This window comes from Giraffa tippelskirchi, chromosome 4, assembly GCF_054371585.1.
Source record: "Giraffa tippelskirchi isolate mGirTip1 chromosome 4, T2T-mGirTip1v1.2.pri, whole genome shotgun sequence".
Lineage (NCBI taxonomy): Eukaryota > Metazoa > Chordata > Mammalia > Artiodactyla > Giraffidae > Giraffa > Giraffa tippelskirchi.
Window position 1 is genome coordinate 195,587,098 of NC_137278.1, and position 121,896 is coordinate 195,708,993.

The window sequence follows — 121,896 nt, forward strand, 5'->3', positions numbered from 1 at the left end:
TATTCCTCTTCCTTCTTCTGTTTGCCATGCAGAAGCTCATATAAAATATCAAAGTTTTCCTATGAAATTATCGTCTAACTTTCAGGTCCATTCAAAGGTTTTCACATCTTCAGTGTTCCTCAAACCTGGTTCCTATCAAGGATTCGCCTTGCACCATGTATTGTTGTAAACCTGAAAGATGGGCTAATGTCAGAGTTTTTCCTTTTCTTTATCTTACAGCAAAAAGTGTTCATCAAGATTTTCTAAACAACTTTATTGAGGTATAATTGATAGATACTAAGCTCACATACTTAAAGTGTTCAGTTTTTTAGTTTTGATAAACAGGTGTGTACCTGTGAAATAATCAAAGCAATCAAGACAATGAACATATCAATTATCCTTTGAAAGTTTCATAATTTTTACCCCCAGCATAAAAACAACTTGAGCAACCACTCCTTCCAGTCACAAAAGATTAGTTTGCATTTCCCAGAATTCTAAATGAGTTCACAAAGTAGAAGACTGATTGCTGTTGTCATATGTGTCAACAGTTCATTCCTTTGTGATGTTGAATATTAATTCCGCTGCTTGTTTTCCCATTTACCAGTTGAAGGACATTTTGTTTTGTTTCTAGTTTTTGTCCATTATAAATAAAACTCATGTAAACATTCATGTACAAGTCACTAAATGAACATGTGTTCAGTTCTCTTAACTAAAACCTTTGAGGTGTTTAATATTTAAAAAAATTTAGGTTTTATATTTATGTCTATGATCCCTTTTTGTATATGGTGTAAGGATTGAAATTCATCTTGCTGCAATATAAATAGCCAACTGTTCAGCACCATTTGTTGAAAATATCACACTTTGTCAAAAATCATTCATTCATATGTGTGTTGATTTGGAGAAGGAAATGGCAACCCACTCCAGTATTCTTGCCTGGAAAATCCCATGGACAGAGGAGCCTGGCAGGCTACCATCCATGGGGTTGCAAGAGTCAGACATGACTTAGCGACTAAACCAAACCAAACCATGTTAATACAACACTGTCTTCATTATGGCAGCTTTATATAAAAAAAAAAAATCTCTAAATAGGCTAGTGTTAATCTTCCAACATGTTCATCACTTCCAAATTTGTTATGTCTATTTTAGACCCTTTGCATTTCTAAATAAAGTTTAAAATCAATTTGCCAATTTTTATGAAAAAATGCCCACTCGGATATTGATTTTGGTTATACTGAATTTAGAATTCAAATTGTGTAGCATTGAAATCTTAACAATAAGGTCTTCTAACCCAAGAATTATTTAAATTAACCCAATTATTTAAATCTTCTTTAATTTCTTTCAAGAATATTGTGTAGTTTGGAGTCTTTAGGACTTTCACATTTTTGGTCAAATTTACTCAATATTTTGTATAATTTTGATACTACTACAAATGGAATTTACTTTTAAATTTTAACTTCTGATTTTTTTTATTATGTGATTTTTGTATATTGATCATGTATCCTGCAACCTTGCTTAACTCAGTTATTAGTTCTAGCAGTTCTTTGTAGATTTTATTATATGTCCCACACAGATGATTGTTCCTTTTCAACATGAATGTTTTTTATTTTTTTATCTTGCCTGATTGTCCTGGATAGCATCTCCAGTACCATGTCAAATAGAAATGATTAAAATTAACATTTTGGTCTTTTGATCTTAAGGAGAAAGCATTCAGCCTTTGAGCATTAAATATAATTTTAGCTGTAGGTTTTTCATGGGTGACTTTTACACACCTAGTTCACTAAGTTTTTATTGGGAACTGATGTCACATTTTGTGTAAGGCTTTTTTACATCTATCAAGTTGATTGAATGATTTTTCTGTTGAGTGTTATATAATGAGTTATATACAATTTTAATTTTTGAATGTTAAACTAACCTTATATTTTTGGGATGAACCCTGCTTGCTCATGAAATATTATTATTTTATATATTGCTAGATATTATTTGCTAATATTTTGTCCAGAGTTTTGCATATATGTTTGTGAGAGATATTCTGTATAATGTCTTTTTCTGGTTTTGATATGAAGTTATATTGGCCTCATAGAACATGTTGAAAAATAGTCACTACTCTTTGTTTTCTAGAAATGTTTGTTTAGAATTGGTATTATTATTATTTTTCCTTAAATATTTGTTAGAATTTACCAGTGAAGCCATTGGGGCTTAGAATATTCATTGTGGAAAGATTTTTAGGAAGTTTAATGCATATATATATATAGTCATACTGAGTGAAGTTAAGTCAGACACAAAAAGACAAATACATGATATCACTTATATGTGAACTCTAAAAAGAATGGTACAAACGGACTTTTTTACAAAACAGAAATAGAGTCCCAGATGTAGAAAACTAACTTTTGGTTAGCAGGATAGAAAGAAGAGGTGCGGAGAGCGATAAACTGGTAAATTTGTGTTGACATATACACATTACTATATATAGAACAGATAATAATGAGGACCTGCTGTATAGCACAGGGAACTCATTTCAATACTCTCCAATGACTTATTTGAGAAAATAATCTAAAAAAGAGTGGGCATATGTATATATATGTGTGTGTGTGTATAACTGTTTCACTTTGCTGTACAGAAGAAATTAACATAACATTATAAATCTGTACTCTAATAAAATTTTTTAAAAAAGAAAAGAAATTCAAGTGCTGTCTATGGATAATCTGCACAGAATTAATTATTCATGAGACACTTTTGATTATGGAAACAATAATAAAACTGGCTATACAATCAAGCTTTAGTGATTTAATTATGTTTTGCCCATTTTCTTTGTTTTTTTCTTTTTAATTCATTTCTAAGTGTTTTATTCTTATTTATTTATTTATTTTTGGCTGCGCTGGGTCTTCATTGCTGTGTGCGGGCTTTCTCTGGTTGTGGCGAGAGGAGGCTACTGTTATGATGCGCCAGCTTCTCATTATGGTGGCTTCTTTTTTTGTTGTGGAGCACAGGCTTCAGTAGTCATGGCTCGTGGGCTCTAGAGCTCTGGGTCAGTAGTTGGGGTGCACAGACTTCGTTGCTCTGAGGCATGTGATATCTTCTCTGACCAGGGATTGAACCCATGACCCCTGCATTGGCAGGTGGACTCTTAACCACTGGACCACCAGGGAAGTCCCTTACCTTAGCTTTTTTTTTGACATAATTTCATCTCAAAACAATTACTATTTTTGTTTCTAATATATTCATCCAAAACAGAGTGCAGAAATTTTGTGTTCAAAGACAACCGTATCTGAGTTAATATTTCCCATTTAATTTTTGTAAATCTGTAGTGAATGTTTCTCAGTTTTCTTTGTTTCATGTCCCAAATGGAAGAAAACATGAGGACAAGAAGGAACCTCTCTCTTTTAATTACTTCCCTTTTCTGGTTGACTCCACCTCCATTATAAAGTCCTTCTTTTTTTTTTTTTTTGTGGAAGTGAAATGATTTTTAGAATTCTTAGTGGTCCTCTTCTTCAAGGGACCATTCCAAGGGAATAATACAAGAAGATTTAAGCATCATAAAACTTTGGAATGGACAAACTCAGAATGGTACTACATGACTACTCTGGATCTGCTGGTAAAGCTTCTCATTTGTTTTGTCTACTCTTTAATGGAGTATAGTAATATTCTGACAGTCAGTGGATCTGATTTAATAATGATGGGCATCAGGAGTGTAAGTTATGGGAAAGAGCAAGAAGCCTATTAAGAAGTACCTTGTATCTTCCATAGGTTCAAAATTGAATGTATGAAATAAGGATTAGATTTGGCATCAACTCTGTAAAACCACTGAAGTACAGCTACATAAAGAACTAAAATTAACTGAATTATATTGAGTATAAAATGAATAGTTGTTAGAAAGGATAGAGCAAGTAGAAATGCATATTAATAAAAGTTGATTCCCTAGAGGGCATTTAGACACCCCTGAGTGTTAAAATCTACTTCGTGATTTATGTGGATGCATTAAATTCATTTAGCATTCTTACTTTTTTTTCAAGCTTTTAAACTTGAAAGCATACCATATGAAAGCATAGGTAATAAGTGCGCAGTTCTGTGTCATAGCGTTTTTACTTTAAAATTACCAGAGGATGAGAGTAAGAAGGAGAAGTGAGAGTGATAGAGCATTTTAGGCTATTTTTGGAGATAAGATCCAATGGCGTGTATGTGTGCATGCTTGGTCGCTCAGCGGTGTCCGACTCTTTGCGACCCCATGGACTGTAGCCCTCCAGGCTTCTCTGTCTATGGGATTTTCCAGGCAAGAGTACTGGAGTGGGGTGCCATTGCCTTCTCCAGGGGATCTTCCCGACCCAGGGATCAAATCTGTGTCTTCTGCATTGGCAGGCAGATCTTTTATAGCTGTGTCACCTGGGAAGCCCACAAAGTCCAATAGTGGGGACTTTCAAATATAATCTTTGTTACTGTTTCCTTCAGTGTAGTGTTCAACTAGTATTTAGCAGGCACTGTGCCAGGTACTGGTGAAGCTGGTGAACATTATTGGTATAATTTATTTCCTCATGGAACTTTCCATTGAATAATGTGGATCAGGTAGTCTTGGAGATGAGAATATCAGAGGTTGAACATTGTTCTGTGCCCAAAGAGAGAAGTGCCTACTTCAAAGTTTCATCAACGTCTTTTCTGTTTTCCAGGTGTTAAGACTCAACTCTTGCAATTTTTTTTGCATCCCCAACTCTCTTCTAATCCCTCACTTCTAGGTTGCCTATAACCATGGACATTTTGAAAGCTACTTCACTGTTGCTGTATGATCTTGGATATGAATTTTTCCTGCCTGCCTGCCTGCCTTGCCATTTAGGAGGAGGGTTTTCTGCCTTGGTTTGACATTCTTTGTTAATTTCAAACCTCTGAAACCACGTGCCAGCTCTAAAGCCTCTTTGGTTGGAAAGACTATACTTTTACCTTCTCTTTCTTCTTTCCACAGGCTTTAAAACGTTTTCTGTCCACTTTGGTCCCTTCACTCTTGCTGTGGTCTCAGTTCTCTGTGCCTGTTTGGTCACCAGTGCTCTTGGTGAGTACTTTGTGAAATTTACTCACAATCTTTGCCCACTGTGATGAGAATCACTGACAAGCAAATCATTCTCCTGAAGGGTAAATAGCATCTAAAAGCAAGCTTCATGGTGTTTTGAAGGATCAGGATATTAAAAGCACAAAATGAGTACTTAACAATGTGACACTGCTTGCCCAAAATGTTAGCACAGCTTTTTTTTTTTTTTTTTAATAAATGCTCATTGGAAAAATGCATATTCCTTAAAGATCTGAAGTAATGTCTAACTAAAAATAGGGAACAATACAGAAGAGGAGAAATGTCAGAACTGTTGGGATGAGGGAATTTTAGGAGCACTTTGAAAATTCAAATGCCAAAATTTATCTTAAAATGTATTCAGGGAAGCCAGATATATATCAGGAACCACAGGTTCCTATGTTAGCTAAAATAATCACAAGGCAGTAGCTAAGACCCCTGGGAGGAGTAGGGGAGAGGGGATTTTTTTATGGTAGAAGATAATAGGAAAATATCTCCATTTCAATTTCCATTTGGGTAGCTAAGTTCAGTTAGATTTCAACTAGCATTTTAAGAATTTATGGCATTTCCATCTGTAAAATAGATGACCAGTGCAAGTTCGATGATGAAGCAGGGAACTCAAAACCAGTGCTCAGGGACAACCCAGAGGGATGGGGTGGGGAGGGAGGTGGGAGGCGGTTTCAGGATGGGGGGACACATGTACACCCATGGCTGATTCATATCGATGTATGGCAAAAACGACCACAATAGTGTAAAGTAATTAGCCTCCAATTAAAATTTAAAAATTAATTAAGAAAAGAATGCATGGTATTTTGCATATGTGTGTGAAATAGGTACTGAATTCCTGATAATCAGTCTTTGATTTTAACTATTAGCCTTCTTTCCACTGATCTTAGGATTTTGGAGAAACTTACATAGCTTACCCCTATAAAATTTTGTAATATCTTATTTTTATAGTAAACTATCCATAGGATTATATACATTGATGTTATAAAGAATCTCAGCCATAAAATAAAGACACCATATAGTATTGAATTACCCAACTTTACTGCTTCTGTTTCATGGCTTCATTTGAAGTCTGTGACACTGCTGTTTGGTTTTGAATTCCTATGAAATGACAGCTTCCTACTGTACCATAGGTTCAGAAATGTTTCTCAAAGCTGGCTTTGAAAAATAAATAAGTAATCTAAGGAATAATCATTTTACTTCCTTTGGGATCTTGACCAATTGCTACCTTTACCTGTTCCAGGGGGAACAGACAAGGAGCTGAGGCTGGCAGCTGGTAAAACCAAGTGTTCTGGGAGAGTGGAGGTGAAAATCCAGGAAGAGTGGGGAACTGTGTGTAACAACGGCTGGGACTTGGCGGCCGTCTCCGTTGTTTGTAAGCAGCTGGGATGTCCGACTGTCATCAAGGCCACAGGATGGACCAATTCCAGTGCAGGCACTGGGCGAATTTGGATGGATCATGTGTCTTGTCAAGGCAATGAATCAGCTCTCTGGGACTGCAAACATGAGGGGTGGGGAAAGCATAACTGTACTCACCAACAGGATGTAGGAGTCACCTGCTCAGGTAAGACTTGTGTAAGTCAAACCTTGACATGAAATGCTTGGTGGGAAAAAATCTTATAGATGGGTTAAAAATGAAAAGGCCAGTTTTCTGTAAGTAATCTAGGCATAAAATAATCCAGGTATGAAAAGGACCCAATTCATTGTTAAAGACCAGAAAATGTATGACAAGACCCATATTAAAAAAAAATCAAAAGAGATTCTGAATACCACAGTCGATGAGGAAGTGATTAGCTTCAATTTTATATTAAGTAATCCTACTGTAACATTCTGTGCTCAGTTACTTAATCATGTCTGACTCTTCATGACCCCATGGACTGCAGCCTGCCAGGCTCCTCTGTCCATGGAATTTTCTAGGAAAGAATACTGGAGTGGGTTGCCATTTCCTAAATCATATCTAACTTGATTCCTTGTCCCCTTTCCCCATAAAATGCTGCTTTTGTGTATTGGCTCATAAATCATGACCCTTTTGCCCATTAACTGATAATCAATTTACCAAGTCAAGAAGTAAATACTCCTAGCACTAATCTGTTTTGTTGGAGGAAGGTTATTTTGCAAAGTAGAATTGCTTTTTCCACTGTGCAATGCTATTCATTTCATTTACATGGTAGTTTTAATTTATAAAATATTTCATAAGTTTCATCTCACTTGCTATTATGATAACTCAGACCTTTCTGCAGACAAAACCCAAGGTCATGTTTCTGACCCAGTTCAGATTCCTGGGCTTCCAATTTCTCTTTGCTCATATCATTGAACTTTAGGCAATCCTCTCACCGTCCAGCCTTTCTGTTAGAGACCATCTCCTCCATAAGACTGATTTCAGGAAGGATTAATCTATCCAGGCTTCCCTGGTGGCTTAGTGGTAAAGAAGCTTCCTGCCAATGCAAGAGACATGGATTTGATCCCTCGGGAAGTTCCCCTGGAGAAGGAAATGGCAACCCACTACAGTATTCTTGCCTGGGAAATCCCATGGACAGAGAAGTCTAGCGGGCTACAGTCCATGGGGACACAAAGAGTCGGACACAACCTAGTGACTAAACAACAGCAACAGTCTTTACGCAGGCGCTGTGGTGTCATGGGAGTAACTAGTATCTAGAAAACTCCTCAACTGCTCCTTAATGCTATTATTTTGAATAAGTCATAGATCTTTCTAAACTTCAGCTTCTAAGTAGTCAACAATATAACACATGTAAAGCTACTGGTACACTGACAGGTAGGTCATAGGTGCTGAAAATTAGCATTAGTTTCCTCATGGCTCACTGCTTCTCATTACCTAGACAACTCATTTCTCTTTCTTCTTCCTTCTCTTTCTGTTCTCCTCCTCTTCCTTTCTCGTCTTTCTTTTCTTCTTGTCTTTCATTGTTAATCATTTTGCAGGGAAAGATAAGAAATAATAATTGTAAGAGCTACCTCAAGCATCTACAGTGAAGTTAAAAATCATAATAAATCTTGCCAGGCTCTTACTATAATTATTGCTGTTAATGGTGTTGACTATTTAAGCTAACACCTCAGTGTAGTACTTTTATCTCCTGTGTTCTGTTTTTCATACCTTTGCATAAGGATCCTTTATATAAGGATGATGTCAATCAAATTTAGTTTATGAACTTTATACACCTAAAGCTTCAACTGGTGCATAATAGCAAGGGATGAGTAGTCAGGGACTCACGAGTTTCATGAGGTTTCCAAGTTCATATATCTAAGGTTTCAGAGTCCATATTTCTGAGATTCTCCACCCTGATCAATGCTCAATTCTCTCAGCATCTACTTCTTGGAAATTCTGTTATGATCACATGCATAATAGTAAAGAGGGTAGACTTTGATACTAGACTGCTTTTTTCTTTACATTCTCCTTCTACTATTTTCTAGGTGTTGGACCCTCTGTCAATAATTTAACCTCAATTTGCTTATCCGTGAACCAGGGATAGTGGTAGTAACACATAAGGCTTAATGTTGTTGTGAAGACTAAAGATAGCATATGTAATACATTTGGAACAGCATATTTTAATTGTGAGCTATTATTATTATTATTTTCCATAATAAGTGGAGATCCTTGTCTGGAGTTCAGAGCTTTTGAAATTGAATTTTTTTTTTTTCAAAAAAGAACTTCTAAACATTTTGTTCAACCACAGTTTCTGGTTTTAGCTGTCTCCAAATTTCATCTCAAATCCTTTTTCTCAGATATTTTAGTCCTCATAGAAAAATCTAAGGGCAATGTATACAGGGAATTTTCTTTACAAAAAAGCTGTTCTTTGCTAAAAATGGTAGCAGATGTTTTGAGGAGGGAAAAGAAAGCTTTGATTCAGAAAGAAAATCAGTAAGAAATCAATTCTTTTGATTAATTTTTCCTTAATTTTTTGATGTTTTGGTTTACCGCTTTTGCAAGCTATTATGCACACTTTTGCATTTATATATATATATTTTTGCATTTTCCTATGTTCTGATTTCAAGTTCAATTTCAGGCAATTATTCATGCTCTAAGCTGATTGTAATAAGGAAAGATTAAAATAAAAATTTTAACTGTTCAAAGAATGTTTTTCACTTTTACTATTTTGTATGAACAAATTTTGTCCCTTTCTAGTTTTTTTTAAAGTAAATACTTTGGGTCAAATTTCTTTATTTCTACATAGACATGTTTGCTATGTCTTAGTAATAGAGGGAAACAAAACACAAACAAATTTTAATCCATAAAAGATTTTCTTTTTGGGTCAGTTGATACAGATGATTAGTTAGTTTTCAAAGATTAAAATCTTTCAATATGTGAACTGGGGCAGCATCTACAACGAGGCATTGTTTTTAAGGACAGCATCAAGTCTCAAGAGACCAGAGGAATACTATTCTCTAAGATCACTTCAGAATAAATATCACTTCTGAATTCTGGCCTTTTCTGTGCTCTAGATGGATCTGATTTGGAGATGAGGCTGATGAACGGAGGAAACCGGTGCTCAGGAAGAATAGAGATCAAATTCCAGGACCAGTGGGGAACAGTGTGTGACGATAACTTCAACTTGGATCACGCTTCTGTGGTTTGTAAACAGCTTGGATGCGGAAGTGCTGTCAGTTTCTCTGGCTCAGCTAATTTTGGAGAAGGGTCTGGGCCAATCTGGTTTGATGATTTGGTATGCCATGGAAATGAGTCAGCTCTCTGGAACTGCAGACACGAAGGATGGGGAAAGCACAACTGTGATCACGCTGAAGACGCTGGAGTGATTTGCTTAGGTAAGGACTGCTCCGGGTTTGTTCCGTTCTCTCAGAGAGGACGAAAATGGGGGTAAAAGTCTCAAAGGCCTGAACTCTTAAAAACATAATGAAGTGTGCTTCTTTTTTTTCCCTCTTACTATTACAAAGATTTTTTTTATTGGAGTATAGTTGCTTTACAATGTTGTGTTATTTTCTCCTGTACAACATACAGATGACCAAGAAGTACATGAAAAGATGCTCAATGTCACTAATTATTAGAGAAATGCAAATGAAAACTACAATGACAAAAGTCTGCTTCTTTTATTGCCTCATTATTACCAATTTCAGGATGCAGTTCTGATACTTGTGGGGTTTTTTTTTGTTGTTGTTGTTATTTTTCAGTCACTTAGTTGTGTCCGACTCTTTTGTACCTGCATGGACTGTAGCCCATCAGGTTCCTCTGTCTATGGAATTCTTCAGGCAAGAAAACTGGAGTGGGTTGCCCTTTCCTTCTCCAGGGGATCTTCAAACCCAGAGACAGAACCTGAGTCTCCTGCAAATTCTTTACCACTGAGCCATGGGGAAGCCCGTGAGGAATTTTTTTTTTTTTTTACCATTCACTGAAATTAGGATAAATAGTTTAGGGAGGAAGGATGAGCTATGAAATTGAGATCCAAGTTATGAGGATAGAAGGAAGTATTCAGAGAATAGTCTACTCCCTCACCCCTCCAAAAAAAGGAAGGAAAAGAAACCAGGTTAACTAGAAAATGTTATTTTCTGGATGTTTTAGAAGAAAGTCACCCCTACTATTATCCTCTACCTATAAAAGCCTCCTCTTTAGCCACATTGACCCACCCTTCCCCAAAATATTAGTTCAAATTCACAGAATCAAATGATTTAAACAACTGGTTGTCTATTAAAACCTCATTTATGCTAATACTACACTGTGAGCAGGCATTGTGTCTGTCTAGGGACTTCCACATTCCATCCTTGATTAAGGTCTGGGGCATGGTTTTGTGTGTACAAAAATGTCACTCTCCTTTCTTCAATTGAATGCCTCATTTGAAGACCTAGTAAGTCTTGAACCCCAAGGGATATTTAGGAAATTATAACCAGGGTAAAAATGTTCTTGTATTCATCAGGTTTTTTTTTTTTTCAAATGAAGGAAATTCAATTCAAACTAGCTTTAAAATAAGGGAATACTGACTCAGAAAACTGGGAAATCCAGGAGGTACAATTGGCTCCATCCATGACTGGATTCAGCACTTAAACAATATCATCAAGGTTCTGGCTCTTCTTTTATTTCTCGAATTGCTTTTTTTTTTTTTTTAACCACGCTATGTGTCTTGTGGGGATCTGAGTTCTCTGACCAAGGATCAAACCTAGGCCCCGTGCAGTGGAAGCTCACAGTCCTAACCACTGGACTACCAGGGAATTCCCAAGTTGGCTTTTTTCTTGTTGAACAATGTGATCATGTGCAGTCTGAACCACAAATAATGGGATTCCTACAGAAAAGATGGGTTTTGTTAGCTGAAGAAAGTGAAAGGGATTTGGGGCAGAAAAAATACCTTTACTCAGGTCTCCAATCAGCATGTTTCTTCTCAGTGTGTTTTATACATGCTGAGGAATCACAATAAATAGCACTGTGACAAAAAAAAAAAAAAACAACTAAAAGTGTCAGAGGAAAAACCCAATTTATTTATTATAGGATATTACTCAGAATCAAGTGCTAGTCTTTGAGGAGTGTTGATTGGGGGAAAGTGAAAGGAGTAATGATGATGTCCCTTCTCTCTTTGCATTGCTTTTAAACTATGGACATTGTCAGAAAGGGGTCAGGTATGGTAATACAAGCCAAATAGTCTGGGTAGGTAATGCAGTCAGAGCCAAAAGTGAGTGTTGCAGCAAATATGTGTATATATATATATAAAAGCACCCAGGCATCTGAAAGTATATATTTAACAGGGGAAAAAAAAAAAACATCTGTGGTGTTTAAACAAGCAGATCTCTAGATTAATTTCAGTTCTTTGGCCTCCTGGTAGAAACTCTTCCTGTAATGCCTGCTCTCTACAGTGAAAAATCCTGTCTTTTTTCTTAATTGATTGATTGATCTTTTCTGTTATGATTTATTATAAGATATTGAATATAGTTCTCTGTGCTATACAGTAAGATGTTGCTATTTACCCATTTGATATAAAATGGTTTGCATCTGCTAGTCACAAACTCCTAATTCATAAAAAATCCTGTCTTCTTACTTTTAAATTGGAGTATAATTGTTTTACAATCTTGTGCTAGTTTCTGATGCACAACAAAGTGAATCAGCTGTATGTATACATATATCCCCTCCCTCTTGAGCCTCCCTCCCACTCTCATCTTCATCCCAGCCCTCCAGGTCATCACAGAGCATCGATTTGAGCTCCCTGTGCTGTACCTCAGGTTCCCACTAACACTGTCTTCTTGCCTGATCTGCTCCTACTTTCATCTTTAATGATTTTCAGTAGGAATATATCATTATTTTCTCTGTCTCTGCTTATGTCCCCCCCCCCCACCCTTTCCTTATCTCATCTCAGGTAGAGCTGTTTAGAGCATCCTCATGCTTGTTTCTTTATCACTGACTGGTTTTGTTTCCCTCTTACAGAGGGAGCTGACCTGAGCCTGAGACTGGTAGATGGAGTCACCAAGTGTTCAGGAAGATTAGAAGTGAGATTCCAAGGAGAATGGGGGACAGTGTGTGATGATGGCTGGGACAGTGATGATGCTGCTGTAGCGTGTCAGCAATTGGGATGTCCGACTGCTATCACTGCCATTGGTAGAGTCAATGCTAGTGAGGGAACTGGACACATTTGGCTTGACAGTGTTTCCTGCCAAGGACATGAATCTGCTATCTGGCAGTGCAGACATCACGAATGGGGAAAGCATTACTGCAATCATAATGAAGATGCTGGTGTGACCTGTTCTGGTATGTTAAAACAAGAAAAACAGAGAAGGAAGGATCTGTGTTCTTTAGGAGTAGGAATAGGTGAGAGAGAGAGAACTAGCTAATGATTTCCTTGTTGGGAATTCATTTTAGGTATGAAGAATCTTTAACACATTCTTTATTTGACTAGTTTGGAGGGTTGTCTGTCTCTATTTTCTATAAAAATTGTTTCAACTGCTATTAGGGACCACACTTCAAATTCTAAATCTACAAGTTTTGAAACTATAGCCCGATTTCTAACCAAATTCATGGTCTATAGAAAAGAAAGAAAAGAAAGAAAGTGAAGTCGCTCAGTCATGTCCAACTCTTTGCGACCCCATGGACCATAGCTTACCAGGCTGCTATGTCCATGGGATTTTCCAGTCAAGAGTACTGGAGTGGGTTGCCACTTCCTTCTCCAGGGGATCTTCCCAACCCAGGGAAGATGCTGCTCATGGTCTATGTTGCTCTTCTAAAAGCCAGGAAGTAGGTAAGCCAGAATTTCTAGTGTCTCAGTATCTGAGAAGGAACAAGATTGAAAAATATACCCTATGGTAGCTAACCTCCATATGTATCTGTGGCCTAAGTTTATGTTTCTTTTGCAGATGGATCAGATCTCGAACTGAGACTCAAAGGTGGAGGTAGCCGTTGTGCTGGGACAGTGGAGGTGGAAATTCAAAAACTGGTAGGGAAAGTGTGTGACAGAAGGTGGGGACTGAAAGAAGCTGATGTGGTTTGCAAGCAGCTGGGATGTGGATCTGCACTCAAAACATCCTATCAAGTTTATTCCAAAATTCAGGCAACAAACACATGGCTGTTTTTAAGCAACTGCAATGGAAATGAAACTTCTATCTGGGACTGCAAGAACTGGCAATGGGGTGGTCTTAGTTGTGAACACTATGATGAAGCCAAAGTTACTTGCTCAGGTAAGACTTTCAATCAACCTGTAAAGGAGTTGCATTCCAATTTCATTTTTTTTACATGGAGCTGTCCAGTTTTCCCAGCAGTACTTATTTAAGAGACTATCTTTTCTCCATTGTATATTGTTGTCTCCCTTGTGATAGATTAATTGGCCATTAGTGTGTGGGTTTATTTCTGGGCTTTCTATCCTGTTCCGTTAATCTCTGTGTCTGTTTTTGTCTCAGTACCATGCTGTTTTGATGGCTGTAGCTTTGTAGTATAGTCTGAAGTTAGACAGCCAGATTCTTCCAGCTCTATTCTTCTTTCTCAAGATTGTTTTGGCTATTTGGGATCTGTTGTACTTCCATACAAATTTAAAATTTATTGCTTAATTCTGTAAAAAATGCCATCAGTAATTTGATAGGGATTGCACTGAATCTGTAGATTGACTTGGGAGTATGGTCATTTTAACCATATTTAACCAAATTGATTCTTCCAGTCTAAGAACAAAGTATATCTTTCCATCCTTTTGAGTCATCTTCAATTTCTTTCATCAGTGTCTTACAGTTTTCAGAGTACAGGGCTCTTGCCTCCTTAGATAAGTTTATTCCTAGGTATGCTATTCTTTTTGTATGTATGTATGTATGCATGTATATGCTCAGTTGTTCAGTCATTCTGATTCTTTGTGGCCCCATGGACTGTACCCTGCCAGGCTCCTACGTTCATGGAATTTTCCAGGCAAGAATACTGGAGTGGGTTGCCATTCCCTACTCCAGGGGATCTTCCTGATCCAAGATCAAAACTGTGCCTCTTGTGTTTCCTGCATTGGCAGGTGGATTCTTTTCAACTAACGCCACCTGGGAAGCCCTTTTGATGTGATGGTAAATGGAACTGTTTCCTTAATTTCTCTTTCTGATAGCTCATTGTTAATATATAGAAAGGCAACAGATTTCTGTATATTCATTCTGTATCCTGCAACTTCACTGAATTCACTGATGAACTCTAGTAATTTTTTGGTAGTGACTTAGGATTTTCTATGCACAGTGTCATCTTGTCTGCAAACAGTGACAACATTACTTCTTCCTTTCTAGTTTGGATTCCTTCTATTTCTTCCCCTTGTCTAAATTGCTGTGGATAGAACTTTAGATATTATGTCAAATAAAAATAGCAAGAGTGGGCATCCTTGCCTTGTTCCTGATCTTAGAGAAAACGCATTCAGCTTTTTCACCATTGCGTATGATATCAGGTAAATTGCCTATATACAATCTACATATATATATGAAGATATTATAAAATCTATATGAAGATATTATAAAATCTATATAAACAATAGAATGGGAAAGACTAGAGATCTCTTCAAGAAATCTAGAGATACCAATAGAACATTTCATGCAAAGATGGGCACAATAAAGACAGAAATGGTATGGACCTAACAGAAGCAGAAGATATTAAGAAGAGGTGGCAAGAATACACAGAACTGTACAAAAAAGATCTTCATGATCCAGTTAACCATGATGGTGTGATCGCTCACCTAGAGCCAGACATCCTGAAATGTGAGGTTAAGTGGGCCTTAGGAAGCATTACTATGAACAAAACTAGTAGAGGTGATGGAATTCCAGGTGAGCTATTTCAAATCCTAAAAGATGATGCTGTGGAAGTGCTGGACTCAATATGCCAGCAAATTTGGAAAACTCAACAGGGGCCACAGGACTGGAAAATTTCAGTTTTCATTCCAATTCCAAAGAAGGGCAATGTCAAAGAATGTTCAAACTACCACACAATTGCACTCATCTCACACACTAGCAAAGTAATGCTCAAAATTCTCCAAGCCAGGCTTCAACAGTACGTGAACTGTGAACCTCCAGATGTTCAAGCTGGATTTAGAAAGGGCAGAGGAACCAGAGATCAAATTGCCAACATCTGTTGGATCATTGAAAAAGCAAGAGAGTTCCAGAAAAACATCTATTTCTGCTTCATTGACTATGCCAAAGCCTTTGACTGTGTGGATCAAAACAAACTCTGGAAAATTCTTCAAAGGATGGAAATACCAGACCATCTGACCTGCCTCTTCAGAAATCTGTATGAAGGTCAAGAAGCAACAGTTAGAGCTGGACATGGAACAACAGACTGGGTCCAAATAGGGAAAGGAGTACATCAAGGCTGTATATTGTCACCCTCCTTATTTAACTTCTATGCAGTGTACATTATGAGAAACGCTGGGCTGGATGAAGCCCAAGCTCGAATCAAGATTGCTGGGAGAAATATCAATAAACTCAGATAGGCAGATGACACCACCTTTATGGCAGAAAGTGAAGAAGAACTAAAGAGCCTCTTGATGAAAGAGAAAGAGGAGAGTGAAAAAGTTGGCTTAAAGCTCAACGTTCAGAAAACTAAGATCATGGCATCTGGTCCCATCACTTCATGGCAAATAGATGGGGAAACAGTGGAAACAGTGAGAGACTTTCTTTTCTTGGGCTCCAAAATCATTGCAGATGGTGACTGCAGCCATGAAATTAAAAGATGCTTGCTCCTTGGAAGAAAAGCTATGACCAACCTAGACAGCATATTAAAAAGCAGAGACATTACTTTGCCAACAAAGGTCCATCTAGTCAAGGCTATGGTTTTTCCAGTAGTCATGTATGGATGTGAGAGTTGGACTATAAAGAAAGCTGAGGGCTGAAGAGTTGATGCTTTTCAACCGTGGTTTTGGGAAAAGACTCTTGAGAGTCCCTTGGACTGCAAGGAGATCCAACCAGTTCATCCTAAAGCAAATCAGTCCTGGATAGTCATTGGAAAGACTGATGCTGAAGCTGAAATCCCATACCTTGGCCACCTGATGCGAAGAACTGACTCATTTGAAAAGACCCTGATGCTGGAAAAGATTGAAGGCGGGAGAAGGGGACGACAGAGGATGAGATGGTTGGATGGCATCACCAACTGAATGGACATGAGTTTGAGCAAGCTCCAGGAGTTGGTGATGGACAGGGAAGCTTGATGTGCTGTAGTCCATGGGCTTGCAAATTGTTGGACATGACTGAGTGGCTGAACTGTACTGAACTGAGATTGCCTATCTGAACTTTACTAGTTCTTCTTCTGGGGTTTTGTTTTGCTCCTTGTTTGGAACATGTTCCTCTGTTGCCTCATTTTGCCTGATTTGCTGTTTTCAGTTCTATGTAGCTGGTAGGTTGGTGACATTTCCCAACTTTGGAGAAATTACCTTCTATGGGAAATGTTCTATGCTCCCAGCAGCATACTCCCCTCTGGTTACCATAGCTATATGCTCTAGTTTGCCCCATGCGTTGACAGCACAAGTCCTTCTATTGTGGTTGGCTGACTACTGTCAGTGTTCTATTAGGCATGGCTGGCCCCTAGTTTGGTTGTTTGCTAGACCTGGCCTTGTGCAAAAGCTGCCAGTCACTGCTTGGTGGGACTGGATCATGGGGTAGCTGGTTGCAGAGACCATGGGTGTTTCAGAGCTAGTGCTGTTCTACAGTGAGTGTTGGGGAGCCAGTGTCCCCAGATCTAGTGAAAGCCTGCTGATGAGCAGAGCTGGTTCCTGGGGCAGCTGGCTGAGAAGTCCAACATGCCTCAGGGTTAGTGTCCACCTGCTTGTTGATAGGGCCAACGCCCAAGGGATCTTAGGGTTTGTGTTCACCTACTGGTGCTTGAAGCCATGTCCTGGGGCTAGTGCCAGTCCAGTGGCAGACAGAGTCAGCTCACTGGGGTATGGGGGTTGAAGCTGGAGCTCTGGCTGCAGGTCCCTGAGGGTCCTTGTGCTAGTGCCAGTTTCCTGGTATGTGGGGCTGAGTCCTGGCCCTCTGGTGGGCAGGGCCATGTCCCAGGGTGTCTGTGGGCTCAGGGAGTCTCCAGGCAGCTGATGAGGACAGTGGTGGGGGTGTGCGTCCCTGCCTGTTTAGTTTCTTGGCCTCAGGTGTCCCAGTTCTGGTACTGACAGGCTGGTGACTGGGTCTGGGTCTTGGTGCTAAATAACTAAAGGGAGGATTCCAAAATGACTTTTTCTAACACCAGTGTCTTCGTGGTAGAAGGAGCTCCCCAAAATGGCTGCTGCCAGTATCTGGGTCCCCAGGGTGAGTTCCATCACATCCCGCCTCTCCAGAAGGTTTTCCAAGATCAGCAGGTGGGTCTGGCCCAGGTCTCTTTCAAAGTGACTACTTCTGCCCTGGGTCCCAGACTGTGTGGGATTTTGTGTGTGCCCTTTAAGCGTGAAGACTCTATTTCCCACAGCCCCCTGGCTCTCCCAAAAGTAAGCACTGCTGGCTTTCAAAGTCAAGCGTCCTGGGGGCTTATCTACCTGGTGCAGGACCACTGGTTGGGGAATTCCTTGATCCTTGGGGAGAACCTCTGCAACTGCAATTATCTTCTTATTTGGTGGTCGCTTACCTGGGTCTATGGGTCTTGACTGTACTGTGCCCTGCCCCTCCTGCTTGTCTTGTTGTGGTTCTTTCTTTTTACCTTTAGTTGTAGAAGATCTTCTCTGCTAGATTTTGGTCTTTCTCATAAGCAGTTGTCACTTTGGTGTGCTCATGGGAAGAGATGACTCAGGATCTTCCTCCTCTGTCATCTTGGCTATGCCCTCTGAACATTTTTGTGTATTTCATGCAACCTCTTTAAAAAACTCAAAAGTGGTCTGTGATTGGCTAGTCTTATGGACAATCCCTAGCATTTTATGTTAATCACTTGTTGATAAGTGATGCCTTTTTAACAACAAGGCGTTCACCAAGAAACACCTAGAGCTGTTCACCAAGAAACACCTAGAGCTGTTCTTCCAAAGTAATTATCATATCCTACTAGACAAGAGGGCTTCCCTAGTGGCTCAGTGGTAGGTAAAGAATATGCCTACCAATGCAGGACACAGAGGTTCAATCCCTGGGTTGGGACGATCCCCTGGAGAAGGAAATGGCAACCCACTCTACTATTCTGCCAGGGAAATCTCATGGACAGAGGAACCTGGTGGCTAGAGTCCATGGGGTCACAAAGAATCGGACATGGTTTAACAACTAAACAACAACTGGACAAGAACAATGAGTTGCCCTGCAGGTGAGGGAGTGTGTTGCGGAGCCAATCAGTTAGACCAGGTTCTGCCCTCTGAGAAGCTGCTCTCTGTGTTCTGTCTTTCATGTGCCCAGGTGCTCTTCTCAGAGCAGTACTTCTTAGTGCATTGTTTTCATCGTCAGTTCTGTGCTCAGTTTCGAGAGTATATCCATCCAGAGGCTGCACACCTTTCACAACCCACTTCATGCTGATACTGATTTAGGGACCTTTGGGTTGCTTTAGGGTTGAGTATTCATTAACTGATATCAGTCACCCTCAAAATCAGCAAAATATTCTCTTCAAACTTAGTAGATTTCTACCCTATTTGCTTTAACCCAATGTTATGTGAAAGTAACCACCATCAAAGAATAAGTTATATATTTTGATCTATCCTGTGATCAGACCCTTCCTCTCAATTTATTAGCCACTGCCCTAAGGTCATTTGAAACCATGGGTTTGAGAGGGAAGGAGAGACCTAAATCCTGTCTTTGCTGGTAGGCTCATTGTCTTTATATGCAGAGCATCAATTTTATTTTCTGCTAAATCTGCAGTTTTATCACCACCTTAATTTAGGGGACAGGATACTTAAGTTTTTTTTTTTTTTTAGTTCTGTAAGTTTCAAATTATAGGACTCTCAATTAGCTATATCAAATAGCTGTAGGCAGCTTTCCTGGTGGCTCAGCAGTAAATAATCAGCTTGCAATGCAGGAGATGCAGGAAACTCATATTCTATCCCTGGGTCCAGAAGATCCCCTGGAGGAGGGCATGGCAACTGTCTCCAGTATTCTTGTCTGGAGAATCCCATGGACAGAGGAGCCTGAGGGGCTATGGTCCATGGGGTCATGGAGTCAGACACAACTGATGTGACTTAGCGTGCACACAGTAGCTGCAGGCAGAGGATGTCTCCCTCACAAAATTAGTATTTTTCCTTCCATTTTTTCTTGTAGTCTACTGACTTATAGTCTGAGCTCATCTCTTTCTTAAATGTTAAAAGTGGCAAGGAGGATTCATGCCGTGTCAACCCTCTTATTTTTTTCTTTTTTTATATACTTTCCCTTTTTTACACCTTTCCCAGTATGTTATCCATTTTTCATCTTTAGTGAGCATATAATTTTCTTTGCAGTGTGACATTTGTCCAGATATTTTACCATGGATAACAATACTTATTATCTTTCCAGCCTACAATATCTACGTCATTAGTATATTATACCCATGAATTCTCTTCAACCACATCCAAAATTTAGGTTTTATTACTAGAGTACCTTATTTGTGATAACCCATTCTGAATTATATAGGATTCTATTGGTGGTTTAGTTGCTAGGTCATGTCTGACTCTTGCGATTCAATGGACTGTAGCTTGCCAGGCTCCTCTGTCCATGGGCTTTCCCAGACAAGAATATTGGAGTGGGTTTCCATTTCGTTCTCCAGCAGATCTTCCTGATCCAGGGATTGAACCTAGGTCTCCTGCATTACAGGCAGATTCTTAACTGTCTGAGCCACCAGGGAAGCCCAAGATTCTATTTAGCTGCATATAATAAAAATCCAAAATAGCATAAATTTGCAACTTAACATGGGTTCCCTCCCTTTACAAAATCATATTTTTGTTTGCTATCTGCCATATGTGCACTTTGCTTTCTTTTGTAAACTCTCTTGTTATATTTCTGTAGCATTTGGAAACCCTTCTACTAATTTTGGGGCCAAGACTTTAGCTCTGTCCTTGTTTTTCTAGAAATAGAGTTTGTAATTTTATTTCCTGATTTACTTGATTCTTTCAGAAGATTTTCAGGAAAAAAATTATGGAAATACCATCTCTGTGTCTGTCAAGTTCAAACTACAAATTCCATAGTCTGTTTAAATTCTTAGACTTTTATAAAGCATAAGGCATTGTGGTTGATAGGGGCCAGAAAAATTCAGTAAAGCAGGAAGACTAGAAAGACAAAGCAATTGTTTACCCCTGACTTGTAGTTTAGACAAGCTAGCTACAAAGAGGTCTAAGAGTTTTGGGCACAAAATTGGTTTGAATCCCAGACATTTTGTTTGTGATGACTGTATAGGTGCTGTAGAGGACTTCTGAATGTAATAAATGATTCATCTGAATTTTGTTTTATTTTACTAAAATCTGAAAGATAATTTTGGGATTAGAATGAGCTATACTTTTTCGGAGTCTGGAAAGGATTAAATGATGAAAACACATTCAATTCAGTTCAGTTCAGTCGCTCAGTCGTGTCCGACTCTTTGCGACCCCATGAATCACAGCATGCCAGGCCTCCCTGTCCATCACCAACTCCTGGAGTTTACCCAAACCCATGTCCATCGAGTCAGTAATGCCATCCAACCATCTCATCCTCTGTTGTCCCCTTCTCCTCCCACCCCCAATCCTTCCCAACATTAGGGTCTTTTCCAATGAGTCAACTCTTCGCATGAGATGGCCAAAGTATTGGAGTTTCAGCTTCAACATCAGTCCTTCCAATGAACACCCAGGACTGATCTCCTTTAGGATGGACTGGTTGGATCTTCTTGCAGTCCAAGGGACTCTCAAGAGTCTTCTCCAACACCACAGTTCAAAAGCATCAATTCTTCGATGCTCAGCTTTCGTAATAGTCCAACTCTCACAACCATACATGACCACTGGAAAAACCATAGCCTTGACTAGACAGACCTTCGTTGGCAGAGTAATGTCTCTGTTTTTCAATATGCTATCTAGGTTGGTCATAACCTTCCTTCCAAGGAGTAAGCATCTTTTAATTTCATGGCATTAGTGCTTCTTTAAACTGTATTGTATCTATTACCAAACAAAAGGAAATACCTCTAATTTTTTCTTATATTTGTTCTTCATTTCTTCAGAAAGAAATAAACATAGATTCAGTTACTGATGTCAGGGAAAGTTTAATTTATTGATTAAAAGGGCTAAATCCAGGCACAAAAATTCAGTTAATGGCTTTTATGTTAAAATGCACTCATAGCACAGATGTGGAGAATGGACTTGTGGACACAGGGTGTGAAGGAGAGGGTGGGATGAATTGAGAAAGTAACATTAACATGTATACACTACCATGTATAAAATAGATAGCTGATGGGAAGCTGCTGTATAGCACAGGGAACTCAGCCCAGTGCTCTGTGTTGACTTGGAGGGGTGGGAATGGGGGGGTGGAGAGGGAGGAAGGTTCAAGAGGGAGGGGATATATATATATATGTATATATGTGTGTGTGTGTGTATATATATATATATATATATGTATGTATGTATATACTTATAGCTGATTCATGTTGTGTACCACAGAAACTAACACAATGTTGAAAGCAATTATACTTCAATTAAAAATAAATTTTAAAAAATGCAGTCATAGGCTTAACAGGAAAAAAAAATCCCCTAAAGTAGTAAATTATCCATATTCTAATTGCGTACTCAGAGTAAATGGTATAAGGAAGCCATTCTATGGTATAGACTAATGTGTTACTAGCAGACTTACGAAATAAAGCTCAGGATGGAGTCTCCAATTCACTTTTGGAAGAAGGATTTCTCTTTTGCCTTGGACTCAAATATTTTAGGACAAAAGAAATAAGAGGATATCTATTTGTTTTGCTTTTTTGAGGGGGAAGTTGTTTTTCATTGGGTGTGTTTTATTTGCTCGAGATCAGTCTAGAGAGAGGAAGAGGTTAAAAGAAAAAAATCTAAGAAACTGTTTTTATCCAAAGATTTAGGTCTGTCCAAGAGTGGAATAGAATCATATGAATAAGAGTTAATGATATCTTAGAGTAATTTCATGCTCAACTAATGATTCAACAAGATTAAACTCAACTCCAGTCACTGTGTTGTAGAGGCATTATTTGCTGTAAAGTCTTAGCTCTGTTTAGAAAGCAACATGTTATTCAACTCAAATTTGGATGGAACTTGCTCCAAACATATTGAATGGATAAGTGGTGAAATTTTTGCACAGTTGAGTTATTCTATACTGCTATAATAGAGAATATCATCAGATCTAGAACATTTTAGGAAATTGGCAAGGGCTGATGGTATATCTGTGTCATGCTGATAGTAATGTCAAGGGATCTTAAGAATTAGCGATATTAAAAAAAAAGGATTATTCATATTTACCAGCAGGCATTTCTAAAAGACTTATGCCTTTTAGAAAGCCCGATTCCATATGCCTCTTCTTTCTTTCCTCTCTTAAGATGAATTAAAGGAAACACTTTGTATCTTCCGTGTAACTTGAATTACCTCCAAGTTGCCAAGAGTTGGACACAACTTAGCGACTGAACAACAAATGTTGAAAGAAGCTCTTACTTATCTTGATGAGTGGCTCTCAACCTAGTGAAGCATGCCCTTAAAACCTGAGCTTCATTTCTTCAGCTTTATAGCTGGTGTGTCTTTTTTTACCTTTTAAAATCCAGCCATACTAAGTTATTCATAATCCCTCAATTAGATCATCCTGTCTCGTGACTGTATTCTTTAAATGCCATATCACATATCATTTACTTGGCAAACTTCTCATCTTTTTTTCAAAACTCAGTTCAGATTTATGGTACTCTTTATAGTTTTCTTACAAAGGCCCAAATAGAATTGATAACTCCTTCCTTAGTTTTGTATCTAAAACATGTATCTAGTTTTGGACTCATTATTTGAGCATGTATATCCTCTACTAAATTATGTGTTCTTGAAGGAGAGAGAAATAAGTGAAAAATTGAGCATCCTTGAAAAGAAGTAACTTTGTCCCCCAAACACAAGTTTGGGAAATATAAGTAGAGCAAAAAGTGTCTGCAGAGACACAGAAGCTTGAAAAAGCATCTTTAGGCTGGGTAACAAGTATGATTGGCAGAGTAATATATGTTAAGGCTTTTAAAATGACATCATAGAGTTTTTTCAAGTATGCTAAAATAATGCTTATTATGTCTCCTTAATTTGAATAGATGAGTGCTATTGGGGAAGCTGCCAAAGTTTTCTGCTACAATTTCCTCAAAAAAGAAAAAAAAATGGTGGTAATGATATCTACTCATTCATGGGAATCGCACAGCAAGTGATCAATGTATGTTAGCTACTATGGTTTTAATTATTATTATTAGTATTAGAATTATCATTCCTTACTGATAAACTGAACTCTGTGATAGATTTTTTAGCCCATCCAAATGCCTAAAATATTGTACAGTTCAGTTCAGTCGCTTAGTCGTGTCCGACTCTTTGCAACCCCATGAATTGCAGCACGCCAGTCCTCTCTGTCCATCACCAACTGCCAGAGTCTACCCAAACCCATGTCCATCGAGTCAGTGATGCCATCCAACCATCTCATCCTCTGTCGTCCCCTTCTCCTCCTGCCCCCAATCCTACCAAGCATTAGGGTCTTTTCCAATGAGTCAACTCCTCAAAACATTGTAAGTGCTTAATAATAATTGTTGAAAAGATGAATTATTGTGTACACAGTAAAGAAACATTGACTTCTCTTGAAGACAGAAATTGTGTGAAAATATTTGAAATTTGATATTTGTGGTCATGACATAAATTTATTGGAAAGAGGACTTAGAAGCAAGGAGACCACTTTGGAAGCTATTGCAAAAGTCTACATGACGTATGGTGACAAATTACATCAAAGTAGTGGCAATAAGTATGGAGAAAAAATATGCTAGAGAGTCAGTCAACAGGTACAGGGGGCTTCCACATGTGCAGTGTATTGTGAGGGTCAAGAGTCTAGGCTCTCTAGTATACTGCCTGGCTTCAAACCCTGTCCCTTCATTAACCTGCTGTGTGACCTTAGCAAATTACTTCACTTCTCTGCATTTTAGTTTCCTTGTCTGTAATAACTATACCCTAAGGCAATAATGAGGATGAAATAATGATTGCTAAATAAATACTAAGATGCCATATTTGTTGTCATTGTTTAGTTGCTAAGTTGTGTCTGACTCTTTACAACCCTATGGACTGTAGCCTGCTAGACTCCTCTGTCCATGGGATTTCTCAGGCAGAATACTGGAGTGGCTTGCCGTTTCCTTCTCCAGGGAATCTTTCCGATCCAGGGATCGAAACTGGGTCTGCTGCTGGGTCTCCAGGTGGATTCTTTACCACTGAGCCTCCAGGGAAGCCCAAAATGCCACATACAAATATACATATATAGTCCATTAGCACCCCACTCCAGTACTCTTGCCTGGAAAATCCCATGGACAGAGGAGCCTGGTAGGCTGCAGTCCATGGGGTCACTAAGAGTCGGACACGACTGAGCGACTTCACTTTCACTTTTCACTTTCATGCATTGGAGAAGGAAATGGCAACCCACTCCAGTGTTCTTGCCTGGAGAAACCCAGGGATGGCGGAGCCTGGTGGGCTGCTATCTATGGGGTCGCACAGAGTCGGACACGACTGAAGCGACTTAGCAGCAGCAGCAGCAGCAGCAGTAGGTGTTCACTTAATCTTCATTGCTATCATTATTACCATTATTTCTGAGGAGATAAACACAGGGGTTCAATTTCAGGTGATTCTAATTTGATCCTGGGTACCATTAATTGAACAAAGACTATGGTGGCCTTGTCAGTGCATAATTCATTCAATTTGGAACACCTTAAGTTCCAGATGTCCAAATAGATCTGCTTATGAGTATAAATTTAAAGAGAAATGTATAAATGAAAACATATTTACTGGCAGCTGAGAGAAAATGTTCACTGAGGAGATGAGAAAGCTGAGGACAGAACTTTGATTGGGGAATATGTGACAGGTTCTGATAAAGCACCGTCAGGCAGGAAGGAGGAAAAAACAGGGGAAAAAGAGTATCTCATGTATCAAGTGTGACAGATATCAAAGAAGAGGTCTGTTTTTCATTTTGGAAATAAGAAGTAGATATATTAAAAGTCTTTACCTAGAAGCACTTGAAATGGTTGGGGCAGACTCCAGATTGCAATGGGTGCATATAGTGCTAAAATGTAGCCAGAATGAACACACATTATCTGTGGGCTCCAACAAGATGGATAATACAGGCAAAATACTGAAAGGATAGAGTAATCATGCTCCAGAAATTATGGGTTCTAGGAGGCAAAGTTCCTGAATTATCTGATAGGGTGGTCCAGTGAAGGATGGGGAGGTCTGGAAATTGTTAAGCCCAACTGCAGGCAGAAAATCCAAGAGGAATAAATCGCTTCCCTTTCTCACTTTTGACTCCCTGCCTTACTCCCATCAGGAGGGAAGATCTTGGAATCATGTTCTCTCTCACCAAAATATTATTTTTCAGCCCACAGGGAACCCAGACTTGTTGGAGGGGACATTCCCTGCTCCGGTCGTGTTGAAGTGAAACATGGCGACACTTGGGGCACCATCTGTGATTCTGACTTCTCTCTGGAATCGGCCAACGTGCTGTGCAGGGAATTAGAGTGTGGCAACGTTGTCTCCATCCTGGGGGGAGCTCATTTTGGAGAAGGAAACGGAGAGATCTGGGCTGAAGAATTCCAGTGTGAGGGCAACGAGTCCCATCTTTCACTCTGCCCCGTTGCACCCCGCCAGGATGGGACGTGTAGCCACAGCAAGGACATTGGAGTAGTCTGCTCAAGTGAGACCCAGACAACATGTTCATTTTGTCCCCATATTGTGAAGAGGGTAGGGTTAGGTAGTCACAGACATCTTGTTAAAGCCCTGTCTCCTTCCAGGATATACAGAAGTTCGCTTGGTGGGTGGCAATACCCCGTGTGAAGGAAGAGTGGAGGTCAAGATTCTTGGGACGTGGGGATCTCTCTGCAACTCTCACTGGGACATGGAAGATGCTCACGTTTTGTGCCAGCAGCTTCAATGTGGAGTTGCTGCTTCTATCCCAGGAAGAGCACCTTTTGGGAAAGGAAGTGGGCAGCTCTGGAGACACATGTTCCACTGCACTGGGACAGAACAGCACATGGGTGATTGTCCTGTAACTGTTCTGGGTGCATCACTGTGTCCTGAAGGGCAAGTGGCCTCTGTAATCTGCTCAGGTAAGAGAATAAAGGGCATCCAATGAGGAGCCTCCCCCATGGTGATGTGCCTTAAGAGTGGGTATAAGCAGGCGAAGGAAAGAGTGGGACGAACTGAGAGAGAAACATTGATGAATATACACTTCCATGTGTAAAAGAGTTAGCTACTGGGAAGATACTGTTTAACACAGAGAGCTCAGTTCATTGCTCTGTGATGACCTAGAGGGGTGGGATGGGGGTTGTGGGAGGGAAACTCAAGAGGGAGGGGATATATGTATACTTACAGCTGATTCATGTTATTGTACAGCAGAAACTAACACAACATTAAAAAGCAATTATACTCCAATAAAAAATGCCGTATGATAAACCACGATGGAAAAGAGTATTAAAAAAAGAATGTGTGTGTGTGTATATATATATATATATATATATGTATGTATGTATAACCGAATCACTTTGCTGTATAACAGGAATTAACAACATTGTTAATCAACTATACTTCCAAAAAAGGAGCAGATGTACCTATAGCAAAGAATGGAAGTAAAAGGAAATGATCTACTCTAAGAGATTATGAGAAGTGTACCAGAATATTAACTTCATTTGTCTTTTTAGTGGGAAAGTAAACTTGATTTTCATGGACCTCATAGTTACATAGAGCTTATGTGTGGGGGTCAGTTGCTCAGTCGTGTCTGACTCTTTGCAACCCCATGGACTTTGCTCACCAGGCTCCTCTGTCCGTGAGAATCTCCAGACAAGAATACTGGAGTGGGTAGCCATTCCCTTCTCCAGAGGATCTTCCTGACCAAGGGATTGAACCCACGTCTCCTGCCTTGCGGGCAGATTCATTACCATCTGAGCCATCAGGGAAGTGCATTTAGGACTTACCATGTAACTTCTCAGGCTTCCCAGGTGGTGCCAGTGGTGAAGAACCCAGCTGCCAATGCAGGAGACATAAGAGACACAGGTTTTCCCTGGGTTAGGAAGATCCCCTGGAGGAAGGCATGGCAACCCACTCCACTATTCTTGCCTGGAGAATCCCATGGATGAGGAGCCTAGTGGGCACAGCCCATGGGGTCACAGAGAGTCAGTCACAACTGAAGTAACTCAGCACAGGCACACATGTGCCTTCTCAGAGGATCTGATTCATTCTTAGCCTGGTTGACCCAGACAGCTTTCTCTAAAGCTATGTTTGTCCTGAGTTCATCCATCTAACACACCAACTGACCTCCTCTCTTCACTCCATCCTTTTGTATCTTTTGTGATGGATAATGTTTGGTGCTTTCAGGAAACCGGAGTCAGACACTATATCCATGCAATTCATCATCTTCGGATCCGAAAAGCTCTGTTGTTTTGGAAGAAAATGGTGTTCCTTGCATAGGTGAGAATCGGTGGCCAAACTATGAGAATGATCTCCAAATCCTCAAAAACGCATTAATCACTGTTTCATTTACTCTTTCAGGGAGTGGACAACTCCGCCTGGTAAATGGAGGTGGGCGTTGTGCTGGGAGGATAGAGGTCTATCACGAGGGCTCCTGGGGCACCATCTGTGATGACAGCTGGGACCTGGATGATGCCCACGTGGTGTGCAGGCAGCTGGGCTGCGGTGTGGCCATTAATGCCACGGGTTCTGCTCATTTTGGGGAAGGATCAGGGCCCATCTGGCTGGATGAGGTGAACTGTAATGGAAAAGAATCTCGCATTTCTCAGTGCCGTTCCCATGGCTGGGGGCGGCAGAACTGCAGGCATAAGGAGGATGCAGGAGTTGTCTGCTCAGGTGAGTTCTGCAAAATTACAACTGGGTACAGCTATGGAAGAAATGGCTGAGGTGGGGTTGTGGGTAGGCAGGATATTAATCTGAGCAAACTCCTTGAACTACAGGTTCAGAGGGAACAATTGTGAGATTCAGGCTGCCAGAAGTGTGGATCTGATGCATAAGTGCAAGCTCATGTGCAAAGTGGTCTTTGCTGGTGGCTCAGTCATTAAAGATGCAGGAGACCTGCATTCCTTCTCTGGCTGGGGAAGTTCCCCTGGAGAAGGGAATGTCTACCTGCTCCAGTATTCTTGCCTGAAGAATCCCATGGGCAGAGGAGCCTGGTGGGCTACCGTCCATGAGTCGCAAAGAGTCAGACATGACTGAGTGACTGAGCACACAGACACACACGTGCAAGGTAGTATGTAGTATGATATCAGAAAGAGGAAAATTAAGAAGTGAGTTTGCATGTCATGAAAATGACAGTAAAACTAATAATGAGAAATTCTTTTATAAACATATAGGTGCTGAATGTTGGTTAAGGATTCATTGTACCACATGATGATCACTGTATTAATGAAGTAGATTAAAAATGACAAGAAGAGGACTTCCTGGTGGTGCAGTGGTTGAAAATATGCCTGCCAGTGCAGGAGACATGGGTTTGATCTCCTGCCTGGCGAGACTCCACATCCGCAGGGCAACTAAGCCCATGCACCACAACTACTGAGCCCACCCTCTAGAGCCCATGCCCCTCAACAAGAGAAGCCACCAAAATTAGAAGCCCACACCCCGCAACTAAAGAGTAGCCCCAGCTCATTGCAACTGCACAAAGCCCATATGCAGCAATAAAGACTCAGGAGAGTCAAAAATAAATAAAACTTTTTTCAAAAAAAAAAAAAAGGAGAAAAAGAATGCTACAGATAAAAAGACCACCATGCCCAAGTAATTTTTCATGACAGACAAAGAATCACAATGAAACACTGCTCTTGTTTTATATACATGATAAGATATTGGAAAGCATTGTGAACTAGAAAAATGTACTCAATTGTAATGTATTGGGGGAAAAAATGGTGCTATGACTTAAGAAAGTGAAAAATTCTATATGTCAGATGTGATTTTGCTCTCACACTTAATGACGTAAATCTGGTAGAGGACATACAAAACAAAATTATCTCAGCTGGTAAAAAATCCTTTTGCAGTGCAGGAGACCCTGGTTTGATTCCTGGGTCTGGAAGATCCCCTGGAGAAGGGATTGGCTACCCACCTCAGTATTCTGGTCTGTAGAGTCGGACACAATTGAGCGACTTTCACTTTCACGTTTCAAAGTGTCAGAAAGGGCATTATTGTATTTTAAGGTAATGTGTACAAAACATTGGTTTTAGTGTCTGAGTATCTCACTAAATTTTAACTGTCAAGGAAAATTGTCCAAAAATGAACAGAACAGGGTTACAAAGTCAAAATTACAGTAATTTGGGGAGAAAAAACCCAAACTGTGTAATTCATAAAAGGCTCTGAGTAAGCTTTTGATTGAGATTTAGCTGTCAACTTAGAGTCACTGTTGGCATTTTCAGTTCAGTTCAATCGCTCAGTCGTGTCCGACTCTTTGAGACCCCATGAATCTCAGCACGCCAGGCCTCCCATCACCAACTCCTGGAGTTTACCCAAACCCATGTCCATCGAGTCAGTGATGGCATCCAACCATCTCATCCTCTGTTGTCCCCTTCTCCTCCTGTCCCCAATCCTTCCCAGCATTAGGGTCTTTTCCAGTGAGTCAACTCTTCACATGAGGTGGCCAAAGTATTGGAGTTTTAGCTTCAACATCAGTCCTTCCAATGAACAACCAGGACTGATCTCCTTTAGGATGGACTGGTTAGATCTTCTTGCAGTCCAAGGGACTCTCAAGAGTCTTCTCCAACACCACAGTTCAAAAGCATCAATTCTTTGGTGCTCAGCTTTCTTCACCGTCCAACACTCACATCCATACATGACCACTGGAAAAACCATAGCCTTGACTAGATGGACCTTTGTTGGCAAAGTAATGTCTCTGCTTTTCAATATGCTATCTAGGTGGGTCATAACCTTCCTTCCAAGGAGTAAGCGTCTTTTAATTTCATGGCTGCAATCACCATCAGCAGTGATTTTGGAGCCCCCCAAAAATAAAGTTTGACACTGTTTCCACTGTTTCCCCATTTATTTCCCATGAAGTGATGGGACCAGATGCCCCTTGTCCAAGGTAAGGAACAATGGCTGCACTTTGCTGTTGGCATTTTAGAGGTCCCTAATTACAAAATCCAGGACTAGAAAACCAGGAAGTATTTACAGAACAAATATTTTAAGAAAATCTACCAAATCATCCAGAAGTTACCAAAGAATTTCTAATAATGGCATATCCTGTTAGATCATGTTAGTGTTACTTGCTCAGTCATGCCCACCTCTTTGAAACCCCATGGACTGTACCCAGCCAGGCTGCTCTGTCCATGGAATCCTCAGGCAAAAATATTGGAGTAGGTAGCCATTCTCTTTTCCAGGGGATCTTCCCAACCCAGGGCTTGAACCCCAGTCTCCTGCACTACAGGCAGATTCTTTACCATCTGCGCCACCAGGGAAGCACATTGATCTATTTTTAAAAACACGCTCACATCAGAGTAAATGAAGAGAGTCCTCTGGATCTTCAGGAAAGATGCAAAACTGCTAACTATTTATTTCACCCCAGAGTTCATGTCTCTGCGACTCATCAGTGACACCAGCAGCGAGACCTGTGCAGGGCGCCTGGAAGTTTTTTACAATGGAGCTTGGGGCAGCGTGGGCAAGAGTGACATGTCTGCAACCACGGTGGGGGTGGTATGCAGGCAGCTGGGCTGTGCGGACAAAGGGAGTATCATACCAGCACCTTCAGACAAGGTGGAGAACAGGCACATATGGGTGGACAATGTCCAGTGTCCTAAGGGACCTGAAACCTTATGGCAGTGCCCATCATCTCCGTGGAAGAGGAGACTGGCCAGCCCCTCAGAGGAGACCTGGATCACATGTGCTGGTGAGCATCCGTGGGCCTGTATGACAATCTCATTCTGTTCCTCCCCTCTCATCTCCTGATCTAACTCAGCGAGAATGAGTAAGCTTTGGTTAACCCTATTCTACCTGGATGATGTAACTGGTTTTATTTATTTTTGGCCTTTAGGTACTCAGGATCAGTGACCATTTTCTCAAAGACGATCATACTCTGATGGCCTTCTCAAAAGTTTTATTCAGTTGTGCTTTCTCTGTGAACAAATTAGGATCAGAGAATATATATAATTCAGTATTTGACTATTGAGCTGTTCCATTTTTCTTTCAAATAATATCTTGTTACACTCAATGTAAGGAGAGAAGCAGTCAGAAAGATCAATCCTGAATTATTTCCCTGTTCTACACCTTCTTAAACTGGACGATTTCTATCTATCTGGTAGTTTGAGAGGATTTACACTGAGTTGGCCAAAATGTTCATTTGTCTATAATTACGGAAGAAAATTTTTGAACAACCTAATACATTTACAATGCTAACTTTATCTCATTGACTTTTCCTAAGTCACACTAATGTTCTAATGTCAGGATGAAATATTTAATACACCCAGTTTGTTGGAAGGACATGCACTTCCATGAAAGATGAATGTTGTAAAATTCCAAATGCACATTCAATAAGCAAAGTTTTAAAACAGATTTTTAAAAAAGAGTTTCAAATTTTTCTTTTCTCCTGTGACCTCCTGGGAGCTTTTATCGTCTCAGAAATGATCAAGGTGTCTCTGATTTTTCAGATAAAATAAGGCTTCAGGAAGGAACCACTAATTGTTCTGGACGCGTGGAGGTCTGGCATGGAGGTTCCTGGGGCACAGTCTGTGATGACTCCTGGGACCTTAATGATGCCCAGGTGGTGTGTCGCCAGCTGGGCTGTGGCTTAGCTCTGGAGGCAGGAAAAGAGGCAGCATTCGGCCAGGGGACCGGGCCCATATGGCTCAATGAAGTGAAGTGCAAGGGCAATGAGTCCTCCCTGTGGGATTGTCCTGCCAGATACTGGGGACACAGTGACTGCGGGCACAAGGAGGATGCCTCTGTGAAGTGCTCAGGTGAGCGCAAGGGGTCTGGAATCTCAGGCTGCGAGGAGAGGGTGGGCGGGGAAGTGCATTGTGTAAGGACCGGAAGTACCAACCCAGCGACCTGGTGAGGAGAGAATTGTGCATGTTGTTATACATTGGTCTTCAGACGGTCAAGAATCCGCCTGCAATGCAGGACACCTGGATTCGATCCCCGAGTTGGAAAGGGCAACCCACTCCAGTATTCCTGCCTGGAGAATTCCGTGGACGGAGGAGCCTGGCGGTCTACAGTCCTTGGGGTCGCAAAGAGTCAGACACGCCTGAGCGACTTTCACTGAAGAAAAGCATTTAGCTTACATGTATCCGTGTGAAGAGGGAGGAAAAACTAGGGGACTCTAGTTTTGGGTGGGAAGAAGTAGTTTACTTGGTTGAGAGGCTAAATCCTCAGACAGGAAACAGACGTAACTGTTCCGTATGTAACTCCCAGAATTGAGTCTCTCCTCTTTTCTCCTACAGAAATTGCAGAGAGCAAAGGATCATTAAAGGCTACAGGTATATCAAAGGGTTTCTGAGCGTGGGACCGATTGTCTGCATTATTTAGAATCCCTCTTATTAAGATGTTCTGGGTCAGAAGCTCTAAGAAGCTGAAATTCACTTCAGCAATCCTGTAGTTGACCTAGAAAAGGGATAGTAACCGGGGACCCAGGTCTTTTAGCTAAGATGTTATTACCTCTTGTGATGTTTCCCTGTGCTCAGGTCACTCGTCCGCTGTTGCACTTGGAGTCCTTGGGGTCATTCTGTTGGCCTTTCTCATCGCAGCCCTCTTGTGGATTCAGAGGCGAAGACAGAGACAGCGGCTTGCAGGTCTGAGCTAAATTATGGTGTCTCTAACGTTTCTATGGCATAAGAAGTTTCTTGGAATAATACAACAACAACAAAAAAATTAGATTCAAGTATCAAATGGTCAGAAAGAGGAAACCTAGAAGAGGTTTAAGCAGTTTCCCCAAAAGAAGAAAAAAAATTCAGAGAAGAAAAGGGGCACTGCTTGTATTGATGATTATTATAATGTAGCTATGGGCTTCCCTGGTGGCTCAGTGGTAAAGAATCTGCCTGCCAATTCAGGAGACAAGGGTTCAATCCTTGGGTCAGGAAGATCTCCTGGAGAAGGAAACGGCAATCCACTCCAGTATTCTTGCCTGGAAAATTCAATGGACAGAGGAGCCTAGCAGGCTGTATGTAGTCCATGGAGTTTCAAAAGAGTCAGGTTCGACTTAGCAACTAAAAACAACAGCAAATAGCCTATCTACCTTTTTAACTGGACGTTATAGAGCCGATTGTTTAGAATGAGTATACTTGTGTGGTTCAGGATGAATCCTTTATTGCCCAAATACTTATTTGCTCTTACTCTATACTTATTACTAAATTCACTGTTCTGCTAAGCAATATGCTAGGTTCTGAAGATGATTCAAACATGGATAATCCAATATTCTTGTCTTTACGTAATTTCCAGTCTAGCAAAAGAGATATATATGTAAACAAATAAATTGCAATGTATTATTATATAGTAACATGAATAAAGAACAAAGGGGGCCCAGAGAATAAATTAAGTAACTGAAAAGGAAATATCGGTGGCTTCTAGGAGATTTTGAGACAAATTTTGAAGATATAGAGCAAAGAACTTACTGAGGTGCATTTCAGGGAGAGAAAAAGATATTTACAAGTGTAAAGAAGCTTAAAAGATGGCACATTTGGTGTTTTGGTGGGGGTAAGTGAAAGGTGAGTTCAAGGACAGAAGTTCCTGATGAGGCTGAAGAAAGGGGAAGAAACAAGTAATGAAGTTCTGTATTGCTGGGTAAGAAGATTAACAGTCATTAAAGTGTATGGTATAGTGGACAGAGTAGTCAGGCAGGCTCTTAGAAAGTTCTGTTTGGACATCTGAGAGGCTGAAAGAGAACCACGCTATTGACAAAGATAGGATTTTGAAATAGTTGAGATGAAAGATGAAAAAGACTTTATAGTGAGAATGAACAGGAAAGGACAAGTCTTATAAAGATTTTAGACAAATCTCCAGTGAATTATGGAAGAATGCTGGCTGCCTTGGGAGAAGAAACTGGGTTGCAATAAGATGGCAACTGGATACCTGGTTTAGTTTCATTGCTATCGCATTTGTGTTTGCGGCATCACAAGGGGGAAGCTTGGTAGTAGAATGGAATGGAAACAGGATAAGAGCTTAGGTGATGATTGGGTGTGTTTGCACTGCTGGGAAAAAGCACACATAGGGAGGGAAAGTTTTATTATGCCCCCCTGACTCCTAACCTGTGACCTCTTTTGTCAGTTTCCTCGAGAGGAGAGAACTCTGTCCACGAAATTCAATACCGGGAGATGAATTCTTGCCTGAAAGCAGATAATCTGGACCTCTATAATTCCTCAGGTCTGTGGGTTCCTAGAGGGTCCATAGCCCTGGGGTTCAGACCAGTAACTGCAGTTGAGGCTGAGAGGCATTCTACTTAACATAGTAGTGGAAAGAAATCTCAAACATAATAGGAAGCCTGTGATGCACAAAAGGAAGAAAGGCAGGAATGAACTAAGCATTATTCTTAGAAACATTCATTATTGAATATTTAATAATGGATAAATATTCATTATTCATAGAAATTGCAATCATGAAGACCTGTGGCTAAGAGGTCCATGATAATTTCTGACAGAGGAACTGCATTGTAGAATATTATGACTTGCACATCTTTATATTAAAACAGAAACTAACCTTTGAAAGATTAAACATTTCATATCTCTGTCATAATTTCTTCCATTTCTACTTTCTGCTACGTTCCTTTCTCTAACTTACATTTTTCTGAACGTTTAAGCTTCCTGTGTCTTTATCCCATCAGAAGCTATTCCTATTCATGGGACTAGCCTTATTTCCCATTATATAAAGCTTCTTTCTTTATTCTCTGACTTCTGTTTAGCACCAGAGCACCAATTCTGCCTCTAGGAAGCATAACTCTGCTGGGTTGCAAAAAATTTCGCAAGGACTTCCCTGGTGGTCCAGTGGTTAAGACTTTGTGCATCCACAGCAGGGGGCATGTGTTCGATTCCAGAACTAATATCCTGCATGCCCTGTGGCTAAAAAATACAATGCAATGCAATACAATACAATACAATACAATAATAATAAATAATCTTTAAAAAACTCAATATCCACTTTATGAAGACTCAATGCCTTCTCAATATTCCTTACCATCTGAGAGGGATCTGCCTCACTTCTTCAGTGCAAAGTAATTGGTATTTGCCAAAACTAACTCAAAGAAATATATATAAGATATGGGAAAGACTTTTTGTGCCTCTTAATTGACACGGTTTGCCTTCCTAATTGTAAACAGTGTTTTTTAATGTTCAAAGAGCTTCTGAGGCACATGAGGGGAGGTCTGATTTATTTCCCAGTAATTATTTTCTTCCTTTCAGAAAATTCCAATGGGTAAGATGGTTTTAATGATGCTGGACTAATTTCTGTGTCTAAATCTCTTCCTATTTTTGGATGAAAAAGAAGATCACTTTGACGTACAATGAAAAAGAAAAAGGGAATTATAACCTGGTGAGGTAAGAAGAATTTATTCATCATTGCTCAAAGCAGTTACATTTCTTTTGAGAATGCCTCTGGTATTAAGAAGAAACAAAGGATGTATTTGTTTTAAAGTTAAAAAATAGATAAATAAACTAATTTAAAATTAAAAATAAAGAAAGAATGTATATACACATGTATGTCCATATATGTTTATGTTTGTATGTATATATTCAGAATATGCAACAGTTTTTTAAGAAATTAATTTTATTTGTTCATTTATTTTTGGCTGTGCTGAGTCTTTGTTGCTTTGTGCAGGCTTTCTCTAGTTGCCGGAAGTGGGGGCTACTCTTCATTGCAGTACACAGCTTCTCACTGTGGTGGCTTCTTTTGTTGCAGAGCTCAGGCTCTAGGGTGCACAGGCTTCAGTAGTTGCAGCATGCGGGCTCAGTGGTTGTGGCATGTGGGCTTAGCTACTCCATAGCATGTGGAATCTTCCCAGATCAGGGATGGAAACTGTCCCCTGCATGGGCAGGCGGATTCTTATCCACTATGCCATCATGGAAGTCCCTGCAACAAATTTTTATAAATATGACTCTTGTCCGTCCCTTAGTTACATATATCTTAAGCAATAACAGTGGTTTATTATGTTGCTAAGGAGAAGCTGGGGAAGTAAATATGAATAACTCTTCTAAAGATATCATCGGAGTCATTTCAGAAAAGAGACAAGACGTGTCTACAGGTGTATAATGCATGCTAGGATAAAGATAGTAAAAGATACTATAGGAGTATGGAAAGCTTGCCTAAGAGTTTGGAGAGATTGTGAAGATGTGATGAGCTAGGTTAACATCTGGTGACTGAAAGATGGGCCATTCTAGGGAAAGGACATGGCATGCACAAAGTGTGGCGTGGTAGGGGGGAGCAGGGAAAGGAGGGTGGGATGAATTGGGAAATTGGGATTGACCTATATACACTATTGATACCATGTATAAAATGGATAATGAGAACTGACTGTATAGCAGAGGGAACTCTGGTGACCTAAACGGGAAGGAAATCTAAAAAAAAGGGGGATATGTGTATACATAGAGCTGATTCACTGTACGACAGAAACAAACACAAATTGTAAAACAACTATACTCCAATAAAAATAAATTTTAAAATGTGGCATCAAAGAGAATCACACCCTTGGGGAGTGGTAAGCTTTTCATTCAAAAACATATTAAAAGTATGTTTGGTGACAAGTGGTGTCCTGAACACTGAAGATGCAGAGATAAAATATACTATGGACAAAGACATGGCTATTTGATGAAAGATCTCACAGTTTCTGTGTGGGTGTACAGAGAGGCCATGTTGGGGGAGGGATGTGATGACTGTTTAGACAGGAAGGGCTGCATAGAACCCGGTAACAAATGGTCTTATCTGTTGTATTTCCTGTTCATATTTTATTTCAGGGACTGTTGGGGAGGTGGTGGGCTTTGGAAGATTAAGTTCAGGCAAGATATAATCAGATTTGCTTTTATAATTTGTTTTCATAAGAAAAATGGAACAAAATAAAAAAGTGAATAAGGCAAGAAATTTGTTGTTATACATAAAAAAGAAAAGATGGTGAAATGAATTAGTGGGTACATTTTCTATTTTGTTAAACAATTTTGGGAGGACTATTCCTCTGAAATGATATATAGCAGAAGTATGGTTTTTTGTAGAGATATTTTATATGGCATGTGAGAAATACAGAGTGAGACAAAGAATAAAAGTTAGACTTCTTAAGAGTATGTAAATGTAAAATGTTAATATCATGCTTATAGACACATAAACGTAGAGTTGTCATAAACTTTATACTGGATAAAGTGTTAATATACGTATACAATATATATATAGTGTCATAATATATATATAAAAGGCTTCTCAGGTGGCTCAATAGTAGAGAATCCACCTGCTAAGCAGGAGACTTGAGTTAATCCCTTGGTCGGGAATATCCCCTGGAGAAGGAAATGGCAACACACTCCAGTACTTTTGCCTGGGAAATCCCATGGACAGAGAAGCATGGCAGGCTACAGTCCATGTGGTTGTGAAGAGTTGGACATGACTTAGCAACTAAGCAGCAGCTTATATAAAAAGCAATTGTTAAGACAAAGCATGTAATAAATGATTGCGCAAAGGTATGAAAACAGCAGTTCTCACAAAGTGAATTTTAAATGACAATAAGTAATTTTAGAATGCTCACAATATGTCTGGGCAATTCAAAGTGTGATTAACAATGAGCTATTCTTTATATAAATCAGACCAACAAAAACTTAAAGCAGCACCAATGTTTCTTGTTGGTGGGAATACAGAGAAAAATGTAATTTCAAATGTTGTTGTTGGAAACAAGAGGTGTAGTAGCCTTATGAGACAGAAACTTAGAAAATTTTATTAATTTGAAAAAAAAACATGCTTTCCAGATCTTTTGACCCAACAATTCTACCCCTAAAAATTTCTTTCATACAGGTAAAGCTATTGATATATAAGCAAATATACAAGGATTCCTTTTAGCAGCCTTTTTAGTACCACCCCAAAGCTAGAAAAAAGTGAATGCCAATCAGTGGGGTAGTAGTGGCTGGAAAAATTATGGTGTAGCCAGCTAAAAAAGAAAAAATTGTGCTCAAAATTTAATAAGATCATTCCACTTTTGTGTTCATGTTACTGAATACAACTAAACATAATGTTTGCATTTATAAAACTAACATGTGTGTACAAGTAAAGGAACAATTAAAAATTCTAACAGATTGTAAACTGAGGACTATGAATGACTTTTGATTAGTAATGTCAAACATATGAGTATTATTCTGATAAATGATATTTATCTCATAAATAAATAATAACAAATAATAAATAATAAATAACAAACTACTTTTTCCTTAAAGAGTAATCACTACTAAGTTACTGCTTCAGAATCACACTAGGGTGCATTTCAAAATGGCCTTTCTGTACTGTAGTTCTCTGGAATAGAAATAATTCTTAAGCACACTGAAGTTTGAAGATCATTGCATTTAAGTTTTCTGTTTAGGAAAGTAGTATGGTTTTTAATACATGTGAATAAGTGAGCAAATGAGCGTGTGTGTGAGAGAGAGACAGATGTAATATAATACATTATATTACACTATAATGTAATTCTTCTACGTGTGTGCATGTGCATATGAAGAGAAAAGTAACATTATTCTATTTGTATCTTTAGTTCAGCCAGCTTGATGAAGACCTGGGCTATTGAGTGAGCAAGGATCAACACTGAAGATCACAACACAGTTCTTTGTCTCCTGGTGTTCAAAAGACTGCTGCTGAATTTTAAAAAATTAATTTGGTGAATGTGATGACTAAAAAGTTGTAGATAAGATTTTCAAGGGTATTAAGTAAAAAAGAATACTGCTGATTTGAATTTGTCTTAACTCCTTATTTTTGATTCTAAGAATTTCTGAATGAGCTTTCTGACTTTTAGAGTTTCATAAACACAATATGATGTTTTTTTCATCTGACAGTGTTCTTATTTACATATATCTTTTTCTAGTTTGGTTTTAAAAATAATTTTCTTCTCACTGTGCTGTGTGCTAAATCGCTTCAGTTGTGTCCAACTCTTTGTGACGCTATGGACTGTGAGCCCGGTAGGCTCTCTGTCCGTGGGATTCTCCAGGCAAGAATACTGGAGTGGGCTGCCATTTCCTTCTCCAGGGGATCTTCCTGGCCCAGGGATTGAACCACTCATGTTTCCTGTATCTCCTGCACTGCAGGCAGATTCTTTACCACTGAGCCACCTGGGAAACTTTTCAGGGAAAGGAAAGAGATTTATTATTGAAGGGTTTGTTAACAACATATGGTTATGTTTACAACACATGACTCTCATGAATTCTTTCATTTCTGTTACTGTTATTCTGGTCACTGACAAAAATTGCACAGGAAATCCTGGTAGGGGTACAAAGACTCATTTTTTAGGGCAGCATAACTAAGCTGAAATGAATGCATCAGTTATGTCTTATATATATATGTATATATATATACATCTTATAATGAAAGTTTATATTTTACTAAAAATCACTTACCCATGTAACATATTAACATAAGGAAAGGATAACATGTAAAGAAGACTTACAGTTAATTGATGCTTTTGAACTGTGGTGTTGGAGAAGACTCTTGAGAGTCCCTTAGACTGCAAGGAGGTCAAACCAGTCAATCCTAAAGGAAATCAGTCCTGAATAATCATTAGAAGGACTGATGCTGAAACTGAAACTCCAATACTTTGGCCACCTGATGTGAAGAACTGACTTATTGGAAAAGACCCCAATGCTGGGAAAGATTGAAGGCAGGAGGAGAGGGGACGACAGAGGATGAGATGGTTGGATGGCATCACTGACTCGATGGACATGAGTTTGAGCAATCTCCAGGAGTTGGTGATGGACAGTGAAACCTGGCATGCTGCAGTCCATTGGGTTGCAGTGAGTTGGACATGACTGAGTGACTAAACTGAACTGATAGTGATTCAAGGCTGTTTAGAGTCTATTAACTTGTTGAATATCCAAGTGTTAGATGCAATTTGATTTTATTTGAGTACTGCATGCAACCTTTTCTAACACTTAGGGCTTCAAAGCAGCTATCTTGTAGAATCATGACATTTGGCTCATTTTCCATTTCTTTTGTATCTCTTGTCAATTTCCAAGACAGATCTTCCTCAGCTTTCATTGGCCTTGAGAGTGTGTGTGTGCGCGTGTGCTCAGTTGATCAGTAGTGTCTGACTCTGTGAACCCATGGACTGCAGCCCACCGGGCTCCTCTGTACATGAGATTTTCCAAGCAAGAATACTGGAGTGGGTTGCCATTTCCTTCTCCAGGGGATCTTCCAGACTCAGGGATTGAGCCCTTGTCTCCTGCATCTTCTGCATTGGCAGGTGGATTCTGTACCACTGCGTCACCTGGAAGCCCTTCAATGGCTTTACCTCCTGATAAACCCATTGGTAAATTGAAATTGTCCTGAATAGAAATGCTTTTAATACTCCTAACCTCTGAACATGGTGGTTTAGCCTAGCTTTCTTTAAATGTTCTCAGAATACTTACATTAGCCTACAGTTAGGTCAAATCATCTAACACAAAGTCTATTTTATAGTGTTGAATATCTCACATAATTCATTGAATGCTGCACTTGAGAATAAAAAATTGGAGTGGTTGGCTGGGTGCAGAATTGTTGCCCACCTTTGTGATGGTGTGACTGATTGGAGGATGTGTCTCAGTCTTGCCACTGCCCAGTACCACAAGAGTAACTGACAGCATATCACCAGCCCAGGAAAAAAATCAAAAGCCAAAATTGGAAGTACAGTTTCTGCTAAACGTGTATTGCTTGTCTCATCTCTACAATACTTGGGTCCTTTTATCCATATTCTTATTTCAAAATCAAATTCATAGCCACCGACTGGAAAAGATTCATGGTCCCTTTCATTTTACTGTTTAGCATGTAATACGAAGATTTTATCAGAGTCAGTTGAAAGGCACTTTTAATAGAAAGAGGAACATCACAGAAATAGACAAAAAGGAGAAACATTTCCACCTACAGGAACTCATGAGAGCTCAGAATGAACCATAAACTTGATAAATGTTCTTCCCAAAGAGAAGGCTCAGGCTTAGCTGAGAGGAAGGGGAAGTCCCACGCATAACATGAGAAAGTGGTCCCACTGGGGTCACCTTTGTGCATGATATTTGCTAGGGCATGGATTGTGGACCCGAAATTTAGGTCCCAGAGACTGGGTAAAAATATGTATTTTAAAATAAATATATCAGGCATATTCCTTGCCAGGGGGCATCTTTGAAAAACAATAACTTCCTGGGAATAAAATTAAGTCTAGAATGTTGGTGCCCCACACATGAAGATATGGAAGTTTAAGTAACCAAGATTTGGAGAAAACAAATGGAAAACTATTGCAATTGTATCTTTTAGAAAAATAAGAGGCTGGTTTCCATTCTTGGAATTAGCTTCTAAAAGGATGAACTCTCAGCATAGTATGTGACGTGTTTAGCCCTCTTGCCCCAGCACTCTGAAGAATCCCTGTGAAGAAAAGAAATAGAAGTAGCTAGAGGAATCCTGTGCTGCCATGACTAGATTTTCTGCTGAAGGTAAGCAGAGAGCTCCCCTTTGCACTATATAGGCATCAGAGCTGCATTTCCTAGTATCAATTGCTCACTGTTTCTTGGCTCCTTAGATGCTCTAAATGGCCAGGGCTGGAAGACTGAGAACTACATTTCCCATAATCCCTTACAGGAGGAAGCTGAGCTAAATTCCACCGATGATAGATTCTCCCATTTAGGGGAGATTTAGTTTTGCAGGAGTGTTTGCACTTGCCTGAAAATTGCTAGCCTTGGTGTTGCAGCATCCTTTAGAAGTGGTTTCCTGGGGTTTTTTTTTGAAGCTTCCTGATGAGGACTTTGTAAGCACATGATTTCCTGTAGTAAACCACTTCCTACACTAAATACTTACAGGGCTATCTGATTTTAGAATCCGAGGTCTCCTTGAATTCACTTAACTCTTAGAAGAATTACATTTCAGGAGCAGGCAACCAGGTTTTAGAGTTGTATCCTCTCACTCCAAAATATTGAAACATGAATAATAAAACAACAAGGAATAAAATAAAACATTTGGAAGGAATTTGTTGGGCATATAGATCAATGAGAAGGAGAGAGAGAGAGAAAGAAATTAACCTAATGTTTAGTTGATATGTCATGTATGACTCTTTTGTGACGGCATGAACTGTAGCCCATCAGGCTCTTCTGTCCATGGGCAAGAATAGTAGAGTGGATTGCCATTTCCTACTCCAGGGGATCATCCCAAACTAGGGACCGAACCCTTGTCTCCTGAATTGGCAAGTGGGTTCTTTACCACTGACCCACCAGGGAAGCCCAAAAGAAATTATACTAAGAAATTATCAGAAACTTTGGAAACAGAACTAGAAAAGACATGCACAGGCCTAGAGATAAAGCAAAAATTATTTAAAACTTTAAAAAAACAAGCTGTTAAGAAAAATCAATCAAAATTAATAAGCAACTTATTAAAAAGAAAACAATAAAAATAAAATGGAAAATAAAAAAGAAGAAATGTGTTCCCAGAAACTGCAGAAGCACCTGTGAGAGAAAGGATATTCAGACATAGGAAGTGACACACCCCCCCAAAGATACAGATGCAGACAGAAAAGACCAACATCCATGGACATTTTGAATATCATCTTAATAGACATCCATACAGTTTTACAAATACCAAAGTGAATAGTGATTTCAGCAACTTCTTATCACAAATTATTGTAATTATTAGACAATGAAGATACTTTTCCAGACTATTTTAACTTTCCATTCAGTGTAGAAATTGCTCACCTAACTGTTCTGAAAGGCAGCACCAGATTTTTCTTTAACATTTCCACTGATTGTTTCTTTCATCTTGAAACAACCTTTTCCATGTCTTCAGTTCAGATCTCTCTCTCCTCTTCTCCCCTCCACTCCTCTATCCTCCCCTCCTCCAACTCCTCCCTCTTTCTCTGTCTCCTTTCTCCATCTCTTCCTCCTCCTCCTTCTTTTGTCCACCTGTCCCTTATCCTTTTCCTCCTTCCATGTCTCTCTGTTTCTGTCTCTGCCTCTGTCTCTCTCTACCCCTCTTGTCCCCATCCTCCTCCAGTTGCTTGTATGCTTTTCCAACTAGAGATTCCTAGTGGATGCCTTAATGACTCATTAGAACAAACATATTGCAGTTGGTTAAGAACAAAGGGGTAAACATGGTATGTAAAGATGAGGAAAATTATGTGTAGGAACTTACATGAAAAGAAAACCTGATGTAGGAGAGAAGAGATAAAAATTAGTTTCACTTGATAATAATGAAGAAATGTTTGGGGGTCATAAAGCTTCTGGTAGAGAAAGAAAATCTATAGAAATTCTTTCTCTGCATCTCAGTGAAACTGTGTTCCATGCTCAGATGGGTGAGGAGCATACCAGTGATACAAGAAAAAAATGCAACATGGACAGAACATTTCAGAAAGTTCAGATAAGTTTGCAGTGTGATTATCTTAGATGGAGAGAGAAAAGTCTCAGCTGTGGTCCTGGATTAAGTGACTGTTGAGTCTCACAGGGACCATGAGCTTTTCTGCCCCTGTAAGAATTACTGTATATGTTGCTTTAGGAGAATAAGATAACATAAGTAATCCACCTAGGATTTTACCTGGAAACAGGAAAGTTGGTTGAGATTTAAGTTGAGTAGAAGTGGTTGAGTACAAGAAGGAATAAGTTCAACAAAAAATTCCTGGTATCACAGAACTTTTCTGAGAGTCTCACAATATTTATTATCTTTTTTTTTTTCCAGTATAAACACAGGCAATGAGGGTCTCAGAAGACCTCTCCCATCTGGGATATGATGTCACAGGACTCCTTACGGCCTTAGCCACTCTCATCAAACGGATAGTCCAGGGGAACAGATCTCAGTCTCAGAATCCCTGGGCTCTCTTGCTATCCTCACGAACAGTGGGGGATCTCCTCTCATCTCATCTTCCTTCCCTCCAAGAACTTCTGTCCTTGGTGACTCCAGGGGACAGCCTGAAACAAGAAGAAAATTGCTTGATGGTGTCTGTGACCCAGAAGAATGATAACATCCATTTTAGAGAGCAGGAACAATGGAAGAGATGCAGACTATAAAAATTTCTGTACATCATCAAACATTCAGAACCATTCTGTCAGGACATAACTTTAAGTAGATAAATCAAGATTTTTTAACATCAAACTCTCAAAAGCTAATAGAATGAATATACAGAGAAGTAGAAAGATATAGTAGACTTGTAAAGCACTATGAACAATTCAACATAATTAAGATTTATACAATTTTCACATAACAGAAGGATATCAATTCTATCCAAGTTCTCATAGACTATAAACTAAGAGACACTGAAAACATATCCAGGGACAGAAAACAAGATGCAAAAATTTTGTGGTCTAAAGGTACTGAAATCATACAGAATCTGTTCTCTTATCACTGTGGAATTATGTTAGAAATCAGTTATCAAAAGATATTTGAAAGTAGCCCACATATTTTTAAGTGCAATGTGACATTTACTAAGAAAAATCTTTGATTTACCATTGAAACCCTCAATACAGTTAGAAGACTGAAAAAACACAGAGGGTGACTGCAGAGAAGAAAGCATTTAACTGAGAAATTAATATCAGGACAGGACTTTATGACTCTTGGCCCAGAATCTGGGGAAAAGTTGTCACAAGAGAGGATTATTTCCCAAGGTGAATATACCAGAAATGGGGGAGAGGAAAGCATGGCTCTAAATCTGTCACTGTCGTTCCTCAGTGATAGACTGACCATTTCCTTGTGACTTGTCCCAATTCCTAAAATACCTGTGCAGATAATCCCAAACTTTATCGTGATTGTTATATAATAAGAGTTGCCATGTGAGCTATAAAAAAGTCAGTCTTCACCAGAAGGCTCGCTACTTTTCACCTTACACAGCAAAAGCAACAACTTTCTAATCTGCTAATTAAAGATATTATAGCTGATATTTGCTACCTCAGTTCTCATAAGATTCTATGAGCCTCTAAAGAAATCTGCATTAATTTCTGCCCCATCTAATCCAAGAAACTATATATTTGTAAGGGAGGTCAACCTAGTATATTAGGGGCAATGATTATCATAAGGTAAGAAATGTCACAAAAATGTTCATATTGTGGCATCTCACCAATTTTCCATGCAGAATTAATCCAAAAAAATCGATGGACAGTCCATGGAACTAATATTCAAGTCTGAGAAATATGGTTATAAAAGCACAGCATGCATGCATCAGTGACTGAGAATGGAGGCGGAAGGGGGGTGTAACCACAGAACAGAAGATCTACCCAGCCTCCATGAGGACACAGAAATGACAGAAATGTCTTGAAAAGGGCAGACTTGATGTATGAGAGAGATAGAAGCCCACTCAGATTTTCTAACATCAGAAAAGATAGCTGTACTTTCCTCAGTCCCTTAGAGAGCCTTAGCTGACAAACCTGTACCCCTCCATGAGAGAGAGACTCCTTCACTCAGGGGTGGAAAAGGAACCATGTAAGACGAAGCTGCTCATCTGACATCACTTAGGGAATTTTGTGTGCTGACTTTGGACTCAAAGAGCAGATAAGGATCTCAAGGACAGTGGCAGTGGTGAAGTGGATCCTGGATTAGGGAAGTGGAGACATTTGTACAGATGACTGTGTTACAGTGACTTCTTGTGAAGTTTGGGGCAATTCACTTAAATTTTTCCAACTATGTGTGTGCTTAGTATGGGTCGGTCGTGTCTAACTCTTTGGGACATCATGGACTGTAGCCTGCCAGGCTCATCTGTCTGTGGAATTTCCCAGGCAAGAGTACTGGAGTGAGTTGCCATTTCCTCCTTCAAGGGAGCTTCCCAACCAAAGGATCAAACCCACTTCTCCTGTGTCTCCTGCATTGGCAGTGGATTCTTTACCACTGCACCACCTGGGAAGCCCAGACATGTCCAACTACAATAATTAATTATATATTCTCAAGTTACATAATGGCAGTGTTGGGCTAGACATTCTGGTTGTTGACAATTAAAACCATGATCTACTTTATTTTACCTCAAAGCAACTCAATAGGCTTTTGCAGACCAGGCATTTAAATATTGTGTGAGGGAAACATGGTTAGAGTATCTATAGGACATGTGACATTCATATTGAGGGAGCGACATGGTGGATTCAGGGAACCCAAGAATCCAGGAAGTCATCTCTCAATGATGTCACAAGAGAGCCATAAAACAGAAACCACCCTTTTCTGAAGAGGCAGGTCACTTTACATACACAAGCTGCAGGAATTATGGTCAATAGGTGGTTAGAATGTCTCCTAGAAAAATGGACTTTCAGTCTCCCCAGTGTGTTTGTATGATGATCTATCTTATCACTTATTCTTACCACAAAGACAACTTTATAGCAAGTGCCTGGAGATGAGGCACTTTGTTTTTCATTGTCTAGCATAAAAAACAAGCAAACAAGCAAAGGTAGCTTAGCCACTGAGTCACTTGAAAGGGAGCCTTGATAAGATGAGGAACATCCCAAATATAGACGAGAAAAGAGAAATCTTTTCACCTACAGAAGCTCCTAAATAACAAGCCTATTTTGGGACTTCCCTGGTGGTCCAATGGTTTAAGATTTCACCTTTTAAGGCAGAGGTTGTGGGTTTGATCCCTGGTCTGGGAGTTAAGATTTCACATACCTCAGAGCCAAAAAAACAAAACATGAAACAGAAGTAATATTGTAACAAATTCAATAAGAACTTTAAAAATGGTCCACATTAGAAAAAAAACTTAAAAAAAAAATCTATGTTTGTTACGAAGTTAATGAGAAGTTAGCAAGAGCTCAGAACCGGACACCTGTTGAAAAATGTTCTCCCCAGAGAGAGGACTCAGAGGTCTTGGGCTAGTAGAACATGAGGCAGCTGTCTCACTGAGGCCAGATTTGAGTTTGGTGTTCTCAGCTGTCTAGCATATGGACCATGGGAGTAACTAGACTGCCAGCCTATGGTCATGTGAACCCAAAGGTGAAGGGCGAAGGATTCTCACCTGATCTTCCTAGATGGTCTATCTTCATGTCATCATTTTCTTTATCCTTATGGACAATATTGTGCAGAGTAAACCTGCATTTGAGCAAGACTAAGACAAAGCATGCTGGGTCAGACATCATCATCTGGAAACTCCTTCATATATTCCCAGTTCCACAGGGTTCCTTGTATCCTTAAACCTGGGCATTATGTAAGCTCAAGCACAGCCCCAGATACTTCCTCATCCTTCACAGGTACATCAGGAATGGACTGCTTAGCCCGGTCCTAACCCATGTTCTGCAAGTACTTCTATCACATAGAAGATTGTAATTCTAAGATCTTTAGCCCAGGGTCATTGAGGTCTTGGAGATTAGAGAAGAGTAGATATTTTCCCTCATGTTCCCCACATTATAATATATAACTGCTTCTCTCTACATACACACATTCTCTCACTATAATTTTCCTGTGCCCTAAAGCCCACTGTGGCACTTACATTTCTTTACATGTTGGTCTATCTCAAGTAAAAAGGGAGAAAACATGACAAAGAGAAAAAAGACAAAGAGCATAGAAAACAGGGCATAGAGGCAAGAAACACCATTTGGGAATAAACTGGCCTCTGGTACAACTTCCTCCATCGAGGTCTGAGGACACGGAATCCTGTGCCTCAGCTTTCTAGCCTCCTAGGTGACGAAGGTGATGATGTCACAGCTTCAGGCACAATGGGAGATGAAGACATGGATGTAGATTGGCCAAGTCTCATCCCATAGCTGCTAGAAAGAAACGGGAAACCTTAGGGAGCTTCACTTCCACAACTCCAGTGAACCCAAAATACTAGATGATCAGGTTAGACCAGTGAGAAGGTAGATTTTCATCACGCATATTCAGAATATGCCTCTCACAGCATTGGAGACATATCCAATCACAAAATGAAGAAACTAATTTCTTTAGACTTTGCAGCCCTAGAGCCAGTCTTATTCAGCAAAATAATGTCTAAATTAAAAGACCAAATAAAAGACAGGTTTTCCCTGCCACAGGGAATATTGTCCCACCACTGCTCCCCCATACACACAACGATCTCAATTCCTGGTCTGAACTCAGACTTCTCTAGGGTGACTGACCAGTGCAGATCCACTGGCAAGATGTTGATGTGGTTCCAGTCTTTGCCAGCTCCCAAGACTGTTTGTAACATACTACTTCCAGGAGTCTTCACGCCTCACCTCCATCTGCCCTGAATGTTTGTTTCCTCTCAAGGTCCACAAACCCTTTATTTCTCAACCAAAACAGAAAAGACACCAACCACCTAGGAATACAAAAACAAAATATGTGGCCAATGTTGGATTGGACAAGAAATATGAGTTCTAAAATCTGCTTCTCATCCAACTGAGGAAATAAAACCCAGACAGAAAAGGCAAGGGTCATTATGGACTATGATAGTCAGGGAGTACTTTACAAAACATTAGAGAGAAAAAATAACATGTAAATACAAGTGAAAGAAAATTATCTATGAAAGTCAAATCGACTTCCTGATTCTGAGGCATGTAAACAGGAAACCAAAATGCCTATGTGCCTTTATTGGCTTAATTTTTTGCTGAGTATCAGATAATAAAATTCTCCAACCTAAATTAAAAAAAAAAACTTACCAAGATAAGAATTTAGGTTTAAAATCTGAAGCAATATTTGTTCATTTTTTTTCACTCTCATCATTCCTAAGAACTGCACTAGGATAAAGTCTACATGGTTGTGTTGTGTTGTGTTGACATCTTCACACAGAAAGATTAATGATTTAGGCTAAAATAACACTCATTGGCTGAAGCACAGCTTTCTCCTCCTAATAAAGCTCTTTCTTCCTTATGCACAACTCTGCAGTTTTTCATCATTTTTCATATAAAGTCTGTTTATAGACCCTGTGCAGGAAAAAGACAATTTAAATTATCATAAATGATGAGACTTTTTAAAAAACAATATAGCATTTGCCTTATCCTTTTAATAAATAGGGGATTTAAAATCTGATGTTTTATTTAATGATTCAAAATATAAATATAAGTAATTAAAGGAGAACAATATAGAAACAAAGATGTTGAAACTGTATAGGAAAATGGTATAGAGCCAAAAATTGGCTCACTAAAATATCTTCATGTTTTATTTTCTTCAGAAATCCACCCCCCCCAGATTTGTTGAGATATAATTAACATATGGCATTGGGTAAGTTTAAGATATACAACACGATGCTTTGGTACATATATATATATATATATATATATATATATATATATTGTTTTTAAAAAAATACATTTATTTATTGCATCAGGTCAAGGCCACACTCTGTAATCATTTTATATATGTTCTCCTCAAGGATTTTTACAGTTTTGGGTCATACATTTGAGCCTTTAATCCATTTTTAGTTAATTTTAGTATAAGTGTATAGTATAGGGATCTTGTTCTATTCATTTGTTTGTGAATATCAAGTTTTACCAACACCATTTTTTAAAAGATTTTTTGATGTGGACCATTTTTAAAAATATTTATTGAATTTATTGCAATGCTGTTTCTGTTTTTTGTTTTTGTTTTGTTTTTGGCCTAGAGGCATGTGAGATCTTAGCTCCATGACCAGGGATTGAACCCGCACCCCTGCATTAACCACTGGACCACTGGAGAAGTCCCACCAGCACCATTTATTGAACAGACAATTGCTTCCTAATTGAGTGTTCGTAGTACCCTTGTCGAAGATTAGCTGAACACTTGAAAGAGAACATATATTTCCAATAGAATGAACATAAATGGGCCAACAATAGCATGCCAGTAGGTGTAGAAATTTGTAAGCCACTTAAAAAAATCATTTGCTAAGATTTGCAAAATATACACCTACTGTACCCTATAACCCAACAGTTTCTTTTCTGAGTATATTCCTAAACAAAGCTTTCATCAATTTTGAGTAATAGTGGCTGATACGAATATACTTATATATGTGTTTTGGTACAGAGATTAACTGATTTTTTGCTTCCCTGTTATACAACTCTCATATCAGATTTATTTATAATAGCCAAAAACTAGAAATAATTCAGTATTGGAAACACTAATGAATTCTGAAAGAGACTTGCATTAGAATATTAGCAATTAAAAGATACTGCTAAATGTAGTAACATATTTGAATTTCACAGACATACTATCTTGCAAAAAAAGGCAGGCCAAAAGAAATTTTCACTGTTCAAATGGCTCAACTGCAGAAAAAACAAATCAGTGATGTTAAGAGGTCAGTATAGTGGTGTGCAGGGAAAGTAGACAAGAGAGTGTCTTCCTTGGTATAGAAAATATTCTTTATCTACTAAATAAATGCACGGGTATATAGTCATGTAACAGTTCTTTAGTTGTACACTTACTATTTGTGAAATTTGCTTTACATAAGTTAACTCCATAAAAAATAAAATTAATATTGTTCAAGGCTTTCTAAGGGAGCTGGGTTTTTTCCTCTATTATCTGCTACTTCTATTTTTAAAATTTAAATAATAATTATTGCTTAAGAGTTTGATGAAATGTACTAGTAAAACCATCTAAGCCTGTAAGTTTTGTTGAGAAAACTGATGCTTGAAAAGCATTTCAGTTCCATTATATTTATTATTGAATTCAGTTTCACTGTTTCTTCTTGTGTTAATGGCAGAATTATACACATGTATGTATTTGATACAATTGTGGACTCACATATTTCTCTCTCACTTAGGAATGATACTTTTAGCTGTACATACAATTTCAGATTCAGTGTTCTTATCCTTTTTAAGATAATGCTTTATTGTCTTATATGTGATGTTGCTACCGATAACTTCAGAGTCAATCTGATTCTTACTTCTGGGAAGATGATGTACTGGTTTTTTTCTGGAAATTTTACTTTGCCACTTAAAAAAATTTCTATGTAGTGTGGGTGTGAATATTTTCCTTATTTCACTGGTAATCTACAAATTATTTCAAAATGAGACCTTACCTATTTTTAAAAATTCTGTACAATTTATATCTATTGATTGTTCAAATTCTTTTCTTCTCTCTAGTTTTATGTTTTTTTGATTTTTTTTTTCTGTGATCCTCTGAAGTATGTATGCTAAGTCTCTTCAGTCACATCTGACTCTTTGTAACTCCATGGACTGTAGCTTGCCAGGCCCCTCTGTCCATGGGATTCTCCAGGCAAGAATATTGGAGTAGGTTGCCATGCCCTCCTCCAAGGGACCTTCCCCACTCAGGGACTGAACCTGCATCTCTTGCGTCTCCTGCATTGGCAGGCAGGTTCTTTATCACTGGTGCCCCCTGTGAAGCCCTCCTTAACTATATGATTATGCTTTTCTTCTGTCCTTTGTATCACAATTTTAGTTTTATTTTCTACTTTTTTTTCTCTTGTCTTCTTGGAAAGTCACTCAAATTGATATTCCAACTTACCCACCTGTTCTTCATCCAGGTTCATCCTACTTATTTCTTAATTGTATATTTTAACTTTCCAGCTGAGTAGCACTTTTGTGCTTGCCCGATATTTGTCATGGACACAGTCAGTAGCTTCAGTTGCTACCACATATTTCTGTGGCTATAAAACAAGTGATAAAATGAATTGGGGGAAATGCAAGATCAGAGCTTTCCTCTGGTCTCCACATACAGTTTTGTTCCCACGTTGCTGCCACTCACCAGCCTCTACCTGGTCCTCCTCTCTCCACTCACCAGTTCAGTCTGAGTTCAGTGTACACAGGGAATGGTTAAATCTATTTTTTTGGCTACACTGAGTCTTGTTGCAGCGTGGGTGCGTGGGATCAGTAGTTGCAGCACACAAGGCTTAATTACCTCCACAGCTTATGGGATCTTAGTTCCCTGACAGGGGATTGAACCTCTGTCCCCTGATTGGAAGGCAGATTCTCAACCACTGGACCACCAGGGAAGTCCCTGATGTGGTCAGTTCTTTGGATACTTATTTCCCTTTTGTCTCTGTCATTTCTCAAGAACTAATTTTGGAAATCAGAGTTGATTTTGGAAGTTAGAAGCCTCTGTTAGTTGAACATTTTGGCAGGAATAGGGCATTGTGGCCTATAAAAGAAATGATGCCATTGAAGAAGAAATATTTGAGAACACAATGCATATATGTATCTTTTTTTGAGCAAACCTAAATGGAACATGACCAGCAACGTGTAGAGTTCAAACTTATAAAAGCATAATTACCTGTTTATCTCTATGAATGATCCATGGTAAGGCTGCCAGTTTAGGAGATTCTGTAGATACTGTAGCTCTTTAAGAGCAATGACTGACATACAGAGAGTGTACCACACATGTCTGCCAAATAGAGACCAGCAGGGCCTCTCACACTGCTGTTAATCAGATTTTACTAAAGGTGCAGGATGTTTTTCTGTTCATCATTAGGCCCATTTGTGATTATAACCACAGTGGTATTTAACAGGAAGGAAAGTTTACTGTATCAAAAGAAAGAACAGCAGTTGCTTTTGCATTCAGGAGGAGGTGGGTTGTGGGTAACAGTATGTGTGTGAACTCAGTAGCATACGACTCTGCAACCCCAGGGACTGTAGCCTGCCAGGCTCTTCTGTCCATGAGATTTCCCAGGCCAGGATACTGGAGTGGGTAGCCATTTCCTTTTCCAGGGGATCTTTCCAACTCAGGGGTTGAATGTGTGTCTCTTGCACCTCCTGCATTGGCAGGTGGATTCTTTACCACTATGCAACCTGGTAATAGTAAAAGTTAACACTCTATGTGTGTATTTTATTATCCATTTATTTGTACATTGGTGTCAAAATCCAAATACTATAATTGAAAGTACATTCCTTATAGCAAGTCTGTTCTGTGGACAAGGTTCCTGGGTGTACTTCCTAACTAATCTGTTTCTATGCTATTAATTAAATTCTGCCAGCTTCCTTTACAGAAAGGTAGACAGTCCTGCCAGACCAAAGCACAAGGCTGGCCTAACCTCCAAATAGGCAGAATGTGAAAATGCTATTTAGTGGAATCAAACTGTGCTCAAAGATACTTTAAGTATGAGAATCAGGGAACCAAAAGCTGGTCAGGCAGTGTCAGCTGAAAGGATAAACCAATTCTCTGATCTCCTGTCCAGGAATCAAGTATACAGTCTAAAGTGGACATAATTCTTCTTCTTTGTCTTTGTTGGAAGGAGGATTTTTGGGGTCAACTTTCCTAGTACCTCTGTTTACCTGAGGCAGAAGGGTCAATTTTCAAAACATTTCTGGGAAGCATTTCAAAACATGTAAGAAAAAGAAATTAGGAAAAGTCAATAAAAGAGAGAGTTTGTACTAATTAAGGGTGCTAAGTCGCTTCAGTATTGTCCGGCTCTTTGTCACCCATTGGACTATAGTCCTCCAGGCTCCTCTGTCGATGGAATTCTCCAGGCAAGAATACTGGAGTGGGTTGCCATGCCCTCCTCCAGGGGATCTTCCCAACTCAGGGATCGAACTTACGTCTTTTATGTCTCATGCACTGGCAGGCAGGCAGGTTCTTTACCACTCAGTTCAGTCGCTCAGTCGTGTCTGACTCTTTGCGACCCCATGAATTGCAGCACGCCAGGCCTCTCTGTCCATCACCAACTCCCGGAGTCTACCCAAACCCATGTCCATCGAGTCAGTGATGTCATCCAACCATCTCATCCTCTGTTGTCCCCTTCTCCTCCTGTCCCCAATCCTACCCAGCATTAGGGTCTTTTCCAATGAGTCAACTCTTCACATGAGATGGCCAAAGTATTGGAGTTTCAGCTTCAACATCAATCCTTCCAATGAACACCCAGGATTGATCTCCTTTAGGATGGATTGATTGGATCTCCTTGCAGTCCAAGGGACTCTCAAGAGTCTTCTCCAACACCACAGTTCAAAAGCATCAATTCTTCGGTGCTCAGCTTTCTTCGCCGTCCAACTCTCACATCCATACATGACCACTGGAAAAACCATAGCCTTGACTAGATGGACTTTTGTTGGCAAAGTAATGTCTCTGCTTTTCAATATGCTATCTAGGTTGGCCCTAACCTTCCTTCCAAGGAGTAAGCGTCTTTTAATTTCATGGCTGTAATCACCATCAGCAGTGATTTTGGAGCCCAAAATAATAAAGTCTGACACTGTTTCCACTGTTTCCCCATGTATTTCCCATGAAGTGATGGGACCAGATGCCATGATCTTAGTTTTCTGAATGTTGAGCTTTAAGCCAACTTTTTCACTCTCCTCTTTCACTTTCATCAAGAGGCTCTTTAGTTTTTCTTCACTTTCTGCCATAAAGGTGGTGTCATCCGCATATCTGAGGTTATTGATATTTCTCCCGGCAATCTTGATTCCAGCTTATGTTTCTTCCAGCCCAGCGTTTAGCGCCAAGAAAAACAGAAAGAAAAACCAAGAAAAATCCCTCGAGCAGAGAGAATGGGGGAAGACAATGCTGGGATGTTAAGATTAGGTCAAATTTGTTATTTATTTACATTTTGTACCAGGGTATATCCCCTACTCTCCCTCCTTTAACATTAAACTTTAGTAGACGTTGACCACATAAAGTAAGCTTATTTTTTTTTTTTCTTTTTTGGCCACACCTTACGACTTGCAGGATCTCAGTTTCCCACCAGAGATAGAACCTGGACCACAGCAGTGGAAGTCCAGAATCCTAACCACTAGGCAACCAGGGAACTCTAAAATAAGCTCTTCATACCAATGTTTTGGATGAGAAAGAAGAAGCAAAATGTCTACACATTAAGTGAAACGGGGAAGAGAGAAGATCGGAGGCATAGAAGAAAAAAAAAAAGGAAGAAAAAAAAAGATTTGTATTTTAACAGAAACACTTTCAGGAAGTCTTGATTAGAAGTATGATAGCCCAAACACACTCAAGGGCTATTAGAGATACTAGTACAACACTGGTCTTTTTAAAGTGGATAATCAACAAGGTCATGCTGTATAGCATGGGGAATTCTGCTGAATGTTATGTGGCAGCCTGAGTGGGAGGAGAGTTTGGGGGAGAATGGGTACATGTATATGTATGGCTGCATACCTTCGCTGTTCACTTGAAACTATCACGGCATCGTTTGTTAATTGGCTATATCCCAATGCAAAAAGGTTTTCTTTCTTTCTTTCTTTCTTTTTTTTTTAGGAAGTATTAGGTACAGTATACAAAGCTAATGATTCAAACCACTTTATTTCTTATTAGTAAAAGGACTTGAGAACTTGAATATGTTATATGTAGATGGTGTATTTGTCCTCAGCATATGTGTGAACTCTAATGATTTTTCCAGGAAGCTCAGAAGATGAGCAAGTCTGACCCTATTCTGTATAAGGATTACATATTCTACAGCAGGGGAGAAATTAAGGACCTTATTCTCTCCACTTTCCACCAATAGGTACATATTAGAATGGAATTTGGGGATGAAAGCAGATACTTTTTTCTTGTAAGAGCTTATTTTTTGACTTATTTGTACTCCTAGCTTGAGGGACTGATGCTAAGGCTGAAGCTCCAATACTTAGGCCTCTTGATGAGAAGGGCTGACCCTGATGCTGGGAAAGATTGAAGGCAGGAGGAGAAGGGAATGACAGAGGACGAGATGGTTGGGTGGCATCACTGACTTGATGGACATGAGTTTGAGCAAGCTCTGGGAGATGGTGAAGGACAGGGAAGCCTGGCATGCTGTAGTACATGGGGTTGCAAAGAGTCAGACATGACTGAGTGACTGAACAACAGCTTGAATCTAAAATATTAGTCACTCAGTTGTGTCTGACTCTTTGCAACCCCATGGACTGTGTAGCTCACCAGTCTCTTCTGTCCGTGGGATTCTTCAGGCAAGAATACTGGAGTGGGTTGCCATGCCCTCCTCCAGGGGATCTTCCTGACCCAAGGATCGAACCTGCATCTCATGTCTCCTGCACTGGCAGACGGGTTCTTTACCACTAGCACCACCTGGGAAGCCTATAGAGAGAGTACAGCTGCTTATAACAAGACAGTGTCATGTACCAGTACCTTCTAGGATATGAGCTGAGAGCTGAAAAGACTATACATGTTCACCATGGCTACAACATGCTGAGGGAACAAGAATGGTCCAGTTCCTAGTGAATCATCACTAAACTTGACGGTAATCCAGCTCCCAGCTCTTTTCTTATCCGCTGAGAGACTGTCATTTCTGATCTTTTTCTACAGCTAGAGGAAGTGAGAACAAGGAACTGAAAGTTGTTTTCACAACTAAAATCTGACCATACTATGGGGTAACTTGAATTGATTTACATTGTAAAGGGTCACTGTACTTGAGGACATGAGAAATAATCTTCATTGAAATCATATATTAACGCATATACATGGAATCTAAAAAACATGGTATAGATGCACCTATTTGCAGGGAAGGAATAGAAATGCAGATGTACAGAATGAACTTGTGGACATAGCAGGCGATGATGAGGGTGGGACAAATTGAGAGAGTATGATTGACATAAATACACTGCTGCTGCTAAGTCGCTTTAGTCGTGTCCGACTCTGTGCGACCCCATAGACTGCAGCCTACCAGGCTCCTCCGTCCATGGAATTTTTCAGGCAAGAGTGCTGGAGTGGGTTGCCATTGCCTTCTCCGACATAAATACACTACCATGAGTAAAATAAATAAATAGTAGGAAGGTGCTGTATAGCACAGGGAGCTCAGTTCTGTGATGACCTGGAGGGATGGGATGAGGGGGTGGGAGGAAGACTTAACAGGAAGGGGATATATGTATACATATAGCTGATTCATGCTGTCGTGCCACAGAAACCAACACAACATTGTACAGCAAATAACCAATTAAAAAAAAATTTAAAAAATGCCAAAAAAGAAATAATCTTCATTTAAATTAACCAGGTAGCACACATTATGTCCTATACCTAGTAACTCAATCGTAAAAAGACAAAATTGTGTTTGAAAAATAAAACTGAAGCCTAAGAATCTTCACAACAAAAATTACAAAGTTAACATAACAACATTCTACTTCCAAATGACTTCTGTACTTTCCTATTTCATTTACGCTTCTGAGAAGTTTTTAGATTAGTTTTACTAAGAAGATTCTGCCAAACCTACATCTACCTCCATGAAATCAATTTGCCAGAGTCTATGTGGGGAGGGGACCCAACTTATGTAAGAAGAGATGATGTAATTAGGATAGAGCATTTCTGGAATATTCAAGTGCTGTTACTATGAGGTCATCTTGGGAGAAGAAGAACCTTGACTCTGGATCTGGATTCAGCATCTCTCTCAGTCTGACCATGGATCACTCAACTAGGGCTTAACTCCAGAGAAGAAAATACGTATTTGGATGAAAGTGGCAAGGGGATGAATATTGTAAAAGCTGCTTGTGTTAAAGTCTCTAGATGTTCACAAAAATTTCTCAATAACGGAACCGATATGAAAGGACCTAAGTATTTATTATTGGACAATGTATGTAAAAATGGGACACAAGTCATTGTTACCCTTTTTTTGACATATGAAGTGATATTTTCTGTACCTCTAGTTTGGACCGAAATGTAACAGGAGTTTCAATAGACACATATTTGTTCTTCAAATGGAATTCTACTTCTTCCAAGTGCAGCATCCTCATTTCCAACCTCACACTCTTCAGTCAGGAGTTTCTCCTCTCCCAGATCTTCTTTCTTTGAGGAACATGAGAACCAGCCTGCAATAGCAAATTTAGGGCCTGGTTATGTTTATGACTCAGATGAAACAGAGCCCTCTAGAGACATCAGAATGGAGGACAAAGTGAACACACAGCATTCCTGGTGACTCAGATTGAGATCATTTCTGCATGATATAAAACACATCAGGAAAAGCATTTTAGATACAGACTTGATCTCAGACCATGTCCAGGAAGTATCTGTAACAGAGACTTAAAAACTTCTGTGAACTCTAATTTTCAGTCTATACAGACGGTAGGGACCTGAAACTGGAGAAAGGAATTTTGAGCATTCGACTTTTCTCAGTAAGATTGGACTAACTCAGAGGAACTGGTGAGAAGAAGGAACAACTCCATTATTATCTATCCCATGAAGACACTTAGGGACCGGATCCCAACTTCCCGAGGGTCTACAAGAAAAACCCCACCCTTTTCTGAAAGTCTTCGATGGCTAAAGCTGCTTCAGCTTTCAGAGTTTTCCTTCTCCCAAGGAACCCCACCACCCTCACACCACTATGATAAAGACGGTTTATTGGGCCCTCCAGCTCTGAAATTCTGTGGATCTGGGCAAACTCACAAACATGCAACCTATGCTCAGAGGGGCCCTGGGCTTGGTTTAAAGCTCTACTATCACCAACTTCAATGTCTTAATAATTTTGAACATGGAAATCCACACTTACATTTTGCATTGGAATCTGAAAATTATGAAATTAGTCCTACCATGGGTCTTAAAGAAAGATGAAGGGATTCTCATCTTTCATCCAAAACTGCCTCCATGAAAACACAGTTATCAGAGTAATCTTGACATTTTAGCAGCTATAGAGTATCAAAATATATCTCAATATCAACGTTTTGCCATTTTAATTGTATTTCTCACTTTGTCACATCTTGGATTAACCACCTGAATCTTCTGATAATCTATGAGATTGTTGTGATTAAGAAAATAAGGTCACAGCATCAAAAAATACATGCCTGGTTGTAACTGCAGGAAGGTACCCACTGTGAAATCTGATTTAATTCCATCCTTCCTAGCAATACACAGAAATAACTGAATATGGGCTCACTCAAATTTTGTCTTTCCAGGAAGGACTGGCTTTTAAGGGTTCAAACACATCTTCCCAGGAAATAAGACTATAACTATAAGAGATCAAACTTCTCTTTTACTTGCTTCTCAGGGAATATTTTCTGGGATATAGAATTTTGGGGACCTTATTATCCAAAATGCAGACCTCCTTATGCAAAAACTATTAAACATTTCAAGATGGCAACAGGAAAGTTATAAACCAAGTGCAAGGTCATTCCTAATGTGGCAGCCTGTGCCATTGCAGAGATCACATTCCCATGAAGGTGGACACTGGGATGGTCATCTTATTCATTTCACATAAATAGATCTCAGGAAGAATTTCAGGCATAGAAGCCCTTTACTTTTGTAATTGAATTTTAGACCACTTCTCTTCTGTCCTTGAATAGCTGTCAAGAATCTTTGGTGGAAAGCATGCAGGTGGAATCTTGAGAGTCCCTTGGACTGCCAGGAGATCAAACCGGTCAATTCTAAAGGAAATCAACCTTGAATATTCATTGGAAGGACTGATGCTGAGACTGAAGCTCCACTTTTGCTGCCTGATGTGTAGAGCTGACTTATTGGAAAAGACTCTGATGCTGGGAAAGATTGAAGGCAAAGGAGAAGGGTGGAGCAGATGTTGGGGCTTCCCTGGTGACTCAGATGGTAAAGAATCTGCTTGCAATGTGGGAGACCTGGGTTCGATCCCTGGTTTGGGAAGATCCCCTGGAGCAGGGCATGGCAACCCACTCCAGTATTCTTGCCTGGGAGAATCCCAGAGAAGGCTGGTGAGCTACAGTCTATGTGGTTCAAAGAGTCAGACACGACTGAAGCAACTAAGCACTCACACACGCAGCAGAAGATGTGATGGTTAGATAGTATCACCGACTCAATGGGCATGAGTTCTCTCACCTGGAGAGAACTCCAGGAGATCCTGGAGGACAGAGGAGCCTGGCGGGCTATAGTCCATGGGGTCACAAGGACTCAGACATGACTTAGTGACTGAACAACAAATGTAGGTGGAGTGAACCCATTCCTAGGAATCAAGATAGTGTCATCCTGGATCTAACAGTGACTTCTTATGTAACCTTGAGAAAGTCACACATTACCTACTTTGTTACTTTATTTGTGGAGTAGTGTTTGACTATACAATCCTTATGATCCCTTCAAGAACAGATAATCCCAGAATCTACAATTAAAGGCATTCTGGATAATTGGTGGATATATCAGCTTCAAAATCCTGCATTTTCCCCATAAAACATCAAAATGTTCACCAAATGCAATATCTTCCAGAAGGAGATCAGTCCTGGGTGTTCATTGGAAGGACTGATGTTGAGGCTGAAACTCCAATACTTTGGCCACCTGATGAGCTTAAAGAGCTTAAAGAGCTGACTCATTTGAAAAGACCCTGATGCTGGGAAAGATTGAGGGCAGGAGGAGAAGGGGACGACAGAGGATGAGATGGTTGGATGGCATCACGGACTCAATGGACATGGGTTTGGGTGGACTCCGGAAGTTGGTGATGGACAAGGAGGCCTGGTGTGCTGCGGTTCATGGGGTCCCAAAGAGTTGGACACGACTGAGCGACTGAACTGAACTGAACTGAACTGAATATCTTTCAATAATATTTCTCAGTTGTCTCTTGCTCTGAACTTTTATGATGCTTTATCAAACCAGACATCTTGGTTTGGGAAATGCATTTACATTATCCATACATGTCCACACATCAGAAATTATTTTTTTAAAGATTTTTTTTATGTGGACCATTTTTAAAGCCTTTAATGAATTTGTTACTATATGGCTTCTGTTTCACAGTTTGGCTTTTTGGCTGCAAGGCACGTGGGATCTTAGCTTCCCAATCAGTAATCGAAACCACACTCCCTGCATTGAAAAGCGAAGTCTTAAGCATTGGACCTCCAGGGAAGTCCCAACATATTGGAAACTCTTAAAGCAACTATACAGACAGAGGACTCAGTCTATTTCTTCCTCTCTGAGGTCATGAAACAGTAACTGAGGTGTCAAAAAAAAAAAAAAAAAAAAGAAGCATTTAAACCTGCTGGAGAAACGGTCATTCCTTTCCTCAGAGTATGGTCCTCAGGAAACCAGACCCTCCCTCTAGAGGACTGAGGTTGCCATCTCCCAAAACTCTTTTCAGCATCTCTTTCACACAAGACTTTCCTACCCTCATCCCCATTTTCCAAGAGCAGAAAGCCCTGCCTCGTGTGGGACATGTCCAGAATCAACTTTGTTTTCATTCCTGGGCAGCTCTGCCACAGAATCATCTAACAGGTAAGAAACAATCCAAGAATAGACATGAAAAGAAAAATCCACAAGTGTAAAAACTAGATAAGGGGTCAGAATAGACCCCCAGGCTTGACATATTTTCATCCCAGAGAGAAGACAGTATTCACTGGGAATGGGAGATAACTGGTGGTATCTTCAGAGCATGGAGAGAGCTATAGATCCAAAGTGGGACACAGGAATCTTGTATGTGGATGCTGTGACCACAGGTGATGCCATGAATCACCCCAAATGATAGTTTACACCTAGAAGAATACACGAGGGACTTCTCCACCTGACTCCATCTGTCCTTCCTCCCCAGGCTCAGGCTCACTGGTGTGCTCACAGGCATCCTCCCATAGATAATATTTACCTGAGGACGAGTGATACAAAGATTCTGAGTCAGAAACTCACATCTTGAAACATCTTTATAGAGTGCTACCTTTGACATCTCTGGGACTGCACTCAGCTCATCAGAGCCATTAACCTCATGTCTTATGGGCATACCCAGAATTCCTGGCCCAGTCCTCCTAACCTGTGTCCCTGTACTTGATACTAAGCTTACTGATGTGATGTACAACATGCTTCCTTGGCATGTCTAGATCAAGTTCACTGAGGCTAAGAGTCCAGAGAAACACAGGTATCATTTCTCAGAAAATGTAATGAGGACAGGATGCAGATTCAGTATCCCACATCACAGTGTGTTCCTTCTCACCCACTGCCCACAAGCTTTCCTCATCGTCATCTCCATTTTAGAGCCTACCTTCACACTTTATTTTCTGTCTGCACTTTTGAATCACCAGGAAAATGAAAAAAAGGAACATGCAGGGTCCCAAGATGCAACCAAGGATGCCTGTCACGAAGAAGATCCCAGGGCCAGGGTGGGAGCTTGAGTGGTTCCCTAAAAAAAACATGTTCTCAGAGTGGGAAGGGACATGGGGGAATCCTACCCCTCACTGGCACCTGCTGAGTCCACAGGGTGATGAAGTCATAGCTTCAGACATAATGGGAGATTGTGAGAGCCTGGTAGAGACTGACCCAGCCTCTGTCCTCTGGGGATCTCAGCCCCATCCTATACTATTCTGAGGAGTTACACAAGAGAATACTAAAGACATCAGTTCCAATCCTCCCGATTCATCCGATTCCCCCTTTCCTCCTTGGTGTTCATATGTTTGTTCTCTATATTAGTCTCTATTTCTGCTTTCCAAATAGGTTTATCTGCACCATTTTTCTAGATTCAGTGTGTAAGTATTAATATATGATATCTGTTTTTCTCTTTCCAATTTATTTCACTCTGTGTGACACTCTAGGTCCATCCGTGTCTCTGCAAATGGCATGGTTTCATTCCTTTTCACAGCTGAGTAATATTCCATAGTATGTATGTGCCATATCTTCTTTATCCATTTCTCTGTTGATGGACATTTAGTTTCTTCCATGTCCTGGCTATTGTAAACAGTGTGACAAAAATAACTAATGAGAACCTACTGTGTAGCACAGCGGATACTACTCAGTGCTCTGTGGTGACCTAAATGGGAAGGAAATCCAAAATGGAGGGGATATATGTATATGTATGGCGGGTTCACTTTGCTATACAGCAGAGTAAAGCAACTATATACAATAAAAATTTTGAAAATGAGAGAATGCTAAGAAATATCAGGAAGCTTTACAACAGCCACAGACTCATAGTTCAGAAGCATGGGTTCTGGTGTGAACTCATAGTTCAGAAACTGGGTTCTGGTGTGAACCAAGCCTCTTTCCAGGGAGAGAGCTTGCCCACATCAGAGCAGAGAGAGAGAAAGTTCAGGGCACCCCTGTTCAAGATAAGAACATCCTCAAAGGGAAAGGCATCCATGTATATGGCGAGGGATTTGTTTCCCCAACTTTTCTGCCCCAAGTGGAACCAAGGGAGGGAAAATTTCCCTAAGCAGAGACTCTCAATCCCTTTCTGAATGTCCCCTCAGGGCACACACATTCAGTCCCCTCTGAAAGGTGTGCACAGAAAGAATCTTGACTAACTCTCCTGTCACATAAGACAGAAGGAATGGAACACTCTATCTGTTAAAATACCAGGCAAATTTTTCCTATGGTCTAGACATCAAAGAACCTCAGAATGTCCAAACATCACCAGGATATGCACCCTGACTCCCTCACTCCATATTCCTCAGAGACTCTAGGTACCCCTCCAAAAGTGCCTGGAGAAACCCAGCAGTTCAGGCCATGGCCTCACCCAGTGTTAGAACATTTACAGTCCATAGAAATACTTCTTAATTAATTTTTTTTTTTATTTTGGCTGTCCTGGGTCTACATTGCTGTTTGGGCATTTCTCTAGTTGTGGAGTTCGGTGTCTACTCTTCCTTGAGGTGTGCGGGCTTCTCTTTGAGGTGGCTTCTCTTGTTGCAGAGCACAGGCTCTAGGGTGCTCAGGCTTCAGTAGTTGCAGCTCCCAGACTCTAGAGCACAGGCTCAACAGTCTTAGTTGCTTGGGTATGTGGGCTTAGTTGCTCCATTGCATGTGAGATCTTCCCAGACCAGGGATTGAACCCATGTCTCCTGCATTGGAAGATGGATTCTTTACCACTGAGACACCAGGGAAGCCCCTGAAACAGTTCTTGAAAAAAAAAAAACTTTTTGCATTGCTACCCTGTTTCCTATAGCTACTGTAAGAAATTAATAACTTTAAACAGAAATTTATTTTCTCACAGATCTGGAGGCTAGAAAACCAAAGTCAGGGTGTAAACAGGGTTGTGCTACTCCTGGAGCTTTTCGGGGAGGGTCCTTCCTTGCCTCTTCCAGTCTCTGGTGTTTATCAACAATCCTTGACATTCCTTGGTTTACAGATACTCCACTTTAACCTCTGCCTCCATCATCACATGGAGTGTTCTGTGTCTCTTGTTTTCACTTGGTGTCTTCTCTCTATGTCTGTGTCTAAATGTCCCTTTTATTTTAAGGACATTAGTCGCTGGGTTAAGACCCACACTAATCCAGTAAAATCTCACCTGAACTTGATTTCACCTTGTTGTTCAGTCTCTAGGTTGTGTCCGACTCTTTGTGACCCCATGGACTACAGCACACCAGGCTTCCCTGTCCTTCACCATCTCCCGGAGTTTGCTCAAATGCATGTCCATTGAGTCGGTGATGCCATCCAACAATCTCATCCTCTGTTGCCCCCTTCTCTTCCTGCCCTTAATCTTTTCCAGCATCAGGGTCTTTACCAATGAGTTGGCTCTTCACATCAGGTGGTCAAAGTACTGAAGCTTCAGCATCAGACCTTCCAATGAATATTCAGGGTTGATTTCCTTTAGGATTGACTGGCTTGATCTTCTTTGTGATTACATCTACAAAGACACTATTTCTAAATAAGGTCACATTCAAAAGTTCTTGTTGGACATGAATGGGTGTTGGGGGGCACTATTCAACCCAGTACATACCTCATCCTCCAAGCTTTTAAAACTAACTCTCCTGTACAGAGTTTCAAGCCAGAGCTCAGGCCTCTCCACTACACTTCACTGTAGCATCCTTTTCTCCTTTGCTGTCTTCTTACAGTAACAAGTGCTGGCCTCTGGGGGGGACTCTCTGCCCTGGCACAGAAACTAAAGGAGGCAGACTGAACAGAGGGAGAAGTTGAACTATCCTGCAGTTCACACAAAGGCTCAGTTAACCCCATGGTGAGCTGGAGTGGTCCTTTATATTTGTCTTAAGTGGAGGGAAAGGGGTTGAATTTATATATTTGTGTACTAAAGTGTCATTGAATGAGGATGCTCCCCAAGAAAGGAACAGCCACCATCACCCATAGCTCCTGGGAAGCAAGTGCTTCAGGCAGGCAGAAGGTCATACCATGGCATCCATCCTTTCCTACTGCTCATTCGTTTTTGTACCTTTAATTCATTTACTTCATTATCTAACTTAAGTATGTTGTGTGAGTGTACTCAGTAGCATCTGACTCTTTGCAACCCCCTGGACTGTAGCCTGCCAGGCCCCTCTGTCCATGGGATTTCCCAAGCAAGAATACTGGAGTAGGTTGTCATTTCCTCAAGGCGATCTTCCCAACCCAGGGATCCAGCCTGCATCTCCTGCATCTCCTGCATTGGCAGGTGGATTCTTTACCACTGCACCAACTGGGAAGCCCAAGTTAAGTACATATTTTACATTAAATTCTGAGAGTTTATTCTTGTTGGATTTTTCTATGCTTCTTCTTTTTCTGGGGTAACTTGCAAGAGGAAGGTTAGTTAAGACAAGCTACAGACCCCACCACTGTAGTTGGGTGTTGTGTCCACAACTCTAGATCATCATTTCCCTCACTTACCACGTTCTAGATTTCCTTCACCGTGTATTAGCACCTCTGCTAGTCTAGGCAGCTTACTTGGTAGAGTGGTCCACACCCTCACCCTGAGAGGTCTGAAATCCTGGCCGCTATACACTTGTAAGGCTGTGGTTGGTGCACTTATATTTATTATCAGAATGGGGCAAGGGAGTGCCGAGAGATCCAAAATAGATTACCTGGGTTTCAAATAGGTTTTTGCCTACACCTGTCATGCAGCAATTCTCCTTCTGATGTTTAGGGTACTCTAGCATTGAAAAGAGCTTACTGTTTATTTGCTTGTTGGTAATTTGCCATGAAGATCCTAGGGTGACTGGGAAGCAGTCATGGCTTAAAATTTAAGGTGACATTTACTGTGTCCCCTGGTAAAATCACTTTTCCTTCTGTGAACCAGAGCTAAATCCAGAAAGCCTAGACTTGGAATATGAGAAGCCCAAATTCCTCAAGTGGACCTTGAGAATAAAAACACAATCATTCCAATTTCCACTGATTCTTGGATTTGTGTATTCTTACTGTTGGGTATATCATGGGTAACCATACACTGATAATTGATTTGTGTGATTGATTTAGGGTATATGTATTTTGCCATGGAAAGGAAGTCTCATCTTTGCACAGTATCATGTCAAAGCTGGTTTCAGCTACTGGGTCAACAGGCATCTCCATCACTCTGACAATGTAGCAAATTCTGAAGAATCTCCATTCTGTTTTCCAAAGTGGCTGCACCAATTTACATTCCCACCAACAATGTATGAGGGTTGTCTTTTCTTCACATCCTCACCAATGCTTGCTACTTCTTGCATTTTTGATCAATAAAAAACAAGTTCAAAAAATTATATACTTAGAAATTCCATAAATAGTAGGAAATGTTAAAATATATAAAAAAAATTATCCAAAAATAGAGAATATATCACAAGCATTTTTAGGAAATACCTTGAATTAAATGATAGTGAAAAGAAAATATATTCAAAATTGTGAGAGGCTGCTAAAGCTTTTCTTAGAGGAAATTGCTAGTTTTAAATACCTATATTAAAAATAAGAAAAGAGGGATTTCCATGGCTGTCCAGTGGTTAAGACCCCATGCTTTCACTGCAGAGGACATGAATTTGAGCCCTGGTAGGGGAACTAAAACCTGTATGCTGCTTGGCATGGCCAAAAAAAGAAAATAAGAAAAGATCAAAATATTAATGATTAATCTTAGGAAGCTGTTGTTCTTCAGTCACTCAGTCATGTCTGACTCTTTGCGACCCTATGGACTGCAGCACACCAGGCCTCCCTGTCTATCACCATCTCCTGGAGCTTGCTCAAACTCATGTCCATCGAGTTGGTGATGCCATCCAACCATCTCATCCTCTGTCACCCCCTTCTCTTTCTGCCTTCAATCTTCCCCAGCATCAGGGTCTTTTCCAATGATCAGCTCTTTGCATCAGGTGGCCAAAGTACTGGCGTTTCAGCTTCAACATCAGTCTTTCCAATGGATATTCAGGGTTGATTTCCTTTAGGATTGACTGGTTTGATCTTGCAGTCCAAGGAACTCTGAAGAGTCTTCTCCAGCACCACGGTTAAGCAAACTGAAACCAAAACAAGTAGAAAGAAATTTAAAAAATTAGATAAATGTCTAGAAAAAATAAAAGAAAACAGTAGCAAAGTAAAAGTTGGGTTTTCAAAAATTAGTAAAATTGACCAAATCAAAGGAAAAATAATTTTTAAAAAGGAAACAAAAGATCAATATCAAAAATGAAAGTAATCATTCAGATTCAACAGACCTTATAACGATAATGAAAATATACTATGAACAATTATATACTAATAAACTTAACAGTTTAGATAAAGTGGATAAATTTCTTAAAAAAACACACTATCGAAACAAAATCAAGAAGAAAAATAGCTCTACATTTATTGAAGAAATTTTGTCTTAGGAGCAGAGCAAGCTTCATCAGGCTCCAAGAAGATAGTTGTAAGCAGGACTTTTGGGGAGACTGGGGGCTGAAGTTGATTCTTCAGGATGAAATGAGGTCACAACTGATTCAATGCAGAGAAGAGAAGACTATCCTTGAGATGGAGAATAGGAGAGGCATACTGGTTTTCAGGAAAAGGGCAGGCCTGTTCAGGAGTCTCTGGAGCCCTGGATCTTTACAAGGCTTCCACTCACTAATGAGAAATGGAAGCGGGGGAAGACTCACCCTATGAAGCCAATAATCTGGTCCCCTTGATGTTCATCTCACCTTTTTTTTTCATTTACTTAAGAATTTTTCACCTTTATTATCCCAATTTTGTGCTCACATGACCTTTTGTTCTCTCCATTAGTTACTTAGTTTCTTTGCAGCCACAATATGTCAGTCACTTGACACTGCAGACCTCCTCCCAATGAAACAAAACTCATCTTTCCCAGGGTTTGTGAGGAGGTAGAGCAGATAGAGGAGAAGGCAATGGCGCCCCACTCCAGTACTCTTGCCTGGAAAATCCCATGGATGGAGGACTTTCCATCCATGGGGTCACTAAGAGTCGGACACGACTAAGCGACTTCACTTTCCCTTTTCACTTTCACGCATTGGAGAAGGAAATGGCAACCTACTCCAGTGTTCTTGCCTGGAGAATCCCAGGGATGGGGGAGCCTGGTGGGCTTCCGTCTATGGGGTCACACAGAGTCGGACACGACTGAAGCGACTTAGCAGCAGCAGCAGCAGAAGAGGTAGAACTGACCCAGAAACAGTGTTTCTGACTGATTCCACCAGCTGAGCTGAACCAGCCATTGAGCCGGACATCTGGCATGGAGAAAAAGAAAGCCATTTTTTTTTAACATAGCTTTTCTGTATCAGCTTAACGAATAGAATGACACCTGACGTCAGATAACCTTGTATCTCATATAAGGAGATATTCAAGATTCAGCATCTAATTGGTGTTTGAACTTCAGAAAGTTTCCTTTCATATAGCGTCTGATGGCAGAGAAGATGTTAAAAAGCACTTCTATTGGCTCGGAAGATGGCAGTGTCAGGGGATGGGATTATAAGAACCCCTTCCAGCTCTAAGGGCCTCCATTAAGGGCCCAGAGGACTCCTCGTGTAGTTTGGGGAAACTGAAGCTGTTACCCAAAGACGAGAGGATCAGAGAACCATGAACGGACACTGCTTTCTCCAGGGACTTGTCTGTCTGCTCTTTAGTGTCCTATCACGTGCTCAAGGTAAGTGTTCTTAAATTCAGCAGACACACTGGATTAGCCATAATATTCTAGGGGAATGATCTGTGAGACAGTAAGGACAATACCTTTCTATTTGTTGACCATTTGGTTTTGACCAAATGTGATCCTTAGTGACAGTGAGTGCTGATTTTTCTCCCTTGGGGCTCAGTTTTTCAAGTTAAGCAGTAATATGCTGCAGAGATATAAATTCTAATCACAGACCTAACTCTGTGTTTTTAGCCCTCCCCAGGTACACCTAACAGCTCAGAAATTGTCTGACCACTTCTCAGTTTTCCTCTAATGGATTATGGCTGAGGGACTGCCTCTGTCTGGGTCTCTGATCTGTCCTTCTCATACTTTATATTATGTCTCTCCCCACTAGTTTAGTATTTCTGATCTTTTAGACAGTGGACATGTGTATGTGTGCACATGTGTGTTTATGTATGTATGCTTTGAGTGTATGCATACATATGTGTGGACTTCCCAGTGGCTCAGTGGTAAAGAATCTACCTGCCAATGCAGGAGATGCAGGTTTGATCCCTGGGTTGGTAAGATCCCCTAAAGAAGGGAACTTCTAAGTTCCCCTAAGAACACTCACTCCAGTGTTCTTGCCTGGGAAATACCATGGATAGAGGAGCCTGGTGGGCTATAGTTCATGGGGTCACAAAGAGTCAGACATGACTTAATGACTAAACAACAACATACATAGGTGTGTGCATGTGTGTGTATATGTATATGTGTGTGTATACATCTGTATATGTGAGAGAAGGGAGTGGGTAAAGGTGAATTGGAAGAGTGTGTATAGGCTAAATGTGTGAACAGAAATAAATCTGCCCAGTGGAAGTTGATTTTTTAGGTTGGAGTCCATAGAACTTGCCTGGTGGCACAGATGGTAAAGAATCTGCCTGCAGTGCAGGAGACCTGGGTTTGATCCCTGAGATGGGAAGATCCCCTGGAATAGGAAATGGCAACTCATTCCAGTATTCTTGCCTGGAGAATTCCATGGACAGAGGAACCTGGTGGGCTACAGTCCATGGGGTCGCAAAGAGTTGGACATGACTGAATGACTAACACTTTCACTTCACTTTCCATAGAACTCACACTCTCTAAGCCAGACTGCTGGCTTTGGTGGTAGCAACGGTAATGGTGGTGATGATATGTGTGTATGTATATACGGTGAGGGCAAATATGGAACTCTTCCTTTCTATGAGGAAAGCCCTCTCAGTAGAAACTGTAATCACACCTCCGGATAACCCTGCACTTACATTCTAACTCTGAGTTTCTTTTTCTTCCCCACAAGCAACCTGCAGCTCAGGCGTTTTTCTGCTTTTCTGAAGTCTTTCCCCAGCATAGGATTCGGCAGAACTCTGTCTTCTTGCCTGTAATATTTTCCCTTTCTACCTCTTGGATCAGTAGTCCTCCAACCCTGCTCTGCAAAGGAAAAAAACTAACACCAAATGTAGGTGTCATCAATGGACTGATGCATTGAAGGCAGAAGAGGGATTTAGTCTTAGAGATTTGACAATGTTCCCCACTGAGGCAGGTCAGTTTTTCCCTGTCTCAGTGGGGAGCACAAGCTTGTTATGTGACATCTTAATGGATCAGATATTTAGCAAAAACTCTGTGTTTGTGAATGTCCCTGTGGTGAATATTCTCACTTGTCATTCCCACAGACGCTGTATGAAAGTTGGTCTTCACTGTGCCCTTAAATCAGGAGAGTCCAAGATACCTGCTTTGAGTTCCTTAAATTAGAATGAGCTAGTCACATGCCTGGAAATCAGCTTTTCAAGATTAGCCCTTGGTCCTGGCTGCTTTAGCAAAGCTCATCTCTCCATCCCTTTCTGATCCCACATTCCCTCCTTATTTCAAGCCCCACCCCCACCCCCCGCTCCGCCCTGCCTCCCGTCAGAAGTCTCTGTCTCTCTTCTTTGGGAAACTCTACTCCTTCCCAAAGGAGCAAGCAGCTCTGCTCTTCACTCCCTTGTTATATTTCTTTCAACTTCTAGTTGGGGACTTGCCTGGCGTTAAGATTTCATCTTCCAATGCAAGGGGTGCAGGTTTGATCCCCAACTGGGGAGTTAAGATCTCACATACCTCACAGCCAAAAAAAAAAAAACAAACCCAGAACATAGCAACAGGAATATTGTAATAGATCCACATCAAAAAAAAATCTTAACCCCCCCCCAAAACAAAACTTCCAGTTACTTGGGTTTGGGACATATTATAATGGTGGTTGTCATTTTTTCAGGCTTTGCAGGCTGTTAAGAATAGAGGTAGACTCTCTGAATGTAATATAAAATTGGCTCTCTGATTCCATTTTGGCCTCTCCAGCTATGAGAACAATGAAGGAATTTCTCATTAGGCTAAGGAGAAATCACAGTTCACTCCAACAAGCATGCTTCCTCAGAGAGAACGCTCTGTAGGATCATATTATTAAAGCACATATTCACATACTAAGAAACTCAGTTCACATGAGTTTGCCCCCTATACTTGTCAATTTCAACTTTGGTGTGATCGTTCCAAAGAGCATTAAATATTTTCTGAGCTTGCACTTGTCTCTAAAGTACAAGGCAGGATATACCAGCTCCCTTTACATTCTTTCTGAACACAATCTCTGCATTAAACCTCAGTACCTACACACACACACACACACACACACACACACACACACACACACACACACACACTTGGCTGGATCATCAGTTCAGTTCAGTGTCCGAATCTTTGTGACTGCATAGACTGCAGCACGCCAACCTTCCCTGTCCATCACCAGCTCTCAAAGCTTACTCAAACTCATGTCCATAGAGTCAGTGATGCCATCCAATCATCTCATCCTCTGTCATCCCCTTCTCCTCCCGCCTTCAATCTTTCCCAGCATCTGGGTCTTTTCCAATGAGTCAGTTCTTCGCATCAGATGGCCAAAGTATTGGAGTTTCAGCTTCAACATCAGTCCTTCCAATGAATATTCAGGACTGATTTCCTTTAGAAAGGACTGATTGGATCTTCTTGGAGTCCAAGGGACTCTCAAGAGTCTTCTCCAAAAAAAAAAAAAAAAAAGAGTCTTCTCCAGCACCACAGTTCAAAAGCATCAATTCTTAGGTGCTCAGTTTTCTTTATAGTCCAACTCTCACATCCATACATGACTACTGGAAAAACCGTATCCTTGACTAGACAGACCTTTGTTGGCAAAGTAATGTCTCTGCTTTTTAATATGCTGTCTAGGTTGGTCATAGCTTTTCTTCCAATACCATTTTATATCCACTTTCAAAATAATATATTTTAAATTTCTTTTTGTTCATTAAAATATCTTCTATGCCATTTGTATGGTTGCCAGTATTTCAGTCATCCCATATCATTGAATCATAACTTATTTATCTAGTCCTATTTGTTGTACATTAATATTTTCAAATACAATGCTGTGATAAAGTTCTTATGAACATCTACATTGACTTAATAGAAACGCTGTTATTTTTTCCTCAAGATAGCCAATTTAAAGGCTTCCCTCTATATGTATTGCCTAACTGTCCAGCACAGTAGTTTTCAATATTCTCAGCAACATTAACGGAATTAAAAGGGTATTATTTTGGGGACTTCCTAGGTGGTCCAGTGGCTAAGACTCTGTGCTCCCAATGCAGGGGACCTGGGTTCTAATCCTGGTCAGACAACTAGATCCCACAAGTAAGAATTTTCATGCTGCAACTAAGACATAGCACAACCAAATAAATAACTAATTAAAAAAAGAGTATTATTTTCTTCATAGTCTTGACATAAGAGCATTCATCATTTTTTTATCCAAATAAACACTATATACAAAAAGTTATCTTCTTTCCTATATTACTGTTTTAAGATATCTTACATATCAATATTTTTCTCTAAAGTGTTTTAAAATTTATTATTTATTTATAGGAACTCTCTATAAGCAAACAACACTTCTTGTTTTTCTTACATATTTTTGTAAATATTTCCCCCAGTTTTCACATATATTTTTAATGTTGTATATGTGTATGGGGGGTTATGTGATCAAATCTATAATGTTTTACTTTTTTGACTTCTGCCTTTAATGCAAAGTTTCAAATGCCATTCTTCATCTCAAAATAACATTGAATTAAGTTTTATTTCCTGCAAGTAATTTTGCAGTTTTGCTAAAGAATATTCAAAACCTTATTTTGAATTTATTTATCTGAATTTATTTTACTATGTGTGATGGTGTAACATCATCATCGGATAGGAATTTTGTTTTAGATATGTGATATCTTAGCCCCATCACAAAATAAAAACACATTGTTTCATGATTTCATGGATATGATATCAAAAGTACAGGCAGCAAAGCAAAAATAGACAAGTGGGAATATATCAAACTGAGAAGCTTCTGCAAACCAAAGGAGACATTAAGAGAGTGAAAAAACAAGCTAGCACAAATTATATAAGGTTTTAATTTCCAAAAAATTAAGGAACTCCTGCAACTCAAGACGGAGAAGGCAATGGCACCCCACTCCAGTACTCTTGCCTGGAAAATCCCATGGACGGAGGAGCCCAGTAGGCTACAGCCCATGGGGTCGCTAAGAGTCGGACACGACTGAAGCGACTTAGCAGCAGCAGCAACTCAAGAAAAAAAAAAAAAAACCCAAAACCTAATAACTCAATTAAAAAATTGACCAAGGACTTGAATAGACATTTCTTTAAAGACATACAAATGGCCAATGCTGCTGCTGCTGCTGCTGTTTAGGCGCTTCAGTCGTGTCCGACTCTGTGCGACCCCATAGACGGAAGCCCACCAGGCTCCGCCGTCCCTGGGATTCTCCAGGCAAGAATACTGGAGCGGGTTGCCATTTCCTTCTCCAATGCATGAAAGGGAAAAGTGAAAGTGAAGTCACTCAGTCGTGTCTGACTCTTAGTGACCCCATGGACTGTAGCCCACCGGGCTCCTCCGTCCATGGGATTCTCCAGGCAAGAGTACTGGAGTGGGGTGCCATTGCCTTCTCCGAAATGGCCAATGGGTATATGAAAAAATGCTTGACATTGTCAATCATCAGGGAAATGTAAATCAAAAACACAAAGAGATATCACCTCACACATGTCAGAATGTGGGGAAAAAAATGGCAACCCACTCCGGTATACTTGCCTAGAGAATCCTGTGGACAGAGGAGCCTGGTGGGCTGCTGCCTATGGGATCGCACAGAGTCGGACACGACCGAAGCGACTTAGCAGCAGCAGCAGCATGTCAGAATGACTGTTTTTGTTTTTTTTTTTTTAAAGACACTTAAGTGTTGGCAAGGTTGTGGAGATATTGACACTTTCTGTGTACTTATCCATGTTAAATGGGTAAACTGTATTAATAAAACTATGTAACCCTTGGGTTAAATCTCTAGGCTTTCACTGTCATGGGTCCAGGTTCAATCCCTGACCTGGGAACTACGATCCTACTAGCCACAGCACAGCCAAAAATCAAACAAACAACAGCACAAAAACTATGACCAAAAAATCTGTATAATTCATAGTGATGTCCCTTTTCATTCTTGGAATTGTTAACTTCATTTTCTCTCTACTCTTCTTAAGTATTGCTCAGTGTTCATCAATTTTCAATGAGCCATGTTTAAAGGGCTTTTTTCTACGTTTTCTATCTTATGCTTACCTTCTTTTCCATTAATTTCTATTCTTTTTAAAATTAACCCCAACATTCTACATCCTTTAGGCTTTCTCATCTCCTAGTTTCTCAATTGGGAGCTTACATTTTTTTCACTTTCAGTCTTTCCTCTTCTCTAAATCTAGGGTATAAATTTCCCTTAGGCACTACTGGAGTTTCATTAGAAGAATTTATTATCATATCATTATTTTGTGTTTATTATCATTATCATCATATTGTTATTATCATTATTTCATAATATTTTGTAAGTTTTAAATTTATTCCCAGATTCGGGTGTTTTTTTGGAAGAATGTTGCTGAATTTCCCCAAATAGGGATGGCTAAAAATATTTTGTTATTAATTCTTAATTTTATTCCACTGTGGTCAGAGTAAATACTCTGTATGGATTCAAAGAGTAAAAGATTTTGTCCTATTATATGATCATTTGATAAATGTTCCTAGTGCATTTACAGTAATGTGAACTCTTACATTGCTGGGTCCACTGCTCTATATGTTACTTAGTTAAATGTGCTGATTATGTTGTTCTACATCTACTGTATTCTTTGTTTTTTGTATGTTTGGTCTGTATGCTACTGAAAAAAATATGGTAATAATCCCAAATTTTGATTGTGATTTTGTCTATTTCTTCTTTTCAAACTGTCAAGTATATTTCAAAGCTACATTTTATTAGCTTTCTTGAATTGTGTTGTCTATAATATCTTTATTAAGGGTGCATCTCATTATAATCATGAAAATTCCCATTTTAATTCAATTAGTATATCTTGGCTTAAAGTCCACCTTCTGGGACATTGATATAGCTACTCCAGTTTTCTTATAGTTAATACATTTTTCCATCATTTTACTTTCAACCTTTCTTTGCTTTCATAATATAAGGTGAGTATTATGCAAGTAACATCTGTGTCAACTTTGTTTTATCTTAATCTATTTACTGTAAATACAATTACTGATATTGATGTGTTGGTATCTACCATTTGCTTTTTTAAAGAAATTAATTTACTTATTTTAATTGGAGGCTAATTACTTTACAATATTGTAGTGGTTTTTGCCATACAATGACACGAATCAGCCACGGGTGTACATGTGTTCCCATCCTGAACACCCCTCCCACTTCCCTCCCCATCCCCTCCCTCAGGGTTGTCCCAGTGCACCAGCTTTGAGTGCCCTGTTTGAGTGCCCATCGAACTTGGACTGGTGATCTGTTTCATATACGGTAATATACATGTTTCATTGCTATTCTCTCAAATCATCTGACCCTCGCCTTCTCCCACAGAGTCCAAAAGTCTGTTCTTTATATCTGCATCTCTTTTGCTGTCTTGCATTCAGGATCATTGTTAACATCTTACTAAGTTCCATATATATGCATTCATATACTGTATTGGTGTTTTTCTGTCTGACTTACTTCCCTCTGTATAATAGGCTCCAGTTTCATCCACCTCATTAGAATTGATTCAAATGTGTTCTTTTTAATAGCTGAGTAATATTCCATTGTATATATGTACCACAGCTTTCTTATCCATTCGTCTGCTGATGGGCATCTAGGCTGCTTCCTGTACCAGCTGTTGTAAACAGTGCTGCAATGAACAATGGGGTACATGTGTCTCTTTCACTTCTGGTTTCCTCGGTGTGTATGCCCAGCAGTGGGATTGCTGGGTCGTATGGCAGTTCTACTTCCAGTTTTTTAAGGAATCTCCACACTGTTCTCCATGTCACTGTACTAGTTTGCATTCCCACCAACAGTGTAAGAGGGTTCCCTTTTCTCCTCACCCTCTCCAGCATTTATTGTTTGTAGACTTTCTGATAGCAGCCATTCTGACCAACGTGAGATGGTACCTCACTGTGGTTTTGATTTGAATTTCTCCGATAATGAGTGATGTTGAGCACCTTTTCATGTGTTTGTTAGCCATCTGTATGTCTTCTTTGGAGAAATGTCTGTTTAGTTCTTTGGCCCATTTTTTGATTGGCTCGTTTATTTTTCTGGAATTGACCTGCATGGGCTGCTTGTATATTTTTGAGATTAATTCTTTGTCAGTTGCTTTGTTTGCTATTATTTTCTTCCCTTCTGAAGGCTGTCTTTTCACCTTGCTTATCATTTCTTTTGTTGTGCAAAAGCTTTTAGTTTAATTAGGTCCCATTTGTTTACTTTTGCTTTTATTTCCATTACTCAGGGAGGTGGGTCATAGAGGATCCTGCTGTGATTTATGTCAGAGAGTGTTTTGCCTATGTTTTCCTCTAGGAGTTTTATAGTTTCTGGTCTTACATTAAGATCTTTAATCAATCATGAGTTTATTTTTGTATATGGTGTTAGAAAGTGTTCTAGTTTCATTCTTTTACAGGTGGTTGACCAGTTTCCCCAGCACCACTTGTTAAAGAGATTGTATATTCATTCATTGTATATCCATTGTATATTCATGCCTCCTTTGTCAAAGATAAGGTGTCCATAGGTGCATGGATTTATCTCTGGACTTTCTATTTTTTTCCATTGATCTATATTTCTGCCTTTGTGCCAGTACCATACTTTCTTGATGACTGTAGTTTTGTTCAGTTCAGTTCAGTCACTCAATAGTGTCCAACTCATTGCGACCCTATGAACCGCAGCATGCCAGGCCTCCCTGTCCATCACCAACTCCCGGAATTTACCCAAACTCATGTCCATTGAATCAGTGATGCCATCCAACCATCTCATCCTCTGTTGTCCCCTTCTTCTCCTGCCCTCAATCTTTCCCAGTATCAGGGTCTTTTCAAATGAGTCAGTTCTTTGAATCAGGTGGCTAAAGTATTGGAGTTTCAGCTTCAACATCAGTCCTTACAATGAACACCCAGTCATTTGTCCCCACACACATATTTGTTGATATATGGCATTACATAGTCATAGAAGTTATCAAGCAATGATAACCCACAAAAAGACTTAACAAAGACTAATAAAAGATTATTAAAAAGACTAATAAAAGAATTAACAGGCAAAAAAAAAAACCAACAACAATGAACACCCAGGACTGATCTCCTTTAGGATGGACTGGTTGGATCTCCTTGCAGTCCAAGGGACTCTCAAGAGTCTTCTCCAACACCACAGTTCAAAAGCATCAATTCTTCGGTGCTCAGCTTTCTTAATAGTCCAACTCTCACATCCATACATAACTACTGGAAAAACCATAGCCTTGACAAGATGGACCTGTTTTGACAAAGTAATGTCTCTGCTTTTTATTATGCTGTCTAGGTTGGTCATAACTTTCCTTCCAAGGAGTAAGCGTCTTCTAATTTCATGGCTGCAATCACCATCTGCAGTGATTTTGGAGCCCAAAATATAAAGTCAGCCACTGTTTCTATTGTTTCTCCATCTATTTGCCATGAAGTGATGGGACCAGATGCCATGATCTTAGTTTTCTGAGTGTTGAGTTTTAAGCCAACTTTTTCACTCTCCTCTTTCTCTTTCATCAAGAGGCTCTTTAGTTCTTCTTCACTTTCTGCCATAAGGGTGGTGTCATCCGCATATCTGAGGTTATTGATATTTCTCCCGGCAATCTTGATTCCAGCTTGTGCTTCCTCCAGCCCAGTATTTCTCATGATGTACTCTGCATATAAGTTAAATAAGCAGGGTGATAATATACAGCCTTTACTTACTCCTTTTCCTATTTGGAACCAATCTGTTGTTCTATGTCCAGTTTTAACTGTTGCTTCCTGACCTGCATACAGGTTTCTCAAGAGGCAGGTCAAGTGGTCTGATATTCCCATCTCTTTCAGAATTTTCCACAGTTTATTGTGATCCACATAGTCAAAGGCTTTGGCGTAGTCAATAAAGCAGAACTAGATGTTTTTCTGGAACTCTCTTGCTTTTTTGATGAGCCAGCTGATGTTGGCAATTTGATCTCTGGTTCCTCTGCCTTTTCCAAAATCAGCTTGAACATCTGGAATTCCACAGTTCACATATTGCTGAAGCCTAGCTTGGAGAATTTTGAGCATTACTTTACTAGTGTGTGAGATGAGTGCAATTGTGTGGTAGTTTGAGCATTCTTTGGCATTGCCTTTCTTAGGGACTGAAATGAAAACTGACCTTTTCCAGTCCTGTGGCCAGTGCTGAGTTTTCCAAATTTGTTGACATATTGAGTGCAGCACTTCCACAGCATCATCTTTTAGGATTTGAAATAGCTCAACTGGAATTCCATCACCTCCGCTAGTTTTGTTTGTAATGATGCTTCCTAAGGCCCACTTGACTTCGTATTCCAGGATGCCTGGCTCTAGGTGAGTGATCACACCTTCGTGATTATCTGGGTTGTGAAGATCTTTTTTGTACCATTCTTCTGTGTATTCTTGCCACCTCTTCTTAATATCTTCTGTTTCTGTTAGGTCCATACCATCTGTCCTTTATTGAACCCGTCTTTGCATGAAATGTTCCCTTGGTACCTCTAATTTTCTTGAAGAGATCTCTAGTCTTTCCCATTCTATTGTTTTCCTCTATTTCTTTGCACTGATTGTTGAACAAGACTTTCTTATCTCTCCTTTCTATTCTTTGGAACTCTGCATTCAAATGGGTATATCTTTCCTTTTCTCCTTTGCTTTTCACTTCTCTTCTTTTCACAACTATTTGTAAGGCCTCCTCAGACAGTCATTTTGCTTTTTTGCATTTCTTTTTCTTGGGCATGGTCTTGATCCCTGTCTCCTGTACAATGTCATACACCTCTGTCCGTAGCTTTGTGGTATAGCCTAAAATCAGGGAAGTTGATTCCTCCAGTTCCATTCTTCTTTCTCAAGATTGCTTTGGCTATTCAAGGTTTTTTGTATTTCCATATAAATTGTGAAATTATTTGTTCTATGAATACCATTGGTAGCTTGATAGGGATTGCATTGAATATATAGATTGCTTTTAGTAGTATACTCATTTTCACTATATTGATTCTTCTGATCCATGAACATAGCATATTTCTCCATCTATTTGCATCATCTTTTATTTCTTTTATCAGTGTTTTATAGTTTTCTATATATAGGTCTTTTGTTTCTTTAGGTAGATTTAGTCCTAAGTATTTTATTCTTTTCATTGCAATGGTGAATGGAGTTGTTTCCTTAATTTCGCTTTGTTTTCTTAATTGATCCACCTGCTTTATGTTCCATTTTCTCTCCTTTTTTCCCCTTCCTTTAGTATTAAATATATCTGTTATTATTCCAGATTTTCCTTTTTCCTTTTGATTTTTAGCAGCTTTACTAGGAAGGCGGTTTCATACTCTTCCATTTATTTTTTTAAAAAATTCTCTATCATTATATCTTCGAATATTACTTCTGAAGTTCTGTCTCTCTGTCTCTGGATCTCTTTTCCCTCTCCTCTTCCTCTTTCTTCTCCTTCTCATCTCTCATCTTTACGACTCCTCTGAAAGAGGTGAGTGTGAAGTTGCTCAGTTGTGTCTGACTCTTTGCAACGCCATGGATTGTAGCTTACCAGGCTTCTCCGTCCATGGGATTTTCCAGGCAAGAGTACTGGAGTGGGTTGCCATTTTCTTCTCCAGGGGATCTTCCTGACCCAGGGATCGAACCTGGGTCTCCTGCATTGTAGGCAGATGCTTTTACCATCTGAGCCACCAGGGAACACATTAGGACTCCTCTAAGTCACTGTATTCTGAGTTCTATCTAAAATTCTTTTAACTTATTCATTCACTTTTTAAGGTTGGCAATGGTTCCTTTGATATTTTAATTTATTAATGATTATTTGGTAATTTTTCATCTTTTTACCTGTTTATTCTCTCCTCTCTTTTCCCCTAAATACATTGATCATAGTTAAAATCCTTATCTGCCAAGTCCAAAATTCTATCATGTGTGTCTTTGCATTCTCTTATCTTTTTTCACTTTCATCATTTGTCATGTTATCCTAGCTTGTCAAATGTCATGTCATTTCTTTATTGCGTGCTATAAATTATATATGAAAAGGCAAGATACTCCCGAAACATTTCCTAACACCTGAAAAGATTTACTCTTTGTTTTGCTAGACAGGTAGGGAGAAGGGGTGCATGTCACTCAAACATCTAAATATAACCTAAAACTGAGCTGTAACAAGTGTGGGTTGCAGTTTTGGTAGCATTCAGTCCACCTCTGACTTCTCTCTCCCTGTGACATGGACTTTCAGATATTTCAGTTCAGAGCCTGGATTCTTTGGTAGCTCAGATTCCAAGAGAATGAGAATGACTCTGCTTTCCAAGTCTTTTGACGTAGTTCTTTAGCCTCCTGTCCTTCACAGCTTATATACTGGGCAGATATTTGAGGAGAAAACCTGCTGTGTGAGAGAGGCTCTCAAGACTCTAATTTTGTCACTCCGGCACCAGGTACCTCCCAAATTATGCTGGCTTCCTGTCACAACAGTAGTCCTCTGCTTGCCTGAGCCCAGATTCTGAATCATCAAATTATGCAATGAATCGACAAATTCCCACAGAGAAAAAGAATCTATAGATCCTGGACTAACATTGAAATAATCTCCACTCTTTAGAATTTTAGCATATTTAGTCCATATTGTGTTAACAAATGTCAAATACATTTACTGTTTCTTAAAAAACATTTTCCAATTTTTTAAGTTGTACCCAGCAAGACCCAGCAAGACACACTGGCCTGCTGTGAACTCCTCCATTCTCCACGGAAGTGGAAAATTTTAGGTTTAATTCTCTACTTCATTATTTACTTAAAGTGCAGCACTGATAGGCATTGTTTAACCTTTCTTTATATCACTTTTATGTATAAAAGGAGAGAAGAATACAGTGAGTCTGTTAATATTATTTGTTCAAGGGCTTTCAGAGCAGGAATATAACCTATTTCTGCTCAGTGATAGAACCAGAAGGGCTTCACTGGTGGCTCAGCTGTAAAGAATCCACCTGCAATGCAGGAGACACTGGTTAGATTGCTAGGCCAGGAAGATCCCCTGGAGGAGGGCATGGCAACCCACCCCAGTATTCTTGCCTGGGGAATCCCATGGGCAGAGGAGTCTGGAGGGCTACAGTTCATAGGGTCTTAAAGAGTCGGACACGACTGAAGCGACTAAGCCCACATACACACTATTTCCCCCTCAAGATCACACAGCTCCAAAATTTGAATAACAGAGATTCTTGACACAAAGTCCAAGGAGGGATTGTATGTTTGGGGGAGAAGAAGCAACGTTCTCTGATTCCCAGTGGAATCTGGCCAGTGTCAATCAATGTTACCTGACATCATCTCTCATGCAAAATTCTTCAATACACTCAAAGACATCACCTGTTTTGAAAGTAGTATCCAGATCTGAAGTCTGAAGCTTAGAACCATAAATGAAATATTCTGGGGTAAACCAAGACATCTTAGAATCCATTTGTTTTTCAGTTCTGAATAACTGTACCAGGGAGAAGAATTCTAATGGTAGAGGATTCATGGCTGCTACCTGATGCATCTGATGAGGCCAGTTCCTGACCTCACTCCCTTTAACCAACCTCTTTAACTCTTAGCTCAACGGCATCAAAGTGTGTGGTTTGTAAGGAATCCATCCAGCTGCCAGCTCATTCCTGTGACTCTGAACTCATTTAACTGTTCTGGGAAGAGACACCAACATTTCCTGTAAATCTTTCTCAGATACTGTGCAGAACTCTACAGATCACAATGTTAACTCTGATTGGTCCTTGTAACACCTTCTGTCTCAGACTACTCTCTAGAGTGTTTTCAACTTAATATTTCCTGTTTTTTTTTCCTCCTATTTTTCAACCTTATTAATTCTCTTGCCATTGCTATAAGAAACCAGATCCAGCGGCTGCCCCAGTGCGATGACTCCATGTCAGAATCAGCAGGGTCTGCAGCCTCAGAGGAGAGCGCCCCTTACTGCTCAGGTGAGGGTCCCACAGGACAGAGACCCTTTTCGTTCCCCAGGTCAACGCCCCATTGTCTCATTTCTCTCTCCTCAGGAAACAGACAGCTCCGTCTGGTGGACGGGGGCGGTCCCTGCGCCGGGAGAGTGGAGATCCTTGACGGGAGCTCCTGGGGCACCATCTGTCATAAAGGCTGGGACCTGGACGATGCCCGCGTGGTGTGCAGGCAGCTGGACTGTGGGGAAGCCCTCCATGCCACTGTCTCTTCTTACTTTGGGGCGGGATCAGGGCCCATTTGGCTGGACTACCTGAGGTGCACAGGAAGGGAGTCCCACGTGTGGAGGTGCCCTTCCTGGGGCTGGGGGAAGCACAACTGCGATCATAGCGAGGATGCAGGAGTCATCTGCTCAGGTATGGTCAGTTCATTGCCCACCAGCTGAGAGAATGGAAAGTTCCAAGAAAGCTGGTGTCTGATCAGAGGGACAATAGGGGACGGGTAGGCTAGAGAGGACTGAGACAACTACCCATCCTCCCTGAGTGCACTGTAGCTGTGAGCAATGAGCTTCATGTACTTTCCTCTTACAAGTCTCTGCTATTCTTTTCTCCAGTGGTCTTACCTGACACTAAAATAGCTTTATTTATTCTCCCAGTTAAAATAAATCCTCATAATTTTTTTTTACTAATTCACTTTTTGTAAGAGTGAAACATTTGCTAACAGCCACATACACACTCCCTTTGCACAGGAAGGCTATGAGAGGGAGGGACAAAAATGAGGATGTACTTTCCTGGGTGGAGTTGTTTCTATACAAACAGTGTGAGACGTTATTTTGCACTAGGTTAGTATGAGTGCAGGCTACTCCTACTATAGGAGGATATCATTTACATATATAGAGGGTATCCCTACAGAGGATATCATTTAACAGATCAAAGATTCTTATGGATTTGTGCCAGATTTCAAGTTTCCTTTGCAAATTTAGACATAAATGTTCATAGTTCTTTGATGGTAGAGAACTGTGGATGAAATGCTCTGAGTCATATATTCTTCCATCGTTACTAGAAAAGTCTCCCTCTCCAATTTTTCCTTTAAAATATCTGCATAAATGCAAACTTTGGAGGAACGCTTAGCCATACAATGACAAGTCAAAGCTGGAGGTAATAAAACTTGAATTTCTATATTTTATGATGAGATTATATAGTTTATACTTGATGACTTGAATGATATAAGAGAATTGCATTTGGGGGCTTATTTGGAATAAGTGGACAAATATAATTTTTGAAGAAGGTGGAAAAGGTTTTATAGTAGCTGGGAGGAAGGAGAATGGCAATGGGAGCTGATGAAGGCAACTGTGAGGTTCTCTGAGCAGCACTGAGGGGCCGGGTATGGTATGGATGATGCTACATGTGCCTAAGGACACATGATGTGTACACAGCAAGAGACTAGACAAGGATATATCTTTACTATATTTAATATCTTTACTCACATCAGCCTTCTATTTAATAATTTTCTTGGCATTATCACATACTTATTCTTCCACATAAATTTTAAAATCAAGTAGAAAATAAAAAGGAAACAATATATGTCTCAAAAGTCTCCATCTTGATGTGTGTAAGACTTTATTGATTATTCAGCATATATTTGAATATTTCTCATGTATCAGGGTATATAAAACAGAATACAAGAAATACTTCTTTCTTGTTCTTTCTAAATTTTTAATCTCATAGAATTAATATAACAATATCAATAAACTCAGATATGCAGATGACACCACCCTAACGACAGAAAGTGAAGAGGAACAGAGGAGAGCCTCTTGATGAAAGAGAAGAGTGAAAAAGCTGGCTTGAAACTCTGCATTCAAAAAGCTAATATCATGGAATCCAGTCCCATCACTTCATGGCAAAGAGATGAGGAAAAAATGGAAAGAGCGACACTTTATTTTCTTGGGCTCCAAAATCACTGTGGACAGTGACTGCAGTCATGAAATTAAAAGATGCTTGCTCCTTGGAAGAAAAGCTATGACAAACCTAGACAGCATATTAAAAAGCAGAGATATTACTTTGTAACAAATGTCCATATAGTCAGAGCTATGTTTTTTTCCAGTAGTTATGTATGGACATGGGAGTTGGATCATAAAGAAGGCTGAGCGCTGAAGAATTGATGCTTTTGAACTGCGGTGCTGGAGAAGACTCTTGAGAGTCCCTTGGACTGCAAGGAGATCAAATCAGTCAATCCTAAAGGAAATCAACCCTGAATAACTCATTGGAAGGATGTATGCTGAAGCTGAAGCTCCAATACTTTGGCCACATGATATGAAGAAATGACTCATTGGAAAAGACCCGGAGGCTAGGAAAGATTGAAGATGGGAGGAGAAGGGGTTGACAGAGGATGAGATGGTTGAATGTCATCACTGATTCAATGGACATGAGTTTGAGTAAACTCAGGGAGATAGTGAAGGACAGGGAAGCCTGGCGCTCTGCAGTCCATGGGGTCACAAAGAGTCAGACAACTGAGTGAATGAGCAACCAAAACAACCAGTCAAATAAAAATGCTTTAATTAGAATGTGTAGCCTGTGACCAAACCCCCAGCCAGAGGAGGCTAGGGGTCCTAACCTGGGCCTCTCTGGGGAGATGGAAATGGATAAATAATAAAAGGCAAACAGATCATCTTCTCTCTCATCACTCATTCTTATATCAGTGGTCCAGCTAATCCTTCAATTCCTTAATTTCTGTGATGTCTTTTCTGTTCTCTCCTGCTCTCTATAGTAGATTTTTATTCTGTTGCATCATTCTTTTTGAGACTTCAAAGTTCACATACTTATGCAATCAGAGTCCTTTACCAGGACAAATTCCACCAAGCACGTAAATAACCATGAGCACACTCAGAAACCAGACAAATTATTTAAAAAAATTGTTCTTTATGATGTGCAGGGATTTTTTTCCCATTGGGTTACCTTTTCTCTGCTCAAATATGTTCCCTGACGGATGAAATCATGATCATGAGTCTTTTCTTTGGTCTCCCTCTCATACTTCATCCACTCCCTGTTTAACCTACCACTCACCCCACCTCAATCCCTACAGAAATTCTTCCCTTTTGGAGTCTCCTTTCCATCTATTTGTAGCTCTTAAGATTGTTTCTTCTTTTCTGCACTGGGGGAAATGGGAAAAGGTAGCAGTGTTAGGTGGCAAATGGGAGGAGCACAGGGGATAAATTGTTAAAATCTTGTTGAACAAGTATTTGGTTTCCAAATCTATGTTTCACCCCTATTGAGACTTCTGCAGTTTAGAAATCTCTAAAATATATATGGCTTGTTTGCTCTCTGCTCTCTTCCTCTCACTCTCCTTTTTCATAGCTTGCTGGCTTCTTATCTCAGAAATCCAAATAGGAAAGGAATAAGCAGTTGGCATATAGATAGGGCTATAATACATTAAATTATCATCACTCCTTCACATTTGCTAAGACTCTCATGTCTAGGATGAAGTAATCAACTAACTCAGTTGTCCTACATAATCCCACTGAGACTTCATTTTCTCCCAGGTATGTTCATAAATCCCAGGTTTTTAAGAAAGATGGCTAAGATCATTCCCTCCCTCTCCTATGACTCTCTGAGCTTTTATTTCCAAACTTATCTGTGAACAACTTCTTTCACAATTAGGTTACCTAATTGCGACCTCATGCCTGCACTCAGATCCAGCCTGTGTGATGTTCCCATCCTCAGTGACTTGAATATTGGCTCCAAGAGAAAACTGGCCAGAATTCTAGCCCCAGAAATCTCAGGATGGCCTTCTAAGCTTCTCTGGCTCTTAGGCCTCTAACCTCTTGAATCCCATGGTCTTTTTCCCCTTTCAGTTCAGCTCTGCACCCATGTTTGAATGTCTACCGCTGTGCAGTTTCTTTGGGCACTGTAGTTTCCAAGCCCCCAGATAGGAATTAACATTCCTAACCAAAATATATATTCTTGGCATTCAGCCATTCGAAACTGACCCTGCAATTCTTCTGGATATGTCCTCAGAAACTTGCTCATGAAAATGCAGTGTGACAACGACAGTCAAATTCTCTCTTCTTATCTCCTCTTTTTCCGCTGTTGGAAAGAAAAGCTTTCACACTATCACCTGTGAGATGTTTTCAATTGTCAAGCCAGGTTCATGAATACTCACTGGGTTTGTTGTTCTTCGTTTCTCTTAGGATTTTTGCGTCTGGCTGGAGGGGATGGACCCTGCTCAGGGAGAGTAGAAGTGCATTCTGGAGAAGTCTGGACCCCAGTGTCTGATGAAAACTTCACACTCCCCACTGCCCAGGTCATCTGTGCAGAGCTGGGGTGTGGCAAGGCTGTGTCTGTCCTGGGACATGTGCCCTTCAGAGAGTCCGATGGCTGGGTCTGGGCTGAAGTGTTCAAGTGTGAGGGGGAGGAGCCTGAGCTCCGGGTCTGCCCCAGAGTGCCCTGTCCAGAGGGCACTTGTCACCACAGTGGAGCTGTTCAGGTTGTCTGTTCAGGTGAGATGCATGTCAGGACTTAACCTCTGTGTAGACTCAGTTCAAGCTAAAAAAAAAAAAAAAAAAAGATTTTGCTGAAATCCTGTCTTTTTCTATCAGTGTACACAGACATCCGGCTCATGACAAATGGCACCTCTCAGTGTGAGGGGCAGGTGGAGATGAACATTTCTGGACAATGGAGAGCGCTCTGTGCCTCCCACTGGAGTCTGGCCAATGCCAATGTTGTCTGTCGTCAGCTCGGCTGTGGAGTCGCCATCTCCACCCCAAATGGAGCAGAAGGAAGTGATCAACTCTGGAAAGCCCGATTTCACTGCTCAGGGACTGAGTCCTTCCTGTGGAAATGCCCTGTGACTGCCCTGGGTGCTCCTGACTGTTCCCATGGCAACACGGCCTCTGTGATCTGCTCAGGTAAGAGAGGGGAGGGCTACTGTACTTAGGATGTTCCTGGAGTGAAATTTTCCCAGAGCAGAGAGTAAGGGAAAACAGGCTTAAAAAGGATGGTATTCTGTAGTGAAACGTTTATTCTTGTTCCTGAACTCAGGTTTCAGCTGCTCATTACTCATGAATCCAATATTGAGAGACAAGTGTGGGGTAAAATTAAAGATAGCTTTATTGAGGAAACCATCAGTTCTGGGGAGACAGAGGACTAATGTACCGAAGAACCAGCTCCTTGTTGCTGATCAGGGGCAAGAGTTTTTAAATAGGAATTTCAGGAGTGCACAGGTGGAAGTTTTGTCAAGGCCTGACAAAACGTGGTCCACTGGAGAAGGGAATGGCAAACTACTTCAGTATTCTTGCCTTGAGAACCCCATGAACAGTATGAAAAGGCAAAAGATAGGACACTGAAAGATGAACTCCCCAGGTCTGTAGGTGCCCAATATGTTACTGGAGATAGTGGAGAACCAACTCCAGAAAGAATGAAGAGATGAAGCTAAAGCAAAATGTGAATGTGACTGGTGATGGAAGTAAAAGTCCGATGCTGTAAAGAGCAATATTGTATAGGATCCTGGAAAGTTAGGTCCATGAATCAAGGCAGATTGGAAGTGGTCAAACAGGAGATGGCAAGAGTGAACACTGACATTTTAGGATGGGCAGGAATTGGTGAATTTAACTCAGATGACCATTATTTCTACTACTGTGGGCAAGAATCCCTTAGAAGAAATGGAGTAGCCATCATAGTCAACAAAAGAGTCTGAAAAGCAGTACTTGGATGCAATCTCAAAAACGACAGAATGACCTCTGTTTGTTTCCAAGGCAGACCATTCAATATCACAGTAATTCAAGTCTATGTCCTGACCAGTAATGCTGAAGAAGCTGAAGTTGAATGGTTCCATGAAGCACCTACAAGATTTTCTAGAACTAACACCAAAAAAAGATGTCCTTTCCATTATAGGGTACTGGAATGCAAAAGTAGGAGCTCAAGAAACACCTGGAGAAACAGGTAAGTTTGGCTCTGGAATACAAAATTAAGCAGGGCAAAGGCTAACAGAGTTTTGCCAAGAGAATGCACTGGTCATAGCAAACACCCTCTTCCAACAACACAAGAGAAGACTCTACACATGGACATCACCAGATGGTCAATACTGAAATCAGATTGATTATATTCTTTGCAGCCAAAGATGGAGAAGCTCTATACTGTCAGCAAAAACAAGACCGGGAGCTGACTGTGGCTCAGATCATGAACTCCTTATGGCAAAATTCAGACTTAAATTGAAGAATTGTAGGAAAAACTACTAGACCATTCAGGTATGACCTAAATCAAATCCCTTACAATTACACAGTGGAAGTGAGAAATAGATTCAAGGGATTAGATTTGATAGAGTGCCTGAAGAACTATGGATAGAGGTTCAGGACATTGTACAGGAGACAGTGATCAAGACCAATCCCAAAAAAGAAATGCAAAAATGCAAACTGGTTGTCTGAGGAGGCCTTACAAATAGCTTTGAAAAGAAGAGAACCCAAAGGCAAAAAGGAAAGATGTACCAATTTGAATGCAGAGTTCTAAAGAATAACAAGGAGAGATAAGAAAGCGTTCCTCAGTGATCAATGCAAAGAAATAGAAGAAAACAATGGAATAGGAAAGACTAGAGATCTCTTCAAGAAAATTAGACCTACCAAGGAAACATTTCAGTGAAGATGGGCTCAATAAAGGACAGAAATGGTATGGATCGAATAGAAGCAGAAGATATTAAGAAGAGGTGGCAAGAGTACACAGAGAACTGTACAAAAAGATCTTCATGACCCAGATAATCAAGACGGTGTGATCATTCACCTAGAGCCAGACATCCTGGAATGTGAAGTGGCCTTAGGAAGCATCACTATGAACAAAGCTAGTGGAGGTGATGGAATTCCAGTTGAGCTATTTCAAATCCTGAAAGATGATGCTGTGAAAGTGCTGCACTCAGTGTGCCAGCAAATGTGGAAAACTCAGCAGTGGCCACAGGACTGGAGTCAGTTTTCATTCCAATCCCAGAGAAAGGAAGTGCCAAAGAATGCTCATCTCATCTCACACACTAGCAAAGTAATGCTCAAAATTCTCCAAGCCAGGCTTCAACAGTACATGAACCATGAACTTCCAGATGTTCAAGCTGGATTTAGAAAAGGCAGAGGAACCAGAGATCAAATTGCCAACATCCGTTGGATTATTGAGTTCCAGAAAAACATCTGCTTCTGCTTAATTGACTATGTCAATTGACTATGTTGTGTGGATCACAACAAACTTTGAAAATTCTTCAAGAGATGGGAATACCAGACCACCTGACCTGCCTCTTGAGAAATCTGTATGCAGGACAAGAAGCAACATTTAGAACTGGACATAGAACAGTAGACTGGTCCCAAATAGGGAAAGGAGTACATCAAGGCTGTATATTGTCACCCTCCTTATTTAACTTATATGCAGAGTGCATCATGTGAAATGCTGGGCTGGATGAAGCACAAGCTGGAATCAAGATTGCTGCAAAAAATATCAATAACTTCAGATATGCAGAGAGATGGCACCACCCTTATGGCAGAAAATGAAGAAGAACTAAAGAGCCTCTTGATGAAAGTGAGAGAAGAGAGTGAAAAAGTTGGCTTAAACTCAACATTCAGAAAACTAAGATCATGGCATCTGGTCCCATCACTTCACAGCAGATAGATGGGAACCAGTGGAAACAGTGAGAGACTATATTTGGGGGGGCTCCAAAATCACTGCAGATAGTGACTGCAGCCATGAAATTAAAAGACGCTTGCTCCTTGGAGGATAAGTTATGACCAACCTAGACAGATTTTTAAAAAGCAGAGACATTACTTTTCCAACAAAGGTCCGTCTGGTCAAAGCTATGGTTTTTCCAGTAGTCATGTATGGGTATGAGAGTTGGACTATAAAAAAAGCTGAGTGCCAAAGAATTGATGTTTTTGAACTGTGATGTTGGAGAAGACTCTTGAGAGTCCCTTGGCCTTCAAGGAGATCCAACCAGTCCATCCTAAAGGAAATCAATCCTGAATATTTATTGGAAGGGCTGATGAAGTATTGAGCTGAAACTCCAATACTTTGGCAATCTGATGCAAAGAACTGACTCATTTGAAAAGACCCAGATGCTGGGAAAGATTGAAGGCAGGAGGAGAAGTGCAAACAGAGGATGAAATGGTAGCATGGCATCACCGACTCTATGGACATGAGTTTGAGTAAACTCTGGGAGTTGGTGATGGACAGGGAGGCCTGGCATGCTGCAGTCTGTGGGGTCACAAAGAGTCAGACATGACTGAGTGACTGAACTGAACTGAACTGAAAAGGTGGAGGCAGGGGACAGGTTACTTGCAGGATAGCACAGCTAGCTCCAACAGTCATTTGAAACAGGTCTGATCAGTGTCATCTTTATTGTTTGAAATGCAGTTAATCATCAGTTATAATGTTGGTTTCTTCCCATTTCCTTGAGGCTGATTCTTGGAATTGTATAAGATGAAGAATATTATGGGCTTCCCTGTTGGCTCTGATGGTAATGAATCTGCCTGCAATGCAAGAGACTCGGGTTTGATCCCTGGATTGGGATGATCCCCTGGAGGAGGCAATGACAATCCACTATTCTGGTCATCATGTAATTTACTTCTACCGCTTGGTTGGGATTTCAGTATCTGTAAAACAGCTCAAAGGATATGGCTCAGAATGTTATCTATAGCCCGTGAGGAGAAACTAAAGGTCCTTGAGTTTGTTTAGGGCTAAACTATTATTATTTTGTCCTATTTGACTGTTTTCAGTCAAATTTTTTTCATTTCTGTGATTAAGTTTATTCTTTGGCTATGTTTTTCTACAGACAGAGGCAGGTGGAGGACAGGAGGGTGGTCTGTCCTGAGAAGGCTCCATAAGGTCCTGCTCCATAACATTCTTATTGTTCACTCATGTTTTCAGGGAAAAGAAGTGTTAAGAAATGCTAAGAAGTGCTATATCGGGGAAAGAAATGCCTAGATGAATAATATTTTTTATGAAACATTATTATTTAAGGATAATAATAGAGAACAAAGTACAAAAAAATAAGTGTATCCCTAGGTCATGTTTCCCAGCCTAGATCTACAAAGAGAACATTCATAGCACCACAGAATCACTATTGCCTCCCAATAGCTGTGTCCTCCTCCTCTCCAGAGAAGACTGCTTACCTAAGACTTGATCTGCCATAGAATATTTTGTTAGTTTTTGAACTCTATTTAAAAGCATACAGCATGTTTTCTTTTGTGTCTAATTTCTTTGACTCCAAACTGTGTTTGAGATTCACTCATGATGTTGTTTATGGCAACATTTTTATTCATTTTTATTACAATAGAGTATTCCTTTGAATGATCACATGACCATGCATTGATCCATTCAACTAGTGGCAGAGATTTAAATTTGTCTCCAGTTCTTGAGTATTACAAATACAATGGTGCAAATTACCAAGATGAGGACTTCTGGCAGAAATATTTTTTATGATTTTTGTGTGTTTAATTCTTGGTCTTTTATTTTTATTTTCTTAATGGTATGCTGTACTTCAATGAGCCAAGTTACTAATCTTAAGTTTGACTTATCAACTTTTCTTCTGTACATGTAGTGCTCCTTCAGTCAGTCAGGTCAGTTCAGTAACTCAGTCATGTCTGACTCTATGAGACCCCATGGACTGCAGCACACCAAGCTGCCCTGTCTTTCACCATCTCACAGAGCTTGCTGAAGCTCATATCCATTGAGTCGGTGTTACCATCCAATCATCTCATCCTCTGTTGTCCCCTTCTCCTCCTGCCCCCCATCTTTCCCAGCATCAGGGTCTTTTCAAACGAGTCAATTCTTTTCATGTGGCCAAAGTATTGGAGCTTCAACTTCAGCATTTGTCCTTTCAATGAATGTTCAGGACTGATTTCCTTTGGGATTGACTCGTTGGATCTCTTGCTGTCCAAGGGACTCTCAAGAGTCTTCTCCAACACCACAGTTCGAAAGCATCAATTCTTCAGAGCTCAGCTTTCTTTATGGTCCAATTCTCACATCCATACACGACTACTGGAAAAACCAAAGCTTTGTTAAACCTTGTTGGCAAAATAATGTCTCTGCTTTTTATTATGCTGTCTAGGTTGGTCATAGCTTTTCTTCCAAAGAGCAAGCGTCTCTTAATTTCATGGTTGCAGTCACCATCTGCAGTGATTTTGGAGCCCAAGAAAATAAAGTCTGTCACCGTTTCCATTGTTTCCCCATCTATTTGCAATGAAGTGATGGGATCAGACGCCATGATCTTCGTTTTTGAAATGTTGAGTTTTAAGCCAATATTTTCACTCAGCTCTTCTACTTTCATCAAGAGGCTCTTTAATTCCTCTTCACTTTCTGCCATAAGGGTGGTGTCATCTGCATATTTGAGGTTATTGATATCTCTCCCAGAAATCTTGACTCCAGCTTGTGCTTTATCCAACCCAGCATTTTGCATTATGTATTCTGCATAGAAGTTAAATAAGCAGAGTGACAATATACAGCCTTGACGTACTCCTTTCTCAATTTTGAACCAGTCTATTGTTCCAGTCCATAGAGCTCCTTATATCCTTCTAAGAAAACTTTGTCTACTCCAAAATCACAAAAATGTTCTCTGAGAGTATCTCACAGAAGTGTAATTATTTTTCTTTTGTATATAATTGCACATTGCTTCCAGGATTGATATCTGTGTCGGATAAAGTTCAAGTGTAATGTTTTCACATGAGCATCCAGTTGACTCAGAATCTTTTTTCTGAAAAGAATATTCCCCACTGCAGTGCCACCTTTGTGATAAGCGAAAGGACACATATGTCTAAGTACTTCTTTTAGATGCTCTATTCTGTTCCACTGTATCATTTGTCTATCCTTGCACCTGTACCACATTTCTTAATTATTGTAACTTTATAGTAAGTCTTGAACCTTCCCTGGTGGCTCAGACAGTAAAGAATCTGCCTGCAATGCTGAAGACCTGGGTTCATTCCATGGGTTGGGAAGATCCCCTGGAGAAGGGCATGGCAACCCGCTCCAATATTCTTGCCTGGAGAATCCCCATGGACAGCGGAGCCTGGTGGGCTACAGGCCATTGGGTCACAAAGAATTTGACACTGAGCAACTAATCACACATAGTAAGTCTCAGTAAAGTGAAGTCGCTCAGTCATGTCTGATTCTTTGTGACCCCGTGGGCTGCAGCACGCTAAGCCTCCCTGTCCGTCACCAGATCCCAGAGTTTACTCAGACTCATGTCTGTTCAGTCAGTGACGCCATCCAACCATCTCATCCTCTCTTGTCTCCTTCTCCTCCCACCTTCAATCTTTCCCAGCATCAGGGTCTTTTCAAATGAGTCAGTTCTTTGCATCAGGTGACCAACGTGTTGGAGTTTCAGCTTCAGCATCAGTCCTTCCAATGAATATTCAAGATTGATTTCCTTTTAGGATCGACTTGTTGGATCTCCTTGCAGTCCAAGGAACTCTCAAGAGTCTTCTCCAATACCACAGTTCAAAAGCATCAATCTTCAGCGCTCAGCTTTCTTTATAGTCCAACTCTCACATCCATACGTGACTATTGGAAAAACCATAGCTTTGACCAGACGGACCTTTGTTGAATGCATGTCTCTGCTTTCTAAAAAACTGTCTAGGTTGGTCATAACTTTTCTTCCAAGGAGCAAGCGTCTTTTAATTTCATGGCTGCAATCATCATGGCTGCAGTGATTTTGGAGCCCAGAAAACCAGTCTCTCACTGTTTCCATTGTTTCCCCATCTATTTGCTATGAAGTGATGGGACCAGATGCCATGATATTAGTTGTCTGAACGTTGAGTTTTTTTTTTTTTTTTTTTTATAAATTTATTTATTTTACTTGGGGGCTAATTACTTTACAATATTGTAATAGTTTTTGCCATACATTGACAAGAATCAGCCATGGGTTTACATGTGTTCCCCTTCCCGAACCCCCCACCCACCTCCCTCCCCCTCCCATCCCTCTGGATCATCCCACTGCCCCGGCCCCGAGCCCTTGTCACATGCATCGAACATGGAATGGTGCTCTGTTTCACATATGACAATACACATGTCTCAATGCCATTCTCCCAGAACGTCCCACCCTCACCTTCTCCCTCAGAGTCCATAAAATTGTTCCATGCATCTGTGTCTCTCATTCTGTCCCGCATATAGGGTTATCGTTACCATCTTTCAGATTCCATATATATGCATTAGTATACTGTATTGTTGTTTTTCTTTCTGGCTTACTTCACTCTGTATAATGGGCTCCAGTTTCATCCACCTCAGTAGAACCGGTTCAAATGTATTTTTTTTAATGGCTGAGTAATATTCCATTGTGTATATGTACCACAGCTTCCTTATCCATTCATCTGCTGATGGACATCTAGGTTGCTTCCATGTCCTGGCTATTGTAAACAGTGCTGCGATGAACATTGGGGTACACGCGTCTCTTTCAATTCTGGTTTCCTCGGTGTATATGCCCAGCAGTGGGATTGCTGGGTCATATGGCAGTTCTATTCCCAGTTTTTTAAGGAATCTCCACACTGTTCTCCATAGTGGCTGTACTAGTTTGCATTCCCACCAACAGTGTAAGAGGGTTCCCTTTTCTCCACACCCTCTCCAGCATTTATTGCTTGTAGACTTTTGGATAGCAGCCATTCTGACTGGTGTGAAATGATACCTCATTGTGGTTTTGATTTGCATTTCTCTAATAATGAGTGATGTTGAGCATCTTTTCATGTGTTTGTTAGCCATCTGTATGTCTTCTTTGGAGAAATGTCTGTTTAGTTCTTTGGCCCATTTTTTGATTGGGTCATTTATTTTTCGGGAATTCAGCTGCAGAAGTTGCTTGTATATTTTGGAGATTAATTGTTTGTCTGTTGCTTCATTTGCTATTATTTTCTCCCATTCTGAAGGCTGTCTTTTCACCTTGTTTATAGTTTCCTTTGTTGTGCAAAAGCTTTTAATTTTAATTAGGTCCCATTTGTTTATTTTTGCTTTTATTTCCAATATTCTGGGAGGTGGGTCATGGAGGATCCTGCTGTGATTTATGTCGGAGAGTGTTTTGCCTATGTTTTCCTCTAGGAGTTTTATTGTTTCTGGTCTTACGTTTAGATCTTTAATCCATTTTGAGTTTATTTTTGTGTACGGTGTTAGGAAGTGTTCTAGTTTCATTCTTTTACAAGTGGTTGACCAGTTTTCCCAGCACCACTTGTTAAAGAGGTTGTCTTTTCTCCATTGTATATTCTTGCCTCCTTTGTCGAAGATAAGGTGTCCATATGTGCGTGGGTTTATCTCTGGGCTTTCTATTTTGTTCCATTGATCTATATTTCTATCTTTGTGCCAGTACCATACTGTCTTGATGACTGTGGCTTTGTAGTAGAGTCTGAAGTCAGGCAGGTTGATTCCTCCAGTTCCATTCTTCTTCCTCAAGATTGCTTTGGCTATTCGAGGTTTCTTATATTTCCATACAAATTGTGAGATGATTTGTTCTAGTTCTGTGAAAAATACCATTGGTAGCTTGATAGGGATTGCATTGAATCTGTAGATTGCTTTGGGTAGAATACTCATTTTCACTATATTAATTCTTCCAATCCATGAACACGGTATATTTCTCCATCTGTTTGTGTCCTCTTTGATTTCTTTCATCAGTGTTTTATAGTTTTCTATATATAAGTCTTTTGTTTCTTTAGGTAGATATATTCCTAAGTATTTTATTCTTTTTGATGCAATGGTGAATGGTATTGTTTCCTTAATTTCTCTTTCTGTTTTCTCATTATTGGAGTATAGGAATGCAAGGGATTTCTGTGTGTTAATTTTATATCCTGCAACTTTACTATATTCATTGATCAACTCTAGTAATTTTCTAGTAGAGTCTTTAGGGTTTTCTATGTAGAGGATCATGTCATCTGCAAACAGTGAGAGTTTTACTTCTTCTTTTCCTATCTGTATTCCTTTTATTTCTTTTTCAGCTCTGATTGCTGTGGCCAAAACTTCCAAAACTATGTTGAATAGTAGTGGTGAAAGTGGGCATCCTTGCCTTGTTCCTGACTTTAGGGGAAATGCTTTCAATTTTTCACCATTGAGGATAATGTTTGCTGTGGGTTTGTCATATATAGCTTTTATTATGTTGAGATATGTTCCTTCTATTCCTGCTTTCTGGAGGGTTTTAATCATAAATGGATGCTGAATTTTGTCAAAGGCTTTTTCTGCATCTATTGAGATAACCATATGGTTTTTTTCTTTCAATTTGTTAATGTGGTGTATTACATTGATTGATTTGCGGATGTTAAAAAAACCTTGCATTCCTGGGATAAAGCCCACTTGGTCATGATGTATGATCTTTTTAATATGATGTTGGATTCTGTTTGCTAGAATTTTATTAAGGATTTTTGCATCTATGTTCATCAGTGATATTGGCCTGTAGTTTTCCTTTTTTGTGACATCTTTGTCTAGTTTTGGAATTAGGGTGATGGTGGCCTCATAGAATGAGTTTGGAAGTTTACCATCTTCTGCAATTTTCTGGAAGAGTTTGAGCAGGATAGGTGTTAGCTCTTCTCTAAATTTTTGGTAGAATTCCGCTGTGAAGCCGTCTGGTCCTGGGCTTTTGTTTGCTGGAAGATTTCTGATTACACTTTCGATTTCCGTGCTTGTGATGGGTCTGTTAAGATCTTCTATTTCTTCCTGGTTCAGTTTTGGAAAGTTATACTTTTCTAAGAATTTGTCCATTTCTTCCAAGTTGTCCATTTTATTGGCATATAGCTGTTGGTAGTAGTCTCTTATGATCCTTTGTATTTCTGTGGAATCTGTTGTGATCTCTCCATTTTCATTTCTAATTTTGTTGATCTGATTCTTCTCCCTTTGTTTCTTGATGAGTCTGGCTAATGGCTTATCAATTTTGTTTATCTTCTCGAAAAACCAGCTTTTAGTTTTGTTGATTTTTGCTATGGTCTCTTTTGTTTCTTTTGCATTTATTTCTGCCCTAATTTTTAAGATTTCTTTCCTTCTACTGACCCTGGGGTTTTTCATTTCTTCCTTCTCTAGTTGCTTTAGGTGTAGAGTTAGTTGATTTATTTGATTTTTTTCTTGTTTCTTGAGGTACGCCTGTATTGCTATGAACCTTCCCCTTAGTATTGCTTTTACAGTGTCCCATAGGTTTTGGGTTGTTGTGTTTTCATTTTCATTCGTTTCTATGCATAATTTTATTTCTTTTTTGATTTCTTCTGTGATTTGTTGGTTATTCAGAAGCGTGTTGTTTAGCCTCCATATGTTGGAACTTTTAATAGTTTTTTTCCTGTAATTGAGGTCTAATCTTACTGCATTGTGGTCAGAGAAGATGGCTGGGATGATTTCAATTTTTTTGAATTTACCAAGGCTAGATTTATGGCCCAGGATGTGATCTATCCTGGAGAAAGTTCCATGTGCACTTGAGAAAAAGGTAAAATTGATTGTTTTGGGGTGGAAACTCCTGTAAATATCAATTAAATCTAATTTGTCTATTGTATCATTTAAAGTTTGTGTTTCCTTGTTAATTTTCTGTTTAGTTGATCTATCCATATGCGTGAGTGGAGTATTAAAGTCTCCCACTATTATTGTGTTATTGTTAATTTCCCCTTTCATACTTGTTAGTATTTGCCTTATATATTGTGGTGCTCCTATGTTGGGTGCATATATATTTATGATTGTTACGTCTTCTTCTTGAATTGATCCTTTGATCTTTATGTAGTGTCCTTCTTTGTCCCTTTTCACATCCTTTATTTTAAAGTCTATTTTATCTGAAATGAGTATTGCGACTCCTGCTTTCTTTTGGTCTCCGTTTGCATGGAATATGTTTTTCCATCCTTTCACTTTCAGCCTGTGTGTGTCCCTAGTTTTGAGGTGGGTCTCTTGTAGACAGCATATATAGGGGTCTTGTTTTTGTATCCATTCAGCAACCCTTTGCCTTTTGGTTGGGGCATTCAACCCATTTACATTTAAGGTAATTATTGATAAGTATGATCCCGTTGCCATTTACTTTGTTGTTTTGAGTTCGTGTTGAAACATCCTTTCTGTGTTTCCTGTTTAGAGAAGATCCTTTAGCATTTGCTGGAGAGCTGGTTTGGTGGTGCTGAATTCCCTCAGCTCTTGCTTGTCTGTAAAGCTTTTGAATTCTCCTTCATATCTGAATGAGATCCTTGCTGGGTACAGTAATCTGGGTTGTAGATTATTCTCTTTCATTACTTTAAGTATGTCCTGCCATTCCCTTCTAGCCTGAAGGGTTTCTATTGAAAGATCAGCTGTTATCCTTATGGGGATCCCCTTGTGTGTTATTTGTTGTTTTTCCCTTGCTGCTTTTAATATTTGTTCTTTGTGTTTGATCTTTGTTAATTTGATTAATATGTGTCTTGGGGTGTTTCGCCTTGGGTTTATCCTGTTTGGAACTCTCTGGGTTTCTTGGACTTCTGTGACTATTTCTTTCCTCAATTTAGGGAAATTCTCAACTATTATCTCCTCGAGTATTTTTTCATGGCCTTTCCTTTTATCTTCTTCTTCTGGGACTCCTATGATTCGAATGTTGGGGCGTTTCATATTGTCCCAGAGGTCCCGGAGGTTTTCCTCATTTCTTTTGATTCTTTTTTCTTTTTTCCTCTCTGCTTCGTTTATTTCCATCATTCTATCTTCTACCTCACTTATCCTATCTTCTGCCTCCGTTATTCTACTGTTGGTTCCCTCCAGAGTGTCTTTTATCTCCTTTATTTCATTATTCATTCTATATTGATTCCTTTTTATTTCTTCTAAGTCCTTGATAAACATTTCTTGCATCTTCTCAATCTTTGTCTCCAGGCTATTTATCTGTAACTCCATTTTGCTTTCAAGATTTTGGATCATTTTTATTATCCTTATTCTAAATTCTTTTTCGGATAGATTCCCTATCTCCTCCTCTTTTGTTTGGCTTTGTGGGCATTTCTCATTTTCCTTTACTTGCTGAGTATTTCTCTGCCTTTTCATCTTGTTTAGATTGCTGTGTTAGGCGTGGCCCTTCTGTATTCTGGTAGTATGAAGTTCCTCTTTGTTGTGGAGGTTCCTCACTGCGGTTGGGGTTGGACAGGTGGCTTGTCAAGGTTTCCTGGTTGGGGGAGCTTGTGTCGGTGTTCTGGTGGGTGGAGCTGGATTTCTGCTCTCTTGAGTGTAATGGAGTGACCAGTATTAATTTTTGAGATGTCTATGGATTTGGTGTGCCTCTGGGCAGCCTGTATATTGATGCTCAGGTCTATGTTCCTGCGTTGCTGGAGAATTTGCGTGGTATGTCTTGCTCTGGAACTTATTATCTCTTGGGTGGAGCTTGGTTTCAGTGAATTTATGGAGGCTATTGGATGGTCTCTTATTAATTAATGTTTCCCCTGGCTTTCAGTCTTATTCTTGCAGTAGCCTCAAGACTTCTCCTTCCATACAGCCTCAATAATAAAACTTTTAGGTTAATGGTGAAAAGATTCTCCACAGTGAGGGATACCCAGAAAGGTTCACTGAGTTACATGGAGAGATGAGGTGGGGGGGGTGGGTTGAAGTGACCAGGAGGGGAAGAGGGGAATTCAAATGTGGAGAGAGCAATCTAGCCAGTAAGCACTTCCCTCCGTGCTTTCCACAGTTTGGAACCCTCAGAGTGATTCACAGAGATACATAGAGAGGGGGGAGGAAGGTAACAGAGGTGAGCATGAGTAGAAAGGGAGGAATTAAGAGGGGAGAGAGAGATCTGGGCAGTATCCTGTTCCTGAAGTGTTCTCCGGTACCCAGAACACCCTCAGAGATTCACAGAATTGGGTTGAGAAGAGAAGGAGGAGGGTGGGAGATAGAGGTTCCCTGGGGGAGAAGAAAGAGCATCAATAGGGGGAGAGAGTGATCAGGCCAGTGATCACACTCCTGAGTAAAAATGGGTCCTAAAGATTGGGTTCTTAAATGTACAGAGTTGATATCAAATATGTAAAACACAGATTAAAAATCTAGAGTAGAGGTTAGACTCTTATAAAACTTACAATCTAAAAAAAAAAAAGAAAAAAAAAAAAAAAGAAAAAAGGGAACAGTGTAAAAAGAAAAAAAAAAACAGTAAAACAGTAAAAAAAGAAACAGTAAAAAAATGTAGAACAGGAAAAAAACATTAAAAAAAAAAAAAACACAAAAGGTATAAGATATATGTATGTAGTTTGCTTCAAAAATAGGGTTTTTTTTTTTTTTTGCAAGTTAATAGTGTGTTATGAAAATGAAAGTTAAAGGTGTAATAGAGGACTTGAAGAAAAAGGAAAGAAGAGAAAAAAAAATTTTTTTTAATTAAAAAAAAAAATTAAAAAAAAAATTAAAAAAAAAAAATAATAGTAAAAAATATATATATCCCGGACTTTCTCTGGAGCTGTTGTGAGCAGTGTGGGATCTGCTCAGTTTTAGATAGATCCTTATTCCTGCTTATACTTTTCAAGATCTGTAGGTCCTTTTTAACGCAGTCGGTATTAGCTACAGGGATCTTAATCTGTTGGCCTGTCCCTTCCAAAGCACTTCCCTCTGTTTATTTGGCTTCTGTTTGGAGATCTCTTCAGTATCTAATTTCCGCCCTGCAACAAAGCGGTGGAGGTGATCTCTTTAGGTTCGCTTGTTCAATCGTGCTGTGGGGAGGAAGGAACACTGCAATTCTGGCGTGTGTGTGGTAAGCTCGCAGTGTCTCGGCCGCACTGGGTTCGCCCCCGCTCACGGCGTGTGTGCTTTCCCCGTCTACCCTGCTCAGGCTTCAGGTTACTCGGCCGGGGAGCGGGCCCTGAGCTGCGTGCACTTCCCAGGTCTAAGCCGCTCAGGTTCAGGCTCCCGGTTACTCCACAAAGGCGCAGACTCGGTTTCGCCCGCGGCTTGTGCCGTTCCCGGACGGAGCTGCCCAGGCGGCCAGGAGTTTGGCGAGGGCGCTGTCCCCTGTTGGGGCGGTGCGGCTTATCACCTCCCTGGTCCCCGCCTCGGTTTACGGGCGCGCCCGGCTCCGGTGTGCTTTGTGTCGGTTCTGGGGAGCTGGTCTCTGGCTGCGACCCTCCCGGCTGCTGTCGACCCTCCGGGATCTCAGGCAGTCTTTGCTTAAAAACTGGGAGCCTGTTTGCAGTTTGGTAGGGGGTGCCCTCTCTGGAGCCGAGTTTGCCCCTTTCCGGCTCTAGCGGGCCCCGCCTGCCCGCTGTGTCCGGCGGGGGATGGCGCGGTCCGCAGCCGGCTAGCTCTCCTCTGGTATCGCTCAGTCCTTTGTTCTGTGAGCGGGCCGGCAGTGCCTTAGAGTTGGGCTTTTCGCGGGATAGTTCTCTCTCTCTCTCGCTGTCCCACAGTTTAGGTTACTATCTCACGTTAGCTCCCTCAGATTGCCCTCGGGGCACTCGGGCCCGGTCCTTACCCTAGGCAATGCCGCCCGCTCCTCTCCGTTCAGCTCCCACTTGCTGGTGGCGGATGATGCGAGCGTCTGGGGTTCTTTGCTGGGAGTTGCTTTAGGCACGTAATCTGTCGATTTTATTTATTTTTTCCTCCCAGTTACGTTGCCCTCCGAGATAAAAAATCCTCCCCCACACCCGCCGGTGAGAGGGTTTCCTGGTGCTTGGAAATTCCTCCTCTTTTACGACTCCCTCCCCGGGACGGGTCTCCGTCCCTAACTCTTTTGTCTCTCTTTTTATCTTTTATAATTTCTCCTACCTCTTTTGAAGATAATGCGCAGTTTTTGTGAAAGCCTGACGTCCTCAGCCAGCCTTCAGAAGTAGTTTTGTGAAGTTTGGTCAGCGTTCAGATGTTCTTTCGATAAATTTGTGGAGGAGAGAGTGGTCTCCCCGTCCTATTCCTCCGCCATCTTCTGCTCGCATCCTGAACGTTGAGTTTTAAGCCAAATTTTTCACTCTCCTTTTTCACTTTCATCAAGATACTTTTTAGTTCTTCTTCGTTTTCTACCACGACGGTGGTGTCATCTGCATATCTGAGGTTATTGATAATTCTCCCGGCAATCTTGATTCCTGGGTAACTTTAATTTAAAGAAGTTATGTTGTTGCTTTTCTTGCCAACTACTTTGGTCGTTCTTGGTTTTTGTATTTTGTATACATTTTTGAGCTGAAGCTCCAATACTTTGGCCACCTGATGTGAAGAGCTGACTCACTAGAAAAGATCCTCTTGCTGGGAAAGATTGAAGGCAAGAGGAGAAGGGGATGACAGAAGATGAACTGGTTGGATGGCATCACTGACTCAATGGACATGAGTTTGAGCAAGCTCTGGGAGTTGGTGATGGACAGGGAGGCATGGTGTGCTGCAGTCCATGAGGTTGCAAAGAGTCAGACACAATTGAGTGACTGAACAACAACATAAATTATGAATCAACTCGTCATGTTTCAGACATGCAAAAGCATAAGGGAATTTGATTGAGGTTAGATTTAATCTGTATATAAATTTGAGAATGATTGACTTTGACAGCATTGAGTTTTCCAATTCATTGGAAAAAATATATCCCTTCATTTGGTTAAGTCTTGAATTTCTCTCAAATGTGCTGCACATCTTTAATTAGGTTTTCTCCTAGGCACTTTATGGGTTTGATGTTATTAGTGTTTCCTTTAGTGAAGGTTTTCTAGGAATGAATTCTCTCTGAACTTTACCTGTATTCCCCAAATATTTGGTTAGTGTTTTCTTTTAATCCTTCTTTCTTTTCTCTCTCTCTCTTGCTCTAGTTTTATCTCTCTTTCTCTCTCTTGCTCTAGCTTTCCCTCTCTCCTTCTTTGTCCTTCTCATGCCCCATTTTTCCCTCAGTATGTAAAATCTTTCTGGATTACGTTGCAGACATGATGCTCCTTTATCCTTCCCCCACCCCAACAACAAAAATACTCCAGGGAATTTCCTTACATATCCTAGTTCAGTCAAACCTTTAGAGATATCAGCCCCAGATGACATCTAAGTGCAACCACATGAGAAACCCCAAAGATAGAACTGCTAAGTTGAATCTTTCCCAAATTACTAACCCAGAAAATCATGAGCAAAATTAAAAAAAAAATTCTTTCAATTGCTAAGTTTGGGGGAAATTTTGTTATACAGTATTATTAACCAAGCAATTACCATATGACCAGCATTTCTAAATAGAGGAATATTTATCCTCTGATCTTCCATTTTACTATTTCTACTTAGTGTTGATCTAATGTACTGTTACACTCATTCTCTAGTTCTTAATTTCAGCTGTTAACTTTTTCAGCTGTAGAATTTTCATTTGTTTTTGTTATCATTTCTCTGCCAAGTTGTACATCTTGTTAATTCTTTGAGGACTTTAATCATGGCTATTTAAATTCTCTGTCAGACTATAAAACTCTTAGAGGAAAACATAGGCAGAACATTCTGTGACATAAATTACAACAAGATCTCTTTTGACCAATCCCTAAAGAAAATAAAGACAAAAATAAACAAATAGGACCTAATTAAACTTAAAAGCTTTTACATATCAAAGGAAACCATGAACAGAACAAAAAGACAACTCTCAGAATGGGAGAAAATATTTGCAAATGAAGCAACTGACAAGGGATTAATCTTCAAAATACACAAACAACTCAATATCAACAAACCAAGCAATCCAATGAAAAAATGGCAAAAAGACATAAATAGACATTTTCCCAGACATACAGATGGCTAACAAATACATGAAAAGATGTTCAACATCACTAATTATTAGAGAGATGCAAATCAAAGCTACAGTCAGGTGTTACTTCACACCAGTCAGAATGTCTATCATTAAAAAATCTACAAACAATAAATGCTGGAGAGAATGTACAGAAAATGGAATTCTCCTACATATGGGTAACTAAATTGGCACAACTTCTATGGAGAACAGTATGGAGATTTCCTCAAAAAATTAAAAACAACTATCCTATGACTCAGGAATCCCACTCCTGGGCATATACCTGGAGAAAATCATCATTCAAAAAGATACTTTGATCATGATATTTATTGCAGCACTATTTGCAACAGTCAGGACTCAGAAGCAACCTAAATGTCCATCAAGGAGGACTGGATAGAAAAGAAGTGGTACATATATAAAATGGAATATTACTCACCCACCAAAAGAAACAAAGTTGTGTCATTTGCAAAGACATGGATAGACCTGGAGATTGTCATGTAGAGTGAAGTAAATCAGAAAGAGTAAAACAAATATTGTATAACATCACTTATATGTGGAATCTAGAAAAATGGTAAAGATGAACTTATTGCAAAGCAGAAATAGAGACACCAACATAGAGAACAAACATATGGATATTAAGAGGGGAAATGCAGAGTGGGATGAATTGGGACATTGAGATTGATTCATACATACTATTGATGTGCTGTGCTTTGTGCTTAGTCTCTCAGTTGTGCAACCCCATGGACTGTAGCCCTCGAGGCTCCCCTGTCCGTGGGGATTCTCCAGGAAAGAATAGTGGAGTGGGTTGCCATGCCCTCCTCCAGGGGATATTCCAACCCAAGGATCAAACCCAGGTCTCCTGCATTGCAGGAGGATTCTTTACCGTCTGAGCCTCCAGACTCAGAAGCCCTACACTATTGATACTAAGTATAAAATAGATAATGCCTGGAGAATCCCATAGACATGGAGCCTGATGGGCTACAATCCATAGTGTCACAGAGTCAGACATGACCGAAGTGACTTAGCATGCATGCACATATAAAATAGATAAATAATAATATATTTTATAGCACAGGGAACTCTACTCAGTGTTCTGTGGTGACCTAAATAGGAAGTAAATCCAATAAAGAGGGGATATATATATATATTGTTGTTGTTGTTTAGCTGCTGAGTTGTGTCTGGCTCTTTTGTGACCCTTTGGGCTGTAGCCTGCCATGCTCCTTTGTCCATAGTATTTCCTAGGCAAGAATACTGGAGTGGGTTGCCATTTCCTTCTCCAAAGAATCTTCCCAATCCAGGGATGGAACCCCAGTCTCCTGTTTGGCAGATAGATTCTTTACCACTGAATCACCTAGGAAGCCCATATGTATATGTATAACTTATTAAATTTGCTGTACAGAAGATGCTACCACAACATTGTAAAGCAATTATACTCAAATAAAAATTAATAAAATTAAATAAAATAAATTCTCTGTCAGGTAGCTCTAAAAGCCAACTACCCTGGGAAATTTTTTACTGTTTCTTTTTCTTCTCGATTTTCCACGAGATCTCTTTTATATAAGTATTTTTAAAATCACAAACACTGTAGATAAAAAATTGTACAAAACCTTCAGAAAGGATTTTGCTTTGCTTCTTCTATTTAAGGGACAGATTTAAGGATAGAACTACTTATTTAACTCATTCTTAGGTCAGAGCTTGGCTTAAAACAGGAATTGTGGCATTGTCAGGACCAGGGCTCTTCATAGAGAAAGGGAACACTAAGATAATGATAACTTCACTGGTATGTTACAGCTTTCATCTCAGCTCCATCACTAGGTCATTATTTATTTTTTTTTTTTCTTTTGAACTTTTTACTTTGTATTGGGGTATAGCCGATTAACAATGTTATTATAGTTTCAGGAGAAAAGCCAGGGATTCAGCCATACATATACATGTATCCATTTCCCCCCAAACTCCACTCCTCTCCTAAAAATTATTTAGTTTAACTGACTTTCCTGTTCTTTAACCCTCCCAACCCTCTAATCATCACTGTTTCTTCAGGAAACCAGACCCAGGTGCTGACCCAGTGCAACCACTTTGTGTCTGAACAAACAGGATCTGCTGCCTCAGAGGAGAGAGGCCCCTATTGCTCAGGTGAGTGTCCCACAGGACAGAAGACCCTTATTTCCCAGGTCATCGCCGCATTGTTCCATTTCTCTCTCCTCAGACAGCAGACAGCTCCGCCTGGTGGACGGAGCCGGTCCCTGCGCCGGGAGAGTGGAGATCCTTGACCAGGGCTCCTGGGGCACCATCTGTGATGACGGCTGGGACCTGGACGATGCCCGCGTGGTGTGCAGGCAGCTGGGCTGTGGAGAAGCCCTCAATGCCACGGGGTCTGCTCACTTTGGGGCAGGATCAGGGCCCATCTGGCTGGACGACCTGAACTGCACAGGAAATGAGTCCCATGTGTGGAGGTGCCCTTCCCAGGGCTGGGGGCGGCACGACTGCAGACACAAGGAGGACGCGGGGGTCATCTGCTCAGGTCTGCGCTGCACACTGTCCACAGGCTGGGGAAGGGGTGGGGCCCTGGAGGTCGGGGGTCTGAGTCTTGAGGGAGAGACGCTCAAAGGACCAGAGAAGGAGGCTTCCTCGCATGGAGCCTGTCTTTCCAGCAGACAAGAAGAGAAGGTGCTTTCATTTCCTCCTGCGGCAGCTGAGAGTCTGATCCTTTCTTCTCAGTAGTGTTTCCTGGCAGAGCCTTTTCTCACAGTTTTTCTTGAAATCAGGGCTCACTCTTCTGGTAGATATGGTAGAGAAGTCTTAAAGCCATGGTGCTAGTTTTTGTTTGTTCTGTAACGAACTATCACACAATTAATGATTTAAAAGAACACATTTATTTCCTTACACTTCTGTAGCTTAGATGTCCAACAGGGGTCTCATTGGACTGGGATCAAGGTTTCAACAGGGCCATGTCACTTCCAAGGCTCTGGGAAAGAATCTGTTTCTTGTCTTTTCAAGCTTCTAGAAACTGCCTGCCTCCCTTCGCTCATAACCGGCTTCTGTTCATCATCAGACCAGCAATGCTCCATCTCTCTAACCATTACCCATATTCACATCTCTCTCTAACCAGAACGAGGAAAAGTATTCCATTTTAAAGGATAGTGAGTCTAAGAATGTGGTTAGACTGTGCTCAGGTGGTTAATCCGCCATATTTCAGGTTAATCTCACCATCCCAAGGTCCTTACCTTAATCACATCTGTAAAGTCCCTTTTGCCAGATGAGGAAACATAGACACAGGTTCCATGTAGACATTTGTGGGTCCATTATTCTATCTGCCCCCACACTGTCCATATCACATCCATTTCATACACTCTTTTAGATGTTTTGTCAGGAAGCAGGACTCAGAAAACTCTCCCTGCAGGTGTCCAGGTTGGTCTTCCTCTCAGTTCATATCCACTACATCACAGTGGTAGAAATATTTCGAAAGATAGACACAAATGGACAAAGTCAGATAGAAAAGAGACAAGTTTCACTCTGGTTATCTAATGTATTTACTTCCTCAGCTGGGCAGTAGATGAATGTTCACAATTTGGGGGAGAGAGGAAAACCCAGAGCACTGAGGTGGGTGCTCACTGTGTCCTGTCTCCTCCCTTTCAATCTTAGAGTTCCTGGCCCTCAGGATGGTGAGCGAGGACCAGCAGTGTGCTGGGTGGCTGGAAGTTTTCTACAATGGGACCTGGGGCAGTGTCTGCCGCAGCCCCATGGATGATGTCACCATATCCATCATCTGCAGTCAGCTTGGCTGTGGGGACAGTGGAAACCTCAACACCTTTGTTGCTCTTAGGGAAGGTTCTAGACCCCGGTGGGTAGATTTAATCCAATGTCGGAAAACAGATTCCTCTCTCTGGCAATGTCCTTCTGACCCATGGAAATACAGTTCATGTTCTCCAAAGGAGGAAGCCTACATCTCGTGTGCAGGTGACTTACTGTCTGTTTCTGTGTCTGTCCCAACCCTGTAGGATGTTATTAGTGAGATTTGATATTTTAAAATCTAAGTGATGGGTTTAAGTTGAGTTTGTAAAATGAAGTTTGGATGGAGCTAGTTTAATCCACATGTTCAACACTTGCTTTTAAAAAATTTTAATTGACATAATTGATATAACATTATATTGTTTGCTGTGTAAAACATAATGCTTATATATTTGTATATATAGGTAAATGATCACAACAGTTAGTCTAGTTATATCCATCACCATATATGTAGTTAAATATTTTTCTTATATGGTGAGAATATTTAAGATGTATTTTCTCACCACCTTTCAAATAGACAATACAGTAGTCACTATGGTCACCATGCTCTCTTCACTTATTAATTTTATAGCTCAATTTTGACTACCTTTGCCTGCACCAAATTCCCCACCTCTGGCAGCCACCAACTACTCAGCATCTCTGAACTTGCTTTTTGCTCTAAGATTACACATATAAATGAGATCATATGGTGTTTTTATTTCTCTGTCTGATTTGTTTCCCTTAGCATAATGCCCTCAAGGTCCATCCATGTTGTTGAAACTGGAAAGATTTTCTTCTTTTTTTTATGGGTGGATATAGGTCTATATTACATTTTCTTTATTCATTCATTCATCAGTGAAGACTTACATTGTTTGACTCTTGTATATATTGCTAAAAAATACTAAAAGGTAATGCTGTTAAAGTGCTGCAGTCAATATGCCAACAGATTTGGGAAATTCAGCAGTGGCCACAGAACTGGAGAAGGTCAGTTTTCATTTCAATCCCAAAGTAGGGCAATGCCAAAGAATTTCAAACTACCACACAACTGTGCTCATTTCACATGCTAGCAAGGTTATGCTCAAAGTCTTTCAAGCTAGGCTTCAGCAGGAAGTGAACGGAGAACTTCCAAGATGTATAAGCTTAGAAAAGGCAGAGGAACCAGAGATCAAATTGCCAACATTTGTTGGATCATAGAGTAAGCCAGAGAATTCCAGAAAAACATCTGCTTCATTGACTACACTAAAGTCTTTGATCATGTGGATCACAACGAACTGTGGAAAATTCTCAAAGGGATGAGAATACCAGAGCACCTTACCTGCCTCCTGAGAAACCTGTATGCAGGTCAAGAAGCAGCAGTTAACACTGGATATGAAACAACCGACTGGTTCCCAATTTGGAAAGAAGTTCATTAAGGCTGTATATGTCACCCTGTTTATTTAACTTATATGCAGAGAACATCAAGGGAAATGCCAGCTGTATGAATCACAAGCTGGAATCAAGATTGCTGTGAGAAATATCAACAACCTTAGATACGCAGAAGATACCACTCTAATGGCAAAAAACGAAGAGGAATTGAAGAGCCTCTTGTGGAGGGTGAAAGAGGAGAGTGAAAAAGCTGGCTAAAGCTCAACATTCTAAAAACTAAGATCATGGCATCTGGCCCCATCACTTCATGGCAAATAATAGGGGAAAAAGTGGAAACAGTGACAGATTTTCTTTTCTTGGGCTCCAAAATCACTGCTGATGTTGACTGCAGCCATGAAATTAAAAGAGGCTTGTTCCTTGGGAAGAAAGCTGTGACAAACCTAGACAGAGAATTAAAAAGCAGAGACATCACTTTGCTGACAAAGGTCCATATAGTCAAAGCTATGTTTTTTTCCAGTAGTCATGTATGGATGTGCGAGTTGGATTATAAAGAAGCTGAGTGCCAAAGACTTGATGTTTTTGAATTGTGGTGCTTGGACACCACAATTGAATTGAGAGTCCTTTTGGTAGGAAGGAGATCAAACCAATCAATCCTAAAGGAAATCAACACTGATTATTCATTGGAAGGACTTCAGCTGAAGCTGAAGCTCCAGTACTTCGGCCACCTGATGAGAAGCGCTGACTCATTGGAAAAGACCATGATGCTGAGAAATACTGAAGGCAAAAGGAGAAGAGGGCCACAGAGGATGAGATAGTTAGCATCACCAACTCAGTGGACATGATTTGAGCAAACTTTGAGAGATAGTTAAGGACAGAAGAGCCTGGCATTTGCAGTCCATGGTGTTGCAAAGAGTCAGACACAACCTAACAACTGAACAAATATTGCTGCAGTGAACATTGGGTTTTCAAGTTAGTGTTTTTGTTTCCTTCAGATAAATACTCGAAAGTGAAATTGCTAAATCATATGGCAGTTCTATTTTTAATTTTTGATGCACCTCAATACTGTTTCCATAGGGGCTGCATCAACTTACATTTCCTCTCACTGTGCAAAAGCTTTCCTGTCTCTTCACATTCTCCTCAACTCCTGTTATTTCTTCTTTTTGATAAAAGCCTTTCTAGAGGATATGAGGTGATATCTCGTGGTTTTGATTTGTCTTGTCTGATGATTAGTAGTGTTGAGCATGTTTTCATGTACCTATTGGCAAATTGTATGTATTCTTTAAAAAAACGTCTCTTCAGGTTCTCTGCCCATTTTTAAAAAATCAGATTGTTTTTTGCTAATGAGTTGTATCAGCTCCTTGTGTATTTTGGATAATAATCCTTACCATAAATATAATATGCAAATATTTTCTCCAATTCCATAGGTTGCTTTTTCATTTTGTTGATGATTTCCTTAATTGGGCAGAAGCTTTTTAGCCTTATGTGGTCGCAACTGCTTGTTTTTACTCTTGTTCCCTTTGCTTTTGATGTCAAATCCCAAAAATCATCACAAAGACTGGTGTCAAGGATTTTATTTCTTTTTTTTCTTGTAGAAATTTTACGGTTTCAGGACTTGTGATCAAATCTTTAATCTATTTTGAGTTAATTTTTGTGAATGGTGTAAGATAGTGATCCAGTTTCATTTTTTTGCATGTGGCTGTCCAGTTTCCCCCATGCCATTTACTGAGAAAACTGTCCTTTCCCCACTGTATATTCTTGGCTTCCTTGTCAAAAATTAATTGACCATACAAATGTGGGTTTATTTATGGGCTTTCTATTCTGTTCCATTGATCTCTGTGTCCATTTTTATACCAACAACATACTGTTTTGATTAATATAGCTTTGTAATATAGTTTGAAATCAGGAAGCATGACACCTCCAGCTTTGTTATTCGTTCTCAAGATTGATTTGGTATTCAGAATCTTTTGTGGTTCCATGCAAATTTTAGGATTATTTCTTCTGTATCTGTGAAAATTTCCATTGGAATTTTGATAAGGATTGCAGTGAATCTATAGATTGCTTTGGGTGGTATGGGCATGTTAACAATATTAGATCTTCCAATCCATGAGCACAGAATATCTTTCCATTTATTTGAATCATCTTCAGTATCTTTCATCAATGTCTTATAGTTTTCAGTGTACAGGTCTTTCACCTCCTTGGTTAAATTTATTCCTAGATATTTTATCCATTTTCATGCAAATGTAAATAGAATTGTTTTCTCAGTTTCTCCTTATGGCAGTTTGTTGTTAGTGTAAAGAAATGCATATGATTTTTGTATATAGATTTTTCATTCTACAACTTTACTGAATGTATTAGTTCTCATATTTTTGGTGAAGCCTTTAGTGTTTTCTACACATAATATCATGTAAGAGGGTTTCTTTCCTCATGACTCTGATGGTAAAGAATCTGTCTGCAATGCAAGAGACCCAGGTTCAGTCCCTGGGTCAGAAAGATCCCCTGCAGGGGGAAATGGCAACCCACTCCAGTATTCTTGTCTGGAGAATCCCATGGACAGAGGATCCTGGTGGGCTATAGTCCTTGGAGTTGCAAAGAGACAGACATAAGTGAGTGACTAACACTTTCACTTTTTAATCTGCAAATAGTGTCAGTTTTGCCTCTTCCTTTCAGATTTGGATGTCTTGATTTTCTTTTTATTCCCTGATGGATCTGGATAGGACTACCAAAACTACGTTGAATAAAAGTGGTGACAGTAGACATTTTTGTCTTGTGTCTGATTTCAGTGGAAAAGCTTTCGGTTTTTATAGTCAATATGATGTTAGCTGTGAACTTCCCATATGGCCTTAATTATGCTGAGATGCAATCCTTCTATATCTACTTTGTAAAAGAATTATTGCCATAAGTGGTTGTTGAATTTGTCACTTTTTCTGCATCCTTTGAGGATATGATTTTTACCTTCATTTTGTTTATTTGGTGTATCACATTGATTAATTTGTGAATGTTGAACTATTCTTGCATCCTTGGAACAAATATCACTTGATCATGGTGTATGATTCTTTTAACGTATTGTCAAGTTCAGTTTTATAATATTTTGTTGAGGATTTTTGCACCTATGTCTATCAGAGTATTAGCCTGTAATTTTCTTTTCTCATGGTGTCCTTATCTGGCTTTGGTATCAGAATAATGTTGGCCTCATAAAATGAATTTGGAATGTTCCTTTCTTCTGTTTTTGGAAGAGTTTGAGAAGCCTCCACCAGTAAATACTGTTACATTGGGAACTGAGATTTCGACAATAAGTATTGAATGAAATAAATAAATGTTGGGGAGGGCAACAAATAGTCAAATCATAGCACCTTATTTCCTTCCACATTTCTCTCTGTTTCTCTCCTTCCTTCCCCCTCCACATACACAAACCCACAGCTAAGATTGTGGCGAGAGATATTTCAAAAACAGAGGCTCACTCCCTTCCTTGCCTCTCTTTGTTCATCTCTATGTCTTTTCCATTTGAAGGCCAAAGATGCATTAAACTGTTACACTTTTTATTGATGATGTTTTTCCTACAATTAAACCTGTGAACTGAGAGGTGGTAAAGTCTTTGACCATGAAAATGAGCAACCCCCTCACAGTGGTCCTGCCATCATTTTCTTAGAGGTTCTCTGCATAGAGTGGGTAGGAGGTTTGATAGGATGATCTGGAAAGAATATACACATTTTGATACTTTATGACAAGTAATATTTACCCTTATGTTTGTTTTTTATTGTGTGTGTGCGTGTTGTTTTGAATTTGTATTTATTTCTCGCAGCTTCAATTCTTTTATAAATATATTTCAGTCTTTTGTTCATTGTTTGCAGGAAGAAGACCCAAGAGCTGTCCAACTGCTGCCCCCTGCACAGGTGCGTCAGCCCCGCCCCCTCCCCGTGGCTCCCAGGGGCTCCTTCCTCCCACCGGGGGCAGTCACAGGAGGGGCTGCTGCCTTTTCAGACAGAGAGAAGCTCCGGCTCAGGGGAGGAGACAGCGAGTGCTCAGGGCGGGTGGAGGTCTGGCACAGCGGCTCCTGGGGCACCGTATGCGATGACTCCTGGAGCCTGGCAGAGGCAGAGGTAGTGTGTCAGCAGCTGGGCTGTGGCCAGGCCCTGGAAGCCGTGCGGGCCGCGGCGTTTGGCCCTGGAAATGGGAGCATCTGGCTGGACGAGGTGCGGTGCGGGGGACGGGAGTCCTCCCTGTGGGACTGTGCTGCGGAGCCCTGGGGGCAGAGCGACTGCAAGCACGAGGAGGATGCTGGTGTGAGGTGCTCTGGTGAGTGAGGGGCTCGGGGTCCGCCCTGGGTGAGCTGGGGCAGCGCGGGGGCACTGTGCTGGGCTGGGCGTGGTGGGGAGTTTGTGTTCAGACAGTGTCCCAGTGCTGGGGCTCTGATCTAGAGCCAGGGAGCTGGGAGGACTGGACACTGGTGTCGAGACTGAGGGGTGATTTCAGGCTCAGGAGGGAAAAAATGTGTTGTCCTGTATTCTGGCCAATTCCCCTTCCCTACACTGCTGTTTTTCTCTTTAGGTGCAAAGACAACATTGCTCTTGACTACAGCAGGTACTGTGTCTCCATCTACAGGCAGGGGAGAATACTCAGATTCTGGTAACCTGTTCTGTGGGCTCTCCCACAGCTCAGGAGAGGAAAGAGCCTGAGGAGCCATGGCTGGTGGGGAGGAGCCAGGGCATTACTTTGGGGAAATCCCCTGCCTTGGTTCCCAGGGTCAAATGTTCTCATGCCGGGGGGTCCAAGTGGGTCTGGTTTCCACGTTGCAGAATCTAAGGATATCCCACCTGCCCCTCAGTGTTGCTCCTCATCAGTGAGGTGCAGGTCCCAGGACTGTCTGATGCTCTTTCTCCTGAAGCCCAAGGAGAAGGGATGAGCTGGCCCCTCAGAGGCTGTCTCAGCAGGGCAGCTCCCTGACAATCTGCAGCTCTGCCTTAGGGCCACACTGGGAGTAGAGTTGACTCATCTCAGGACAAGACCCAGATGAGCTCGTCAATGTCTGAGGCTGGGACGCCATCATCCGGAGCTCTTGGAAATGCTGGCACAAGGGTTTCTCTGTGCCCAGGACCTCCTCCAACCCTCTTCCCTTGTTCTCACTAGGGACCAGACCAGCCTCAAATCCTCTCCCTGGCATCTTCTCCCTGCCTGGGGTCCTCTGCCTCATCCTGGGGGCCCTTCTCTTCCTGGTCCTCATCATCCTGGTGACTCAGCTGCTCAGAGGGAGAGCAGAGCTCAGAGGTGGGCTGCAGGGGGAACTGGGGACCAGGGAGAGTGTGTGGAGGCAGGAGATGGGGCAGGTGTGAGGAGGGGAACCTGGGCCAGGTCTCTGTTCTGAGTTGCAGAACTCCATGTGCTCCATGCTAAACTCTAAAGGCTGAGTGTACAGAGGTTCTTAGGACTGGGGTGTAAACTCTCATAAGTCATGGCCTCTCCTTTGAGACCAGACAAGTTGGGGCTGAGCTGTGGATTCAGGTCAGATGAGGGGAGAAGGTGCTGACATGGTACCTGGGGTGGGAGACGATGCTGAGGTTCTGGCAGCCCCATGTGAGCACCGGGAAGAAGAAGGGTGGGCCTGCTTGAGGTGTATGCAGTGGCACCTCTGACCTGCTGGGGGTCTCTCAGCCTGCTGGATGGAGGTGTCTGGGGAGGCATCTCTGACTGCTGGGGGATCTCTTAGCCTTATCCAGCTATGAAGTTTCTTTTACTGAAGCCATATATGAAGAGCTCGATGACCTTGTGATTCGGAAGGAGGGTCTTCTTGGTAGCTCAGGTGGGTACCTCTGCCTGCCCTCCTGGGACCTCTGGTTGTCTCCACTCACTGGCTGTGCGGGTCTTCTCAGCGTCTTCAGACCCCACGTGTGCCCCAGGTTCACAGAGGCGGCTCCTCCCAAGTGGCAGGATGGCCTCTCAGAGCTCTGTGAGCCCCCAGCCTCTGTCTACATGGCAGGAACCAGGCCCCTTCTCAGCCTTAACACAGGTCCCATGGTGTGGGGAGGGTCATTCTGTGTGTTGTGTGATGTTTGTCTCCACATTAGGCTTCCTGTCAGATGACTCAGTGAATAAACTGCCATATTACACCAGGGATGGTGAGGAGTACAGTGACTACAGATCTCCTCCTGGTAATAGAGGTGGACCCACCTTGGCTGGGCTTTGGGGAGGAGAGTTTCCCTCATAGAGACAAATTGCAAGGGGTTCAGTCTTCCTTCGATGGACCAGAGACATCCCTTGTGTCCAGATGGGATCCATCCTTCTCCTTCTCTGGCTGTTCTGTGATGTCTCACATTGGGGCTGGGCTCTCTGTGTCCTGAATCACAATAGGCACACAATGTTTTAAAAAATTACATCTGTAAAGCACAATTTGTCCAAGTATTTTAGTAATGTTCAGTGGTGAAAGAATTGCTTTGAGATATGTAGTTTCCATCAGGAAATGTAATATATATAAAATTGGTTTATGGGTACATCAGAATGAAACATGGTCTTAGAGAAAAAATCTTTTGAAACAAGGAGTGACTGATGCCTCTATTTAGCAACTCAGAAACACGTGATCATAAGGGACTTAGGTATTTCCCAGATCAACCCACTTACTGTGGTTTCATCCGATCCCCTTGTCTGCTCTTGGAACCCCCAGATCAGAGGACTGATGTCCCTGCTGAAAATTACGATGATGCTGAAGAGGTACCAGTGCCTGGGGCTCCTCCTGCCTCTCAGGGGAGTGAAGAGAAAGTGCCCCCAGAGAAGGTGGATGGGATGAGGTCCTCTCAGAAAGGTGAGTGGGGTCAGCTGATCTGCAGTCTTTCTGTCTGGAAAGAGTGAATCTGTGCTCCTCAAAGCCCAGCCTCCCTAGATTCAAAATATAGATAATCTCATACATTTGACAGAGAAGGCAATGGCACCTCATTCCAGTACTCTTGCCTGGGAAGCCCCATGGATGGAGGAGCCTGGTAGGCTGCAGCCCATGGGGTCGTGAAGAGTCGGACACGACTGAGCGACTTCACTTTCACTTTTCACTTTCATGCACTGGAGGAGGAAATGGCAACCCACTCCAGTATTCTTGCCTGGAGAATCCCAGGGACGGCAGAGCCTGGTGGGCTGCCATCTATGGGGTCGCACAGAGTCAGATACAACTGACGTGACTTAGCAGCAGTAGCAGCAGCAGCAGCAGCAGCATACATTTGATAGCATCATCTTGACCATATGCCATATTTAATGCTGTTAGACTCCTTGCAAGGAGTGAGGAATCACTCTACTTTTGGCATTTATGTCTCCATAATGTGACATAAACTTATCATTTTATATGTGGTATACTTGCATTAAATTTATAGATTATGGAATTTCCTGGTTGTCCAGTGGTTAGGACTCTGTGCTTTCACTGCTAGGGCCCAGGTCCCATCCGGGTCAAGGAACTAAGATCCCACAAGCATTGTGTCATGGCCAAAAGAGAAATTTATTGATTAATTGAGCATATTTATAAAGAAAGCTAAGTGCCAAAGAATTGATGCTTTTGAACTGTAGTGTTGGAGAAGACTCTTGAGATTCCCTTGAACTCCAAGGAAATCAAACCAGTCAATTTAAAGGAAATCAATCCTGAATATTCATTAGAAGGACTGATGCTGAAGCAGAAGCTCCAATACTTTGGCCACCTGATGCGAAGAACTGACTCCTTAGAAAAGACCCTGATACTGAGAAAGATTGAAGGCAGGAGGAGAGGGGGACAACAGAGGATGAGTTGGTTGGATGACATCACCAACTCGATGGATATGAGTTTGAGCAAGCTCTGGGAGTTTGTGATGAACATGGAAGCCTGGCGTGCTACAGTCCACGGGGTCACAAAGAGTCAGACATGACTGAGTCCTTGAACTGAACTGAACCAAATCCAAAGACGGAACAAGTGTTTTAATAATATCTTTGCACTGTCTCGTGCAAAGACAAGGCAAACCATTCAATATCACACTAATCCACGTCTATGCCACAACCAGTAATGCTGAAGAAGCTGAAATTGAATGGTTCTATGAAGACCTACAAGACCTTCTAGAACTAAAACCCAAAAAAGATGTCCTTTTCATTATAGGGGACTGGAATGCAAAAGTAGGAACTCAAGTGATGCCTGGAGTACCAGACAAATTTGGCCGTGGAGTATAAAATGAAGCAAGGCAGAGGTTAACCATTTTGCCAAGAGAATGCACTGGTCATAGCAAACAACCCCTTCCATAAACACAAGAGAAGACGCTACACATGGACATCACCAGATGGTCAATACTGAAATCAGATTGATTATGTTCTTTGCAGCCAAAGAAGGAGAAGCTCTATACAGTTAGCAAAAACAAGACTGGGAGTTGACTGTGGCTCAGATCATGTACTCCTTATTGCCAAATTCAGACTTAAATTGAAGAAAGTAGGGCAAGCCACTTGACCATTCAGGTATGACCTAAATCAAATCCCTTACAATTATACTTTGAAAGTGACAAATAGATTCAAGGGACTAGATCTGGTAGAGAGAAGCCTGAAGAACTTTGGACAGAGCTTCATGACAGTGTAGAGGAGGCAGGGATCAAGATGATTCCCAAGAAAAAGAAATGCAAAAAGGCAAAATGGTTGTCTGAGGTGGCCTTACAAATAGCTGAGAAAAGAGAATTGAAAAGCAAAGGAGAAAAGGGAAGATATATTCATCTGAATGGAGAATTCCAAAGAATAGCAAGGAGAGATAAGAAAGGTTTTCTCAGTAATCAATGCAAAGAAATAGAGGAAAACAATAGAATGGGAAAGACTAGCAATATCTTCAAGAAAATTAGAGATCCCAATGGAACTTTTCATGCAAAGATGGGCTCAATAAAGGACACTAATGGTGTGGACCTTTCAGAAGCAGAAGATATTAAGAAGAGGTGGCAAGAATACATAGAAGAAGTATACAAAAAATATCTTTATGACCCAGATAAGCACAATGGTGTGATGAGTCATCTAGAGTTGCACATCCTGGAATACAAACTCAAGTGGGCTTTAGGAAGAATCACTGTGAACAAAGCTAGTGGAGGTGATAGAATTCCAGTTGAGCTATTTCAAATCCTAAAAGATGATGCTGTGGAAGTGCTGCACTCAATATGCCAGCAAATTTGGAAAACTCAGCAGTGGCCACAGGACTGGAAAAGGTTAGTTTTCGTTCCAATCCCAAAGAAAGGCAATGTCAAAGAATGTTCAAACTACCGCACAGTTGCACTCATCTCTCACGCTAGCAAAGTAATACTCAAAATTCTCCAAGCCAGGATTTAACAGTATGTGAATCTTGAACTTCCAGATGTTTAAGCTGGATTTAGAAGGGGCAGAGGAACCAGAGATCAAATTGCCAACATCTGCTTTTTCATAGAAAAAGCAAGAGAGTTCCAGAAAAACATCCACTGCTTTTTTATTACACCAAAGCCTTTGACTGTGTAGATCACAACAAACTGTGGAAAATTCTTCAAGAGATGGGAATATCAGACCACTTGACCTGCCTCCTGAGAAATCTGTATGCAGGTCAAGAAGTGATAGCTAGAATCATACATGGAACAACAAACTGGTTCCAAATTGGGCAAGGAGTATGTCAAGGCTGTGCATAGTCACCCTGCTTATTTAACATATATGCAGAGTACATCATGCGAAATGCTGGACTGGGTGAAGCACAAGCTGTAATCAAGATTTCTGGGAGAAATATCAATAAACTCAGATAGGCAGATGACACCACCCTTATGGCAGAAAGTGAAGAGGAACTAAAGAGCCTCTTGATGAAAGCGAAAGAGGAGAGTGAAAAAGTTGGCTTAAAACTCAACATTCAAAAAATGAAGGTCATGGTATCCAATCCCATTACTTCATTGCAAATAGATGGGGAATCAATGGAAACAGTGAGAGACTTTCTTCTCTTGGGCTCCAAAATCACTGCAGATGTTGACTGGTCCCATCACTTCAAGGCAAATAGATTGGGAAACAATGGAAATCATGAAAGGCTTTATTTTCTTGGGCTCCAAAATTTCACTGCAGATGAAAATAAAATATGCTTACTCCTTGGATGAAAAGCTATGAGCAAGCTAGATAGCATATTAAAAACAGAGACATTACTTTGCTGACAAAGGCCCGTCTAGTCAAAGCTATGGTTTTTCTAGTAGTCATGTATGGTTGAGAGTTGGATTATAAAGAAAGCTGAGCACCAAAGAATTGATGCTTTGGATCTGTGGCATTGGAGAAGACTCTTAAGAGTCCCTTGGACTGCAAGGAGATCCAACCAGTCAATCCTAAAGGAAATCAGTCCTGAATATTCATTGGAAGGACTGATACTGAAGCTGAAGCTCCAATACTTTGGCCACCTGATGTGAAGAACTGACTCATTGGAAAAGACCCTGATGCTGAGAAAGATTGAGGGCAGGAGGAGAAGGGGATGACAGTGGATGAGATGGTTGGATGGCATCACTGACTCTAGGGACCTGAGTTTGAGTAAGCTCCAGGAGTTGGTGATGGACAGGGAAGCCTGAAGTGCTGCAGTCCATTCAGTGGCAAAGAGTTGGTTGGACACGACTGTGTGGCTGAACTGAACTGTTACATGAAAGGTAGAGATCTAAGAAAATATATTGCAGTATTGAATTGAGTGAAGCATTTTTATAATTTAAGATGAGCTCTGTTTATATGTTAACATTAACAAGTACAAAGTCTATGATATATGGTGACCTTAACATTAAGTCATGGTGGTGGATCATAGACTCAGCATTTGTGATCAGTTAAGGTCTAATTTGCTCCAGTTATTTCAGTAGCTGGGAGAAGACACTCATTCACTAGAAAAGAATATTTCTCCATTTGAGGGCCTGTGTGGTCTCTGGGGAGGGGCCATCTGTGGCTGTACCTGTGATACTATTTGTGGACATTTGGGGTCAGAGGTCAAGTCAACTAAGAGCAGACTTGGGTTGTGAGTGAGGAATTCAGATTTTTCCTGTCTCTAGTCTCCCTCTAGAATTGTGAATTCACATCTATCACCTGTGAAAGGAGAATATTTAAATTCCTTTTTATGATTCTTACTGTTGTTGGCCATCTCCTTGGTATTGTGTGGCCTGGAAGCAAGTCTTCCCAGAGCTCCTGTGTGAGCACAGGTGTCCTGTGATGCAGGAATTCCACATGAGCTGAGGCCCCAGAGACCACCTGAACTGGAGGACAGCTGGGATCCATCCTCACTGTAACTCATGTGAAATATCCTGAAACTCCCTCCCCACACCTCAATCCCAGGGATGCTTTGTCATCACCACTTGCTTGACTCCCTTCCACCATAGGGCTCTGTCCCATCCCCGTGTCTCAGTTCTAATCAAACTTCTCTTTACTATTTCAGGCTCTTCTCTGAACTTCTCCAGAGAGGCGGCTGATCCTGGGGAAGAAGAGAGCCCTTGGCTGTTCCAGGGGGAGAAAGGGGACCCTGGGTATGATGATGTTGCACTAAGTGCCGTGGCAGCATCCCCAGTGCCTTTCCCATGATGTTGTATTAAATATGAGATGAAGCCTCAGATATTCTAATAGCCTATATTTCAGTAGAGAAGTGCTGACCTGTAATTGTGTTATATGGAAACTGCTCAAAATGAAATATTCTGAATAAGTTAACTTTTTGCTGCGTTGCTAATTTAGCAAGTTTCACATCAAATGCTTTTGGATGATTGGTCCTCAAATACCATTTTCCTCAAAGGAAATATGAGATGAGTGAGCTGACCTGCTCCCTCACCTGTCTTAGAGGCTAATAGGGGCATGACTTTGCCCCAAATCACAAATGCTTCAGGTCACTCTTATTTAGAAAAGGATCTAAAGTTGGTCCACATTCACACCCTCCTTCCTAACAAGATGAACTGATGGAAAAAACCCAATCCTGAACATCCTGGATGCTCTCCCTGAGATGTCACTTCACCTGTTTGTAACTTGTTCTTGGGCACCAGACTGGGTGTGAGTTTCAAAGTGGGAGGTAGGCTGGTGGGAGAGAATGGATACAGCTTTCCTTATCCTGCCGAAGTGTTCATGGGTCAATTAAAAATCTAAATGTACATAACTACCTCTCCCTTTCTCATCTCTCATTTATTCCTCAAGTGGATACAGACACCTCTTTTCTCTTCTCCCATGAATAGTTGATGATCAAATCCTTATAAATCCATTCTTTCCTCTCCTTCCCTTCCTAGTATTTCTTCAGGATACTGCTATTTCTTGTCAAATGATCTATCTTTCTAAGTGAATTATATCAGCTCATATATCTCTTCAAGTTGATGGAGGGCAAATTGGTGCTCACCCACACCCTGTATTCAGGTGGGACAAGAGGGCAAGAATGTGGAGACCTAGGCAGAGGGGGTCCAGAAGAAGGGATGTAGACAGAAAGATAAGGAACATTTGGCTATTTATGTTTCAGAGATGTGATGGAGTGCTCTGATATGACTGATCTCTTAGAGGAAGAATTTCAGACTAATGGGCTTCTCTGAAAACATACTATTTCAGGATTGCTTTAATGCAATTACTGTTGAAAACGTAATAGTGATCCGCCTGTGATTCCTCAAGGCAGAGAGAGCTGTTATGCAGGAGTGGCCAAGTAAAGATTACATTCACACAACGGCACCCCCCGCCACCCCACCCCTCCCCCACTCATTCCCTTGTGGACATGTGGATAAGCTGCTGAACTAATAAAAGACCTGACATGGTGACCTGGTTGTAAGCTGAATCCACACAGTGACTTGGTTGATGTCTCTGG

General features: G+C 40.5%; 1 protein-coding gene, 1 long non-coding RNA gene and 1 other non-coding gene across 8 annotated transcripts; 1 reads left to right on the forward strand and 2 right to left on the reverse strand.

The window, feature by feature from the left end:
• The first annotated feature begins 3,426 nt into the window (after window positions 1-3,426).
• CD163 (CD163 molecule) lies at window positions 3,427-121,209 on the forward strand. 6 transcript variants are annotated; one of them, XM_081587962.1, is made up of 26 exons: window positions 3,427-3,571; window positions 4,928-5,014; window positions 6,276-6,596; window positions 9,488-9,808; window positions 12,405-12,725; window positions 13,328-13,648; window positions 25,883-26,197; window positions 26,295-26,609; window positions 27,874-27,966; window positions 28,048-28,362; window positions 31,052-31,372; window positions 32,112-32,438; window positions 39,793-39,797; window positions 82,549-82,852; window positions 86,623-86,931; window positions 87,031-87,339; window positions 106,053-106,145; window positions 106,219-106,533; window positions 107,655-107,969; window positions 112,994-113,035; window positions 113,124-113,438; window positions 113,691-113,723; window positions 114,270-114,407; window positions 114,847-114,939; window positions 115,798-115,935; window positions 120,508-121,209. In XM_081587962.1, the coding sequence occupies exons 1-26, from the start codon at window positions 3,526-3,528 to the stop codon at window positions 120,648-120,650; spliced, it is 5,655 nt and encodes a 1,884-aa protein (XP_081444088.1). In that variant the 5' UTR covers window positions 3,427-3,525; the 3' UTR covers window positions 120,651-121,209. The 6 variants fall into 6 exon arrangements, with proteins under 6 accessions (XP_081444088.1, XP_081444090.1, XP_081444091.1 ...); XM_081587964.1 differs by lacking the exons at window positions 39,793-39,797; window positions 82,549-82,852; window positions 86,623-86,931; ... (9 more) ...; window positions 115,798-115,935; window positions 120,508-121,209 and adding exons at window positions 32,922-32,957; window positions 33,162-33,269; window positions 34,741-34,836; window positions 35,950-36,002; window positions 39,179-39,376 and having other exon boundaries at window positions 32,130-32,438; XM_081587965.1 differs by lacking the exons at window positions 39,793-39,797; window positions 82,549-82,852; window positions 86,623-86,931; ... (9 more) ...; window positions 115,798-115,935; window positions 120,508-121,209 and adding exons at window positions 32,922-32,957; window positions 33,162-33,269; window positions 34,741-34,836; window positions 35,953-36,002; window positions 39,179-39,376 and having other exon boundaries at window positions 32,130-32,438.
• LOC145544789 (uncharacterized) lies at window positions 44,272-62,499 on the reverse strand. The gene is made up of 6 exons (XR_014081645.1): window positions 62,273-62,499; window positions 58,005-58,172; window positions 48,657-48,838; window positions 48,032-48,305; window positions 47,561-47,650; window positions 44,272-44,546 (listed from the first exon to the last, which is right to left on the reverse strand). It is a non-coding gene; the product is annotated as an uncharacterized LOC145544789 (long non-coding RNA).
• On the reverse strand, window positions 80,143-80,216 carry TRNAC-ACA (transfer RNA cysteine (anticodon ACA)). Its single transcript has one exon. It is a non-coding gene; the product is annotated as a tRNA-Cys (tRNA).
• Window positions 121,210-121,896: the final 687 nt, after the last annotated feature.

Coding starts and splice junctions, on each gene's coding strand:
- CD163 (XM_081587962.1), top strand. CDS start 3,526: ATGGACAAACTCAGAATGGTACTACATGACTACTCTGGATCTGCTG. Junction 82,853..86,622: donor TGCAGGAGTCATCTGCTCAG/GTATGGTCAGTT, acceptor CGTTTCTCTTAG/GATTTTTGCGTCTGGCTGGA. Junction 114,408..114,846: donor AGGGAGAGCAGAGCTCAGAG/GTGGGCTGCAGG, acceptor GGGATCTCTTAG/CCTTATCCAGCTATGAAGTT.